This window comes from Carassius gibelio, chromosome A10 (assembly GCF_023724105.1).
Source record: "Carassius gibelio isolate Cgi1373 ecotype wild population from Czech Republic chromosome A10, carGib1.2-hapl.c, whole genome shotgun sequence".
Taxonomy (NCBI): domain Eukaryota; kingdom Metazoa; phylum Chordata; class Actinopteri; order Cypriniformes; family Cyprinidae; genus Carassius; species Carassius gibelio.
In genome coordinates this window covers 11,678,993-11,823,171 of record NC_068380.1, presented here as the reverse complement: position 1 = coordinate 11,823,171, position 144,179 = coordinate 11,678,993, and the positions used below count along the sequence as shown (strand labels likewise).

At 36.9% G+C, this 144,179-nt stretch overlaps 3 protein-coding genes and 1 long non-coding RNA gene across 12 annotated transcripts in view; 1 reads left to right on the top strand and 3 right to left on the bottom strand.

Moving 5' to 3' along the window:
- LOC128021701 (FH2 domain-containing protein 1-like) overlaps positions 1-4,777 on the bottom strand; it is a 6,512-nt gene extending 1,735 nt beyond the window's left edge. The window contains exons 1-10 of the mRNA XM_052609002.1: positions 4,359-4,777; positions 3,257-3,318; positions 2,678-2,777; positions 2,492-2,577; positions 2,212-2,312; positions 1,079-1,149; positions 871-978; positions 696-766; positions 503-620; positions 232-396 (exon numbers count right to left, since the gene is read on the bottom strand). Of these exons, the coding sequence (XP_052464962.1) occupies positions 232-396; positions 503-620; positions 696-766; positions 871-978; positions 1,079-1,149; positions 2,212-2,312; positions 2,492-2,577; positions 2,678-2,777; positions 3,257-3,318; positions 4,359-4,664 (1,188 nt within the window). The 5' untranslated portion in view covers positions 4,665-4,777. The remainder of the gene's footprint in view (positions 1-231; positions 397-502; positions 621-695; positions 767-870; positions 979-1,078; positions 1,150-2,211; positions 2,313-2,491; positions 2,578-2,677; positions 2,778-3,256; positions 3,319-4,358) is intronic.
- A 1,975-nt stretch (positions 4,778-6,752) lies between these two features.
- LOC128021177 (arfaptin-2) lies at positions 6,753-19,064 on the bottom strand. Of its 8 annotated transcripts, none has more exons than XM_052608183.1 (10): positions 18,852-19,064; positions 16,066-16,176; positions 14,419-14,475; positions 13,253-13,361; positions 12,556-12,618; positions 11,508-11,626; positions 11,188-11,409; positions 10,534-10,691; positions 9,850-10,024; positions 6,753-9,740 (listed from the first exon to the last, which is right to left on the bottom strand). In XM_052608183.1, exons 2-10 carry the CDS (start codon positions 16,162-16,164, stop codon positions 9,585-9,587), a joined length of 1,158 nt encoding a protein of 385 aa, XP_052464143.1. In that variant the 5' UTR covers positions 16,165-16,176; positions 18,852-19,064; the 3' UTR covers positions 6,753-9,584. The 8 variants fall into 8 exon arrangements, with proteins under 8 accessions (XP_052464143.1, XP_052464145.1, XP_052464147.1 ...); XM_052608185.1 differs by having other exon boundaries at positions 14,443-14,475; XM_052608187.1 differs by lacking the exon at positions 12,556-12,618.
- Positions 19,065-19,142: 78 nt separating this feature from the next.
- Positions 19,143-25,006, top strand: LOC128021178 (uncharacterized). Of its 2 annotated transcripts, XR_008185494.1 has the most exons (3): positions 19,143-19,447; positions 22,643-23,135; positions 23,377-25,006. It is a non-coding gene; the product is annotated as an uncharacterized LOC128021178 (long non-coding RNA). The 2 variants fall into 2 exon arrangements; XR_008185493.1 differs by having other exon boundaries at positions 19,305-23,135.
- A 13,983-nt stretch (positions 25,007-38,989) lies between these two features.
- On the bottom strand, positions 38,990-127,455 carry LOC128021176 (protocadherin-16). Its single transcript, XM_052608182.1, has 21 exons — positions 126,977-127,455; positions 117,697-119,520; positions 61,833-62,021; positions 59,453-59,684; positions 58,713-58,949; positions 55,416-56,462; positions 54,221-54,408; positions 53,899-53,995; positions 53,548-53,705; positions 50,801-51,650; positions 49,564-49,803; positions 48,453-48,578; positions 47,796-48,005; positions 46,704-47,570; positions 45,500-45,613; positions 45,141-45,352; positions 44,666-44,817; positions 44,148-44,278; positions 43,748-44,034; positions 43,323-43,464; positions 38,990-43,021 (listed from the first exon to the last, which is right to left on the bottom strand). The coding sequence occupies exons 2-21, from the start codon at positions 119,497-119,499 to the stop codon at positions 40,398-40,400; spliced, it is 9,906 nt and encodes a 3,301-aa protein (XP_052464142.1). The 5' UTR covers positions 119,500-119,520; positions 126,977-127,455; the 3' UTR covers positions 38,990-40,397.
- Between the last annotated feature and the right edge of the window lie 16,724 nt (positions 127,456-144,179).

Below are 144,179 nucleotides of genomic sequence, written 5' to 3'. Positions count from 1 at the left end.
ACTGATATGAAATGCAACATTATGTTTGAATAAAATATAGGTAAATGTGTGGTGAAATTGATTTCAATTCATCCTAGGCTAACAAATCCTATCTAAATGTTCATATATAAAACCAAAATACATTTTGTAAGAAAAAAGGAACAGAAATTTGATGCAAGTATTTGAACCGTAACACTATATCTGCTTATAAAGTTTCCTGCATTTTTTACTTTATACGAAAAGAAAATGTACCTGTGTAGCTCTCTCAAACCTCTCACAAAAGGAATGAAAGATAGAGCAACACTCCTCTAGCTTAAACGTGGCTGGGTCTTCACAGAAGTACTCTGCCACAGAGGTACTGATGTTTTCCAGTTCCTGAAGGGAAGCCTCCACGTCTGCAAGCCTAATGTCTGCCATCTGTACAGGAGCAGACATATATTACTCCCAGAATACTGCTAATCCTGGATATTTTTTCAAACCAGCCACCAGACAATACACTGGATTTTCAATGCATTTTCCTTACACGAAGAAATGCTTCCATCTGATGTAGTAAATCAGGCTGTTTACTGGCATCCATCTTTGCTTCCCTAATTTTCTCCAACTCCCTTTGAAAGTCCATCTCCACCTCCTGCTTTTGGATCCTATTTCAGATGAAGCAGAATATTATCTCTCCTAAATGCATCTCCTAAACAATACAAAACCTGTATTATATCTACCTTGCTGCAATCCCAATGTGTTGAAGCTGTTCAGCGACATGCAGCAAAGCTTCGTCAATTTGTTGGGCTTGCTATAATAAACAGAAAATAATAAATGTCAAAAAATTATAGTAATACATTCATGAATCAACATTTAACAAAAAAAACTCCTGGAAAGAGTGATCACTTCATCTACCATGGACACATAGTGCATAAGGTTAATGCCAGGTTTATTTGCTTTAGTGTCCACCAGTTTGAGCAATGATGTCATCCTGAAGCCAATAGCACTCCCTGCGTAGCCACCCTGAACAAGATACAGCCAGAGTCATTTATCTGCTTCAGCTCTAGTTCACATGTTGGAATAGTGTATTAATAACAAACAAAACAGACATTGTGACACTCACAGCATTCATGTAGTTACCAGCCTTCAGCACCAGTCTGATGATTGAATGTAGGTCATCACATGCCAGCAACTCTGTGGGTAGAGAAAGTAAGATTTAAAAATAAATATACAAACAAAACAAATACTTATATTTTGTAAAAAATATATATATGTGTGTGTGTGTGTGTGTGTGTGTGTGTGTGTCCGAATCAGAATCAGAATGATTTTTAATGTTTTAAAGGAGTTTCTTATGCTCATCAAGTTTCTTTGATCAAAAATATTATTACAATGTTAAATAGCATTTTTCTATTTTAACACAACATTTAATTTTCCTGTGATGCAAATAATTACTCCAGTCTTCACTGTCAAATGATACTTCAGAGCTCATTCTAATATACTGATTTATTAACAGTGTTGGAAACTGTTGAACTGCTTATTATTATTATTATTATTATTATTATTATTATTATTGGAAACTGTGAAAAAAATATTTTCTAACAATTTAAGTTTGGGGTCATAATATTTTTTATTCTTTTATTGTTTGAAAGAAATTAAATCTTTTATTCAGCAATGATGTGTTAAATTGATAAGAAGTGACAGCAAAAATTTATATTGTTAGAAACTATTTATATTTTGAATAAATGCTGTTTTTATTCATCGAGAGTCCTGAAAAAAATTATTGCAGTTTCCAAAAAAAAAAATTAATAATATATATGTCTGTATATATATATATATATATATATATATATATATATTTGGCTATTCTAATAATAAATTAGCATATTAGAATGATTTCTAAAAGATCATGCTCCACTTTATACTGGAGTAATGGCTGACGGCAATACAGCTTTGCATCACAGAAATAAATTATATTTTAAAGGATAGTAAAATAGAAAGCATTATTTTATATTGTAATAACACATAATAAAGTAACATTTGAATACATACATTTTTGGTTTAAATATTTTTTATTGTGTGATAACCATTTTATAAAAGCAATAAGGTACTCGAGGCCTGATTGTCTGATACCTTTATTGAATTTTAACATTTCCACAAAATTAGCATATATATATATATATATATATATATATATATATAGTTAATAAGTTTCATAGTTTATACTGTATAACATCCTATGTAAAAAGGAAAAAGTACCATTAGCAGCAGTTGTCATGACAGCAATGGAGTGTTTGATCTCCTCAATAAAGGGAAAAAACTCCTCTCTAAGGAGCAGGCACTTTATCCTCACTTTATACCTGAAAACAAATAAAAGTCAAAGAATTTGTAGCTGCTTCTTAGCCAAATCCCATTCAGTCAGCTGATTAATTAATCAGTCAGCTGATTAACACATTTGAACATGTGGGAAAATACTGTGGAGCACATTTATACAAAACTGCACAGAAAATGGCCCTTCAAACGTGACCAGAAAACACACCCTGGCACTCGAACTAGCATCACCATGAAACGGTCAACCTCGTTTAGTGGAGATAGATCTCCATTGAATGACAGCAGCTTCTTTGTCTGGAACGTGTAAAAACAAGAAAAATATTAAAAACAGTGTTGATCATGGTGCTGATCAATAGAACAGCACAATGAGGTCATATAGAGAAAATCAGTTCACCTCCATGTCATCAGGCAACAGCTTGCTGAGCTCTTTCAGTTTCCCGGAAGAAAGGCACAGATTACCGTGCCTGACAGCCTCCACGATGTCCTTTGGTGGCCTGCAAAGTGCATCAAACACAGATGAGAGAGACGAGATGTTTTTAAATGGCCTACCTGAGAGTTACTTTGTGTGCTCTCAGCAGCTTGTCACACATATTACTTATAATGGACTTAATTGAGTGCTTGAATGTTCTTTGAGACACTCAAATAAATTTAGATTTAGATTTTTATCTGCATGCTTTCATTTCATTTTCTACTGGAAATTACAACCTCAAGTACTGAGAGAGAAAAAACAACTTAATGGTTTTAAATGAAGCACTGCACAAAAACAGGAAATCATGGCTATATATAGATATATAGATTTATTTATGAAAGTGCCGACTGAGAAGACAGACGCAAATGCTTTAGGAACTCAAAGATTCGTTGCCCTGCTATTTGAGGCAATCAAAGAACAAGCTCAGGATCCGTTTAAGAAAAAAAAAAAAGATTTAGAACAATTTAAACAGTCACTTATTTAATTTTATACTGTGTACATTACCTTTTAAATTGTTTTAGCAAAATCCCAATATTCATACTTTTCTTGGAGTTGAGAATTGACACCTAAAAAGACATAAACATACAGTGTCAATTACTCATAAACTGGGAAAGTCTTCTGAAAATATCATGTATTATATATTCAGTAACGGCAACTAAAAACTAAATCTAGGAAGCATGAAGATAAGTACATCATTCTCTGTATAAGAAAAGATGAAAGAAGAATCAAAAAGACATGCCTACATGGTTACGAATAGTTCAACATATGTTCTTAGATAACAACAGTGACAATACCAGAACATAAATCATCTGTCTACTCTTAGGTTTGTGCAATTAACAGTAAAATATAAAAGACGGTGTCTTCCTGAAAATGAATTTTGCAGAGAGCACTGGTAAATATTTATTAGGATTAACAGTGAGATAGAAAATTTAATTAAATGTCACATTTACTTAAAAATTCAGTTTTTTTTTCCTTTTAATGTTTGGAGTCCTAGAGCACAGTATGCTGCGCATTTAAAATAATAATTCTGAAAAATATTGAATGTGCTTATGCAATTTTAAGGGACAATGTGAGTGTGTTCACTAATGTTTAATACCTGGGATTTCCCCACATAATATAAATGTCTTCATTGAGGACATTTGAAGTGTGTCATTTTATTGCCTTTGGGACAAGAAGGTTACACAAGAAGGAAAACAAAACGAGCAAAGCTAGAGATCTTTCAAGACTTGAGAAGTTGTACTTCCACCTCTATGTGTCTCAGAAGAGAGTATGTCCAATACTCAAGCTTTATCAGAGCACCGGTACCGGAGTCACCTCTCCAGATCATTAGCCTGAATGCTTAAAAAGTGAGATTCACAAATGAGCAATAGATTGGGTTGATAGACCACTAGCGAGCACTAGATTAAATGTTTCATTCACCCACTTGCTCCTGTCCAGCACTTTGAATCTTAATAAACAAGAGATGTCATCTGTGCTGTCTTTCAATCCTGTAGTACTGTCTCAAGAAAAGGCCCTCACTGGAAAGTACAGCTGTAGGTATACTTTACATGACCTGTAACAGCTTTGCAAAGTTCAGCTTGAATCAATTTTAAGCAGCACCACTTACATTTTTGGATTCTGTAGTGATTTGCGAAAGTCCCCACACACTTTTTCTGACCATCCCACCCTGACGAGTCAAACTGTGGTGCTCGTTGTGGCTGAAAAGCTCCTCCATTCGCTTAGTGTCCAACTCAAAGTTCTCGAGGTTGCGTTGGGCTGTCCAAACATTGCGTTTTCCCAACACGCTGTGCCTGGGGATGGCGTCCCAGTTGAAATTGCGCATTTTGGAGCGTCGTTGGACAGTCCGGGTGAAAGGGTCCCCCATAGATGAAGGAAGTGGGGGTGGTAGTGGTAGTGGAGGGGGCGGACCCATGGGAGGGGGCTGTGCAATATGAATGAGGGGTGAGGTCTCATTTTGAAAGCACTCAGATGGGTCACGACGAAAAGATGGTAGAGGTGCTGTGGTTAAAACTGGAGCTCCATCCATTGAAGGACACAGAGGGGACAAATCTGGAGGGATCTGACAGACATATTAGGATAAAATATACATATAAAAATACAAAACAATGAGAGGCAAAACGATGTGTTATGCAGACTGAGAATTCTTACACAAACAAGAATGTTTAAATGAACCTTGAGCTTCAATGCATCCAAGATTTGTATCATCAATAACATTCGTTAAGTGTTATGGCTTACTGTTGGATACAACCAAATGTCAAGAATTTTAAATAGCCAACATATGAATTTCCAATGATAACACTTACACTGGAAGAGCAGGTTGCATATTTAAAAAAGGTGGCTGTGTGAGCAAACCACAAAGTCAGATTATACTTTATAAGTCCAATATGCACAGGGACTTCAACAGGCAGTTAAACAAACTATTTAATTAAGATTATCAAGCATACAGGCAACTTTGCATATCACACGTACTTTGGTCTCTCTACTTTTGAACGCTGCTTAATTTATTTCAACATTTAAAAGTAATGCTTTTGACTTGGTTATCATTATGTATAGCTTACAAATTTGATAATTCTGTTAATTTATATAAAAAATACAAATGTCATTAATATAAACATTAATATAATTGCTATCTTTTATATACGAAATGATTCACTAAATAATTATTCTGCATACAGTTACAGTACGAAATGGCTTAGTACATTACAGCTTTATTTACAGCAGTCACATGTAGGCTATGTTTACTAAAGAGGCCGAGCAAACAAATACAAACAAATATAATGATAGAGATCACTACATTATTCGAGTACTGCCTTTTTAAACTAAATAGTTAACTCCGAAAATTATGTTGAAAATATATCGACAAGGCGGTTATTAAACTTTGAAATGTGCAACTCTCAAACGAGGGATTAATTAAAAACCAGTCAAACATCAATGATAATCGGAAAACTATGAGGAAAGCAACAGAAAGTGACAGAAAATTAATTTATTTCTGCATGTACGTACCTGTAAGTAAATAATATAAGGTCAGTGCTGATGAACGCTTGATCAACTGATGTCCATTGCTGGAGATAGTCAACAGACAATCCGCATGCCAAACGCCATCAACTCAAGCACTTGGATAATGGATGAGAGTGGCCACACCCCCTCATGCGCGCTCCGGAGCCGCATCCTCTCTCACCTGGGCTGATAGAATGCATCTTGTTCTTCAGAAAGAATATAATTACATAAATGTACACACATTGGGTCTTTATGTTAAATTAGTTTTAGTATAACGGCACGCCGCTGGGTTAAAACAGGTCATGTGACTACAGTTTGAATCGCAACGGTCGTGACCCATCCAGCAACATAACACTGGCCCGTGTGAAATCCATGCCGGCCAGATGTGGCCCAGATGTGTGGCGATAGACACTGTCTGGGAACTGACAGAAGCCGAGGCTTCATACTGTCAGTCGAAGGTAAGTCATATCTTTTTGCAAATGTATAAAACAGTATGTAGCTATCTTTAAAAATGTAGTTATATTACCCTCTATCGGCTTGTAAGAGATACAAACAGTTAACATACAAAGTCCGAATTTGTTATTTAAATCCAGTCAAATTCTCTGGTTGTCTGTATAATCAGCGTATCTAACTGGAATATAGTCTGAGAGAAAGTTCTTCCTGCTCAGAAACAGATTTAAATGTTTTGGGTAGAAATAGTTTTGCATTTGACTTGAGGGACAAGGTTGGTTATATTTTCCGTTACAATTATATTCAACAAAAATCGTGTGAAGGTTAACAGGTGTGTATTAATAGTTTTATTAATCATCATTAGATTTAATTAGACCACTGCAGCACTGGCCCTCAAATTTTAGAGACATCTGTAGTACAATATTCAACATTTCCCTCTAGTGGTCATCATTCATTCTGCATGGCCTGACTTCATCTGCTGGAAGTATTTGTTCAATTTAAAAGACAAGCAGAGTCAAGCAAAACAACATAAGTACAAATGACACAAAGACAATTTTTGCAAACCTTTCAAATTTTATCTGGTGGGTTCTTGTACGTTTGTTGGTCAAACATTTGGTCAAAGCCAGGAGAAAAGTCTAACATCATGGGTTTCCAGTTTCAAAATCTGTCTTATCTTTACATATATACAATCATTTATACACTACAATACCACAAAGCAGCCTTAAATATTGATTGTACATAAATAAGTTCATTATTATAACCCTTTCATTCTGCTATGCTCTAAAACTAGGCCTATTAATGGAGTAAGCATTTAAACGCCAAACATTTCTGTTGACAGCAATCAAAATAATAATAGCAAGAAAAAAAATCAGAGATAAAACGACAAAAAAAACTTAATAGATGCATTTGATATAAAAGAAAAAAAGAAATCTACTGGGGGGATAAATAAACACACACACACACACACACACACACACACACATATATGTATTTGTGTGTGTTCAGAAGGGTCTAAAGTTAAAATCCCATTGGTCAGGTACAAATGTCAATCACTTCATGAATCAGTTCAGTCTCTGGGGCTCAAGATGTAACCCTTTTCTCCATCTCTCAAGATGAAAGAACACACACCCTACCATCTCAACATGTTGACAAATGTGCCAGGACATAAAACACAATACTTTGTATTAAAAAAAAAGTAAAGAAAATAGACATTGTACAGTCTTCTTTAGTTGACATTCAATCTAAATTTCAAGCATCCTTTAACATTCAGAAGAACCCTTTCTCTTTTGTTTTTTCTAGAAACATTTTCCTGCAGTAGTACCCCGGTAGTGTTTTACTGATACACTGAAAAGGATTGAATCACAATGCATGGAAATGTACAACTAATGTCATCAGACCTGCCATGCAGAAACACACAAGGGACAGACAATACAGGCATGAAAATATACTTTCTAGAAACATCTTCTGGAGTATTGCTTTGTCTCAAGCTTAGAAAGAGTTAGTGCAATGTTCAAAAGTACTGAACATTAGATCATAGTTGTTATTTCAGGCTTACATAATGAAATCAAAAAAATTAAGATAACACTTTACAATAAGGTGCATTTGTTAACATGTAGTTAATGTATAAACGTACATGAACAGAAAATAAACAAAACACTTACTACACAATTTATTAATCCTTGTTAAGGTAATTTTATTGTAATGTAATTTGTTAATGCTACCTAATGAACCTCATTGTAAAGTGTTACCAAAATAAACCAGACTGACATAAACCATAATCTGACAGTCTGCGCTTTAACCCCATTATCACTGCATCAAATGTGTTAAGACAGCAAAAGCATATTTCAAAGTGTGTTTTGAACTCACTGAAGAAAGAAAAAAAAAAAAAGTAATTTATAAAAATAAAGGTTATCAGGGAGCATTATGTAGATATTTTCTGTGAAAAATTATGTAGTGAAAACGAAGTAAAACTCATCTGATTATACCATCTTATCACAAATAAAAATAAATGCAAAACATATCTTGAAATGTTTATGTTTATATAATTCAGTTAGATTTTGTACTATATTTATGTGAAACATTGTGAGAGTTAGACTAATGAAATGATTCGTTAGCACTACTATGGCACAGAAAGAAAAAACTATTACTGTGATATTAATATAAATCTTTCATTGGGGGAATTTTTTTTTTTTTTTTTGCCGAGGCAGATAAAGTAATTAAGCAGAGGGTGCATCAGAACCAATTGCAATTTGAATGAACAATGAAAGAATATATACGTTAACAGAACACAAGTCAGAACATAAATATTAGTGCAAATTTTGGTAGATAAAGAGGCAGATAATGGTGGGACTTAGTAACTGGCCTGTTTTAAAACAATCAAAAACAACTCATACATACACTTCCTTGATTAACTTATTTTTAACTTAAAAATAAACCTATAAACTTTCTGGAGCATTATGCACTGGTACATAATACTACAAACTATAATTGTCAAAATAAAACAAAAAAAAACATGCTTCAGAAATTCAAAACGGTAAAGAAACTGATTTTTAGATTTATCTTGCTGGGCTTTGTTAAACGTGCAGGAAACTATACACCCACATTAGATGAAATTCAGTCCATAGCACGTTTCAGTATTATTAATTTGAGATTAAATAACTTAAAATGAGTACCTCATTTTAAGATATTAAATGCAATATTTCATTAATTCAAAATATTTCAAAGAAAGACACCTGGAAGGATTGACTAAACCATACTTTCATGGAATAGTAAACACAAACGTACATCCTTATTCAATACCAATATCAGATAAAACTATATCTATTTTTTTTTTTTTTCAAAATAAAATTACTTTTTGTTAGAACCACCAACATTCTGTGACAGGAATAATCTGGACCCCCCCATTAGCTACAAGACCAAATCTACAATACAGAAAAAAGATAGTAGTAGCAAAATAAAACGCTTTTCACAGAAAAACAAAAGGAACATTTCCTCAAGATGTGGTCACTCACAGAGAGTGAGAGAGAGAGAGAGAACGTGCGAGTAAGACTGAGAATAATCTGGAAAGAACAGCTGTTTTGCATGACACATCAGAAGGATTTTATAGGGATGAAGCTTAAACTGACATTTGATTGGAACCTTTGGGACCAGTTACATACTACATGTGACTATTCAGACACTTGAAAACAGTCTCAGAGCAAGAACAGGATGAGGAGGAGGAAAAGAAGAAGCAAGGAAGAGAAGTATAGAGCGAGTTAGTGTGAAGGAGGCTCTGTTGTAGCCCCTGTCTCTGCTAGCATCTCAGAACGCTGGTCTCTTGTGGTCCTAACTGTGTTGTTCTGTGTGGATAAAGACATAACAGGAAACCAGGGGTAAACGGGCACTTTCACTGTTCCTCCAGCCAAGAGGGTTTGTCGGCCCCTGGTGGTTTGAGTTTAATGTTGAACTCCTTGAGGGTCTGTTCCAGCTGTTGCTGGTTTCCAGCAAAGTAGGCAGAGATAGCATTATGGAACAGGAGAAGTTGCTTGTGCATCACTTTGACCTGTGAGGGGGAGACACACAAGTCGTGTCAGATGACAAGATATAGACAATAAATTGATTAAGGGCTATTTGAGTGACTTAAAGATGAAGTTATGCGGGTTGTCGGGCACCCTGTTTTCTTCCAAGAACTTGAGCTTGATGCTGACATCACTGCGGAGACGTTCATATTTTTCCTTGTGGATCTGGTACTGCTGCTGAGCAGCCTCGATACGAGCCATAGTAACAGCATCCCGTGGGCCCATGTTCAACTCTTCCAGATCTGCCCTGTGTGCATCGAACTCTAGCCTATAGGAGATCAGAGAAACACCATAAATATGCCACATAAGCGTAATTTTATACAATGTGATGTTGAAAGTTATTTATGATGAAATCTGACATTAATGGAAGCTAGTATTGCATCAGATAAAAGCATAAAGCATCAAAGGTTTCTCAGAGATCTCAGTATGTACCACACAAAATAAATAACTGTGATAGAGGATATGCTACTCCTTTTTCTCTTTTCAATCAAAAGACTGAGTAAGAAGACCAGCCAGTGTCAAAGCCTGTTGGTGCTACGCTCGGGGTTCATTCGATCAATACCATCTCGTCTGCACATAAAGGAATATTCAATTCAGACAACTGTAACGTATAATGAAAACTCTCAAACATACAGTAGCACCACAGGCCAATTAACCTAGAACACAATTAAAGTGCTTGAATTTTGCATATCTGCAGTCAGGAGTGGAACACCTCAAGCACCAAAAAACAAATGAAGGCTATTATACTAAAGACTACAGAGCTGGAGTAGCCTTTACCTGGCATTCTCGTACATCTTGATAGTCATCAATGTGTCTTCCATTGTTTTGTTCACCAGCGTGTTGATGCTGGACACAAAGTAGTTGATGGCACCGAGCAGAGTCTCTCCATTCTTGCACAGCAACTTCTGTGTTTCAGCATTGTATCCGAACTCATCCTGCGCATAAACAATACCACAAACCAAATAAAGTGGAAATCAATTAAAATATAAATATTAGATGAAAAAAAAAAACTTTCGTCTTAGCAGCTAACTGAAATAAAATAAGTTGAAGTACTGAAATGATTAAAACTAAAATAAATTTAAACAGATAAAAATATAACATTAATATGAAAACTGAAAAAAGGTAAAATAAAAGCCAATTCAAAATATTACTAAATACTATAATAGATAACACTCTACTGATAGTGACAGCGCTACATCATAATAATCAGCCTTCATGTTTAAGTAGTTTTAGACCCATCCAGCAATGTTAGACATTCTTGAACAATAACAACCCTAAAACAATTATGGCCTATCAGTGTTCACTGTAAACCCTGACAGTTTGAACTATGAAATTAAATATGTGTATGTTTACAGCAGTTCCACAAGTAATTAATTATGCATGGTAGTCACAACAAATGTCATAAATTTGAAGATGGCCATGCTGCCTCACCCGAAGTTCTGGAGACTTCTGACTGAGGTCGGCAAAAGTGTCTCCAAGGGCGTGCTGGGTCTGCACCATGCTGTAAAAGTGGTTGGTTAGCGCTCGCGCTAAACGCAGCACATTCTCGTACTTCCGTTTGGTTTCCCGCAGAACCTCAATCTGAGCCTCCAGCTCCAAATCCACAGTACGTGAGCCACGGCCAAACCTCTCAGAGATCATCTGTTTGGTGCACTAAGGGAGACACAGATAACATACACAAATGGCTTCAAAATAGAAGTGGTTGACAACCTGACATTTATTCAGAAAAGACAAACCGTTAATTGACAAACCTTGTACGTGCTCAGACCCCATTTCTTCATGATGTCAAACTTCTCCACAGCAATGCCTCTTGTGGCCTCTTCTGCTGTCGTGGACGAATTGCTACTGGAGTGATGATGCATGTTGGACCCTGATACATGCAAAATGCTTAAAGTAAGTCTACAACTGTCTGCACTTCCACATTATTTCCACACCATTTTTTGATATTGTTCGTATAATTGCATCATAGCTCTGAAGGTGTATCAGCTATATGTAAAGCAGATGAGATGAGAGTGAATAAATGAAAGTGTGAAGTTTTAAAATTATTTACGCAATTGTGGAATTTTTTTTAACAATGGAATGGGTTGTACCAAATAAGTAAAGTGTATGTAAGTGTGTAATGCCAGTGCATATGTGTGTGAATGTGAAGGAAGAGCAAGAGGACAGAGGGAGGGAAAAAAAGGGAAGGTGAGAGAGAGAAGGTGATAATGTAATGAGATGAAATGAAAACAGGAAAGCACACAACTGATATTTTGCTAAATCTGCTGCCTCATGACAAACAGATGGAGACATTTTACAGTTCACTTAACATCACACAACTGTTATTATAAACCCCAATATGTCTGCTAATTTATTTTTGTAAAATATTCATTTACACAGAAAAAGACTGACTAGAAGTTAAAAATAATAAAAGGATTTAACAAACATATTACACACCCATCCATTCTGCAGCAGATTTTTCTAAATATTTCCTCTGCAAAGTCAGCAGGATTAAAGCCAGATTACAATTTCAAAACTGATTTCTGAAGCAAAACGACAAAAGGTTTCCCATTAAAAAATTCCTGCTAGTGAAAAAAAGCAACCTTAACCCTGCAAGAAAGAAGAGAAAGTCCAGTCTGCTAAGAGAGAAAACAAAAGCCAGGGAATTAAATTTGTTCCTGTAGTACAGCATCCCATACCCTTGGAAAAGACAACAACAGTTTTGAAAAGGATATAATTCAAGATTATAATTCAAGGCACCAATGTGAAGGTGGAAAACTAGAAAGAAGGGAGATGGGTTACGACTGAGGCATGAATGACCTTGCCCTTCATTTGGAATGCGTCTGTTGCCCAAAAAGTCAATGTTAAGACGGACTGCAGGGCCTGAGAAAGGGTAAGAGAGAGAAAGTCCTCACTGAATCACAAGTGAATAGATTTAAGGGGCCAGGATGGTCACCTTACAATCACATATCCAAATCAAAAGCAGTTCATTTTGGCTGGATAACTTTGCATACTTTTTCATTGTAGAGGAGATTTATTAAAACCAACAAAAAAACAAACAAAGCTGAAGCTCATTTGCATTTTCAGATCTGTGGCCTTTTCACTCTGGTTAATATCAAACTTTAAAGCCATTTAGCATGACTCACAGAATACCTATACAGATAATGACCAATGCCCCCGGAGGCTCTAGATCTCATTTGGATTGCACCATAGGAAAGAAATGAGTGGGAAAACCCATAGTGGAAATTATGCAAAACATACTGTACAATTTTAGTATGCATTTACTTTAGAAAGACAAGAGGTCCTCAAAGTCATTCCAAACATGGTATATATCACTAACAACTAAACAACTTGGGACTGGGTTCAAGTGAATCTAAAACTAGAATAATTATACACAGACTTCTTTGCCCAGTTGATTTAATAATTAAAAAAAAGATGTAGTTTTGCACATTGCAGTAGTACTTGGGTTTTAGATGAACGTGAAAAATTATGAAATGTTATTCTGTGCGAGTAATACCTTTGATGGAGCTTGTCGGAATGATGCCTTCTGTTGTACCTCCATAACCACCTGATACGATGCTGGTCTCATTAAGATTGGGTCCGGACACCATGACCTGCTGTAAGTCCTACAGAAATGCAAAAAAATAAAAAACAAGTGATGAGGAGATCTTAAGAATTTAATATTATAACCTAGGCATTCTTTTTAATAAAATGAGCCAATTCTACAAACACTGGCAAGTGTCATAAAATGTTAGAAAGAACATATTTCAGAGTTAGAATCACACAAGACCCAGAATTATTATGAATCACGTGTCTATGAATAACGTACAAACATTCATATTTAATTTCCTGTGAAAACAAACACTCTGAAAAAGATCCAAGTTTCCTTGATGTAGTAAAAAAAAAAAAAAAAAAAGTATGTTATCTGAAACAAGTCACATTAGTGACTTTAAAAACTCTCAACAACCAACACCAGTGTCATCTGAGACAAAGAAAAAGAGCTTTCTCACAAATAAACAAAAGTGCTAATAAAACAGGGGTCTTCACACATCTGCAAATTTGCAATGGTGTGATCAACTTTCTTAAAAAAAACAAACATTTATTTGTTAAATAAAATATTAAGTCAGCTTTGACTAAAGATAATTAAGAAAGATTAGTTAAATGCATCATTGTACATTAAAATGTGGCAGTAACAAAGTCAAATTAGAAAGTAATGTTCAAGTATATGACTACATCTATCACTAATGATTATTTAAATCGCTTTCCAAAGCAATCATCGTAAACCCTGACTTTTGATGTAAAAAAAATCTGAATCAGTGATAGTGAATACTATTTTAGGCTCATAGGATACATATGCTGATGTACAGTAAGTTCTGTACTGTATGCGATATAGAGTTAATAGATAATACAAGGTCGCTAGCCAATGGTTAATACTACAGAGGGACAAAACAGGATGTTTTTCAAAATAAACAAACACTATCTGTATTAGGATTTGTATCTTACCTCAAAAACTGATTTAACTGAGTTACAAAAGCCTAAAAATAATGCATGTGATTTGAAAAACATCCTGTCCATTGTGACCCGGTTATGGGGAGAACTAAAATCATTATCTGTGGTAAGACATAGACGTGCAGGCATACAGTACACACACACTCTGCCACCCTTCCCAGTGTTCCTCCTCACCCTGAGGCCTGCGGGACTCCCTACCTTCTCTCTTAAGCGCCACTGACTCTTTGCAGCCTGCACAGACATCAGGGAAGAACATGACAACAAAAAGACAAAAACAAAGATAAACGAACGAAAATGAAGCACAATGTAAAACAAAATCAGACTTGAAAACAGTGATGATGAAGAAAACTATCAAACACAATGGAATCCATATTTTAGGGCCAATAAGCACCAATTAATACAATAAAGGCAGGCTTCCAGGCTTGACAATAAAAGAAATACAAAGTTACAAAAAGTGATCCCACTCTTTCTCTGTCTTGGTAAAGGAAGACAAGTACGTTTAGATCCAAATGACATTCAATTAATAAATTATTTAAAGTATTATTTATGCATTGAAGGTCGCAAGCTTGTTTTTCCATCAACTGGTCAATTTACAGCAGGCCATGCAAATTTGCACAGGTTGAATCTAAATGTAAATTCACACTCTGACAGTAGGTGGCGCTGATGGAACAGCAGAATAAGAGCTCCATGGACAAAGCATTGCGATAAGAACCCTTCTTTATTAGGTATTACATGGAGTGTAGATGAAAACCAAATGCCATCAAATCTTTTCTGAAAACAGTTTTAACCTTCAGAGGTTCAATTATACAATTCATTCATTCATATAATTCCCTTAGCACTCATTTAAAACATCCCAGCTTCCTGCCATGTTTTCACACAAAACAAAACTACTATGCATGCTGTGCGCACATGAGACCGTTCATAAACACTTTGCTTTATGCTAGACAGTATTTATTAAATCCTGATTGGTTCAAATTGCAGTTATCGAAAACTGTTTTAATGATAATTAAAATATGAAATACTAACCGTGGGGAATTTTATCATGATTTATCGTCAAATCAGTAAACTCTTCATCCCTAGATCAGCTACTGTTATTTTAGGATGGGCTTTTTTAAATAGGACATAACATGAGAATATTAGTGGGGGAAAATTTTTAACAAATTAAAACAAAGAGCCTTTACCTCCTTACAGGAATGATTCAACATCCTAGCAAATAGCTCACTGCTTGTCTGTTTGCCTAACACTTCTTCTCCCGGATCCAGTGCCACGGATTAGTTGTCTTACAGAGGTGTGTCTTGAGACAACATTACATTTTCTTTACAATGGTTTCAACAATAGGGAGATTTGAACACTTTGTGCTTGGCTGAATTAGCCTTCTACTCCTTAAAAGGCAAAGACAAGCAAGATACAAACTAGACTTACACTTAAGTTTCACCACAAGCCATTTTTACGAAATGAATGCATATTACTGTTACTTATTAACATGCCTGACAACCTTATTTGTAATGATTTCAAGTCCTCAAGAAAAAGATGAACAATTATAAACTGCAATGTTTGCATCACCTGGTGCAACCTTAAGATCTTTTCTCATGACTGATATTGTGAAACCTGCAAAAAAAACTAAACCAACTGGGCAGACAGCTATATTTTAGACTGTGTAAAAACCTTACTCTAGCTATGAAAACCAGACAACAGCCATCCACATTTTGATGCTTTGAAACTTCATTGATTTGATACGGCTTCAGTTTTGCAAACAAACTTAATAGGGTGAGTTCAGGTAAACTGCACCTGACTTTACCTGAATCACCATATATCGCTCACCTGCTCCAGGCTGTCATCTTCTGCTAGATTCCTAGAGTCCCCATTACTGTTAAAAGGAATCTCCATAGTGGCTGCTTTACTCATCATACTGTCCGCCATACTGGAGTGTTACTGAAAGAGCGAGTGTGATAAGAAAAAAGATAAGATAATAAAATAGAGCTCTTCAATACGTTACAAAAGGTTGTTTGTGACATTTCAGAATAATATATTCATAAAAGCACTGCTGATAGTTAACAATATAGACCAGACCTCTATTCAGACAACAAACATTGACTACGTTTACATGCAGCCAATAACCCGTTCAAAACCGGGATATTAGCAATAATAACAGCCATGTAAACACCGGCAAAAACCCGGATATACCCTTTTCTAACCCGAATATTTGGTCTTGTTAATGCGTTTCGGCATATCCCCATCAAAATGTGTGTTCTGCGCATGTTCTATTCGAAAGGAATCTTGGTCTTTTGAGTCTTTGGATACAGGAAGAAGAATCGGAAATGACACATATTGCGTCTTACGTCCAGACGCTAACCGTGCGTCGCCGTTTACATCGGGATATTGGCGACTGATTACACATTCCATGTATACAGGAGTAACTCTCTCTGCTCACGCATGTAAACGTGTTATCCCGAATGTTTCAGAAACCCGAATAGTGACCTTAACCTGACCATAACCCGAATTTTAACAGCTTGTAAACGTAGTCACTGGTATGGTAACCAAGGTCTGCTGTCATTCTACCCAACACATTCTTTTGCATAAAACGGGATGGTGAATAAATGATGACAGTGTATTTTTAGGATAACTATCCCTTTAATTGTAAAATCTACAAGACCTTCTATACTCCACATACACATGCCGGAAGCTGTAGATTGAAAAGCGTTTACTCAGGAATGTTCTTTTCAAACGCACTTATCAGATCATCTGACAGCGCCCAAACCAGTCGTCACCATAAAAGGAACTGCCATGGAGTTCAAGGAGTAGATCTTTCACTTCAAACTACTTAAAAATATCTAGAAACTTGCAGTGGTTTTCATCGATACTTACTTTGGTTACTCCTTCAGAGCCCAATGCCACACCTGCAGAACTTCACCACACTGAGTGTGCAACTTCTCAAGCAGGCTTTCATTATTATTTATCATAAAGCTCAGCCTCCTCAATGGGCAGAGGAAAATATAGGAATGCTGGGAGCTATGTTAGAAACATGTGACTCATGCAAGTTGGTCTAATCCTTAGACAGGAGCTCAGGGAGGGAGGCTCGGTGCTCAGAGGGCTGATCTGAGCGGAGGAATCATAGTCTGTCTTCACAGAAGAGCCATTTAATTCTTCTGAGTGCTAGAGCATGAAATTTGGGCAGGATAAAAGCTAATGGTACAGGTCTTAAATCTAAACCACACGAATGGAAAACTGGTATTAATAATTTGCACTCAGAGAGCCGTGGTTATGGCGGTGAGCAAGTGCAAGGGCTTCTTTATTATAATGATGGAATGGAGGAGATAGATGGTCACAGGATGTGGGATGATGTGACCTTATTGAAGGCATAAATAAGCACCATTTACTTAGCAGAACCAAACTATGGCAAAGTCCTCATGTCAGAAAGCAGCGTTTCAATTTGTGGCTTGCAGTATCACCTTTGATTTACCAGCTACCTTTTGATGTGAATGACATTCCCTCTTACTGGTGAATACTTTGCATGGTGGTCAGTATCAACACCTACAAAAAGATGCAGTGAGGATGACACCCAACATCCAATGTAGAAATGCTGTTATTCAGAAGGACATCTGGGATCAATTTGGATGATATTTCAGCAACCTGTTGTCATATACAGTATGCAAACCCTCCAGTATAGCTCATCTGATACAACAACATGCATCAATGCTTTTTTCCCTGTGATTTTCCATTGGATTTGCGGAGGCAGCATACCATCTAACCAAGGCTGCCTCTATGACAACCACCACCACAGTGAAAGGAACATGACTGGAGCTAGCTGGCTGAGGTGATGTTCCTTTATTAAGCGGATAATAATTGTTTTATTAAAATGTGCATGCTAACAAACCTACTAAAAGAGCATAATCAAGATTTTCTCACAAATCAATTGTATCTCGATCTAACTGTTAACTGTTGGCAATTACTTTTATCACTAAGGCTATTATTGTTGTTTTGGGGGGAAAAAACATTAGGGAAGACAAATGCCGCCTTCTTTTATTGGCTCGTGTCGTTTTGAAAATATAAATGCAGTTATGAGCTCAAAGAAAAACGTTTTAGTACATGGAGGTGATGTAAAACGCGCACTTAAGAAGTCTAAACTAGTGGTGAACGTGTCGTTGATATGCGTGGCGTTAACTACCTGCTGGGCGAACAGGTGGGACAGGTGAACGGAGACTATTTTCATTCCATTTTACTAACAAATTCATTTTAAGCACGAGATTTCTACTCCGTTTAAATATAAACGTTTATTAACTACATCAACCACATTATGGCTCGTTCAGCCGTGAAACAGTTACGCATTTAATTTCCCATAACGCATTTTATAATAAATTTGTTATAATATGTCAGGCTGACAGCATCCGTCCAAGGGGGCCTTCAATAAAAAAAAAAAAAACAAAAAAAAAAAAAAACCGACCACGTTTGTATGCAAGACAAATATCACAACACACTTGAGTAGCAATCACAAGCTAAAGTCACAAATAAATTTTTGTCGTCGTATACACTACATGAACGCTAATTTAACATATGTTTAGTAATAAGGACTACATAAACATAATTCAAGACATAAATGTTTATCTTACCTGTGTATTTCCTATTTTAGGATTAGCTATTTGTCGCGCGCGATGGATATTTTATCCCAGTTCATTCGCGATTATATACTGCCACTTCCCAAAGAGTGAGGAAATAAGCATGCATTCATGGGGGGGGTGAATTTATGTCAATGCATGTGCAGCGGATTCCACTATATGTCCAGCGGCTTGTTGTTTGTATTGTTGGGCGAATCAGCCTCCAGTAGCCCGAAATGCTTTGCGGATCTGACGACAGGCGACGACCTTCCTTTAGTCGACGTGTAACTGAAACACGCTGCTAGCGCGAGGAAGAAGCCATGATGAGAAGGGAAGAGAGGAGACGATGCACCTGTTCCAGCAGAAGGCTACTGTAGTACAGTTAATTAAAATATTTACTTAAAAATTAATGATTTAAGATTTTATTTTTTAAACCGCAACAGTAAGACCGCAGAAATAACACAAGAAACCACTAGATCCAGCAACTTTGATCGGAGGGTGGCAGTACAAGGCAGGGCAGTAAGAGGAAAAGCGCAAGAAAAAAAGTATTTCAATGACTATTGACTCATTTCTTCTGATGACCTGTAGTACAAGGAATGGAGAAAACACAAGTCAGTGAAATAAACCTAATCTTTTTGCAGTAGCAGACAAAAACAACATGACACATTTCATCTTTATATCACTAACAGACCACAAGAAAGTGTTTTGTCCTAAAGCACTGTTCTTCAGACTTTCACTTAGGCCTACTGACTCAGACATCTTTAAAGTACAGTCATCGTCTCAGTTTATACAAATTGCTAAATGTGTTCTATCAAATGAGAATCTGTTTGGTATGTATATGATTTGCAGGCATTAAATCAGAAGCTCATATCATGAACATAATGGATACTGAAAAAAAATGCAGATGTCTGAATCAGTGTAATGGTAATGAAGTCGAGATTTTAAGATTTGCTGAATCAGTATTAATTATGTTTTTGTTATCTTGCCAAAATTTAATTATCCATTTCAATATAAATTTTCTGCAATGAAACGATGTGTTATTGATTTAAAAAAATGCTACATAAATGTGAATTGAATATCAAAGATGTTTAGATTTCTTTTTCGTTCATAGAAAATACACATTCAGAAAATATTTTTACTAGTGAAATATTAAAGGTCTATTATTTAGTTTTTGTGGCTCTCAAAAAATCTATAAGAATTTAAATGCATTTAAACAGGGTGGTTCATGATATTATTTGAACATTTATGCAAAAATATTTCACACACTTAGACCTTTTCATTTAAATAAATAAAATAAACACTATCCCAGTCCTTCTATTATTTCTTTCATTTCACTCAGCAGCTATACACACTCACTCTCAAACTCTTTCTCACAGCTTCCCACTCAGAATGCTCTGAGAACATCTGTAAAAAAGGCCAGAGATCAGAGTTTGTGTCCAAACCTCAGGTTAACAGCATTGTGGTGGGTCCTGGTGTTCAGTATCTCAGCAGGGTGAGGTGATTTAATCAAGCAAACAACCATCCAAAACATAAAGGGATTTTTTTTAGGGTTATTAATGCAATATGCGATTGATGGCCATCTAAATCATATGTAAATGTAATATATTTTTGTAAAACAGCTACCTTATTTTTGCAGGTGAAAGCTGTCTGTCCTATAACAGCCTTCATCTGCAAAAATAAGGTAGCTGTTTTACAAAATATATTACATTTACATATAATTGAGATGACCTGCCATTCTTTAGAGGTTTTCTAGAAGTTCCCTCAGCTGCCAAAGTTTTTACAGTTTTTTTTGTTGGTTTATATATCATTTGTAATGTGGAGCTTGCACGTACAGTATCACTTTTTGTTTAGCAACCGATTCACACATGCAGTGATGTTGCAAATATTCCCCAGTCATTACCCACATTACACAAGCTACGCAAGGAAAGTATTTCAAACCACACTTTGGCAAAAAATAAATTCATAATTATATCAATAAAATCATAAAAATCATAAAAATGCAATTCATATAGACATAAACTTAAACATGTTTTCAACTTCTGAATTAAGATTTTATATATACATAACGCAATAGCTTATTGTATGGCTAATCGGAGCTGTGGTAGCTTGTTTTTTTTTTTCAAGCTAAAATAATTTTGTAAAAGCCACATACAGAATTCATATAGACAAAGACTTAAACATGTTTTCAACTTCTGAATTAAAATGTTATATATATATATATATATATATATTTATTATTTATTTATTATTTTTTTTATTTTTAATGTGTTTTCAAATATATATCTTTTTAGTATTTTAAATATCCTTATTTGTCACTCACTTATGCATGAATCACTTGGTGGTGCTGTAATCTACACAGATGAGTCTGAGTGATTGCATCAATGTAAAGCCCCTTTCACACTGCACTTTGGTCCTGGAAAATTGCTGGGATATTGCCGGATTGCCTTCTGTGGGAACTTAAACACTTCCCGGGATTGATCCCGAGCTGGAGACCTAGTAACATTGCCGGGTTCAGTCCTGGTATGAGCTCTGTGTGAACAAAAGCCAGAACCAATACCGTTGTTATGAGAAATCGAATCTCTCATCGAAATCTGGTCCGCTTAGGACCAAGACAGTAACGTTAGCTGTTTTAAATCCCTGATCAAAAGTTGTCACGATAGCTTGTTGTATGGCTAATCGGAGCTGTGGTACTGTAGCTTGTTTTGTTTTTTTTCAAGCTAAAATAATTTTGTTAAAGTTAACGTGCCTACACTGATATATTATAAATCAGTGCATGCCTGGCATTTTCCACTACAATAAATTAGATGTCACATCCTGGTGTCAAGTGTCATTACGACCTTTACAGGTTGTGTGAGAACAAAGTGGCAAGCTCTCGCTCTCTCTCGTGAAGCCCATACGGAAGTGACTTAAACTGTAATTCATCGACTGGCTGCTAGAGGCTGGCTGCAGTGTCCGTGACATCACCCTTACATTTCCGAAGAGCGTTTTTGAAGACAAAAGTAGACAGAGCACCGTCGCCATCTTAACATTGCGTCACCTCTTGTCACTCCCGGATAATTAAAAATGATAATTATAAATCACCTTAAATAGCTGCATTCACCTTGAAATGTGTGAAATGTTTGTGAATTTGACATTTGGTAGTTTATAATCGGATGCACATCATAAAAGGCGAAATCTGGCCAGTACAGCTGCCACACATCAACACACATCAGCAAAGCATGATTTGTACTTCTCACGCTGCCAAATTTTTCATGTCCCTCATCAAAAAAAAAACATCTCTAATAAGGTCTGTAATGAGATCCTGATAGAGCCATTGCTTCAACATAGAACTGTTCACCCTCTGGCTCTGAATACAGTCTGGTTTTGACTAACTCTCTCATTAGTTAACTCAGAAAAACAGCTGTAAAGTCACCCCGAAGAGATCCTGGTTCTAATTCTGGGTTTTACTGTCTTGTACAAGGTGGACAGAATACATGCCAGTATGAAAAGATTTATCTCTGGTTAAATTTGACCAACTTTTAAGTCAATCATTAAAAAAAAAAAAAAAATTGTCAAATAATTCATGTCATTGTTTATTGGTGAATAAATAGCTTATTATTTGTACATTTTATTACAAGCACAAAGCTCTTATCAGATTGACACAGGCACTGCATTTTATCTAAAACAACTTACAGTGCAGTGAAGATATATATGTTTTTGGGAATTGAACCCTTGACCTTGGCGTTGCTATTGCCATGTGTTACCAGCTGAACTACTGCAATAACAAGACACAGCACACCTTGTGTATGTACTTGATCTCTTCTCAGTGTGGTTCTTGTTACTTGGGTCCAGACCAAAGCACAGATGACTGATTCCTGGATGCGAGGGCTCCAGCAGCCCGTGGGATCAGTTTTGGAATGCTGCCACCACTTGTGAAGGTTCCAGAGTCATGTTTATGAGATTAAGTACCAAACTGCACTCCCAGCTCAACGGATGACCCCAACATCCCACCTTGATATCTTTCATGAGAATTTAGATGCCATTTGGAAAGGCTATGTGTGAATGAACATGTTTGTATGTTCATATGTGTGTATTTATTTGCACAAGGATGCACAACTAGAAGCAGCTGCTGGCGCCCCTTGCTTTCAACCCACTGTGCTTGCCCCAAATCACCCTCCAGAGAGCACCTCAGAGACATGGTTCATCAGAGGCTGCTGACTGATCCAGAACAGCTCCCATGAGACACACAGCACCAGTTTGTCTTCATATGTCCGAGCTGGTTGTTGTTGAAACTCCTTTGGCCCAAGTTAAATAAAAAAGGTCCGGACAAAATATGATAAAAACATTAATGTAATGAAAAAATCCTTATTTTTGTAGAGCAGATAGTTCTATTCAGTGTTGTTATTGTTAACTGGAGCAAATATTAAAATTCTTTTCAATTTTAATAAAACATAAATATATAGATGAAAAGATCTTTTAGAAAATTTTGATTTGTCGACTTGGAAGTTGAAGTACTAACATTTCTAAACCTTCTGCACGCTCTGCATTTTTCTTTTCTCAGTGACAACAGTTGAAGAATGTTCAACTTCACCTCCTGAAAAACACAGCGCTCATCACTGTCACTTTTTCGTCAGTCAGCCATCCAATCACAACCGCTACATCCTCCTTGTACAACAGCAACAACAACAGAACAAAGTCATTTTAAACAAGGGCCAGAGCAAGTACATTATACTCTGTCAACATTTTTATATTCATATAGAAACTCTCTACGAAATCAGATATCAGTTACACTTCTGCAGATATTCTGTTTCATAGCAGTCAAAGCATCTTAACTAAAAAAACAACAACGCTGTGCCTCAGAAGCACTCTCGAGCACTCACAGCTAGGGTCCCATCTGGCTTAAAAACATATATTGCACCAGAGCCTGAGCCCAGTGAAGAGTCCGACCAGGTGCGTGAGCTGACAACAGCACAGATAGCAAAGGCAGTACCTGTTGAGATCGAGGGCTGGGAGGAAAGCCCCGTCCACAGCCCCACCATTGTGGCTGAGATATATATGGCCTCTGGTTCAAAAAACTTAAGGACATATTTGAGGAGTATATAATAGACTTTTTTGAAGAACTTCTTCTCAGTTGTAGTGTTGATCCACCTCGGGCCTCCCTGTCACCAGCTCTGCCTAGGCATGAGGATGCCCTGTCTCTGCCTCCAGTCTCCGAGTCCAGGACTCCACCTCAGCCCTCTGACCCTTCGGCTCCATTAAAGTTTTTTTTTTTTTTTTTTTTTTTTTACAATCATTTACAACATAGCTTAGGTTTTAACATCAGAAAAACAACATCAGTTTGAGCCCAGCCCTGCCTGTGTTCTGGGGTCTTCAGGAGCTGAATCTCTTGGTGAATGGCCAGCACCTCCTCAGTGACTCGGGGGGCAATGCGGTGACAGTGGAACGAGGTATGTGTCAAACACTCTGGAGACCACTCTGTATGACGTACCACCAGCAGACAGAAGATAAACACCAGGGTCTGGATTGTGGCACCTCATCACTATTGCCATTCACTTCTCAGAAGATCCAGCAACAAAAATTGTTTAGCGCTGACAACGTAATTAGTAGAAGAAATATTAAGGTACTTTAGCAAACTACTTTTAGTAACTACTAATACCACATTGGGGAAAAAAACTACTAGTCATATTTAAAAGCTTAGCTAAAGGGATAGTTCACCCAAAAATCCAAACCTGGAACAACTCAAGGGTGAGTAAATGATTACAGAACTTTCGTTTTTGGCTGAATTATCCTTTAAGTTAAAATTATCTTGATTACTCTAATATTGCTCTAATATTTTTTCTCTAATATTTCTATAAATATATAAAATTCCTGCATTTAAAGTTGTAATCCTACAAAGGATGCAGAAAAACAGTGTTACTTACCTGGCCTCGGTTTTGGCTAAGCCTTGAGGTACATCACCGTTTCCTCCATTATAATGTAAAACATAAAAAACAAAACTGAGCCATTCATTTTAGCTTTTTGGCTTCCTTGTCTTGTGACCCAGCTTTCATGAGTTAATTAACTCATTAGTTTCCTTTGTTCGCCTTGTGTACTGTACTTAAATGCTGGGTTTGTCCGTCTACACTTGTGTAAGGTTGTTAAAAGTGGGTGTTTCCTGAGTTTATGTAATTAAAGTTCTTTCTTGAAGTATTCCTCATTGTGCAAGTTTCTATTCTACTGTTACCTGACAACAGTTCTTGAAAGAACCCGTGTTTTCCTTGTGAATAACATTTAAATAATCTGAAGAAACTTTTTTTTTTTTACAATAAAGCACTTTGTGCACAATAGAAAGTATACATAGATTGAAGAAAAGCATCTTCAAAAAAGCATATGCAAATAAAGAACCTTTGTTCTTAAGAGTTTAAGTCATGTGACTCTTTTCAGTTCACTCTTGGTGAATTTGTAGCATTCTAGATGAGAGTGATTCCCTCATTTTATTTAATTTCAGTTAAATTAATCCAATTAATCAAGTATAAACAGCTCGTAGCCATAATAATCTAGATTTGAGTGTTTGTATACTAATATTTAAAATCTTCTAAAACTGATCATTCCAAAACTTAAAGGCACATGCTCCTTGTAATGTTTGTTTACACCGTAACATTGTCTCCAACATTGCTCCATGTAACTGTTTCTATCTACCAGGTGGTCACCTCCTGGGGTTCAGTCCTGTAATGTGCAGAGAGAAAGATGGATGGTCTTCCTTAAAGTCATTAAGAGTGTGAGCAAACATTCCCTTAGCCACTCTTAAAATGACAAACCTCTCTTTCTAAAAGTGAGCAGTCACACGAAAACAAATAACTTTTCCAGAACACTCCTCTCCGATGTCATCTGATCTGGAACTGCTTTCTGAAAGATGTACTGATAAATAAATGCAAGGGGTGACCTTTGACCCGTGAGGGGGTCCTACAGGTACTGGGGACCCCAGTGATTTGGGAATTAAAGGGAGGCACAGCTTGAGGTCAGTCTTATTATGTGTGAACACCTTTAAGTGAGTAACGGCTCGTTTCTTTGATTATTTGCACCCACAGCTATTCAGCTAAACACAGAGTATATAAATCATCTAGATTTAGTGCACACTTTTCTTACATATACTCCCCATCGCCCTAAAACCACCTGCACGTGCTTTATGACAATGACAAAAAGAGCAGGTTTGGTGAAACCAGCCACTATGTTTAACTTTATAGGACACAAGTTTGTGGATAGATCATTTATAATAGGCCATTCTTTTTTGTTTTATATATATATTTATTTATTTATAAAAATTTTACTATAACTGTGGTTTCACATTGAAAGCCAACTGGTCTGTAAATGTTTATTTTTACTATTTTATTAGGCATTTCAAATCAGACTAACACAACTGTATATACATTCAGCGTTCTAAAAAAAAATCAAAATTTTACCTTTTAAAAATCTTTTTTTAGGCCTGTCATAGATAAATAATGATGACAATAAAACCACCAGTAGGTGACAGCAAGCCTTTATTGAATTGTTCAAATCAAACGATTCGTTCAAAATGGCCTTATTCAATTAGAAACAAAACTAGCCTGCGTCCCAATGTGCAAATTACCCAATTCTAAATTGTATGTAGTATTAGTAATTTTCAATACTACTTAGGGCAGATAGGCAGGGTAATATCCACATTGGGACGTGGGGAAATTGTCCATCTGAATGGACGGACGGTTAAATCACTGGCTCACTTGATTCGTTCAAAAACTGATTCATCAACAAACCATGTTGCACTGTTGTATAAAATTAATAACACATTTGTACATGCGCGCGCTTAAACCTACTGTTATTCAGAAAAGTGCATTGCTTGTGTAATGAATATAAAAACATAAAAACTCATACATGGGTATTTTTTTCTGTATTCTAATAGGCTTTGTCATGCAGTGAATGCTTTTGGACTCTCAAAACATTTCATTTTTGCAATCATCTCTCAATTCCTCATAGTTACACATTTTTTAAGGGGAAAGTTTTATTGATTCTAATGACAGAAAAATCGTACCTCGTCTGTTATTTCATTTTTAAGGAAATTCATAATTCATAAAATATTGATAATAATATGCAATTTGAATGAATAAAAATGCTGAATAATAAACATGACCTTATTTATTAGCTGAACAACATTTATAACATTTAGTGAATGAACAAATAAACAGACTAATGCTATTGTTACTGGGGATAATCGTTACATTGGAATGCAGTTTCAGTGCATCATGTTGCCAGATTTGAAACTTTTCACAACAATTCCCTTTTTAAGAGCAATTCAGACACAAAGTTAACATTAATCTATGAGAGAGAGTGCTGTGAGTCTCCACACACACGCCAAACACATGTAGAAATAGCTCTAATGTGCGAGCTGTGACCAATCCCAAACAATAAACCACCAGAAAAGTTCTAGCGTTCAGGTTTCATAAACCGTCAAGAGAAAGTCTCTCATTATGCAGCACTCCACATGAGGAATCCATCTTGAGAAAACCCAGCTCAGCTCATATCTTGATCGAATGTGTCAGCAAAGCTATAATCACAATGGTGATGGCCTTATAAGAGTACTGAGTGTTTGTCTTCCAGACCCTGGATCCATGTTCTTATTGCATTCCATCACTTTCTCTCCTCTCCTGCCAGCTAATAATACCTCCTCAAAGATGGGATATTCACAGAGGAAAGATTGGGAGAAACAGACTACCGAGTATCACAGTCAGTATTAATGCATTTATAAATCAGAACTTTTTTTTCTTTTTAGGTCAGATTAAAATAACTTTAAATCTTTCCCTAATTTCAACCTGAATTATTTACTTATTATTAAGAAAAAAGTTTCATACAATATGGGACGATATGAAGGTGAGTAAATAATAATGCAATAAAATAATATCAATTTAAACTTTAGTTTAATAAAATACATTTTACAAAAAAAAATAAAAAATAAAAATAAAATACTAATCCAAAAAAGTGATGTCTGTTAGAATCTAAAGCAGAGCTGGATAACTTCAGTCCTGGAGGGCCAGAGTTTAGCTCCAACCCTAATCAAACACATCTGCCTGTAGCTTTCTAGTGATCCAGGACCCAATTTCCCCAGCCCTGGTCTAAAGACTAATTATAGCTTTTCTTTTCTTCGTTATTTTTGTTCATGTTTGATTTTGGAGTCTCTGAGCCATCAGTGGTCGTTTACAGGAGTGTGGGATTCCTTGGGGTACTTCCTTCTCATTAACAGTCCAAAATAGTTTTTTTTAAATCCACTTCACTTTTAAAAATCTGTTTAATATCACAATAGCTGGTAATACCAGGACTTAGGCGCCATTGAGCAAGGCACCGAACCCCAAACTGCTCCTTGGGCGCCGCAGGATAAATGGCTGCCCCCACTGCTCCGGGTGTGTGTTCACTGCTCTGTGTGTGCACACTTTGGATGGGTTAAATGCAGAGCACGAATTCTGAGTATGGGTCACCATGTTTGGCAGAATGTCATGTCACTCAAATGTTGTCTGGCTGGTTGCGCAGTCATGCTCATATGCATGTGTCATTTCCCATCTATACCAAATATATGTCAATACATAGTTAGTTCAAGGGAAGTCGTGGCCTAATGGTTAGAGGGTAGGACTCCCAATCGAAGGGTTGTGAGTTCTAGTCTCGGGCCGGACGGAATTGTGGGTGGGGGGAGTGCATGTACAGTTCTCTCTCCACCTTCAATACCATGACTTAGGAGCCCTTGAGCAAGGCATCGAACCCCCAACTGCTCCCCGGGCGCTGCAGCATAAATGGCTGCCCACTGCTCCGGGTGTGTGTTCACAGTGTGTGTGTGTTCACTGCTCTGTGTGTGTGCATTTCGGATGGGTTAAATGCAGAGCACAAATTCTGAGTATGGGTCACCATACTTGGCTGAATGTCACTTCACTTATGAAGAAGTATTATTTATTGCATGCATTCATACAATCAACTATACTACTCAAACAATAAAACAACTAATATTTAAAAAATGTGCTCACATAATCTTTAATCTTGATTCTTATGTTTTGTCACAATGTTTCCAGTGCTCTCCTGAATTTATTTTCCACAGTTTTTATTCATCTGGAGCTCAAAATGGTGATTTTATTGTAGTACATCTCAGCAGTGCTCAGCCAGAAGTCTTTTACCACTATAATGATTGAGGGCATCACTCTACTCTCTACTTTTGTTTTAAACAAAAGTCATTGTTGTGCTATTTTTCGCTATATATTGTAGACTGCCAGACTAGAATCGCATCACTTTTGGGAAGTCAGTAACCCTTTCCTGCGTGCCAGCTGAAAAACAAGGGGCTGTTTGGCACGCAATGGCATGAGAAAATGAAATCAAAGCATGAAACATGTCAGTGATTCACACTACATCTCTGATGTCTTGTGACCAAACAGATGGACTTTATTTCTCTCGAGCTGAATCATGCTTTTTGTGTTGATGACTATTAGCAGATAAAACTGCCAATGTCGTGACTTGTACTTGAATGAAATTACACAGTTCATAATAATAGGTGGTCTTTTATCAAAGATTGCGTGGCTTTAAAAGCCAGCACCACTCTTTGTCTTTACCTTTCCCAGCAACCTTTTTATTTTAACTTTTACATCCAGATGATTTTTTTTTTTCCTGAGCATGATCCAGGACAGCTCAGTACTAAACCCAATCACCCCACCCTATAAACCTCTTGAAAACTTAAGATGGATGGATTTAGGCTATGGGTTGAACTCCCTATTCATCCCAACATAGAGTCATTTCTTCTTCCTTTCAAGGTTTATCATATTTGCGGGATGATCTAGTTGGCAGGGCTCTGGATAAAGGCTCTTGTGACTTCCTGAGTATAATGTATGGGATGATCTCTCCTGCAACCTGATCTGTGATAGGCTGGAGGAGGTTTGTCTGGAACCACTGGACAGGTCAAATCCAGCACTCTTCTGGGGGAAATCATTTTCGCAAAAGGTCCAAACAGACAAATAAATATATTGCTGATTAAATAAATCGCCCACTTCTAAAGAGAAGAGCCACTGGTGCAATGAGGAGGTAAAGCATCACCTTAGAAAAAAATGAGAGGTTTTCAGCTCACCCTTTTATTCATGTTCAGGCCACTTCATCTCTCAACGCCATGTCCCAGGAATGCCATAAATAGGGCTGCTTTAGGAAGCAGAAGTGGAACGTGGCAAGGGCTCTTGTGGTACAATACAATTTTGTCTTGCATGCAATTAAAATATTTGTGATCTAAAGTCACATGCATTTTGTGTCGACTGTATCAATTAGTTTCGATAAATTTAATGCATCTACAGTGATTTAAACTGAAAATACAATCATCTATTATAAAGCTATCCTAAATCATCTTAATTACAGATGGAAAACAAGATAAAATTCAGGATAGTTTAGTAATGTATTTTAACCATATATTACATCTTCCCATCCTTTCTGTGGGTCTCGGGCCAAGGGCGGCAGATACTGTCAAATCGGGACATCTTATGATAATAGAAATAGAGCACAGGAAACAAATAAGAACATACGGGAGCACTAGATGCCAAAGCACAGGCCAACAGCCTAGACAGAGCACATAGCCTTGAGAAATGACAAGACAACATCATGTGAATTAATTACTTTACATATATTCTGCTGAAAGGTTTGTGTGCGCTCCGAGCAATGTTTTAGTTCAATGTTTAGTTCTAAAGTGAAAGCAGATGGTACAATAGTCTAGAATACTTTCCATTTGAACTATGCTGCTCTTGAGCTATCTGGGTTGACTTCAGATCTCCACAAATCAGATTCTGGAATTCAGATCTACAGTAGGCATGTGCATGATAGCTTACGCATAAAATGTTAAATATTTTAGTATATATATGTGTGTGTGTGTGTGTGTGTGTGTGTGTGTGTTTAATAGATGTCTCTTAACCTCACTAAGCCTGAAAAAAAATATGTAAAAACTGTAATATTTAAAAAAAAAAATTATATTACTACAATTTAAAATAAATCCAGCTCTGGTAAGCATTTACCATCTATTTATTGCTAATGTTTGCATTTCTTTAATCATTTTTTTATTACCATCACTAATTAACTTTTCGCTTCTCAATTAATATCTAATCATTAAAAGTGTATGCTTTAAAAACAGTCTAAGATGCAGGACATTTCACCTAGAGACATCCTAAACTCTGCACAAAACATTGCAAAGTTATGATGATTTTATTGGGAAAGCAGTTTAGATTCAACTTCATCCTCTAGTGTCATAAAACACTGAATTAGATCTGGTACAGTTAAACCACATGTTGGAGATGGATGCTGAGGCATAGTTTTACGCTTGAGCATTCTCACAAAAAAAAATGTACTGAGTTGTATTTATCTGCTGTTCGTTTTGAGAGTTTAAAGGGGAGTTTTAAAATGCATTGCTTTGGAATTCACTCAAAGCTTTGTGTCAGTGTGTATGTGAGCATTACGATTGTGTCCAAACAGCTCTGGCTCAATGTCCAAATGTTTAGGCTCTGATCTCTGACACAGAAAAACAGAAAGACAGACCATAATTACATTTTACTAGGGCTTTCAAAGAACTATAATTTAATTAAATTACTTCTGGTGTTTGAAAGCTATAAAGAGATTATTTTATCTTATCGTATCTTATCTAATCTTATCTTATCTTATCTTATCTTATCTTATCTTATTTTATCACAAATATTATTACACTTATAGCTGTGAGTCAAATATTTCAACAAACATGTCAAAAACACTCACCTTTAGTAGATGTTAAGTGTTTGTTTCCACCTCATTTTTCTCTATATTGAATTTAATTCTCCTGAGCAAGGAAAGTAGTTTTTAATATTCCTCTTTTGCCTTGTTCAAGAACTTGGAGTAACACTCCAGTTTTACATGCAATGACTACAGTACATTAAACAATATTCCCCCCTTCATGACATTGACTTAAACATATAGCTGACAATCTCAGCGCCTAGCCAAAAATGAAAGAAATCCGAGAGCCAGAGTTAAACCTTTCTTCTGTTTGAAAAGTTCAAGTCTGGCTTTTCTTTCCTGAAAAGACGCAGCAATAGCACAACAAGGAAGAAAGAAAGAATAAGAAGTAATACATTGGTAATGCAAGAATGTGCTTGGTTTGGTATGAAATTTAAATGGAACAGAAAAATGACTTTACTGAATTGTAAAAAAGAAAAAAAAGTGTATATATATATATATATATATATATATATATATTATTTTTTTCTTTTTCTCAAAGGATAGTTCAAAGGTAATGTGGAAAAACTCTATTTCCATTTTTTTTTTTTTTGTGGCAATGTCATTACAAAACCAAAAAAGAGGGAGAAATGAATAAAAGTCATATTCTTAACAGATTTCTGCACACTAAAGTAAACATGGGAGGCTCTGATAATGGAAGCAGCTCTTTGCAGAGGTTATGGATGAAGCCTGTTTCCTGATGTTGATGTAAACTTTGGCCACACGAAAGAGGAGGTGACGAGAACCGATACAGAGCCTCTTTTAACTGCAATTCATCTCGTTTTCGCAAACCATATTGAGGCTGATATCTGAATTAGCTTTTTTGCTACATTTTGAATCAAGATTGATGTACGATTTTCAGCTGTATTACATTTGGCTTGTACACACATTTAGAAACCTTTCTTTATTTCTTTTTAATGCTGGATCATTTAATAAGGGTGGACAAAATAAACCCAGGTGGGATAGTGTTACTGACACACTGTTTGGCTCATTAGATAATCCATCCTTCTCCTCAACTCTGAATGCTGCAATTTATTCACTTGAATGGAAAAAAAAATATGTCAGGGCTGTGAAGGGAATTGTTTATGAACTGCCACATTACAACACAAAGATGTTGACAGCATTCTGGTTTCAGCATGTCCATTAAGCATCTACATTTGTAACTCAACATCTCTGCATCCAAAACAACAGCTGAGTTATTTAATTCCAAAAAGCAGAAGACTGAATGGTGCTAGTCTTTTTTTTTTTTATTTGAACAAAATTAAATTTATATATATTGCCAAGAGTGACTCCAGAGTTAAACTACAGCATCCTACTTTTTCCCTTGGTTTTCTTGGGGAGTCCTCCATACACCCCAGGAGATGTGCGAGCCCTCGGGAAGAGATGTAATTATGAGTTAAAGCCCCAGGCCTCTGACTTTTACCAGGCCTCTGTACTATTACAGACCTGCGGTGACTCAGCAATTAAAGAGCCACACAGATGGGAAATCAAAAATTACCTGTATTACAGTGTATGATGTAGCTGTCCATCAGTGTAAACAATGTGCAAATAATTAAACCAAAAAGTACACGATTTATAAAGTTATTGGCTTCTAAAGTAGAGTCGACTCTGAATCGCTGAAACAGGTCGTTATAGATTTCAAATCTTTTGCCCATAGTTGCCCACGGAACTATGACCTGCCACCCCCCCCCCCCCCCCCCCCCCCACACACAGACACTCTGGTTGGTGTGATAGCGTCATGTCGAGGAGACGGTGTGTTTTTAATTGTAAAGGCAAGTTTGTTTTATTTTCACTGCCAAAGAATGAAGATCAGAAGAGCTAAAATTCATTTTTACCACAATACCAGAGCAGTACAACAAATCCCTTTTGTTGTGTTCACAACATTTCACTGATGACTGCTTTTCTAATCTCGGAGAGTACAGCGGGATTTCAAAGCGTTTGGCCATAAAAGATGGTTCATTACCAACTTTATTTAGAACAACGAGCATCTCCGAATCACAACGCAAAGTATGATTATGAAGTTATGTGTTTGTTTTCTCCCGGGCGTCTTATCAGTATGTGTGCTGTCTGCAGCCTGTCTGCGCTGATCGTCATGTACAAACACGTCATTAAAATGAAGTGTAACTCCGTGAATACTCAACAAAGAGACATGAGAGAGATATCTATAGAAAGCTTGACATGTCTACTTTAAAACTAAACCAGTGCTGCCGATGACAGATATTCTGTGATAAAGTAATCCATATGAAAACAACGTGATGTCTGTTTTTCATGTCTCCCTTCTAATGTGACCACGCCCCCGCGCTGAACGCGCTATTCAGATTCAAACTGAAGCGCGCAGCTTGAATACACCCACACAGAAGAAAAAGCAGAGACTGTTCAAGTTTTTTATTTTACTGTTTGCTTCGCGGTGAGAGGAATAAGACATAATTCACCCCAAACAGATGCTGACGCATTGTTTACCGTGAAGTTGTGTGCGGAACAACCAATCAAAAATATGTCAGTTGACCAATCAGAACACAGTATGCTACCGAAAGGTGGGGTTTAAGGAAACTGAATCTTTTGAACAGCTTCGCGCGAACCGTTTGGGGATCTCTGAGAATTGAGGTAATTTTAAAATGATATTTTGACAAAATGACAATGTTTTTTAACCTTGGATGGATTTAAACCTAATGTACAGGACTTATAAACAGTGATAGGAAGCTTAGAATTTTCATCTTACTGGCTCTTTAAGTGGAAAAACAGGGTCTTTTTTACTGAACTATGAATGGAATGCATAGTCGATATAAAAAATTGGATGACGAGTAATTTCTTACTGCTAAATTCAGAAAAAACAGAGGTGTTAATCATAGGGCCTAAAAACTCTGCTTGTAATAACCTAGAACACTGTCTAAGACTTGATGGTTGCTCTGTCAATTCTTCGTCATCAGTTAGGAACCTAGGTGTGCTACTTGATCGCAATCTTTCCTTAGAAAGCCACGTTTCTAGCATTTGTAAAACTGCATTTTTCCATCTCAAAAATATATCTAAATTACGGCCTATGCTCTCAATGTCAAATGCAGAAATGTTAATCCATGCATTTATGACTTCAAGGTTAGACTACTGTAATGCTTTATTGGGTGGTTGTTCTGCACGCTTGGTAAACAAACTACAGCTAGTCCAAAATGCAGCAGCAAGAGTTCTTACTAGAACCAGGAAGTATGACCATATTAGCCCGGTCCTGTCCACACTGCACTGGCTCCCTATCAAACATCGTATAGATTTTAAAATATTGCTTATTACTTATAAAGCCCTGAATGGTTTAGCACCTCAGTATTTGAATGAGCTCCTTTTACATTATACTCCTCTACGTCCGCTACGTTCTCAAAACTCAGGCAATTTGATAATACCTAGAATATCAAAATCAACTGCGGGCGGCAGATCCTTTTCCTATTTGGCGCCTAAACTCTGGAATAACCTACCTAACATTGTTCGGGAGGCAGACACACTCTTGCAGTTTAAATCTAGATTAAAGACCCATCTCTTTAACCTGGCATACACATAACATACTAATATGCTTTTAATATCCAAATCCGTTAAAGGATTTTTAGGCTGCATTAATTAGGTAAACCGGAACCGGAAACACTTCACATAACACCGTACTTTCTACATCATTAGAAGAATGGCATCTACGCTAATATTTGTCTGTTTCTCTCTTGTTCCGAGGTCACCGTGGCCACCAGATCCAGTCTGTGTCCAGATCAGAGGGTCACTGCAGTCACCCGGATCCAGTACGTATCCAGACCAGATGGTGGATCAGCACCTAGAAAGGACCTCTACTGCCCTGAAAGACAGCGGAGACCAGGACAACTAGAGCCCCAGATACAGATCCCCTGTAAAGACCTTGTCTCAGAGGAGCACCAGGACAAGACCACAGGAAACAGATGATTCTTCTGCACAATCTGACTTTGCTGCAGCCTGGAATTGAACTACTGGTTTCGTCTGGTCAGAGGAGAACTGGCCCCCCAACTGAGCCTGGTTTCTCCCAAGGTTTTTTTTCTCCATTCTGTCACCGATGGAGTTTCGGTTCCTTGCCGCTGTCGCCTCTGGCTTGCTTAGTTGGGGTCACTTCATCTACAGCGATATCATTGACTTGATTGCAAATAAATGCACAGACACTATTTCAACTGAACAGAGATGACATCAATGAATTCAATGATGAACTGCCTTTAACTATCATTTTGCATTATTGAGACACTGTTTTCCAAATGAATGTTGTTCAGTGCTTTGGCGCAATGTATTTTGTTTAAAGCACTATATAAATAAAGGTGATTGATTGATTGAACACTGTGATTCCAACCTGTTACTGCTTCAACCATTCAGTCTCACTGCTTCTCCCTTGATTTTAACCAGCAGAAATGGAAATGGAAAGTTAATGCAAAAGGTCATGGGTTCAATTCCCAGGAAACACACATACTGATAAAAAAAATGTATAGCCTGAATGCACTGTAAGTTGCTTTGGATAAAAGTGTCAGCTAAATGCATAAATTAAATGTTATTTTTACAGTGGAAAAACAAAACAACAGAACAAAAATGGTCAGTGTGCTCATGTCACTCTAAAAACTTTTAGCAGACATTCACATTTAAAAATTTCAGATTTCACTTTTGGGAAAACAGAGAAAAAATACTAATGACTTATTCTGCACTACAAAGGTTTTTGTCCAATCAAACGCTCTCTTTAATGAGATTGTCCCATACACCGTCTATTTGTCTACAATAATTATGCAACTTTTTCTTCAAGCTGTAGTTAAAATCATATTAGCTTAAACTACTGAGAGGACATGACACTTTTACTTTAATCCAATCTAAAGTCAAACTGTATTTTACTTCTGCAGCTATTTCCTTCTCTGATTCCATCTCTTTCATTCTCTCTCAAGCCTGGACTTTAATAAATCAGGAGCTGTTGATGGGATCTATCAGTCGTGTCTGGTATAGTTTTGTCCACCTCCCCGTTCAGCTCCGGTTCATGCACAGATCCTGAGAGAGTCCACTCGGCACCAACTGTCCTCAGTTAGAGTCATTGATCACAACCGCTGAAAGACAGCAAATATCTCCTCCTAAATAAGAAAACACTCCTTACAGCAGTGTTGGTATAATCTAATTTTACATTTAAACAAATAAAACAGTGAAACTGAGCATGAATTTCTGAAGCTCCCCAAAAAAGTATCATTATAAAGTTGATATAACCTTTCTCAGTCCTCTTCCATGTCTCTTATTCTCCAAATAGGAAAACCCTCACTTTGACACATCTATCAAGTTAGCCTATATGGAATATATATATATATATATATATATATATATATATATATATATATATATATATATATATATATATATATATATATATATATTACTACTTAAGTAATTTTGACTTCGCAGAGCAATTCTAATCATTGAAAGTTACGTTAATTTATTTTTATTTTTTTTCTGTGAGGAATGAAGGGAACATTACATTGGATCTGATGGGAATAGCAGACTTGTTTTAATAGCCAAGTCTAAAAGTGCGGGATCTTTCTTTGAAGTGTATTTTCAACTTAAATGGAGCTTTAGAGACTTCCCTTGTTTTTCTACCAAAGCATTTAAGAAATTATAAATCTTAAAAATGCAAAAACTGCCCACTAATCTTACTGATAAAAAAAAAAACAAGCAGGTAATATCAAAACCAGAGGTTTACTCTTGGACTCACAGACACAATATGTATCTTTCTGAGGATGGTGTCACAGTGGAATGAAGGATGCACTGCCTGTTAACGTTCATTATTATTCTTATCTACACAATCTTCAATGGGAAAAGCTTGAAATATGCCTGATTATTTAGTTGCAGAGAAATACAATGTATTTTATTAATAAATAATAATAATAATAATAATAATAATAATAAAATATTTATATAAATAATAAAACTAAATAAAAATGGCAGAATGTTAAAAATATTCTTCAAAAGTGTTCGGCAGCATTGGCTGTAAATTATGGTAAGAAAAATGGGAAGACATACCAGAAAATTGCCCCAAATCCTTCAGCACCCTTAAATAATGACAGACTAAAACAGTCTAAAAATATTTTTTTTTTACAAACAGAAGAAATTCTAGACTACTAAGGTCTGTGAAATGCAAATATGAGCTGTAATTGTTTCCCATGATTCTTTTTTTTTTTTTTTTTAAACAAGAGATACCTATTATCTCAATGCTGTAGTATGCTGAATACGTCCACTCTATCCTTTTATTTGTCAAGATTTTTGGGTCTTTTGATCCACCAAGTCACCAAAAAGCGCTCATGCCAAAACAGACTCACATCTAATGACTGCTAAATGGAAAACTCAGGTTATGATAGCTATACTAATTCAAACGCAATTTAAAAGACATGTACTGTGTACTAAAGGCTAGATGACCAGTATGTAGATAAACATCTCCACATGCAAACAATGAGAATTTGAAATGTTGCAAAAAGGAATAAACAGCCTAATATAAAACAGCAGAAAGCAGTAAAATGTACAACCTGTGTAGTAACTAGACTTGATAACAGATCTTGATAACAGAGCTACACACTATGTGCCACAGGTCACAATGCTTATATGCAGTGTTTTTAAGTCACTGATTGTGCAAACTAGTGAGACTGTTGTTTCTTTGTGATATCTGGGATGGTGTAAATCAGTTATAGACATGCATAGCACAGAGATGGAGAAGAGATGAATCTCTACCAACAACAACTTCACAGCAGGGGATCAGAAAACTCAATATGGTAGAAACAAAGAAAAATTGAGAGCTTTTTGGTTTCAGCGCTACAGTTTCATGTATACTGTCCGAAAAAACTACAATAGCTTGTTCCCGGGGCAGTATCTTTGTAATTAGGTTCCAATATGCAGCTTTTCGGTGTAAATAAGATATACAAAGGAATATCTTTCGAGGATACTGCCTCAGTGACAGACTACAATTGTTCTACAACTACAAAAGACTACAACTACAACTACAATTGGATAGGTATTTGACATGACAATGAGTATGCATGAGTGATTGCCTTGCACAAACAACATGATTATAGCAAATATAAGTCATAGCTATTTGATTTGGCTAATTCCTATGCTGCATAATTAGCAATATCCATGTTATTTTCTTTTTGTATGGACAAATATAATTTGAGGAAATATGTCTTCATAGCTGCAACTGATTTAAGAATGGCAACACCCTGTCTCTGGTTATACATAGCCTGAGGCCCGGCTTTAGTCTAGGTCTTTGCAACATACTGGATTCTCTCAAATCGATTTTTAATGAAGGACAAATTTGACTCCGACCTCTCATGTTTCTTTTTTTCCCTAAAAGCCAGATTACTTTGTAACTCCCCATTCACATATTTATTTAAACTTGGAGGAAGGAAGACAAAAGACTCCGGTTTGACAAAAGAAATCAGTAGGAATTTAATATTTAATTTAAATACGTACAGATGATTTAAACTGTACTGCTGCCGGAAAGCAGACTAAGAGACAATTAAATGTCAACTTTTAAAGTGAATAGTGTAAGACAGTCTTCAGAAATAGTAGGCCCCTTTTTTCCTTGCAACTTTTCTGGGTGCTGAACAGGGGTCAGTTACACTTGAGGCAGTGGCGGTATCATGCATGCACCAGACACAACAAAACATCTCTGGAAGGTCATTCAAATGCTTAAATTGCTTTCCACAGAGGAGGATGTGAGATAAAAAATCGGCATGGCACTTCTGAAGCTTATTCTCAACACAGAAACCATTCACTGCCTATTACAAAAGAAGGTCCATTTGATTCACTTTATCCCAGGTGAAATTTACCAATGGACTAACCATAATTTACGTAGACATATACAAAACTTTTTTTTTTAATTATTGTCAGAATAAGCAGCATAAACAGTGTAACAGAGCTGCTGTTTTGTAAGAAACTATTTACATAGAGAAGAGAAAGGTCCAGATGAGCCGAAAAAAGTATGGCCCTGTCTTTTATTTTTGTTTTAACAATAAATTAGCTAAGATGCTAAAATTCTAGTTCAAAGGGGAAGGGAGAATACAACTTCAAAAGGCCTATAATACAACACTATGAAACATGGGAAGTTTCAACACTTTCAGGTTTTCTGTTTATAAATAATAAAATACAACAATCTTCCAATCATTCACATTACAAGTGTCACACAATTTCACAAAAGCACAGTATGGTGATCCTAGACACTATACAATGATAATACACTTATTATGGCTGGCATACCTATACATACAAAGAATATCTCTAAAATGTAAGAACTTCATTCAAAGCAATGCCAAGTCCTTCATTTAAAAAAAAAAACAAAACAAAAAAAAAACATGTAAATAGCACTGTAAAAAAAAACAAGAAAGATAGAAAAAAAGAAAACCATCTCCCAGTCATAAACAAACATACATAATGACATCAGTTTGAGTTTATATAGAGTTTTCATTGCGGTCTACAAAGTATGACAATAGCAGCTATTTTGTATGGATTTAACAAAACACTGGAGTTTCAAAGCTGTTTGAGTCATCAGTATAAAAAGAAACAAACAAAAGGAGCAGTCAACGTCTTGCCTCCCTGGCCAGCCAGTGAGACAAAACAAAGCAACACACAACTCATATCAACACTGCGGTGGCTCTGAAGTAGGGTAACGTTGCTGAACAATGTTTTTACCCTTTCAGTTACCAGACACCTGCGTCACTGTCGTGGCTGAGCGACTGTCTCTCCAGGTATACAACATTGCTAAGAGCGACTTATACTGTATGTCTTATCAAAAGACAAAATGTCCTCCACAAAATGGAGTACAATGTTGCTTTAAATCCTCATCTCAGCCTCATCACTGTGCTCCAGAGAGTGCTCTGTGGTGCTGATGATGGAGGCTGAGGGACCTTGAGTGACACCAAATGGGGAGACAGCTGGGGACCGTGCAGCAAGTGGGGACAGTGAAGGGGAGAAACTTGGAGACATGGCTGCAGAGGAGATGGAGCCCTCATGGCTTATAGGTGAACGTCTTAGGGATGTTAAGTGGTGGAACGTCCGTGCTATGGCAGGTTTAGGTGGAACAGATTTGGCTCCTGGATGAGCCACTGAGGTAATGAGGGGTGGAGGGTCAATTCTTGGCTTGGGATCTGTCTTAACTTTGGGTTGGAAGGGTCTGCGTGGATTATTGGGAGGTAAGCTCTCATCTTTTAGCCTGGCAATCTCTGTAAAGACACTGGCTAAGGGTTGGAACTGAGGGCACCAGTTGAGAAGGTAGTCCCAGTTGTAGCTGCCTCGCAGTTCCTCATCACTTGCAACTATGGCTGTGAGGGAGCCATCAACCAAGGGTTTACCATCCTCAGGGAAAGCGTAATCTTTTGGGTGGGAAATATTTAACCCACGACCTACTCCAAGGTAGCCCCCACCTTCATCTCTGTACACTGGGAGCTGACCAGAGAGTAGGGTACCACTGAGGCTCCCACTAATGCTCCCAAGTTTCTTAGTTTTAAACCACTGGCTTGCATCAAGTGGCCCTGGTTCACAAGAAATATCAGAGAGTTGGTCTGAATCCTGCTGAATACCTGAATCAGGGCCCCTGGCAGAGATGTGCTCTTGCATGGAGGAGGTGATGCTTGCAACTCTTGGGTACTCATTGATCATACGGATTTCGTCATCCTCTGCTGCTTCGGCAGATCCCCGTCCGCTGGAGTGAGAAGGATCTAGGGATCCTCCTCGAGTGTAGGAGCCTCCACCAGTTCCTACCTCATCACCTGTGTATCCAGGTAGTGCCTGATGATAGATCCTGTTGCCCCCTGCGGGTTTAGGCTCATCCAACTTCTGCAAAGCTGTGCCTGAAGACACGGTACTATTCCCAGTGTCTTGTCCTTTCTTTTTGCGCTTTGATCTTACTAGATAAAGGACTACAGCAATTATGACTAACAAGACTATTACTCCAAGAGAGGCAGCAATTATGCTCACAAGAAGGACGTTAAGGTCTGTTGCAAGGCCAAAGGAGGTGTTGGTTACGTCAATGGTGACCTGAGCGGAAGCTACTCTTGAGGTGTCAAGAGGGCTGTGGGCAGTCACATCTATAGTCATTAGGCGGGTTTCCCTCTTCGAGCCACTCCCTCCGCTTGAGCTGCCAGAGTTGTCCATCTTTAGGTAGATAACACCGGTGGTCTTATTCACATCAAAATAAGGAGAGGAATTGGGGATGGAGTAAAGTACAATTCCATCCACCCCACCATCCTCATCATTGGCCTGTACTTGCCCAATGCTCTGACCTTTTTGGGCTCCCTCTGGTACCTCAAAGGACAAGTCTGAAGTGGTGAAAACTGGATCATACTCATCCTCTCCTGTTACATAGACCTGCACTGTGACAGTAGCCGAGTTGTTGCCTGCATCCACAGCTAAAGCAATGAAGTTAAATGACTTCACCTTCTCAAAATCAAATATTTGCCTGGTACGAACTTCTCCCGAGTTTGAATCCACCAAGAAGAGGTCTTTACCTAGGCCAGAATGGTCCATCAAATAATACTTAAGCTGTCCATAAACTCCTGTATCATAATCGATTGCGTGTAACACAGTCACAGCAGAGTTAGGCGGCTGGTTCTCTCGGATACTGGCCGTTAATGTAGCAATGGGAAAGTAAGGTCTGTTGTCATTGATGTCCTTTACCTCTACACTAATAGGAGCCAAGGCAAAATGACCATGGCCATCCGAGGCTTGTACTATAACAACATGAGAAGTCCGGCTCTCTCTGTCCAAAGGCCTTTGAAGCCTCAGTGCCCCAGTCCACTGATCCAAAGAGAAGAGTTTCATCTCATCTCCAGAGCTGATGCTGTACTGGACCTCTGCATAGGGAGCTGAATCAGGATCAGTTGCAGTCACACGTAAGATTTCTGTACCAGCAGCTGCCCCCTCACTCAAAGACACAATGTACTCAGCTCTGCCAAAGACAGGAGGGTTGTCATTCACATCAGTGACTGTGATGATGGCTGGTACGCTGGAGCTACGTTGAGGAACACCACGATCCGAGACCGCAATGGTGAGGTTATAGCGTGACGATGCCTCAAAATCCAGTCGCTCCGCCAGGATCAGGGTTCCTACAGTTTGGAAGCCATGGCCCTCTATGAAACGAACGCTGCTCTCAATCTGAAAAGCATTTCCAACATTCCCACTGGCAATTGCAAAATCAAAACCACAGTTTTCCTGAGATAGGTCTCCATCTACTGCCTCTAATGTCAGGATGGTGGCTCCAGGTAACTGGTCTTCAGACACTGTGGCTTTGTACTCCATCTGGTGGAATATGGGGGCATTATCATTGACGTCTATCAGCTGAACTTGGACTGTAGCAGAAGATGACAGAGGTGGAGACCCCCCATCACGAGCTTCAATGACTACACTCACAGAGGGCCGCTCCGGATCAAATTCTGCTTTCTGTTTGATGAAAAGGGTACCTGTAAAGACATTGGAAGTGTTTTTACAACAATGTTAATGCTTTAAATATAAACTATATTCTTAAACTAGAGGGTGTGGCTATTTAAACTAAGTGCAGCTGACCTTGTTGGTAGAGGCAGTTTTCATTAACTCCACACACCACTTTATGCAAATAGCATCTACTACTAATTGCACTTGCTGTTGCTACTTATAATTATTGCATATTTATCTACCACTATTCACACTTATACATTCTTTCAATTGTGTAAATAGCCACTGCCAAAACGATCAACATGCTTAGTATAAACACTGAGCTTATACCATTTTTAGGATCAATGTTAAACCTATCCCTCGTTGAAGACACCACTCGATAGGTGACCTTTCCATTTTCTCCTGAATCTCGATCTGTTGCTGTTACTGTGATAACAGGACTGCCTGATGGGGAATGTTCTGGAAGTGTTACCTGGAAACCAAAGTCAACAAAGCAGCTGTTACTTGGCATGCTTTTTCCTGTATTCACAGTGATGTCATTTTGAATAAAAGCATCTGCTAAATGCATAATGACAACAGCACACTTTATTCTGGTGTATATTTATTCTTTTATACATTTATGTATTTTACCATCCTAATACATTAACTTTTTACAATAATACGATAGAGAACAATGTAGCAAATAAACCTTTATTTATCCCAGAGATACACATTGTTTTAAAATACTTTAAATTGTAGAAAGAAAGAAAAATCACCTGATATAGATCTTGTGTAAAAGTAGGTGCATTATCATTTATGTCCTCCACCAAGACAGTTAAATTGGCTTCACTCTGATGCTTTGAATCTGAAGCTCGAATAGTCAATGTGTACCATGTCCTCTCCTCAAAGTCCAGTGGTGCTGTCAGAGACACACGGCCATTGTAACGATGGATATCAAATTTTCCCTGTGATGAAGCGTCCAGCTGCAAAGAGTAAGACAGCACTGGGCCAGAATCCACATCATTTCCCGTAACCAGGGTGATCTCAGTACCGATAAGAGAGTCTGTAAGTGGGACACAAGGACATAAACATTCAGATACAAGTACAATAACCAAAGTGCTTGATATCATGTCTTTCAAGGTTAAAAAGTAAAAGGTCATCAGTAAGTTCACTTACTTTCTGGCACTCTAATTTCTCGTGGCACTGGGATGGTGGGACTGTTGTCATTGAGGTCAACAATAATCACTGTAATGGTGGCAGTGCCTACTAGTTTAGGGCTGCCACGATCAGTGGCTTTTATCACCAGCCTGATTCAAATGAGATAAAATAAAGGATTAGATGAATTTTTCCTAACATACATCATGTGCTAGATGTGTCTGTTCAGTTTCTTTTGGGGATCAAGAGAGAGAGAGAACAAACAATGTCTTCTGTTTTCAGAAAAAACATTCGTACAACTATCCAAAAGCACTAACAGACCAAAAATGTAGTAAATTAAAAGCACACAGCTTTATAGGAGACGGGGAACATTTCAGAAACAAAGAAAATGAGGTAAAAAAAAAACTACGAGGGCTTGAACACATTACACACACAAAGTAAATAACTCTGGAAGGACAGTTACATTTCATGAAACAGAAGGAAATTAAAGACCGGCACAGCACTGATTCACTGGCTGAGCAAATATGATATACACTCACTTTGCCTGTGTCCAGATTTCTCGGTCCATAATGGCCGTGGTTGTGAGGCTGCCGGTCAGAGGGTCAATCTTGAAAAGGCCACTTTGACTCGAAGACTCAATGGAGTAAGTCACCTGACCATTCTGACCCTGGTCAACATCCTCTGCCACAACCTAATGTATGCGAAAACATACAACATTTTTGGTAACTTTATAAGGAACTCCAACATAATGGTTTAAATCTCACACTTCCGGACATTATGTCAGAAACAGGTGCCGAAAAAACAGGTAAGTTATTTAATGGTTTGTATGGCTAACAAAAATAATATCATTTTCAAGGGTACATTTTCTTAACTCTCCTGTAACTGGCTAGTGTGGCAAAATTTACTATGAAAAATAAATTTATCTGTAGAACATTTTTGTTTGAATACTTTCCCCAGTATGTTTTCAATTACCTTAGACTTCTTAGAAATACCAGAAAATAAGAAACCACTTACCTGAATGATGGGAAAGTCATAGCCCTGTGCTTCATGCATATAAGCCACATAGTTCTGCAGCTGGAATCGGGGTAGATTGTCATTGACATCCTGAAGAATCAGGTTGACAGCCATGAAGGAGCTTGAGGATGTAGTTTCAGCCTTCACCACTAGACGGAGTCTTGGAGTGTCCTCAAAATCCAGGCCATTTGAGCTCTGTACCCAGATTTCACCTATGAAAGCACCAATAATCCAGTGAAGTAGGTTAGCTTGCTAGCATTGTAAATAATCAATATTATTTTTCAACTTTCTGATGAGTTCATGCATGCATTTTGTTCAAAGCTATGCTGTTTTCATATTTCACAGGTTTCCCATCTGACCTGTACTGGAGCTGATGCTGAAGGAATGGTATCTGTTTCCACTGAAGATGCTGTAAGAGATGCCGTCGCGGGTGCCGTCAGGGTGCTGAGCCTGAGCCTGGGCGACTGCAGTGCCTGTGCGTAAAAATACACAAAAAACTCAATCCTCTTCTGCTACATTGACTTAAACTGATGGATTGGCTTTCAGTGCCTAACAAAACTGACTGTGCCAGTGAGTGCTGAAATACAATGCTACAGTTTCATCATGCAGCTCATTGCAAAAGTTTTCAACTGCCTCATGCCAGTGCTTTGTAATGAAGAAACCACAAAGAATAGCTTTTAGTTTAGGATTTATTATAATAATTGAAATGGTCTGTATATTTTTGCAATGCAGTGTGAGAAGATGGGTTTTATACATGTAACTTAATGAAAGTTGATAACTGTTTGTATAAAGAATCAACATGAAGTGGATTTTTCAACCCATTTTGCTTATATAAACTTGTAATGTGTTTTTCTGAAACAGGATATCAATAAATAAAATAAATAAAAAAGGAGGGTGGGGCCTACAGTAATATTATCCAACTTGAATTGATTGGATCATGAAAAAATAGCATCTTGTGTCCCACTGGAATTTCTTTTTTTGATCTGTCATTTGCTATTACTGTCATAATCTGTATTAAATTAATTGGTATTAAATTATATTATTATAAAATTATGCATTATGCAAATTACGTATTCATCTATTTTCAGTATTTTCAGTAAGTGCTATTTATGATAATTATTGTAATTTTATAAATAAATAAATAAATAAATATATATATATATATATATATATATATATATATATATATATATATATATATATATATATATATATATATATATATATATATAGGTTAATTAACATTATTTTCCCATCATAAAGGTTCTTGGCTGTGATGATGTCAGCTAAAACAACTGTCAAAATTATTTCATTTCTATTTCTACAATATGATCAGAAACATGTATTAAGAAAGTAAAACAAGGCTGATGTTGACTTTAATCATCTTCATTATTTATTTGTTATATTGTAATTTATTTTATAAAATGATAATATCATCAAACTTTTTTCCATGAAATGGACTGTAAAGGAAAACAAATATTGCTTTTTATAACAATATAAATCTACCAAGCTAACAGCACGCTTATTTTTTAAAATAATTTTTACTGTAAATTCTCTGCTTACCTTTAGCTGCATTCTCCTGTATGCTAACATCTCTGGTGGTGCGAGAGAATCGAATGCCCTTGTAATCTTGCTCCTTCACATAGACGATCACCACCCCCAGAGAAGACTGGGGAGGACTGCCCTGGTCCATGGCCTCCACTATGAGAGTGCGCTGGGTTTGCGTCAGACTCTGGAGCTTCTCGGTAGTCTGGATCTCCCCTGTTAGTGAGTTAATAGCAAATCCTCTGACTGGCATTGCAAACCGGTAGAACACTGACCCGTTGGCTCCGAAGTCCTTATCTTCTCCTCTCATGGTGGCCACCACCTGATGCATGGACACACTTCCACTGGACACGTTGATAATCAGCGGGTCCTGGATGAAGAATGGTGCATTGTCGTTGACATCCAGGATGGTGACGGTTACCTGGGCTGTGGTGTTGCGGGGTTCGGCAGGTGACAGGTCAACCGCATACACTTGGAAGGTGTAAGAAGCTCTTTTCTCTCGGTCCAGAGGTGCTGCGGTAGTGATCCGCCCCGTGTCTGGATGTACTGTGAATGAACCTTTGGCTTCCTGACTAAGGAAGTATAAGATTTGGCCATTTTCGCCCTCATCCATATCTGTTGCTGTCGCATCCAGCACCAACGAACCTACAGCAGCATCTTCTGAGACATCGACGGTGTAGCTACTGCTTCTAAACTTTGGGCTGTTGTCGTTTACATCAAGGACTGAGATGTCCAGAGTGGCTGTGCTGCTCAGAGAGGGGCTCCCGTGATCTTGAACCACCACTTTCAAAGAATAACTGTTCTTCCGCTCCCTGTCCAGAGGTCTTGAGGTAGACAGAGCTCCAGAAAAACCATCAAGTCTGAAGTCACCATCTGGGTCCCCAGCTAGAATTGCAACATACAGACACAGCATTTGTTAACAATCAAGCAGACTGGATCCTCTTTTTATAAGAAACAAGCCTGAAATGTGAACAAAAATGCCTTGACCACATGTAATTCAAAATGCAGTGTGTTTTAACTTAAAGACTAAATCTGGTTTGTAATACACTGTAGATGCTCTTCTAGATGTACCTCTATACATACATTATCTAAATATCCAAAATGTTTTACCAGTGATCTTATATTCCAGTCGTCCACTCTCTCCGGTGTCCAGGTCTGTGGCTTTGAGGGTGAACAGCTCCACAGGCTCTTGGTTCTCAGGCACTTCCAGACTGTAATGCTGCTGCCCGAAAGCAGGAGCATTATCATTCTCATCCAGAACTGTGATGTGCACCTTAGCCTTGGCAAAGTTAGGGGGCATGCCTCCGTCTTTTGCATAAACTATTGCATACACAAGATATAAAGAGGATTGTTAAATTGAATAATATTAGAAATTATAATTAGAGAAAATAATATTTTAATAATAATAATATAATAATAATATAACCAAGTGTTGTTATTAACTAAAATGAATCGCTTTCGGTAATTTAAATAAAGCTAAAATAATATAAATATTAGATGAAAAACGTAAATAGTAAATAATAAAACAAAAAAATGTATTTCTAAATGTCTAATTTTTATTTAAGCTGAATCACTAAAATTGTATTTAAAACTAAATAAAAAAAATAAAAGCACACAAAAATAAAATATTAACTAAAATTAAAATACATATCATAAAATAAAATAATTGAAAAATTTAATTCAATATTAATAAATACTATAACAGATAATCCTAAAATGACACAGTTTCAGCCATATTATTTGCAGATCCTAACTGTGTTTATGTACCTGTTACAGTGTAGTGGTCCTGAAGTTCCCTGTCTAGAACCTGAGTGACAGATATCACACCCGTCTCTGCATTAATTGTGAATCCATCCTCAGTCACACCACCGTAAATTACCAAGCCATTAGTGCCTGCGACAAAAATAGAAATATATAATCAATAATGATCAGAATCAAATACTAGCAAACTGGCTTCTGAATACTACACAGTAAAGTGAAACCTTTCAAACATTTCTATACTACATTGTCCTTAGTCATATGTTGATATGAGTGGCATTTAGTTATTACAAATAAATTACCAATTAAATATTTTAATTATTTTAATAGTAATAATGGACCTAAATATATTATTGAACTTTTATTTAAATATTTTCAGGATTTTTTTTATGTCTTTTGACAGTCAGATCAAATTACAAGTCAAAAGAGAGATGTTAAAAATCATGGTAGATCAAATCAGGTGCATTGCATTGTGGGACACAGTATTCTGTCAAGTGGCAAATATAAGGTAATTCTGAAAATTAGCACAAATGCACAGTATTTATACTGTATTATACTGTACAAAAGTAATATGAGTAGTCTTCCCTTCCTTTCCGAGTTAGAATGTGTACAGGAAGTAAACAACCTGATGTGAATTAAAACAGAAGTAACATGTCATATAACATCCAGGTTCAAACCTTTTGATCTTGGATTTAATACTGGTTTCATTAGTAGTTCATTTTGCTGATTCAGCCCCCGAGTTGTGGTCCACAAAAGTGTTAAGTGTGGACCAAACCATACGGGTGCCAGATTGCGTGCAAAGCCAGCGAGCTTTGGTACGAGCACCTGCTTACTCAATTAAAGCTTCCTGAAGAATGTCTTAACAATCTCTCCTTCATACTCTCTCACTGAGCCCAGGGGGCTGAGAATGAGTCCCTCATACCCACCACAGGAAGCGCTAAAAAAAACACTGCCCTCACCGCAGCACAACACAACTGCTTTAACCAGATGGCGAAGATTTCAGACACAGATCATGAATTTCCAAAAGGTTGGACTAGCCCAAAATGTAGGTGATTCTTTTTAGAAGTAAAGGCTCATTTAACACATGGATTATTGCAGGAATTAATCAACTATTCCTCACCGTGATCCCGGTCTGAGGCGGAGACCTTCAGAATGCTAGTTCCTGCTGGCTTGTTCTCTTTGATTTGGGCTTCAAATTCACTGCGTTCAAACCATGGTGCTTCATCATTCACGTCAATCACCTGGATGGACAGCACCTGAGTGGTGGAATGCTGAGGTATCCCATGATCCTCAGCGACTATGGTAAGGTTGTAGCTCTCCTGTTCCTCACGATCCAGAGGTTTGAGGATGGAGAGAGAGCCTGAAGAAGACAAAAACATCTGTAAATCTGCTGCAGATGGCCTTGTGATCGTTCGCCCTGTGACTGGAAACGTATGACCGAGGTCAGGTAGCTGCTCTGTTTTATACTATGCATATTTGTAATATTTCATTATATGTTAAAGCTCCACTCTAGCTACTCCACTCTCTACAAGGAATTTGAGAATGAAGCTTTTTGCTGACTTTCTGGTATGAAGACCAATGAAGAAAGCTGTTGATGAGTCCATTCTAAACCTTTCCATCTATACCTCTCTGCAATGTTGTCACCAACAAGACCGCAGGCGAGGGTCACTCAGGATAAACACACCCCTGTGGTCGATATGGCAACTTGACTGCTTGCTGACTGCGAAATATTATTGTGTGTTTGCGAGAAGTCTGTGTGCGGCCTCCTTTTTTTATTTATAGTCCAACAAACACTAGTTTTAAACACATCATTGAGATGTTTGAGCTGGCTTCTGCTTCTGAATACGGTAGCTCTGGTCTTGTGCTTAACTTCCATCTCTAGACCTACTTAAAGTGTCCAAAGAGTTTGAAGACTTTCTCCTAAATGCCTGGCTAATATCAGCTGTGACTTTATTGTGTGCTTCGACCCAACTTTTATATACATAGTATATAGTATACGCTTATTTAGAACATAAATGAAATCCTAACCTACATCATAAACCATCTGACAATAATGGACGAATAATTGACTACAGCTGTTCAGTCGATTAGGTTACTTTGTCTATTTAATCTAATTTTGCGTGAGCTGTAAATGGTTGTATTCTTGGAGAACGAGAGGAATTTCAAACTAAAACATGCATTTTCCATCGGCAAAGAGGTGCGGTTGACGGGCCAAAATCAAAGTGCACTCCCATGAATAACTGTTCAAGTAAAGTATCTGTTCTGCTAAATTACTTCTGTATTTGAGCGTATGGCCCGTAAGCAGCTTGGTGTGAGAAAACAATGTTTTTCAAATAGAATGAAATCATGATTCTTACCACTGTTCAGGCTGAGGCCGAACCGCCCTGCTGTGTTTCCTGACATGATCCTGTAGGACACTCGGCCGTTTTCACCCTGGTCTGCATCCCGGGCGATGACGTAAAGCAGGACGAACCCCACCGGCTGGTCTTCCATCACACTAACAGCAGTCGGGGAGCTGAAGATCGGAGCGTTGTCATTCTCATCGGTGACGAACACTCGTGCCGTCACCGATCCCCAGAGTCTCTGATTGGGGTCCAAGGTTGAATCCGTTGCATGGACCACCAGGATCAGGCTGGAGGTCTCCTCATGGTCCATCTCTCGGCCTAGTTTTAAGACTCCTGTGACGGGATCAAGACTAAAGAGATCTGGGATGTCAGGCCACTGATGTTGGATAGAATAACGTATCTCGCTGTTGGGTCCACTGCCATCTTTATCAGCCGCCTGGAAGGTGTAAATGGAGGAGCCAGCTTGTATGTTCTCAGGAATAACAATAGTTACTGGATCTTCTGGAAACTCTGGTGCGTGGTCATTACTATCCTTCACGTTGATTTCCAGCTGAACCATGTGAGAGGTTGGATAGGCCTTGGAGAAATCGTCCACTTCGATCTGTAGAGTATACCGTGACCCTTTTTCATAATCCAGCTCTCTAGCCAAGTAAACATCTCCAGTGAGACGGTCAACCATAAAGGTTCCTTCGTGATCTGTGCCTCCCACTACAAGGTAGGTCACCTGACCGTTTAAGGTCATTTCACGCTGGTCATGTGCTCTAACTGAGCCAATAACAGAGCCTGGCTTGGCTCCCTCCACTGAGTTGAGAGTCATGGATAAGGTGTTGGGATTTGGAGGAGTCCTTGTAGAGCCAATGACCTACAGATTGGAAACCAAAGATTTCAGAAGAAAGTTAGTTGCTTTTTAAGCTCAACTAGTATATTTTACAATACACCTCTTTGAACTATGAAACTTCCCAAATAATTGACAACAAGTGTCAGTCAAGACATTTGTAATTTTAGAGAAGATTTCTATTCTTTATATAAATGCTGAACTTTCCATTCAAAGAATCTGTTTTTGACATTGATAATAATAAGAAATGTTTATTACAACAACAACAACAAAAAAAAAACAATTCTTTGGAACCATAACAACATTTCACAATGTTACTGTATTTACTGTTTTTATAAATGCAGCCTTGGTTACCATTAAAGACTTCTTTCAATACTGAGAGAATAAAATGGAGTGAACATGCCACATTAAAGGCCCGTGATATTATTTCATACTATTATCCCCATGTAAAAACTAAACACTACACACACACCGGATCACAGGAAGGAAAGCAACATAAGGATTGACACTGATCAATCTCTGGACTCTTTTTTAGGTGCAAAGTACACTGGACTTTCAAACTGAAGCTGACATTACTGATGGTATGTAAAATATTATCTTGAGAAGCTACAGTGCGGGCATATCGGCTTTAGCGCTACCGAGGTTTGCAGCTTTCTGTTTGATCATGGGGAACCACAGCTGGGCCTCATCAGAGCCATCTGGGAACACTTGATTCAAAGGTGCATTCTCCCTCTGTCTCCATCTCACTCTCATCTTCCCCATACAAACAGAAAGAACAGAAATCGCATGCAACCGCACACTCTACAATTAGCCTCCAACTCCTTTTTTGAAATCACATCTGTAAAAGCACTAAAGATGTTTAGCTTAAAAAAAACAGAACTGGCAAGAATCATTCTGCAGAGAACAAACTCTTTAGAATACGGATTCTTTTACGTTGGAATGAAAAACCGTTGAAATTATCCTATTGTCAAAGATATAGTTTGACATTTCTGATTCACGCAGTTCCATGCTGAGTGTTGGGATTAATTCAGGGTTTTGTGTTACAGTCCGTTCCTCTGGAACAGGAAATAATTCTGGGAGTTTTGAGGTGTTTGTGTTTGCATAGGCAGGAGCTGGCCTCTGGGTCACAGCTCATTTCCCTGCTTGAATAATGATGCCACAGCTCAGGGGACTTTAAGTATGATGATAGTTTGGCACAGTGAAAGATGACTTGTCCATATTGGTGCTCATGCAGCAAGATTTTGGCAGATTAACTAAAAAAAATTAATTAAGGGCAGTCTTATGACTTGAAGCAACCAGCCAAAATCTGCTAAAAAAACTACAGGCGCCTTGGCAACCACACACAACACCTATTGGAAAGTTTTGCACGGGCAGAAAAGATAAAATAAAATAAAAATGACAAAAGCACATAAAATTACTTAAAATTACATGAAATTGAAAAAAAAATAAAATAAAAAAATAATTTAATAAAAGCTAATTCTAAAATATTTATAAATAAGACCTTAATAGTATATATACTAAATAATACTGTATATAATACTATTATATATAATAACATTGTTAATTTTTAAGACTTCAGTTACACTCAGTTTCTGGTCAAAAGTTGGAGTATAAACTAAACTAAACTAAACTAAACAAAACTAATGGCTTCTTGATGCTACTGTACACAAATATGGTTAAATGTGAGCTATTGGCTTTGCTTGAATTTTTTTCCATTTTAGATTTTAACTATAGAAACTCTAAAAAGGAGAAATTATAAAGAAGAGGGAGCTAGTGGCATGACGTAAGCCAGATTTAAACCTGCATCTCCTGCATGAGCACCAAAGTCCAACATGTAGCATCACCACTAGATCACGGGTCTTACATGCTTACCTTGATTCCAACATTGAAAGTGATGATTTAAAAAGTGCCTGTATAGTCTCACCTGTATAAGTAAGGCAGCTGAAGAGCTCTGAGATGGAGCACCACGGTCCGTGGCAGTGACGGTGAAGCTGTACTCTGCCTTTTCAGCTCGCCTCAGGGAGGAAGAGGAGCGCAGCTCTCCGGTGTTTGGGTTCAAGGAGAAACGTTCCGCTCTAGAGCCTTAAAAAGCAAGGACAAATGGAAGCATAAATATAGACAAATATGGTAGTATAATTATATGTACAATACATCACATTGGGCACAAAGACAACTGTAAGGACATGTTAAGTTTTACAGGTTTACCATTTTGCAATAACATCCTCGGGCAATAAGAAGACCCAAAACTTATGAAATATTCTAGCTTTTTGTTTACCTGATAATGAGTAGAAAATAGTGCCATTCTCTCCCTCATCTGGGTCTTTAGCATGTAGAGTTCCTAATAAAGAATCGGCAGGAAGACCCTCCTGAACCTGGAAAACATCAAGCAAGTTTTAAACAACACAGTCTGCCTGCTTATACTTGATACAAACAACTTCAAGAGCGGGAACAAATCCAAGGTCACATAAACAATTTTTGCAAGATATTATGTACAGATGTAATGATGTTTTTATGATGTGTGAACTGCGCTTTAATAAACACAAGCACCTATGTTATGACACACTGATTTAAAGCTTTAAATATAGTCTGTTTCTTGCCTGAATGAGATTCTCCCTGCCAGGCTGTGTGTGGCTGAAAGCTGGTGCGTTGTCGTTCTCATCCAGCACTGTGATATGGGCTGTTCCGGTGGCACTACGTGGAGGGGTACCACCGTCCTGAACCACCACAATGAGCTGATAACTGGACTGTTGCTCACGGTCTAGAGCCGCTCTGGTACTGATTTCACCTACAAGTGAAATGTTTGAGTTAGTCAGAATACTCAGTCTAGAATGCTTGCAAATGATTTTCTGTGAAGTTACTGTCAACTAAAACTATAAAATGAAAAAGTGAAATAAATTACCTATAAATATTAGATTTTTTTTTTTAAATTATGAAAATCAGAAATTTGGTCTTGGACAAATAAAGTTTAAGTACTTTAATTATGAAACCCGCAATAAAAATAAATGAAATCTAAATAGAAATACAAAAGTAAAAAAAAAAAAAAAGATAATAATAAAAAAAATGACCAAAAGCACATTACAAAATACTGAAAATATAAAAATAAAATCTAATAAAAAATATTCATAAATACTTTTAAAAGTATACAGTATATAAATAATTCTAAAATAACAGTTAATGAAGAGTCTAGAGAGGGATTTTCAACCATGCCCAGAATGAAAACAAAACAAAACAAAACTGTTTTCCAAACCTGGAATATTTTCTGTTGGAGATTATAATCTCAATTATATGGAGCCCCGTGCATGCCATGCAAGAAAAAATAAATAAATTGTGCGCACAATTTACTAATTCGTTCCCTCAATTTACTAAAATGTGCCCACAATTTATAAATCAAGTGAACGCAATAGTAAATCGAGGGAAAGCAATAGTAATCGTGAGCTCGTTTTAGTACATTGAGGGAATGAATTAGTAAATCGTGCACATGACTTAGCCTTATATTTTTCCCTGTATGTCATGTGTGGGGCTCCGTACAATTATTTTAGTTTATTGATAGGCAAAGTTTAGTTTTTCTTCAGATAAAATACATTTAAAAGTACTTTTATGGTGAGTAGAAAAAAAAATATCTAAAGTTTCCACAATTTTACCTATTTTTCACACTAATGGGTCTTTATACATAAAATATATAGCTGCCTTTTTAAGAACCATATTATGTGTAAAAAAGCTTGAAAATCCCTCATCTAGAAAATGTTCTAAATGTATAAATAAATGTTTTTGCAGGTTTGTGTTCCAGCTCACCAGTCTGGGAATTGATTTGGAAGAAGCGGTCCGTGTGGAGCAATCTGTATGCAAGGCGGCTGTTGAGGCCAGCGTCGTGGTCGGTAGCAGACACCCTCCCGAAACCAGTTCCCGCAGGCAAGTTCTCTCTCACTGCCAAGAACACTCTCTCCTGAGAGAAACGAGGAGAATTATCATTTTCATCTGTGACAGAAACCCTCACTGTCGCGCTGCCGGTCTTCCCCATCTGGCCGCTTCCAGAGGTGGCGAGCACAGTCAACAGGTAAATATCCTTGGCCTCACGGTCTAAAGCACTCTTAACAAACAGCCATCCACTGTCCGGGGCAATCCCAAAACCTGCTGCATCCCCATCAGGCCGGAGCCGGTATGCAATTGTGGAAGATAATGTGGAACCTTTGGACGACCCTCCATTTCCATTGGGATCTCTATTGAGTGCCCGGACCTGTAAGAAGTTTGTGTTGAGTGCCGTGTTCTCCTTCAGTTCCACACGGTAGGTCATTGTGTCAAACACAGGACCCTGGCCGTTCTCCGCCTGGATGTGAACCACCAGGCTGAACGTAGCGCTGAGCTGAGGTGCACCACTGTCTTTTGCGATCACTTGGAGGTCATAGCGAGGTACGCTGTCATACGACAGACTCCCAATTAGCCGGATTTCCCCACTGCTACGCTCCACGCCAAACGTGCGCTGCACTCCGGCAGACATCAGGTCAAAGCTCAGCTGTCCGTTAGGGCCGGAGTCGAGATCCTCCGCCTGTACGCGGTACACCACAGTACCCATTTTTGTGGTTTCCGCTAGGAGCAGAGACTCAGACGATGACGGGAAAAATATGGGGGCGTTATCATTCACATCTGCAATGGTGACTCGAACGCGAGTCTCTCCAAAAGCTGGAGGGGAACCGCTGCGAGCTTGAATTTCTAAGTTGTAAAAGGGTCGTGACTCATGGTCCAGAGGAAGGCTTGTTCTGAGCGCTCCAGTTTCTGGATCAACCATGAAATAACCATCTGGATCCCCAGCAGAGATAGTGTAGGTGACATCCTTAAAGACTCCTGGAGCAAGGAAGAGATGGGATAACTAAGATATATAAGCAGTTATTTAGCAGATGATTCAATCTAAAGTGGCTTTCTAAATTTATTACAAAGACAGTTTTCATACAGAAATTCAAGGAAACAATAGTGGTGATTCATGGATCATCCTTTGAGTGATTTAAACATCCAACATCCAACATCCAAATTTTATTTTTTAACTATGCTCATCAAGGCAGCATTTATTTGATCAAACATCTTGTTGAAATGTTATAACTTAAAATAACTGCTTTCTATTCTAATATATTTTAAAATGTAATTCATTCTTGTGTTGGATTTTCAGCATCGTTACTCCAGTTTTAAGTGTCATGTGATTCTTCAGAAATCATTCTTGAAACATTTCTTATTATTATAAAAGTAGAAAACAGTTGTTCTGCTTAGTATTTTTGAGAAAACTGCTAAACATTTTTCAAGTTTCCTTGATGAATAGTTAAAAAAAACATGCACTTATTTGAAATATAAACTTTTTGTAACAATGGATTGTAAAACTCTTGCAGTATCAAATAGTATATATTTCTTTAAAAAAATATTAAATCAGATTACATTGGATAAATATCAGATAAGGGGTCATATGATGTGATTTCAACTTTTTCTTTCTCTTAAAATTGTTACAAGCTCTTGGTGCATGGATAAGATTTGTAAAGTTGCAAAGACTAAAGTCTCAAATCTAAAGAGATATTCTTTATCAAAGTCAAGACTCTGCCATGCCCCCCTTAAAACGGCTCATTTAAACACGCCCCCACATGTCTACGTCACTATGTAGAAATATTTGCATAATGCGGCCCAAATGTTCACACAAAGAAAGAAGGCATGGTAACGCAGATAGTGTTAAAGCAGCAATGTCAGGAGATGATGTGTGTATCTAGGCGAATGTAAAGGCACTTTATTAGGCCTTACGAAAGTAGATTTATTTAGAAATCTTTAAGATAACTTACACAGGAACAGCAACACATTTTATGGATGACTGTTTCATAGGAGAGGAGGTAATACTGACTTTGCTATGACAATCTGGCGCTTCTGTATCAGTTACTGTAAGTATGTTTTGCTATTTAAGCATTTGCTATTGAATGTTCAAATGCGGAGTTTTGCACATTGCGCATGTGTGTGTGCGAGAGAGAGATGTTCACACAGTGGAGTCAGCTGTTTTAACCGTCTGTGGCTTGTGTACTGCAAACACATACGAGCTTCATCACTGTGTCTGTCACACAGCTCTGCTCCTCATTCAGCTTGAACTGATGGTAAAATTAAGTACATTATTAACTGTCTTCACATTTATTTTGAAAGATGAAGCTCGCAATTATGGAAAGTTCCGATAAGTGCTTGCAGAGTTCGGCCAATCATAATGCACTGGGTCAGTTGGCCAATCAGAGCAGACTGCTCTTCAGAAGGAGGGACTTTGTAGAAAATGACATATTTTAGAGAGGCGGGGCATAGAGGACCTACAATAATGTACAGTATTTGAAAAATAATGTGTTTTTTTAACATTAAAGCATGTCAACATATTCTGTTACACGAAAAACAAAATAATGATCTTTAAAAAAGCATCCTATAACCCCTTTAATTGTACATGCCTATTTCTACTATTTTCAAATTTCCCCAATTATTTCTTACTTGTTTGTACTAAATTCACATTAAAATTCACATTTACATTTTTTTTTTACTTTTCATTTTAGGGTTTTATTTAAAATGTATTCAGATACAATACTACCAAATTTAAATACAGGTAATTAATCAGTTATCAGCCACTCATGAATCATGCTTCACATTATCATCTTATCACTACCAGCCAGAATTGTAATATCAGTGCATCCCTAGTACAGACAGGTACATCCTATAGAATTCCCCATCATTTTTCATTAAACATCCCAACATACGCCGGCACTATCAGAAAATATACATCAACAAATAATAATTCCAGCAACATGAGAAATATGTGGAATATGTGATGGATGTGACTGTTTAATGGGGTTCACGCTGCAGCTGCTGCTCTATTTGCACAACTGGCTCAGCGAGAGTGAAAATATTCCCCATCAGGCTTTTCAGCACCCCTGACTGTCCCACAGACACCAATTTATGCTTCAGAGAGCCAAAGCAGTGAGGTTAGCAGAGCTGTGTCAAAGTATGCAGCTGCACATGGCTACTTATTTTAGATTATTTTTAGACAATATAATGGTAATTCCAAGAAGATGTAAGATGGAAATAGCTGAAACTAACCATTCTTGCCGCTGGCCCTCACTACACCAACCTCGGTCCCCCGGAGCACGTCCTCAGAGACGGTGAAGAAGTACTGCGCCTGCTCGAACACTGGAGGTGCCACTGATCCAGCCACAACGCTGATGTTCACTCTGGCATTGACAGGTGCTGTGAGACCGCCTCCGTCCCGTGCTGTGATCACCATGGCGATGACAGAGTTGGCCTTTCCATGCAGTGAGCGTGACAGCGAGATCACACCTTACAGGGAAAAATGCAATGGGAATGGAATTAAATTAGATATACACAGCCTGAAGACTGTGAGAATTACACATGAGGATACGGATGAGCAAATTTGCTCAGCCTTTTTTCAAGCTGACAACCGTTTATTGGAATTTGAGAAAATATATATTTATTGTTCCTTGAAGAAAGTCATAAGGGCCTTTCAAAGTCACACAAAAATGTACGATTTTGGGTGAATTATTACCTAAATGTAAAATGTATATAGATAGATGGATGGATGGATGGATAAAATAAAAAATCTTACATTAAAAATAATAATAATAAAATATATTAAATATAAAATTATGCTTAAAATAAACTGTTAACTATATAAACATAAAACCAAAAAATTAACTTTTTCAGCTACATGAAAAGTCGGCATTTCTCAATTTCATTAGGTTTAACTTGATGTACTTAACCAACTAAAAAAAAATATCAATCTATATCTAAATTAATAGTTGAAATCGATTTAACTGAAATACCTGTGTCCTTGTTGAGGGTAAAGAAACTGGATCCTCCATCAGGGACAGTGTGATATGTCACTTTACCATTTGCACCAGCATCTGGGTCGTGAGCCGTTACCCTGACAACAGAGGTCCCGGGCATGCTCTGTGTGCTCAAGCTGACGGCGTAGTTCACAGGGTAGAATGTAGGTCTGTTGTCATTAATATCCACCAGTGACACCTTCACAGAGGCGGAGGATGTAAGGCCTCCCTACGGGAAAATATCATATCATATTACTAATGATAACAACAACAGGAGTGTAGATAATGTCACACTACTGTCTAATCTGTCTGGATGATTTTGTGTGTTTAATAATGCAGTAGAAAATGTCACAGTGGGATATAATTGCCTTTCCAGGTCATGAGGGGCCAGTGAGCTGTAGTATATAATGTAGTGGATCTGTTTGCTCATCAGTGCCAGCATTTTATGGCTGCATTAATAAATGAAATGGGAAACAAAGACGGCCACTGCTAGGAGCTTGTAAAGGGAGATAGCATGATTGTGTGTATGTGTGTATTTATATGCACAGCAATGTGCCCCTGGGACACTGCGTTTTAGTGCCTTTTCATTTAGAGAGCTCATGATTGCTGTAACTGGCAACTGAGAGAAGACAGAATTGAGCAGGGCATGTGATTGGGCATCTAGGTGCTAAACGATAGAACTTATGGAGTTTTTTTTTTTAAATCAACCCAATGCTTCTGAAGTGAGTTTTAAGGCTTTCATCTCTCAAAACTGGAGTGTATAATTTTCCAAATTGAACAGGTTTCTCAAATACTTAAAAAGTGCATCAAATGTATTAATGATCAGCAATTTTCCAGGTGTTCTCACACTTTTGGACCCTAACAAACAATCAGGGCTGCCCCGTCGCATAGGCGAAATAGGCAAATGCTAGGGCTGCTGTCCATCCATAGGGGTGACCAAATGAGTTTCTTTTTATAATATTTTAATTAGGGGTGCACTATATTATCAAAATATAATTGATATCACATTATAGCTTTTATTATAAAAAAAACCTGAAAAAAAGTTTTCAGAGTGAAGCGGATAATGTGTTAGAGTGCAGCCCATGATATGCAGCACTTCACTCTGAAACATGCAGTGCATTTACCATCAAACCATCAAAATAAAAGACTGATAAAAATGCTAATCTTAGAGAAAATTTCAGACGGCAATTGCATCTGTTCACAGTCTACGGAGTATGAGTTTATCTCTGACTGTCTTAAGAAAAAGTTTAGATGGAATTTTCCTTTCATCTTGCCTCAGTATAATGCATTGTGTTTTCAGTGGTAATAAAGGAAACAATGCATCACTGCTGTTCCTTAAGCGCCACCTGCTGACAGAGAGTGAATTTGCGTTTTCATTCAGCCCTTCTGCTGTTTGGTATGTTTTTTGTAGCCTAATTTCACAAAGCTAAAGTCAGACCATTATGTTTTAGCTTCAGGTTTTTGAAATGATAGCCTAATATAGATCAAAACATAGGCTAATAAAGCAACTCAACATATTCTTCATGCATATTTTCATTCATATTTATTTTTTTGCTAAAATACATTAAAAATCAGTATTAGATTCTGTCATGAAAAAAATTAAGGTCAGTGTATCCCTAAATTTATAAATGTTTGAAATGAAGAAAGTAAGATTTAAATGTTAGTATTCTAGGCCTTTGGACGATGGAGTTCTCTAAATTAAATAGCTAGCTGAGTTAATGTCAGTTTATTTAATTTTTTTTTTTTTTTTTTTTTGTGCAACAGTCTTATTTATTTCATATGTAATTTGTTTTGTTTCATAAAGCTATGCAGTTTCCATGTGCTTGATTGGTGGTGGAATTTGCGCTTTTATTAGTTTTTATTTTATTTTATATACTGTAGCTTTAATTTAATTCTATTTCAATTTTAGTTTTAGTAATTTTAGTACTGCACCTTTACCTTATTTATTTCAATTGCAATTAGTTGCTAAGTGAACATTTCATGTTTTAAAATACTCATGGTTTCATAAGTGTAGCTAAAAGATGTAAACAATGTGCAAATAATATGAGTGTTGACATGATTTTAATTTTAAAAACGTTTTAAATAAGTTATTAGCATATTTACAATTCCGTTGCCATGACAACATTACACCAAACACCTTTCAATGAACCATGTGAAAAATTTCACAGCTCAAAAAAACACACATTTTAACGAACAAATTAATGTTTAATTAATAACATTATAGGCTTCACATTTCTGGTCTCCAAGAATTGGTCCCATTCACTTCCACTTGCATATTTTGTCACAGTCTACATTATGCCACAAATGTTGATTGAGCTTAATTTGTTCTGAACAGAAAATATTCCTATTAGAGGCAGGTACAAACTCATTCCCTCACCCCATCCGTTGCAGTCACAGTGAAGTCAAAACTATCTGGTCCTTCATCTCGATCCAGAGCCACACTGGTGCAGATCTGTCCAGTTTCCTTATTGATGGTGAACTGGCTGGGTGGAGCACTAGTGGGCCCGGATCCAATAGAGTATGTAATGGCCCCAAATGACCCACCATCTGCATCGCCTGCTTTTACCTGTGGAGCACAAACACAGAGAACGTTGTCAGAATTACGGTCGCCTGACGTCCTAAACCAGAGAATACAAGAAGATCAGATTCAGAGATCTTAATACGTTTTCATTAAAATAATTAATCAATAATGCTGAGACTTCAGTATGGTCCCATTAAATAACCAAGACACTCCAGACAAAAATCCCCATCTCTTTGTATTTTCTTTCTCTCTGTCTTCTAGCTGATTGTACCATGGATTTATTGCCAGCCGGTCTGTTCTTGGCCACACCTGTCTCATCAATCTCTCACAGTGGAGTGGGAAAACAAGAGAAGGCAGAAAGAGAAGGAGAGAGAGAGCAGCAGGGATGAAAAGTGTCTCTACTCTCCCTGCTCTTGAATGCCTGGGTGACTGTCTATGTAAAGAGGGCCACTCTTTCTGAAAGATGGAGACTCTAAGGAGTAATGTGGAGGGGGTAACTGAGCATTAGCTTCTTGTGGTGAAGGACGCAACAACTGATACAAACGGAAAAATCTGGCCTTGTGTTCTAGAAGAGCTATGGCCAATTTATAATGACATTTATGTGAGGACAGAAGCGTAGACTCATCAAATACATACCATATGCAGCCATACAATATTGAAAACATTATTTTTTAACCAGACTTTTAATCAAATAAATGCATCTTGGTGAGCAAAAGGAATTCTTACACATGTTTAATGCACAGTTAAAATATATCTAAAACAACTAAGGGATCATATACACTCACTATTACAATATAAACTCAGACAGGGTGATCAGGGGCCTTGTATCACCCTGAAGGGGTTTATTTTGCAATAATAACTGACTGTGCGTTATCCTCCGCAGCTACTTATCAAATAAGTAAATAACTGGAATGAAACATCAATTTGAGTTGACATTATTTCATTAGATACAAGACTAATGCAAAACTGCATAATGATACAAGAGGCATACTATTTGGTTGCCTGGTGAAACATTCAATTATAATTTAATGGTCATTATACATAAAATATTTGACTTGAATGCAGCAAGTGACCAGTCAGAATCAAGCATTCCAGAGAACCATGAAATGCAGAAATAAGGTTTATGAAAAATGCTATTTTGAAGCTAGTAAATCAGTTGAACTCATAATACAGTTAAAAGAAACCACAACCAAATTTTCACACACACCACCAAAGATAATCTTCTTATTGTCACGCCCATATAACTGCAGCTGTACAGCTGATTCACATTACAGTCCTGACATGGTAAAAACAGAGGAGAGAAGCAGTGCAGTACTCTTATTCAACAGAGCTCCTGCTACCGGAAAGGTTGAGGTTATGACCCCTCAACTCCGCTTTAAGTGGTGACCTCTGTCCCACCATGACGCACTCTGTAAACAACATTTCTTTGGTGGTCTACAACCTTCCTATTCATCAACTCCATCAAGGCCTGTAGACCCTAGTGCCTGTAAACAACAAAGGGCTCCTTGCAAAACATCAAGGGGAAATGAACTTGGACTCTGCCGGGCCTGCAACAATTTAATACGGTCAACTCTGGAAGAAGTTTCATAATGTTGCTTCGTGCCATTTAGGAGGATTGTGAAAAGCTTTTCTTTTTTTTCATGCGATCCAGAGGATGTGACATCTGGTCAAAATGGCAAGGTCAGGGAACTCTTCTTTATGGATCCTGATGTTTTTAGTTTTTTTTCTCCTATATCCATTCCAATAATAATATTTTGTGAAAACAGGAAGTATAAAAGCCGCATGATGATTGTGCTGTCTGGTTGCCAGCTTTTAAAAGCACATTTTATCTAAGACCTCAGTACCTGAAAATTCTGGTTATAATGAAAATGTTTGTGTGTGTGTTTTTATATTATATAAAACATATATTCTTAACTATAATGCACTTTTTTTATATAAATACAGATTATTTAGATTTTTTGTTGTACTCTGTTTAATTTGTTTAAATAGAAAAATAACAACAATTTATTCAATGCACAAAGTATTTATATATGAGAAGATACAGTTGTGTTGTACTACCTTTTAAATAGATTTACATTAATATATATATATACCGTATGCATACATATATACATTAAGCAACTGTGATAATTATTTGTCCCGGGACGCTGTGGTAGCCAGGCCTCGCTGTGGATGATTTGATCAGGTGTGTGGGGTAAGAGGGTTGTCCAGAGGGTTGAACAAAATCTGTGTGTTTGTGAGGTTGGGAGGTCGGTGGTCACAAATCTCAAACTGATATGAGACCAGTTTAAAGAAACCTCTTTTGTTAAATGGTGCAGGTAAAAAGCACGATGAGGATTCAGGCCCTCTGGGTGCTGAGGGGTGGAGGTCTTATGTGCAGGGAACGAATACACAGCAGAGTTAAAAACTGTAAATAAATACAAAAATAATAATATAAAACAAATAAATATAAACAAATAATTCAATAATAATTAATAATTTAATCTGAGTATTAGTCAAACATCTATAAGTAGTTTGTACATTTCACAACACGTAAAAAGAAGGCTTGCAGAATGAAAGTGGGGCGTCCAAATTTTAAAGCCGGACACTATTTCTGCACACGTGCAATAATCTTCCATTCTGGCATCAATCAATCTGACAGTCCTGACGAGAGGCAGAATTCCCCTCTGCATCACACCATCCCTTATTCACCAATAAATTAAATGGCAGACTCTGAGGGTTTCTCAACATCACGTGCAACAAATCACTAACTTTCACAGCTGATCAATACTGTCGAGACACACTCAGCCCAAAAAAGGAACTAGAACGTTCAACCACCACTTAGTCTTTCTAATATTACTGAACTCTACACTTAAACTAGAGACTTGTGTGAAAGCACTGCAATAATTCTGTCTGGATGAAGCCGTGCTCTGCCATTGAGACTCATCCATTCCCTATCCAAAACTACTCTTGGGATAAATGCTCCAGGAAAATAGGACTTAACACCATATGCTGTATTTCATCGCTTTCTTGAATTGCAGATGTCTCAACTCTGATTAAAGGAGCAAATCTGGAATTGAAGGGGTTGCATGTACTGTATGATCATGTGGTAGATGTTTTCCGTTAAAACCTCTTAAAAACTGGTGGCATAAATCATGAGTCATGAAACAGCAGTTTCACATTAGTTCATATTAGTTACATTTATCATGACCTACATAACTGAATTTATCTCCACAACCACAGTGCAATATCTTCTTTCGCCTGGTGCCACACCATTGCACTCCAAATTATAAAGTAAGACCTCGAGAGGAAAAATTACATCCCAGACAAGGAAAAAAAGTTACTGCAAAACATTCAGCAGAATTTGTGTGCTATTTAGATTTCTTTTTAAACTTTTTCAACATGCATTAAACAAGCTCTAATGTAAACCTATAAAATACCATTGGTGTGGGCTTGCATTACACTGTAAATGTCTTTTGGGATCAAACTGCCTGAACTTCTAGTAGTTTTTTTCAGTTATTTCAAGTTGACAAATGTTTATGTATGTGTAATTTCATATAGCAAACAACAACAAAATTGCCTGAGGGTTTTGGTAACTGCAATTTTACAAGACCAATAAATGTTTGTTCTTCTATTCCTTACAGTCCCTAGCATGTGGTCTAAATTATTAATCTTTGAGTTTATCTCTTGCTAGCATCCACTGTCAAGAGATTGATGCTGTAATTTATCTGCGTTTTCACTGAAGGCAAGACATCAGTTTCAAATGCACTATGAACCCACTGACCCAAACACACACAAACAATTTCAGACTATACAACAGATCTATTTCAGGTCACTGCTTGTCCAACAGGAAAATTTTTGTTATTTTTTCATCTCTCAGCAAACTTACAGAGTTTCGCGCTAATGCACACAACCCTTGATATCTGTCATTCAGGATCACCTGGTTAATCTCCGATTTCTCATTTTGTTCCCTATGGAATCTGCTTCTTAATATCACAGGGGTTAGAATAAGTAAAAGAAACCGAGAGAATCCATTACTACAAGGTCTCAGGCCTCTATCAAGATAAGCAGGCATGCTTTGGTCATGATTAATTGAGAGCTAAGCTCTGGATGTCCTTTCCTTCACCATGACCTTTTTGCCGATCCTTTTTAAAGAGGTGAGAGGCTGTGAGTGGCAGTACATTTGATTCAAGATGAAATCATGCCTATTTCCAAGCACTCTCATGTATATTTTGAAGTTTAAATCTAATCCCTTTATATCCAGATCTATGCTTTTGTGAGGCACAGCAAGCAACTTAGTTATTTAAAGTGATAAAAATCATAATTTGTAATAATAATATTATAACATTGGACCCCACTTTCACTGAAGGGTCAAAAGACTTGAAACATTCTTAAAAAATATTGTTTTAAGAGAAAATAATACTAAATAAGGCCATATGTACAGCAAGATTCTATGTATCTATATCTCAAAAAGTTGCTTCCGTTAACCAAAGTTATTTTAAAATGGACTACTTTGCTAAATGTTTTTTCAATAACATTTTTTAAGATGTTATTGATATTTAGATCAATATATATAAACATATTTACAACATTTTAAGGATTCAATATACTGTAGATCTAAAGTGTTTTCCCCCAAGAGCCTGGACTCTGTTGATATAGATTGGTTAGGGAATTTAAATATTTTAAAATAACCCGCTCCCTTGGAAACATGAATAATGGATGACAGATCATCAAAGATCAATACAGCTCATAAATCTAAACTCTAATTCATCCTATTCAATATATCATTTACCACCAAAGAGATGATGTTTCAAATAATTTGTCAATTGACATTCATTTCATGGACATGATTTCAAAATAATAATAATAATAATAAAATACTACATCTATCAACTCATAAATTAACTTTCCTTTTCAATATATCATGAACCACCACACCCCAGACTAACCATGAACAGTCTTATTATTTAATTTCAAGCCTTTACTGAGATACAGTATGATGTTATAAAGGCCAGACAGAAGCAATGCCTCCCACACTATGGCAAATGGCAGTTCAAAGAGGAAGTTAGTCTCGCACTCATATGCCAGTTCTAAAATATGAGAAATAAATCCATAAAAAATACATCAAAACCATGCAATAGCGCAAGCCCAGACCCAAACTAAATGAGAAAGAGAAATGCTTCCAGAATGTTTTATGAATGAAAATGTATTACTTCCAGAACACACTATTCTGCCATTAAACGTTCTGGACCGGGACAGTCCAGAACATTCACTAAACTGGCAACGGATGAGAGCAGACAGATTCCAACCACTTCTCTTCCTCAATGGGTCTATGTCTCAACAACTGCTAACCGCAATGGCTAACTCCACTCAGCGATGTTTGTGTAACATGCTGCACCTTTAAGAAGATTTATGGGCAAGAGCATCTCACTCCGAGGTCCTGAGCTATGCATCACTACAGAGAATATAAAAGGCTGGTTTTTAGTGGTCTTACAATGAAGGAAGGGTACAGTGTGGATGTCTTTCCTCCCAACAGCTATTGTAAGATGCTACAAGAGTCTTACTTCCCTTTTACAAGTTTGTGGGATCTGGCCTTAGTCTTCGTTCCAGACTTGTGTATGCTTTTGAAGTTAACGCAATGCTTGTTGGTGGCTTCCAATTTGTATTTAATGGCAGACGTATATAAAGCACAAATATGTTATACTTAATTCTTTCTTTTGGCAACTGAGGTTTGGAAACATTCACATGCGGGGATAATGTGCTCAATGGACATCAGAGGGTATTTTGGAAGACATCTTTCTGCCTATTTCCAAATCTCTGGCAAAGTCGGAATGCATTTGAAGAAACTGTTTGATTTTTCTCTTATATGGTAACTCTTCTTCTGTATGAATTGTTTATGTGTATCCTAAAATGCAGCCGAAACACATCCACCTTACTCTTCCAGGCATTGTAAAGTGGATTCATGTGATTGCTCTGATGGAGCCTGGGGACCAATCCCGTTAAATGCACTCTGATTATTATCCCTGCTAGGCCTCTAATGAATGTGAGAGAGCATTGAGTGCTTAAGTTCTCTCAGATCTGGCCAAGGACAGTAACTCATCTACACATGCACACTCATTATATCCATTTTTTTTTTTAAATCCAGAATGTCATTACCATTTATGAGAGATGAGCATGTCAAGGAAAATATTTAATCTACTGTATAAGGATACATAAGGAAAATTATTTTATGACAGGGTCAGTGACAAATAGGAATGTCCAAGAAAAACAAAATACTTTCTTAGAACATTTCACTCTACCGTTCAAATGTAGTGGGCCAGTCTTTTTTTTTTCAGCATGGACATATTAAATTGATCAAAAGTGACTGTGAGGAAAAAAAGACATTTATAATGTTACAAAATATTCCTAATTCAAATAAATGCTGTTATTTTAAGCTTTCTATTCAAATATTTTTTTTGTAAAAAAAAAAAAAAAACATTAAGCAACACAACTGTTTTTAGAAAGAAATGTTTCTTAACCCTCTCAGGCTCAAATTAAGTTTTAGTAACTTAGTAAATTTAGTAACCTATAGTAAAGTTTTTAGTACTCCAGATTCATAAAATATGTATCTGGAGTAATAAGGTTTTTAGTTACTTTACTGTTGCAAATTTGCAACGCCTGCCTTGAGAGGGTTAAGCACGGGATCAACATATTATAATGATTTCTGAAAGATCATGTGACACTGAAGACTGGAGTAATTAATTACATTTCAAATGCATTAAATTAGAAAATAGTTATTTTAAACTGTAATTATGTTTCAAAACATTACTGTTTTTACTCTATTTTTAATCAAATAAATGCAGTTTGGGTAAGCATAACAGGCTCAAAACTTTTGATGGTGTTGTACGCTGGTTACATACAGTATGACTTTGAAAATATATAAAAAGCAACAAAAAAAATAGTACTGTTTATTTCTTTCCTAATAAATAACACAAATTATGCGATATTACTTAATAAAAAAAAAATATTAAAAAATATTATTATTCTTTGAATGACATCAAGACATCATAAAGTCAGTTTCACCCTGAAATGTTTTGGTTTGTGCTTAAAAAAATAACAAAATGAATTTTAATACAGAAATGTAAAACCTGTTTTATGTGTATTCAAGTCATTGTATGAACATATTAAAAGATGCAGATAAAACCCATCATGTCAGTGACCAAAAAACCAAATGGTAGCTTTACCAGCCTGACAAGCGAGGTAAACTAGCGAGGTAAACGAGGTAAACTAGCATAATTTACCCAAACAAGATATGTTCATGCAACAACATTCTTATCAACCAATCAGTGCCCTGTGATTTTAGGGTTATAGCACACACTGTTTAATATAAAAGTCTTAATGACACTGTAAACAATGCTCTACTGTAAAAACATGTTCTACCAAGGTAGAACCAGGAGGGCAGTTCTACCATTGCTTATACTTGAAGCACATTGTTTATGTCATTTCCTACCCATAATTTAATTACCCACTGATTTATTGATATTACCTCTGGAAATGCTGCCTTCTCCTTCCATGCATCCCCAACCCCTGACCTCGAATGGCTTGAGCTTCACATCTCACGGTAAACGATCCCAGCCCAAAGGAATAGGGAACGAGGATGAGGGTGGGGGGTGGGGAGGAAAGAATGGAAGAAACATGGCTTCATGGCAACTTCCCCTCTCGCTGTCTCCTCTAAGATAGTGTGGTCTTGATTACGCAGCCGCCCACAAACCCAAACAACATTAGTGCAGCATAAACTGACCCTAATATATAATCTACAATGCTTTTGAATGCAGTCGCCACAGTGACAGCAGCAGCTCAGTCATACGCCGCCTCATGACAGCTATTTCAGATGAGGGAGGATGGGTTGAGTTAGAGAGGAATGGTAGGGACAGCCTCTCCGGTCTGGGGGAGTTCAGTGGATAAGCATGATCTGTCAAAGCCCCATAAACATGGGCAGACAAATGGTGGTCTCCCCCAGAACATGAACGTGTGCTCCATACGGTATCACTTTGACTTGAATGCACAGCACACCGGGAGTCTTTTAGCTTATTGAGTTATTAAGGTATGCAGGCCACAGGTAAATCATTCAGAACCCCAAGAGAAGAAATGAAAAAGTTTATGTGGATGTCAGTTGCAGTATCTGTAAGACTTATTTTTGGACTGTAGAGAGCTAATGCGTTACCCTCTGTGCCATGACATGATTCCTCTTAAAGGGACAGTTCAATTCTGTCATCATTTGATCACCCTCATATCGTTTCAAATCTGAATGACTTTCTTTTCTTCAGTAGAACACAAAAGATGATATTTTGAACTGTTTTTGTCCATACAATGAAAGTCAATGAACAAATAAGACTGGACCCCGCTGACTTTTATTGCATAGACAAAATTATTTGTTTTTGTGTTCTACAGAAAAAATATAAAGCCATACAGGTTTGGAACAATATGAGAGTGAGTAAATGAGGATTTTTAGATCAACTCTCCATTTAAAAAGAGGTAATAAATAAAATCCGAAAATTGACTTTTAATCTTCTTAAAGGTGCAGCATGTTACACAAACAGCGCTGAGTGGAGTTAGCCATTGCGGTTAGCAGTTGTTGAGACATAGACCCATTGAGGAAGAGAAGTGGTTGGAATCTGTCTGCTCTCATCTGTTGCCAGTTTAGTGAATGTTCTGGACTGTCCCGATCCAGAACGTTTAATGGCAGAATAGTGTGTTCTGGAAGTCGGTGACCTCGAGTTTCCAGACTCTCAAACTATAACAGCAAGATTTGTAAATGTTATAAATAATTTCTTCCACAGAGTAAATCGCCAGCATCATGATGGGAGACATATTCATCTGTAAGTTTACAAATTAGATACAAGTATCTGTAAAGCATACAGCCACTTTGTGAGAGGAAGTATGCTGACGGTCACATTTGGAATTGATTATGGCAGCGTCCTCCTTTTCCTCTCATAATTTTCAACCATTGCTGACTAACAGTTGATAAGACATGGTTTAGATTTCAACATACATCCTCAAACATGAAAAATAGGGGTTGAACATCACAAAACTGAATTTTATAATCACATTATTCTGTCTTTGTAAATGTCCATGTGAATTGCCATTTGTGACCTGATTTACTGTACTTTAGCTATGTAATTCTAAACGATGAGAGAATATTCAACAAGAAAAAAAAAAAAAAAAAAAAAAACATAAGTAGAAATTCATTTTATACTTTGAGAGCTAAACATTTTCATAAATACCAGAATGGAGTCAGACTGAATATGAGTGTGCAAAAATAATGGCTGATTAACCTACCAATCAAATTTTTAGGTAAGTAGTTTTTTTTTTTTTTACTTGTTTCTTTGGTTGTTTGTTTTTTACTCTGCAATAATACATTAAATTGATCAAAAGTGACAGTAAAGACATACTATGTTACAAAACATTTCTATTTCAAATAAATTATATTCTTTTGACATTTCTATTCATCAAATAATCTACAAAAAATTATTTTCACACAAATATTAACCATAACAACTATTTTCAACATTGATAATAATGTTTCTTGAGAACCAAATCAGCATATCAGAAGGATTTCTAAAGGATCATGTGACACCCAAGACTGGAGTAATGATGCTGAAAATTGTCATCAAAGAAAAATTTTTTTTTTTTAAAGATATTCAAATAAATATTAATTTATTTTAAATTCTAATAATATTTCATAATGTTACTGAAGCCCTGGTGAGCATAAAATACCTCTTTAAAAAATATTTTTACAAAGCTTACCAACCCCAAACTTTCAATGAGGTAAGATTTTTATTTTAAGAAAAGTTTATGAAGACAAACTTTTTTTATTTGAATAACATGCACTAATAAATCATTCATGTAAAGTGTACATTTTGATTTCACATTGATTGAATTTAATGTAGTTTTTTAAAAGGGACTATTAAATTAGCTGACATATCCTGCCGTGTCTAAATGCACCTCCTGCAGAGGTACACACAGCCTCTGGTCATTCTTGGGTCACGACCCATGCAGCTTTTAATGGTCAAGGTCATAGGTTATGAAGATGTCGCCCAGTTCTTTGTCAGCCAGCACCTCGACCCCTGACCCCTGACTGCTAAGCTGCAAACCCAATCCTTTCACTCCATCTGAAATGAGCTGTTCATTTGGACTGCGGCACATGCCACATAGCCAGACAATGAGAGACCACCTGTTATCTTTAAATACAACTCATACACAAACTTCTGTGGCCTCCACTCATCTCTTTTCATAGGAGCAAATAAATTCAATTAGGAAGGGGGATATCCTGAGGCATGATGTCACTTGCTTTAGTCAGAGGGTCAGGGGCTCAGCGTGACCTCATTAAACTGTCGAAAGCTGTTACACGTTGGCTTCATCTCCATATACAAACACATGCTTGCTTTGTAAGTTTGGGGTGAAACATCAAACTAATTTCAGTGTCATGTGAGTTCAGTGGTTGTGTTGATCAGACAGGACACATACGGATCATGGAGGTCATGAGATTGCGCTCAATTCAAGCGTTGCAAATTAAAACTGTGTGAAAAGTTAAAAGTAGAGAGACCAGGCAAGTCACATTCATAAGAGAGGATTATGGGAACACAATGACGGTGACAAAGGCTAAGGCATCTGATCAGAGCATGGATCTTGACCTCGTGCTTTTCTGAGAGAAATCCCAGTGAACATAATACATTGTTTAAAAAATGTATATTGGATCTATAATGAATCTTTTTGGAATTAATCATTTTAATTCCATCTGTCTGAACAAGAAGGAACATATTTGGTCAGTGCATGAATCAGTTATGTACAAAACAAGGACTGAAAGCATGCAAACAAATTACGAACAGGTAAAAATGTAATATATTAATTATATCATTTATGCTATTACTGAGGACGTTTTTCTATAACTTGCTAAACGTCATGCCTAAAGATTGGAGGGGAAAATGGAGGGAAAATTATAGTTTTATTTTGTATAATTTGTGGAGAAAATGCTTAAAATGCACTTTCCGAGGACAAAAAAAAACTCCGGGAAATCTGTTTATTTTTTGCATCAGCTGAGTGAATGATTCAACAGAAAAAAACCATACCGGCGATGAAACCTGCAGAAAGGGTTATTGAAAGATTCAGATCTTTTTAGTGATCGCAAAGAGTCAAATCACTTGGATGAAACAAAATGCTCCGTAGCATGAAACATGACCTGTTAAGCACAAACTGGAACAGTTAGAGCCATATGTTTCAATCGTACTTGAGAAAGTTAAAGAAAATGCTAACAAGAACTATTCCCCACATGTGACTGAATCTAGGGAAACAATTCTTAAGAAACAGTCAAATCTAAGCTCCATAAGAAGAAAAAAACAAACATCTGAGGACTGAAATCAATTACCCGAACCCAGAGAGAGCAGGCCGATTCTACATCATTTTCCTATCTCATGTAGCTAATGACTCAGGTCTTATCACCACCCCAGCTCCATAAAAGATGGAAATCATTTAAAACCACATCCCTTGACTTTGTTCCCATAGTTTCACCACAGAAAAGAATAATGTCTACCGACCAACTTTTTGAGATTCAGACCCACTACATTCCTTGCATTCCTCTCGGTTTTCTACTACATCAACACAACTTCATGTTTCCAGAAGTCATGGGACCACCTACTGTAACCTATGAGGTCAGTTCAAGGGCCGGTCTTTGAGTTGCAAATGTGTGTAAGAGGTTTCCAAGCATTGTGGGTTGTTTCTCTGCTCCTTGACTGTGACAGAAATTACTTTAATACGTGTAAATATAAAGTTCAGCACAATTTCACAACTAGAACCCTGCTTTTGCGAAATGCCCTTTGATGTGGGCTTACAACAGACGTACTGCACAGACCATCTTAACGATAAAGAATCATTGAAAAGTGAAGTGAAAATGACGTGACGTGTAGCCAAGTATGACATCCCATACTCAGAATTTGTGCAAACACAAAGTAAGCAGTGAACAGTGGGTTACAAGTCTGACTCTCTAACTATTAGGGCGAATTAATTTATGAATAAACTAATTCATAAATAATATAAAAATCAAGTTTTATACAGTATAAAATATAAATCAGACTATATATAGTAATAGAATAGAATAGAACAAAAAATATAGCAAAAAGTTATATATTTATATCAAAAATATATATTTAATTACAAATATTATGTATATAAATTTATATGTACCAATATAATAAAACACATAAATCTTTAGGGTTGATTCAATGTAAGGAAACATTTTATCTCAAAATTTTTCAGGCCTTTGATGATATTCAGAAAAATCTAATAAATATTTATATAATTAATTGATATATTACTGTATATATTAATTTAAATATTAAAACAAAACAAAAAACTGTCAAAAACTTAGAAATATTTTGTAAATAAATATTGTTAATTTATAGATACCAATTTAACAATACACAGAAATAAACGCAAATATTGAAATATTACTAAAACATAGCAATACATAGAAAATGCCACAAAGGGACTTTGATGAACATTTTCAATTGATTATGCAAATTAACATTGGAAGTGATTCGCTGAAATGGACGTAATGAATTGATTCATGGAAATGAATTGAACTTATCAACTCTAATGTTTTTTTCTGATATTAACAATTCTTATATTCACAATGTTTATTATTTTTTATATGACTAATGTTTGATATATATATAGCCCAACCATAAAGCTGATTTAATTTTTACTGGTGTTCTTGTTGGTTGTACAGTGAAGGAAGTTAAATAACAAAGAGGGTGAATGAATCCATACTTTAACAAGGTTGAGAGAAAGGTCACAGGCAAAAATGCTGTTCAAAATTCACTTATACAATGCAAATCTAGAGAGAGAGCAGGAAAGAAATAGAGAAAAAAGGAATGAAGGGGGAAAATAGGAGAAAAAAGGTGATTAGCAGGCTGAAACGGGGGGAAGGGAGAGAGAGAAAGCAACCCTCCTGAGAGTCTGCTTAGTGTTAAAGCCTTGAAAAACATTTGAGCAGAACCTCACCAATCTGTCTAATGGGAGCCATATTGAATTAGGCCAGTGTGAACACACACAGCAGATTGTAGAAGGTGACTCATGCACACTTTTATGAGCACAGAAATCACAATAAATGCTGGCCAATTGATAGCTGACAACATGTGTAAGCCGGCAACATCCAAGGTTAAAGTGACATATTGCTCTCAGTCGAACAATAACTGGATTTTGCTTTTGTAAGGGCGCAGTATATTTAACTTAACCTGATTTACATTGCATTGACCGATCAAGACCTTTGTGAGTGTGGAACTAGAAGTGATGTTTGTTTATTCTGGATTTATTCAAGGGAAACCAAGCTTATCGATCATCACATGAAATAGCACATCATTGCAACCCAAGATTTCAAGGGTTAAAATCCCAGTAAGGGTCCCAACAGAGATGTGTGAACCTGAATCAATGATCAGGACCCTGGGGAACATTAACTGGAGGACATAGATTAATGGAGGAAATAGAAAATGAGAGAGAGAGACAGATGAAGAGATGAAAGAGCTCTTGAAACAACGCAAACAATAAGACATTCCTTTTTACACTACTAAAGCTCAGTGTTAATGTATACACTGATGGTGGAACAGGGCATAATTTATTTGAACTATCTTGTACCAGAAAGGAGTTACAGAGAGAGTTATGGAATCAGAGATGGTACAGAGAGAGAAATCTAGCCACAGTTGATTCAGACCACATTCCAAGCAGGTTACGGTTCCTGAGGATAACAAAACAAATAGAACTCTTTAATATCTCAGCTGTTTCTCAGCAATAGCAAAGACTTTAAATTAAATCCCAAGAATTTTCTTCTGAGCAAAGACCTCATTAATCTCAGAAATCACCTCTAGAGGTTGGACAATCTCCACTGGATGGACATGAATAATAAAATGTTATAAAATGTCATGTTATTTTATTTTTTAACTTGATATTTTGTTCCGTTTTAATTTGATACTTTATTTTATTTATATTTTACATTCAAATGGAATTTTGTTTTATATTATTTTAATTTTACATTATTTTATTTTACATTCATTTAAATGTATTTCATATTTTAAACAAGTTTATTTTATGATTTACTTTGATTTTTATTTTTTATTATTTAAATTATATTAATATTTTTACGTTTTATGACATGATTTTGTTTTTGTCTTGTTTCAACAACAGGCAGGCCAAATAGAAGTAATAAAGTGCCCTGATCCTTTTTTACAATTTTATCAAGTTCTATATTCTTACTGTATGTGAGCTATTGATTCATTTATGTCTATTTTTAGGAGAAACATCTGATACTGAAAACTGAATGAAATCCCCTGGGCTTTCAACGCACAACCTTTGAGCAGTTAAATCACTCTCTCCATCTACACTCAGTCGATTTTAAAGAGTAACTGAAGTCATTATCTCTCTGGCTATAAATTACAATTAGATCTGAACATTTAGCCCCCAAAGCCCCCGCCATTGTCCAATCAATCCCCAACTCCTCACACATGCTCCTCTTATATGCTCCAAATGGGGGATGTGGGGGGAAATTCTAACTTCTAAAGCACCTGTTACCTCAGGGGTGCCCTGTTGATGTTGTGAAAGGACTTCCGAGGAGCTCAGCAGGGGCACACAAACTGAAATAAAGCTGTCGGCGAATCCCTGCGGTCCGGATGTAATTGTTACAGCCTCGATGTCTAAGACTAAGCACCAGCCTAGTCACAACCTCTGGACACGGACGAATGGGATCAAAGCAAACCACGATGGTTTACACCACACACTCAGCAGATAATTAAGTCTCTCCCTTGTGGAACACGGGTCATAAATTATCAGAGTGGTACAGCACTTCCTGCGCACCCATATGCATCCATAATAAAACTTACAAGAAGCTTGAGCATATAAATTGCTTGCAGGCACAGACACGCTCCCTCCCTCCCACACACACAAACATCCTCCAGACAGCGCACACCATCATGGTCCCGCTTGCACTCTATTTTCATCACTTTTGGCTACCTAACGCTCTGGGAATGGCCAAGAAAAACAAGCCGGCTGAGTGCAAGATAGCGCATGGGTCAAAGGTCATGAGGCTCCAGCTGGGACGTAGAGAGTCGGGCTGAGAGCGGAGCGAGAGAAAGATGAGTAGAATGCGTGCACAACCGCACGTGTTTGTATGTGTGCGTGGGTGCGAGAAACAGCCGAGGGCACGTCCTCGCATAATAACTCAACCTTAAAGTGCACTGATCCAAGCTGAGCCTGCATTTCAGAAGGAGAAATTAAAGCAAAATGAAAGGTGTAATTCTCATCTCTTTGCACAAATGGTTATTAGAAAACATTACCAGAAGAAGCTTTTATCTGACCAGTGTTTGACATCAGTCTAATTGGAATCGTCCCCTGAGGACCAAACCACAAAACGTTGCCTCCACTGCCAACTCTAATTACCACACAAATGGGTTCACAACAAACGCTAAAACAACAACAAAGAAATTTCTGCACATTACAGATGTTTCCTTTTTCATCACATATGGTTAAGAAATACTTCTTCCCACATGATTATTACGTTAATGTTGTTTGTAAACATAAAATATTTCATTAAAAAATAAAATATATCAATAAAATATTTATTATTTTATAAATAATTATTTTCACAAACACACACTTACTGTACATATGCATAAATGTAAACATACATAAACATATATTACATATGTGAGTGTTTATATACATTTCTGTAAAATAAGAATAAAAATAAGTCCGCCATAGTTAATATTGGATATACAAGCATGTAAATATTCAATATATATAAAAAAATGCATAAATTAATCATGTATTAAAAAATATAAATATTTTTTATCACTAAAGTTAGATTTCTTGTAACTTAATTGCATTAGCTGGCCTTGAACTTCACTTGTTTAATGAAAAATATAATTATTTTTCCTGTAAATAATGCTGATTTTTAGTGTCTTGTGATGTTCATGAAAGTTTTCATTTGATTCACTGATAAATGTGCACAAATTGGAATATTCAATGTGTCATCATTATTCAAAAAATAAAAACACTATTCAAATTTTACTACGTCCATCACTGCTTTCACGACTGCAGGTAAGTGCAGCTGTACCCAGAGCTTATCTGACTGTGAAATAATCTTGAGACATATGCTTCCTTTAAGTTTCCTTGAGGGAGAGTGGTTTAAGAACAGAAAACAAAGCACTGTAAGAAACTCTGCTTAGCACACCGCTATCTTTGTGTCTCTGGAATGTCTGTGTCAACGCACATTCTTACTGTTATCAGACTGAGGAGCCAACTTTCACCCGAGCATGTGGATATAACAACGTTTTTCTCAACATTAACATGATGTGAGACAATATAAACATGATAAACATTGACCAACTCAGGTGTATATAAAGTGTAAAAAATAAATATCTTTCTCGTTAATTGTCATTTTAATGAACACATATCAAAATATCCATTTTTTTATGAGCCAAAATATTTGAATAAAATATTTTTAAAAAAGCTCATCCTTAAGATTCACTAAAGGAGGAAAATGGAAGTTGGAGAGGAGAGGAGAGAAAAGAAGAGCTCCTAAATTCTCCAGCTGTAGACTGTCTATAAAGTCAATGTCTCATAAAAGAGAAGAGGAGCATGACATCATCCTGACCTCAATTTCAAAAGATGCCATTTGAGGCTCTCACGCTGTCTGTTTCCTTACATTTATGATTAACTCAAAAGTTCCCATCTCAGTACTTCACACCCACAATTCTGAACATATAAATCCCTTGTAGATTTTAAATGGCCTCTTGCCATTTAACTGTTAAATTTGGGATGGGTTTGAATAACTGGCACTATAAGTCCTATTGTTTCAATTATTAAAGAGCCACACAGATGGGAAATCAAAAATTACCTGTATTACAGTGTATGATGTAGCTGTCCATCAGTGTAAACAATGTGCAAAGTAATTAAACCAAAAAGTACACGATTTATAAAGTTATTGGCTTCTAAAGTAAGGAGTCGACTCTGAATCGCTGAAACGAGTCGTTATAGATTTCAAATCTTTTGCCCATCTCTATGTACGTCACTAGGAGCACTTTGCATAATAATCTGATTATGAAGTTATGTGTCTGTTTTCTCCCGAGCGTCTTATCAGTATGTGTGCTGTCTGCAGCCTGTCTGCGCTGATCGTCATGTACAAACACGTCATTAAAATGAAGTGTAACTCCGTGAATACTCAACGAAGAGACATGAGAGAGATATCTATAGAAAGTTTGACATGTCTACTTTAAAACTAAACAAGTGCTGCCGAAAACAGATATTCTGTGATAAAGTAATCCATGTGAAAACAACGCAATGTCTGTTTTTCATGTCTCCCTTCGTGACCACGCCCCCGCGCTGAACGTGCTATTCAGATTCAAACTGAAGCGCGCGGTTTGAATACACCCACACAGAAGAAAAAGCAGCGAGACTGTTCAAGTTTTTTATTTTACTGTTTGCTTCGCGATGAGAGGAATAAGACATAATTCACCCCAAACAGATGCTAACGCATTGTTTACCGTGGAGGTGTGTGCCGAACAACCAATCAAACCTGACTATGTTAGTTGACCAATCAGAACACAGTATGCTACCGAAAGGTGGGGTTTAAGGAAACTGAATCTTTTGAACAGCTTCGTGCGAACCGTTTGGGGATCTCTGAGAATTGAGGTAATTTTAAAATGATATTTTGACAAAATGACAATGTTTTTTAACCTTGGATGGATTTAAACCTAATGTACAGGACTTATAAACAGTGATAGGAAGCTTAGAATTTTCATCTTACTGGCTCTTTAAGTATATCTAGCTGTCCTTACAGCCCCTGCCAGTGTTAGTGCTGCCCGTGTCCTTTCCAATGGAAATGAAAACCTCTTCATGCTCATGCCTCTTTTCACACAAATATACATAATCGCAGAATTAATCCATTCACAAAACTGTTGCTTTATGAGTCCCATTGTAACAAAACACATCTGTTACAACACTGCAAACAGAGCCAGTCATCACACTAAACTATGTAGACATAACAGAGACCCCCTTTGCAGTCACCTCTTGGGACGGGACCCACACTGGGTGGCTGTTCATTTCTCGCACCTGTTGAGTTCCCACAGCACCAACACAGTTACAGTATAATCACTGACACACAGATGAGATGACGCATGATCGAGGTAGGAGATATCCACAGATCATCGCTCTCTCATACACATTCCCACATGTGGGACACAAACAAGGAGTTAGGGAGCATGTTTTGGAAAAATGAGAGAGAGTAGAGCAGATTGTATGTGCCCAGCCGAGGAGGATGAGATTATCTTTGAATCACTGTGCCTCTGAGCTACAAACAAAATAAAAGACTTCCAGTCAGGGTGCAAAGCTCTCCTTAACACATGACATGAGCGGTCAAACAGAGCTAACAGGAAGGTGATCAGCTGATCAAAGTCCTCTAAAGTGGATTTGGGTTTCAAGGTGGGCTCTGAACAGATCAGATGAAACTTTAAGTATTATACTTCAGTATTTAGGAGAGCTGTTTCAAGGCATTTACCACTGTGGGCAAATAAATTAAAGAATTACTTTAAAAGTGCCATAGAATGCATTGATCCAATATTTTAAATTGTTCTCTGATGTCCCCAGAGTGTGTGTATGTGAGGTTTTATCTCAAAAAACCCCACAGATAATTTTTAATAGCTTCTTAAAAAAAAAATTTAGGGTATGAGCCAAAAAGTGTGTATGTGTATGTCCTTTTTAAATGAAAATGAACTGGAGCTCCCGCCTCCCTCCCTTCTCAGAAGAGTGCAGTGCTGCAAGAGCTCATGCTCACGGGCATACCACCGGGGTTATGGTTTAACTGGTGGTTACCATGTTACTGATCCTCACATTGCAAATGCAACTCTGGTAGCATGTGAAGGCAGCAGTACTGAAAACAGGCAGAGAGACAATGGAAGCTTTAGCAACATTAGCCTTACAGAGAGCCAAGAAGCTCTTTTGGAAAACAAAATATGATGCATGATGCTTACTTTGTCTGGAGTCTGGATGTTTGTGAATGAAGCCTTATGTTAGAAAGCATCTCATTCTTGTTTCTGTGACGGTGCGTCAGTCTCGTCAAGAGGCGCGTGGTCCGGAGCGCTGTATGACTGATGCATCAGTTCAATTCAACTTTACTCCAAATAGATGAACTTAAACTAAATATAAAGTTAAATACTTTATATTTAACATGTTCGTTTATGTCCAATATGAGTTTCAAACTGTTGAACTTTAAATGAAATCTACTATTGATTTTCACCGTTGACATTTAGACTGATAACTTCTGTGCGCAGATGTGGCAAATTTGTCACAGGATGCGCGATTTGACAGTTGTGTCCGAATATATATGAAATAGCTGTTTTAAATACAGTATTTTTATATTTAATGTTAGTTTATCAGTATGTTTGAAAGTATATTTTTTAGATTATTTGTGATTCCAAAGGCTCTCTCACGCTCACCTGCGCAGTTTAAAACACCAAGTAGTTATGCTATGACAAGAACAAAGAGTCTCTCGCTTGCTCCACCCATGCACGATGTTATCATGTATTGTCGATCTCACGGGCTGACGATATGAAGTATATATATATATATATATATATATATATATATATATGTATGTATGTATATAAATACATACATACACACACATACACACACACTAATAGTATTATGTTTAACATTATTATTACTATTACTAATGATAAGAAACCTGCAAATAGTTGTTTCTCGTTTCATTCTTTTTTTCTCTGAGGAATATTTATTTTGTTTAATTAGATGTATAAACATTTTAACCATTGTTTTAAACCTTATTTTACAAGCAAAAATAAGATAATTGATAACCCAGTATTAGATTTTTTCATACTTGCTGCAAAACAAAATAAATTGTTGCAAAACAGCATAACTTGTTTTTGTCTCAGAATCTGCACTCACAGGCCAAATACACAGTGAATACACTGTAAATACACAGTAAATACACAGGCCAAAACAGGCAAAGTACCAAAAAAAAAAAAAAGTAGCGATAAGATTTGGCTCTAGTGGTATTGTTCAAAAACAGCTTGTTATGGCTCTTAGGCTCTGAGTTCTGTCTGCAAAAACAAAGCTACTGTGAATGGGAACAGCTCTCCATCTCCTTAATATTTTGCTTAAACGCACAAGACAAAGCAACATGTTTCAAATGAACACTTCCTTCCAAAAGTCTCTGCTCCTTACGTCCTGTGAACCTCTTTTCCTGTCCCAGGAAAACTCCCGGAAGAGAAAGTTCCGTCTGCCCCTTCACTGACTCCCAAGCTGCACGTACTTCCAGCCTACGATGACCCTGTGGGAGTATCCGTGTGTGTTGGTCCGCATGGTTCATACCTCACAGCCGTGAATTCCAATTATGATTTCATTCATAATCAAGCTAACATATATAACAAGTTCTTTCTCTTCTGACTCAGGATGAAACTCTCTAGTTGTCCTCTCCAGATTGTTCCCAAACATATCCCTCTCCTATCTGTAATGCAGAAACCAATCTTATGTCACCTCTCTGAAATGTTCCTGACAAGGACATTACTGCAAGACACTTCTTTACATTCTCTGTCTCCTGCCATCTCTCTTTTTCCTACAGAGTCTACAGATAAGAGAAAGAAATCCTCTAATCAAGCTTAGCTGGCAGTCTGTTGTGGGGTCATGTTCAGCTCAACACTGGGTGTGAGATAAAAGGCAGAGAAAAAGCTTGTGAGCAAGAGAACTCGTGACAAGACACCCTAGTGTTCTTTCTTCAGCTGCTTTAGTACTGATGCGATATAATCACAGCCTCATACAGCTCTGACTACTGAAGAGCTGAACTCACTTTGTTTGCTTTACATGATAGTCATATGAAACCAGGGTGTTGTACTGTAGGTGTCTAATCAACCTATTTTGATTGGATAATTTGAATAAATTCTTTGATAGCACTTTACAAGGTTCAATTCTCTGACATAAGTCAGTGCACTATCCCAGTGGTTCTCAATTCCAGTCCTCGCGACCCCCAGCTCTGCATATTTTGTGTGTCTCTCTCATCGCTTCAGATGTTTGTTCAATTCGAACACACTGTAAGTACCCTGCGAAGTGGATATCACAGGATCAGTCAAAACATATCCATCCCTTTGAAGAAAACAAATGTGAGCAAATTCCACTTGTCAATTCATTGTTTCAATATCAATCGCCCAAAACAACATATATCTCAACAGTATTATAACTCTGAATGACACATCCAGCTGGTTCTCACGTCACTACAGTCAAATAAAACAATGTTGAGGAAATAGCTGCCAACTTCTGTGAACTTCACAGCTTTTACATTTACTGCAGTGGAAGTGGGATTGAAGAGACTGACGTTTATGGAGACTGGGGGGAGTGGAGGGGTGGCTTCAACATCTCTGTCCAGACAGTCGGACTAGCACAGGATGAAGAAACAACATAGCCTAGTTAATTTCTACCTTAAACATTTGGTTCCCTGCAGGCCTATTCTAAACCGGGCCGTCAGATTGGGTTAGCCACCAAATCAAGAGCACACAATGGCCTCTGTGTGCATGAGGTTAGTTAATACCCCAGCCATCTTCTCTCTCTAAATACATGCATGCAGACACACATACTAGAATTATTTTATTTTTTTCTCATTACAGTCTTTTGCACATATCGACACGGCTCTGCCTTTAAACAGTTTCTGCGATCAAGTACAACTATCAAAATAAAATCAGGATTCATGACCCAGACTGGCCAGGAACAATATTATAGTGGTTTCTTCTGTAAATGTCAAGTTAGTTGGGTTGCTAAAGCTAACTATGTAGGGAATTACTTGTTGAACACACAATATGTAAACTTTTAGTGAATAAAGTAATTATTGACTGAAAATATTGATGGAATCTCGTTAGCTTTTCCGTATATTAAATTCTAATCAGCCTTATGACACATTAAAACCAATACCATTGTGCAGTTTTGATGTCAAACCTCACTTGATGCAGCATATTTGAATAAATATTTGAATATGGCAAGAAGGGTAATTTTTCCATTAAATAATGACTTAAATATTCTTCACAAAATTTAATTGACATTTTTGGTAATTTTTGACAAAGCACTATGGGAATAATTCTCTCATAAAGAGGCACTATATTCTTGCTAGGCCCGTTATCAACTGAACAACCTTTGTGTTGTAGATGAACAGTCAAGGTATAAACAGATCAACACAGCAAGTTTATTTAAGCTCATGTGTAGCCTTGGCCAAGCAACTCTCTGACCTCTCCTTATCGGAGAAAGAATCACAGTCTTAAGTTATTAATCATTCTCTCATGGAACAATAAACAAATCCATGGTCCAAGTTTAGCAAAAGTCCCAAAAATTCGACCCTATGTTTGACACACTTTGTTATGTTCCTAACAATTAGAAAATAATATTTGTAAGTTAAAGGGATAGTTCACCCAAAAATGAAAATTATGTCATTAATGACCCTCATGTCGTCCCAAACCGTGAGACCTCCGTTCATCTTTGGAACACAGTTTAAGATATTTTAGATTTAGTCAGAGAGCTTTCTGTCCCTCCATTGAAAGTGTGTGTACGGTATACTGTCCATGTCCAGAAAGGTAATAAAAAAAATCATCAAGGTAGACCATGTGACATCAGAGGGTCAGTTAGAATTTATTGAAGCATTGAAAATACATTTTGGTCCAAAAATAACAAAAACTACAACTTTATTCAGCATTGTCTTCTCTTCCGAGTCTGTTGTGAGCGCATTCACAGCACTGCAGTGTAGTGATATCCAGTTCGCGAACGAATCATTCGATTTAACTGGTTCTTTTTAGTGAACTGGTTGAACCAGTTCACCAAATCGAACTGAATCATTTGAAACGGTTTGCGTCTTTTTAACGTGGCTGACACTCCCTCTGAGTTCAAACAAACCAATATCCCGGAGTAATTCATTTACTCAATGAATGTGAACTATCCCTTTAAATCCAAATGAAAGTTTTGGGGGGCACTGGGTTTATTTGGTGGCAATAAGTAACATTAATCAAGCTTATATTTGCTAGATCTTGACATTTTTGCATTCGTTAGTTAGTCAAGGGCTAAGGTCTTTGCACAAAAAAAATTTCCGAAATTTTCACGTTGAAAAATAAATTCAACCTCATGTTGTGTCAATCATGTTAACACATTGCCTCCGAAACTTACGTCTGTCATAAAATGTTTTGGATCAGGTTCGATTTTCTGCGTTTTCGCATGCATTATAAATTATATGATATATATTATATTATTATATTTATATATAATATATTAATTGCATTAAATTATACTTGTGACGACTGGGGCGGGGCCGAGGGCCGTGGGAACGAGGAGCGAGGCCGGTGGAGTGATTGGAGATGAGCGACACCTGCTCGACCCACCGGTCTCGAGTCCCACGGCCCTCGGCCCCGTCCCACTCATCAAAATACTCATACGAAAATTTCAGACTCTATGTGCAAAGACCTTTAGTCTTATTCATCAAGCGGAGCTAAATAGCACCAAAAAAAGAAAAAAAGTAGTCCTCTTCATCTTGACTACACAGACATGTTTACCCATAATTCATACAACAAAATGTTAAATGACTTACACTCACATAGGTTATAGCAGGTGACTTTGGACACTACAGAACAGTTAAGCGATTTATCACGTTGGTGCAAGCAATAAGCATGAAGTTTGAGGGCAGCACAGGCTGTAGAGCAGAACAGTGCCAGTTTGTCCACCCAGTTGTTAAGTGTGAGTCACTGCCCATGTGTGTCAGAGTTTCACTTATCACTCTTGAGTGTTTTACCAGGACCTGTGGAGCGCGACTGTGAGAGTCCTGGAGGAATGTGGGGCTGCCAGGCTACATTCTCCCATTTCCGTCCCAGCGTATATATCTATACCTCTGTCTTCCTGTCTGTCTGACAATATGCATACACACACACACACCTCAATCCAGGTCTACAGCAGAATCAGACACTGCCCTGAAAACAGCTTGAGATGTTTGTTCAGTCAGTAGATTTTTTTTTTCTTGCCGTGTCAGTATTAACGGACCATGTTTATCTCTATTGGAAAAAAATAGCTCCTATCTTTTATCCAGAAAAACACACATAATAATGTTAAAATGAAATGTTAAACACTAAATTATCTTAAATTGTCTTTATGTGGTTTAATATTTACAGACACAAATCCATATTTGATGTGTACACATAAGTGTACTAGCCTCCTTTTGATTTATTAATTCAAAATTTGGCAAATTCTGTGACATTCTGCCTCATACAGTAAATTTTATTTGTATGACTGGATTCCGTGATTCTGTCCACTTTTTCATCATTACTGAAATCATGCGGCCCTAAAAGGTTTATTTACCACCTTGTGTGAATTCACCCATGAGCCTTAGCTTTTTGAAAATGTTATGTGGTAATGGACTTTAAAAAAATTCTACAGCAACACAAGAAACCAGTACTTCAGAAACATATGCTACCTTCACAAACGTTGAAGAAGGGAAAGAATGAAGTCTGCGACCTTGGAGGAAATTCTGTAACAAACCAGGAAAGGGCGTCTATTGTTGGTGGAGAGAGAACGGAAGCTTTGCTAATGCGGTGCTGGCTTTATTCGTAGCACTAAGACTGTTTTCTTTTAAGGTTCTTCAGGGATCCGACCATGGTGAGAAGACATTAACTTTGTACTGCTATCTCCTCAAACATCTATTTTTAATAACCGGTAGATTAAACTATCTCAATAATGGGTTGCACTTTATTTTACAGTACGTGTACTAACATGTACTTATAGTGTACTTACAGTGTATTTATCTAAGAAAGTTCTGGTAACACAAGGTAACTACATGGGGTAGGGTTAGGTTTAGGGGTAGGTTCAGGGTTAGTACCTAGTTATTACATAGTTATTGTAATTACTATAATAAGTACATAGTATGTACAGGAGGAACAGGACTGTAAAATAAAGTGCTACCCAATAATGCAACAAGCTTCCATTTTTTTATACTGTCCCCTGGCAGCTGCTGTTCTGCTCTTCTAACAGTGCAGATGGCAAAATCATTGTTGTAATTCTGTAGTTAAAATAGCTAACATTACGTTTGGCTACTCACAAAAATTGATTCAGCACAAAACTGAAACAGAGTGCGGAAACACTGAGCTCATGTGTTGCAAACACAATAAACTTCAGAGGAAAATGCGCATTACCTGAGTGGAAAACTCTCAACGTTGGTTGCCATACAAAAGACACGTGTCATAAAACAATGAAACAATGTGTCCAGACGTCAGTTTTCCTCATAGCTCAGTATTACAAGAACACAATAAATATAAATGTTTCGTAGTTCATTACTATAAAAGTAATCACAATACATGCAAACCATAGCTCAATATATTTAAGATTTACATCAAAGCTTTATTCACCTAAAAATCTCAAACAGATGCTAATGGATGCTTTTCATGCTTTTTTTTAATGCTTTTGATAATGCTTTTGATACTAAACTTGCTTTAACCCACAATTAACTTTTCATTTCTAATTTCACATGTAATTAGATTCACGGAGTAGTGAACCTTCACTAAAAATGTGATAATATTTTACAATTTGCTGCATCAGAATTCAGCATGAAAGCAATGTGTAATTGGTGTAACTAGTGTTTTGTGTGGGTGAAAGGACGTTTTATACAGCACGGCTGTTCTCTTCTGGGTTTGGCATATTCTGCTTTCTTTCAATGCGAGCTTGCCAAGTGCTCAGGCATTAACTACTATGAATGGGTGTCATTTAAATTTCAAAAGCCAATAGAATAGATGTGAATGAGTCAGAGATTATTACTAAAATGAGAAAATCAAAAAAAACGTAAGAAATATGTAATGAGGAACTAAAAATATGTCATTTTGATTTCTTGATAGAGTGTAAATATGATATTGAGGACCGCGCTTATGTGTCAGTTTTGGCCTTCACCAGTTTTTCTGAGATGATTGATGGTAATGATTTCAGAAACTTGTTTTGACTACATCCATGTGAGGAGGCTGGCAATGAAACCACATTGCTTTGAATGACAGGAACCGTCTCTGAACGTCAAATAACAGACACAAGACCAAAAATAAACAAAGAATGCAGTCTGTTTTCTTTGTCTGCATGTTTGATTGTAACAAAGAAGTAACTACCTGATACCTAAATCTATCAAAATGTAATTTGCCCCTCAGTATTTCTAAATGTAATGTGAAGTAACATCCTGCCATGTGTCATAAAATGTTAAATATTTCTGTAATTAATGCAACATGTTGCAGTGTAGTTCACTGAACAAGTTATAACAACATTTGGGAGTGTTAGCTTTAAAAGAGTTTTTGCATCTGTGGATACCAAAAACATCAGAGCTTCACAAAGAACTTAAGTGGAAATAACTGGGAAGAGTACTTTTGTAGGTTGCCTATTAAAGAGGCATTAAAATAATCTGTAAATCACAAACAAATTTTAACATGAATATATACATATATATTTTTTTTTATGATGATGATGATGATGATGATGATTAACACACTACCATTCAAAAGTTTAAAGTTCACACTTTTTAAACTTAAGAAATTAATACTTTTATTCAGCAATGACATTAATAAAGAGATTCAAGACATTCATAATGTTACAAAATATATATATTCTTTTTGAATAAATGCTGTTCTTCTGTACTTTCAAAGAATCAGTTTCCACAAAAATACTGAACAGCACAAAATTTTCACTGTTGATGTTAATAAGAAATGTTTATTTACCAGAAAATCAGCACATTATATTGATCTCTGAAACATAACGTGACACTGAAGACTGATGATGCTGAAAATCATCTTTGCCATTACAGGAATAAATGATATGTTAATTTTTGAACAGCAGTGTGTGTACATACAGTAGGTGTGTTTATGTTTGGCTTCAGCCTTGTCTTGTTGTCTCCTATATATAAGCCTACATATATTTAAAAATACGGTACATCACCTTACCTAAGTAAAATGTGTTTCAACATGGATTTCAAGTTGTATTTGACTTAGAATTTTGAATTACGCTAAACAGAATTTTTGGGCTTTCAAAAACAGGAAAAGCATCATTGTTTCTTCCTGCCTAATTTCCTAAACCATCCTCATAGTTCCTTTCGACTTGAGTTTGTGCACTTGATTCAAATCACTGAACCAAGCACTAAGTAGAGATGATCCAAAAGCGATAATTTCAGTGTTGCATCTGTGCTGGCTGAGGAGAGCTGTTAGTACTGAAAAGCAGACTGAAAACTAAAAAAGAGAGAGAGAGTGTGAGAGAGAGAGAGAGAGAGAGAGAGAGAGCTTTTGATACTGAGGTAATTTTAGGTAATGGCTTCCAGAACGAGAGTTTAAGGTCACTGCAATGTTACAAAGAGATCTTCCAGTACTAGCATAGCCTTTCAATGTGACCTTAGGGTTCCTTTTACAGTACCTCAACAACTAATTTCTCTCTTTATATTCAAGCGGTTGAAATCTGCTGGGTCATCAACCCACGTAAGAGCAATTCGAAAAATAATCTCAATTTATCAGTGGTGGCGATGTGAAATTGTAGTAAAAAGTAAAACTGATATGTAATCAGCATTCCTATACCTGTGGTGTCAAGAAGCCTACGGAGCATGTTGATGTTTAAATGCATCTATCAGTGTGAAGGACTGAACTCTAGAATGCCATTACAAAGGAAGATCGTTTCACACAGCACGACACATTACAATCAATCAGGTCTGCAGCGCTATTGGATTTATCAGTTGTCGGCGAGCAGAACGAATGCAGCAGTTAAGCCATGTCTCCTGCAACACACTTGACCCTTTCACCCTCGGTCGAGTGCAAACTCGTACCTAATCACCGGCACATGGGTTTGTACACCTCAAGAAGATTTCAGGCACGTAGGTATGAGAGGTTAATGCAACCAGCTTGATGAGGAACATACTTGTTTTCTCAAGATTTTTGTCACACAAAAAACATGTCTAGATCATATTTTGCATTGTGACATAATTTTCATGACAATTAAGCACATTTATTCTCCAAATTCTCATTGCAATATACCTTTCATTATAAATAAATATATTACATATCAAGTGAAAAAAGTCAAATCGATTAATTGCAATTAATCAATTTGACAACACTAATATATATATATATATATATATATATATATATATATATATATATATATATATATATATATATATATATATAAATATATTGATATACTGAACTTATATATATATATAAAGTTCAGTATATCAGTATGAATACATTATATCTTTAAGTAAATTATGACCTGGACAATATGGACATTCACCCACACATTGGAGAGATCTGCAGAAAATATGATGTTATTTTCCTTGCTGCTGACATAACACAAATGTCCTCTAAATTCCCGTGACCTGCCTTTACTCCAGTCCAAATCATCTACATTTTCAAGTTGAATCACATTTCAGTAACAATCATTTTGGATGTTCTCAACCCTTCACAGATAGACAACAGAATCAGATCTGCATTAGATCATCATGGTCTTCCGATGAAATTACCCGTCCAAGAAGTTCACAGCAGACTGTTGTGAAGGCAAAGCTCATTATAGCAATTTCTTAAAGCGCCTTTGCATTCTCAAGACACAAAATCTATGGCCTCTTGAGTGTTTCAGCATTGGCTCAAGAAAAGCAATGAATTATTGAAGCGTTTGACTGAAACTATACCCGGGGAGACTGTTACCCCCTGACAGGTTACCAAGGAGAGATACCGTCAGCAGCATTATGTGCTGCCTCAGTGATGCTGAAGCCTGACTGCACTGATAGTGAACAGATAAACCAAAAAAATGGCATGAAATTTCCTAAGAGGGAAGAGAATCCACAAGGTTAAACCAGCAGAGTACTTTTCCAAACAATTTATAGATGTGCTTATCCAAGCATGATGTCAGCAAGATAGGTGCAGCGATAAAGAGATTCATTTGTGTATTACACATCACAAGAGTTTCTGCACATAAACCTTTACGTATGATGATTAATAGGTGCTTATAAATGAAGACGTACACAGACTCAAGCACACGGATGGATGTGTGAGCAGACACAGACCCTGCTGGGATGGTGTGTTGAAGAGTATAGTCTTTTAGTTTAGCTCTTCGGGCTTCCAGAGAGTCTCCAGTGTCGGGTATGTTTACCCTTCTGCTGATCTTATGTCCAGACCTCCCCTTCGTGTAATGGTGTTGACATGGAGGGAGGGGAAATAACCTTATTTATAAAACCCATACCAGTGTTTCTCGGAGGAGCGGAGATCAGGGTCAGTGGGTTTAGGCTGCAACCATGAACTGAGAATTGGATGAGCAATAAAGTCAGCACTTTGTGCTACAGGTAACGCCAAGAGTCACATCGCTGCTGGCACTGAAAACACATCTGGCTTCCTTCAAATTGGATCTGGCGGCATCTGAAAGCAGATCTTTGAAAACGAGAGATTGAATGTATGACATCAGCCTTTAATGTGGTCAATATAGCCATAGATGGAAACTATAGACCGGTCAAACCCATAATTTCCATAGTGTAACATTCAGTTCTCTACATTTGACAATTTGTGGTTACTTTGTTTTCATGATGTTAAATGTGCCCTTAAATGACTTTCCAAGCAAACACCTCAGTCAAAAACCCACCACCGCAACACCAATGCAAACAACCCCCCGAAAAACAACAAACGCTGGAGCGGCTGAGCAAGGATGTGTTTTAGAAGTGCACCGGCAGCAGCCGAAGTGCTAAATCAATGACATCAGCTCAGCACAGCTCTTCAGGTTTCTGCTGATGAGGTGCTTCCACAGAAGCAGTAAAACTAGATAAAAGGAGCTATTAGAAGTGAGGGGAAGGCTCAAGCTTGAACACGAGTCAGTGGACTGTGGATTTGTCTGAGAGGGGCTCTTTCCAGGACCAAAGTAGGACCAAATCAATCAAATGCATTTAAATTTTCCTCCCAGGCCCTGTCAGACTCTCAAGAGATGTCCGAGCTGTCAGCAGTCAAGACCCGTCTCAAAGTGAAAAGCCAAACACACAATTATAAATTAAAACATTATATTTTGTTTTTTAGAATTATTAATTATAAAAAAAAATAATAATAAAAATCTATTAAATATTTTTGCAAATAAAGCAGCATTTCGATCCCATGTGTTCATAAGAAAAAAAATCATGACTTCTGGGAAAACTGGAGCAAAATAGAAATGCAAATAGCTTTCACTACTGAAGAGCATTTTTATTAAATGTAATAAATGGCAAAATACTTTAAGCTACGTTTTTCCTATCGATTTGGCAGATGTTGAAATTGTTATTATTAAACTGAAATCATTTTTTATTGAAAAAAGTGACCACTGAATGCCATGATAGAAATTAAACTACTGTAGAATAGCTTTGTAGGAAATCTGTGAAATGGCCTTTTATAGCAGTTTAGTGGTCGTAAAAACTATTTGACCCATAGAATGTTGTGATTGAACAAACATGTATTTGTATTCAAGTATTCAAGCCAGCAATAACTCAGCAATAGCCTCAGCACAGAGTACCATGGCTCTTAAAACATGAAGCAAAAACAGGACAATTGCTCTTGCTAACATCCCCAAAGCGCATAATGTTAAAACCAGCAGGAAGACATTCTTTATATGCTAAAATGCATTCAGAGTAGCACCACAGACACCAAGGAACCCTTTTATTTCTGTCCACATTAATTAAATTAAATCATTTCATGTGGGCCATAAACGTCTTGATTCATTTTCAGGGACTGCCCAATGATGGCGGCGTTCACATGCTCTCTGTCTCTCTCTACATCTGTTTGTTTAATTTTTACTTTGTTCTGTTTTTTTGTTTTTTCTCCGCTCTGCTTGCTTACGGCTCAGCTGCGGCATTCCAGTTTACATTACTCACAAAGTTATGACAGCTGAGCCCGACACTGTATCTGTTTAAGATGTGTCCAAGAATCATTGGTCCCTGCTCAAAGAGCAAAACCTTCACTATGGGACCATAATGATGCCATACAGAGGATGAATAAAATAAAACGAGATGAGCGCTGCACATAAAAGAAAACAGACAGCAATGTCAATCCACAACTCATATCTTAAGTATCAAAACAGAGATCATTTCCAGATGTCATCTGCATATGAACGCAGCCCATAAACAAGCGACAAAACCAGATTCATTTCTGCAGTTCTCAGATTTATGGAACAAGAGAAAGTATGAGCCTGGCCAAAAGAGTATGGCCTTCCCTTCACGTTGCACTTTTGGTAATTGGACGGTGCTGTGCTGAAGGAATGGTACTTACTTGGTTCTGTCCTGTTAAAAGTCATGTAAAAAGCAGTGATTCATTAATGAGTGGCATCTTCTGACACTAGAATGCGGTGTAACTGTCATGCTAATTGAATAACTGAAAGGTTTTAAGCAGAAGAAGGCCTTTGGTGCTGATTTGTGACTAGGTATCATGACTGGTTCAAGTTAAACAGATTCTTTTGGCAGTTTTGCATTCCTGAACTCACTTCCTGACCTCTAACCTCTGACCTTGAAATTGTCATTGTAATTCAATCAGCAGGCAAGAGCCTTGTTGCTATCTCTCGCCATTTGCCAACCTAAGAGGTGAAACAGTTAACCCTAAAAAACAAACCTAAATCAGAAAAAAGGAATATGCAAAAATAAAATAGATTTAAAAAATTTTTTTAAAAATAAATAAATTAAATTAAATATATTTTTATTAAAAAACAGTGACAAATCAGTACATCACTAGCAGCTTCCATACGAAAAAATAATATGAAAAAAAAAAATGTAATTACATAAAAAATAAATATATAAAAATAAATTAATCAGTGAAAAAATAAGTAGATTAGCTATGTTTCCATCCAAGTTGCAAAAAATTTTATATGGAAAAATAAATAAAAGTGTTGTTGCTAGGTAAGTTAAACAGACTGTTCCGGCATAGCGTTGCATTCCTGTGCTTACTTTCTGACCTCTAACCTTTGACCTTGAAACTGTGATTATAATCGATCAGCAGACAAGGGCTTAGTTGCTATCTCTCACCATTCGCTGACCCGAGAGGTGAAACACTTAACCCTAAATCAAACCCTGACCCAAACCCCAGGTGATCGATTCTTGGAGTTAAACTATAATTTTTCTTCAAACGAGTCTTGATTTATTTTCACTTCTTTGCACTGTTTAAGCTGCAGGTCTCTGCATATATAGTAGTGCCTGACATTTGGGAGTGATAGTGTTTAGTGCCGGTGCTCTTGTTTGCAAAATCCAATTGCTGAAATCCAGGCTTGACAGATGGCCTTGGGTCTCCAATCAGCACCTCGCATGAGGAGTGCCTCAGATTGATAAAACAGACATGTACAGATATTTACACATGACTGCCAAGACAGACCATCCCTGGAGAAACATGAGAGGGGCCTCCAATTCCCCCCTAACCCCATCCCCTGCTCCTTTTCTGTTTAACATGCCCGGTTTAGCTGAGAAACAACAGTTAAAGTTAGAGATGTTTAAGTTTAAGGGTAGCAATTAAAGCTATTTTCTCAAATATCCCGGAAAAAAAAGAATTTACCAATAGACCATGTGCATAAATAGCATGCTGGAGTGAGATCATTGTTAGTAAAGCACATTTTCCCATTACGTGATTTTGCCATGATGGAAAACTAATGGAAAATGTCCTTACTTTAACTGAACACAACGGGTTGCCGAATCGATCTAGATTTCAACAATTACGTAATTATGATCTCCACGACTCTATGAAAAGAAGGCTCTCAAATTCATCTCATCTACACTTTCATTTTAATCTATTGTCATTAGTTTTGGCTCAGCGGGCCAGGCAGACAGCAGTTGCACTAACACTAAACATCCCCCCAAGTGTTCAGAGCGCTGGAGGCAGGAATCACTCCACCTGCTGTGTGGACGATGGTTTTAAGCGGGTGACAGAATCCGGGTGGGGTTGGGTGACAGCTGCCCTGTTATTGGGAAGTAAAGAGAAGGCTGGGGTTTCTTTCTCAAGATTATAACCTATAATTCCCCATTATGTTCACAGTTGTTGGTCCCCATTGATTTCCATATTATGGGAACAATAAGTTTGGTTACACACATTCTTATATTTTTTTATTTTATGTTTAACAGATTAAAAAACCTCATATAGGTTTGGAAGAACATGAGTGTGGGTAAATTAATTTTCATTTCGGGGGAAACTGCTAATATGGCATGAATGATAATAATATACTAAGTGAATATATGCCAACCTTCTGTATGTATCTATCACCAGCTGGGTTCAAGCAGCAGAAATCTGCTTAATGTAAGAAATGATTACGTTTAAAGCTGCAAGGTAAAACAAAACTAGCATATGTGTTCCCTTACAGAAACTGCACATATGTCTAGCAATAGTTTAAGCATAACACTGTTCAGTGTTCTTCATCCAGTTTTCAAAGTAATCAGTAGATCAGGTAGTCATTATGAAAACATGGTTTGAAGCTAAAAGCTGTTGTAGCCTGTTTACTGATATGGCAGAAGATCTGACATGCCCCAGATCTTTTAAAGGGGGGGTGAAATGCTATTTCATGCATACTGAGTTTTTTACACTGTTAAAGAGTTGGATTCCCATGCTAAACATGGACAAAGTTTCAAAAATTAAGTTGTACGTTTGAAGGAGTATTTCTGTTCCAAAAATACTCCTTCCGGTTTGTCACAAGTTTGGGAAAGATTTTTTCGAGTATGGCTCTGTGTGACATTAGATGGAGCGGAATTTCCTTACATGGGTCCTAAGGGCACTTCTCCCGGAAGAGCGCGCGCTCCTGTATAGCACAGCACTGAGAGCACAACAGACATTCACTGATCAGAGCGAGCGTCGCGAAATGTCACAAAAGGAGTGTTTTTTTGGTTGCCAGGGCAAGACAACCCTGCACAGATTACCAAAGAAAAAACAGCATTAAGTGGATGGAGTTTATTTTTACAGAGCATCAACGGAGTTGTGCAAGTGTTTTTGTTTGTTCCCTGCATTTCGAAGATGCTTGTTTTACAAACAAGGCCCAGTTTGACGACGGATTTGCGCATCATTTATTTCTTAAGGATGATGCAATCCCAACGAAAAAGGGTCACGATCGTGTGTTGGAACCGCAGGCGGTGAGTAAAACTGCTTCAAATATCTCTGCCTCCTTGTTAGTGCATCCCCTCACATGCCGGAGACCCGGGTTCGAGCCCCGCTCGGAGCGAGTCGTTGCTGCTGCTGCTCTCGTTCAGTTTCAGCCTCGGGATCTGATTCTGGATCATAAATAAACGGCTGAATCTGACTGTTAGCCATGGTTTGTTTTGGATGATGGTTTTTTCCTCACGGTAATGTCACAGCTTCCACATGCTCTCAACGCAAAAGCTTACTGGTGCTTGTGATTCTTTAGCTCCGCCCACACGTCACGCCTCCAGTCGGTCGTGTTTTTCCAGGAAAAATCGGTACAGACTATCTTTCTCTTATGAATATAATAAAACTAAAGACTTTTTTGAGTTATGAAGGATGCAGTACTACTCTATAGGTACTCAAGATTAACAGGATATTGAGTGAAAACGAGCATTTCACCTCCCCTTTAACGAACACAAATTAAGCAGGTACACTTTCAGAGTAGTAAAAGATTGGCAGGTCAGAAATTAAAATCAATTCAAAACAAAACAATTTGAAAAGGACTGGTACAAATTCAATTTGGTACGAATAACATTTTTTGTACTCTGTTGGGTTGCCACTTCTAGCAAAGTGTAAAATCTACATCTTGAAACAAAATCAAAACAAGTTAAGAACCACTGCTTTAATGTCTGTCTTCATAGTTGATGTGACAGGCATTGTAAAAAACCATACCAAAACACTCTTTGAAATCAAATCAGATTTACTCCGAAGAAGCAATGATACAGGCAGGGTTTCTTTGCTTGTAATGTACTCTACTTTAGCTCTAAGGTTACACATAAAAAAAATAATAAAAAACAGCAATCCATGGTCACGCTCTGTCCGTCTATTCAACTGTCATGGTATCCTTATGTGTGAAGAAGAAATAACTGGAGAAGAAATAGAGAGAACAAGATAGACACTCCCTGTGGCTAAAGAAACTGACCACTCTCCGAGCACAGGGTTCAGTTTAAAGATGATAGTCCCTCTGGGAAGTAACTAGGCACAACATTTAGTCATTTCTCACCTTCATGCAGATCTCAAAGACTTATTTCCACCACTGAAACAGCTGCCTGACTCATTCTCACTCATAACAGATGAGGAGGCCGGACAGAGGAGGAGTGGAAGAACTGATTAAAAGGATCACCAACAACGGTGTGCCAAAAAAAAACATCACACCTGACAGACAAACAGAGACAAATGAAGACTGTATGTGGAGAAAAAGAGAGATGTGAAGGGGAAAAAGTGAAAGAGGCCCATAGGATAAAGCTGTCAGGTAGAGTTATAACTTAAGGCCGGCTGCTAAATGTCTCGAATAACACTACCCAGGTCTTGGGCACCTGGCTTTTGCCCAGCCTGAAGGCTGGTTTTTCTTTTTTGCAGATTGCCAGCGAAACACTGGAACGATCAGAATAATTTCCCAAAAGAAGAAATACGAAAATGTTTTGCCATCTTTTCATTCCCTTACATGCTTGAGGCAACAGTTGGCATAGTATGTTTCAGTTAATAACAGAGATTCAAAGCAATTGTGGATCTGATATAAAACAAAGTGTGTGTGTGTGTGTGTGTGTGTGTGTGTGTGTGTGTGTGTGTGTGTGTGTGTGTGTGTGTGTGTGTGTGTGTGTGTGTGTGTGTGTGTGTGTGCGTGTGTGTGTGTGTGTGAGAATGACAGAATAAAGGAAGTGATCGCTCACTCTCATTCTCATTATATTGACTGACATATAAGAGTAACAAAAGTAACTCAGTACTCTTTTCCCAATTTCGGGCCACCATAGTCATTACAAGTTGCATGGTTAGAGAAACTTAAGCAATGAGCCTAAAGCCTAAAGATACAAAGTCTTCACTACATCTAGGGAAATGTTCCATAAATACTCAAGTTACTGCTTGGAAACATTTCTCTTATCCTAACTTGAATGCTGTGGTGTGTCCAGGCTGACTGAACCAAACACAACTAATTAAAAAAATTTTGGGTCGGTATAGATCCCTTCAAAACAACGCCAGTAAAACATCCACACCATGGATAACAAAGGCTATGTTCTTGTTTCAGCAAGTCTGAACATCTACACCATGGAAACATGTTTCCTTTTAAAAGTCTCCAAAGTAGATTCTAGGTTTTTTGATTTAGGAATACCCTGACATTATAATGACACCAATAAACATATAAACATAATCCGCTAAAAACTATCAATTTTGTCTAAATAAGTGAAAAAATAACACCAAAAAATAAAATCTACAGTTTTAAGTGCTAGAGTAATAAATTTACAATGTGAAAAATGGATATTCATGTTGAGATTTGTTGAGATTACATTTAAAAGTGTTAAATTTGTGTAATATAGAGACTATTTCCGTTGGTCCACAACCAGGTAAGTTAAAACTCCAGACCCAACAGTTTCCTCCTAAATCAACAGTGACCTGATAATGCCTAGCTGCCAGGCTTCTCTACATCACCACTGTTTGACCTTAAAATATTCCCAGACTCAAATCCCAGGACTCTGTTTTGGCAGCACATACATACAGTGCCGCACTGCAAACCTTAAATATCACTGTAGCATACGTTTCAAATATATAGTCCAACAACAGCAAATATATTTTGCCTTTCAGCCTTCAACCCAGGAATTAGGCCAAATTAGTTCACCAGAGACTAATGCGCGGAAACATACGTTAACACCTAACCGTCAGCTGGAGACAAGAACCCTCTAGACTTCTATTTCACAAAGAGTAGATAAAGGATGCTTTAAAGTGTCTTTCTGGACTCCTGGGCACCTATAGTGCTCCTGTGTCTGGTCTGCTGGGGTTTAGATGGGCTAAATCTCCCAATGCTGTTCTCTATGATTCATTTAAACTGTATTTAGACACTCCTCATTTCCTCCTGGTGAGGGGAAACATTTAGCATCCCACAGTGCCCTGGGGCATGCTGGTCTGCTCAAAATGGATAGCATCTTCATGGTTTAAATGAAACGGTTTCAATGTACGCAAACAGAAAACTGTATGTTCGGAAGGAGAATAAGAGAGAAAAAAAAAAAGATGGACAGACAAATAAAGACAGAAAGACAAGACAGATTGGATAGAAGGATGGGCAGAAAGATGGATGGATGGATGGAAAGAAAGAAGACACCATGCAGGCAAACCTAAAGAAAGAAAGATGCATGGTAGGACAGTTAAGGCATATAAAGAAAAAACAGGCAGCAAGAAACATGGATGGATGGATGGATGGATAAAAAGATTGAACAAAGGGAAAAATACAAACAGACAGAGAGACAGAAAGAAACAGAAGGAGAAATAAAAAGACAAACTGAAAGAAATATGACTTGAAGGATGGAAGGAATTAAGGAAGGAAGGAATGAAGACTGAAAGTAAGATGGCAAGAAGGACGGACAGAAAAAGACAAGCAAAAACATGCAAAATAAAATAAATATTGAAGGAAAGAAAAGAAAAGAAAGAAAAGACAGACAAGACAGGCAGAAAGAAACAAGCAGGAAAGGATATAAGAAAGCAAAAAAGAAAGTTTAGCTAGAATACCCATATATTTACACCTAATCTTTAAACCCAGATCCTGGAAAGGAAAGCGAGGGATGGAAATCTTTAAAGCTCACATTGTTACCACCAGACAGGGCATATAAATTAAGCTCTGCCACACATTGAAGGCTCACTCCATACATCAACTCCAAAAAAAAAAAAACAATTGCTATTACACTTCAAATGTTTCTGTTTTCGGTTCAACATAAAACCTAATTTTGCTTAAGGACATAAAGAAACTATTCCACTTAATAGCCATTTTCACCAGCTAAAATAAAAGGCCACTATTGTGGAGTGACTCCCAGGGATCTGAGTGGCGTTCTGAGCTTGGGTCTGACACTCAATCTAAACCGTCAGAGCCCATAACCATAAGACAAATGGGGAGTTTGATGTATAAAATGTAAAAGTCATGGACCTGGTTGTCTATTATACAAATAAACAGAGAAGACTAATTACCTTGAAAATGAGGTTCTGTGTTATTTTTCCAATTTAGGGGAATGTTTTTCTCAGGGCAGCTGTCGACCCTCTTAATGAAATCTGAACATGACTTTGGTGGCATACGAACAGCTTGCGAAAAGATTGTTACCATATGAAGAGGGTCCTTTAACCACCAGCAGACTTTTAGACAAAGGTTGCGATGTTTACGAAAAGTGGTCTCACTAACACAGCAGGCGTTCCTTGTGTGCTGCACGGTTAAGAACTGAGAGAAACCTCAAGATGTGTGATGGCAGAGACATTTCTCTCCAGAATTCCCTCCAGAGACATTATGTGCTTAAGGGATGTTGAGATTCAGAGCAGTTTTATACAGAGCCCTGCCTTAAATAAATCGTAAGTGCCCAGTGACATCAAAGAGCTCAAAAAACCAAATGGCTCAGTAGACCTGACTTGTTTAGGCTGGAGACAGAAGAGGTTTGTGAGAAGAATATGATGAAAAGCTGGATTTCTTTCTAGATATAAAAGGCGATTTAAAGAGAAGAGACTTAAAGAAAAGCAAAACTTTGACATCAACACTGACATGAGATGATGTGCTGTTGACTAATGTTATGTGGGAAGGCAAAATTTTGCTTGATCATGGCTACCTCGCCAACTCTGTAAAGACCTGCAGAAATCTCCTTGAAGAAACTAAGCACAACAACAAATACTCTAGGGAGCCAGGCTGCTTGACTTGTGACTGTACAACATTTCCCAGGTTCTTCAGCAGCCTGATCCATCATTTCACTGATGCTAGCTATACTATGTCAACGGTCATATTACTATTACTTAGAAAGCCCCAAACACTCAAGGGCTCTGGTATGTAGAAGCCGCCCCCACTGCTCTCTTGCCCTCTACATTCAGTTAGAAGATCCCTACACTCAACCAGCAGAAGACTAGTTTAGTTTCAGGGGTCAAAGGTCCAAAGGATCTCAGGGTTAAACCCATTTGAAGAACTCTTGATACTGCTGTCATCATCTTTGTGAGACCTACAAGAAAATTTGGGATAATTGGTTCTAGGTGCCAGAATTAGAGTGTTGCACTCAAGACCTCATGGGAACACACCAAGGTGACCTTGGACTGGGTCTGGTTCTCAAAACTAGGGCAAAACAACATTTTCAAAATAACAACTAGAATTCTGGTAGTCCTGGATGGTCAAGCTACAGTAGTTTTGGATTCACCTGACCATACTAGATATGGACCCAGTTTTATAAATCCGAATGAATTAAATCTGATTGCAATATGAAAAAACTATTTATATGTACCCTAATTATTGCAATCTGATTCAAATAATCATAGTCATTCAAACAGTCATATGTGCATTACGTACATTCCAAATAAGAGTGTAGTGTCTGTAGTTTCGTAAAATGTAAGATGTAAAAATACGCACCACTGCACTGTGCATGTGCACAGAGTAATTCTGACGCATTCAAATGATTAAATGGCAATTTTTTTCCCATTTATCTGAAATTTTCAGCTCTACACCACCTCTTTAGATCCTGTCTTGTTCTGGGTGAAGTGAAAAATAACAACAAATACTTTCTAACGATGCATTGTCAAATTGTGGCTTTGTTCAACTCAATTATCTGCAGAGCCACGAGGTTAGCATACCAAAGATAAATGAACTATTATTATATGCCCCCCCTCAATTGAATCCCTCAATTTTCTTACTTCTCCTCGCCTCTCTTCCCGTCCCATCTCCTTTTTTCTCTCCCCTGCAGCGCAACAGTGACAATGCATTTGCGAGAGAGATAAAAAATGGCAGCCTGTTAAAAATAAATAAATAAAAATAGATTTATTTTACGGGGAGGCCGGGAATAAATTAATTCATTCAAAATCTAAAATGTCAAACAGCTACAAAAATATTTTTCCACCAAACACACTCCAGATGTAGGTGAGCTCCCAGCTTCACCACTAAAATTACCGTATTGTATTGTTTGTGGTACAGCAATGCATGTTCCTATAGGAATTTTTTCAATTGCTGATAAGCATCAAAACAGCACTGTGGTCCAGACAGCATATCTCTGATCAGTGTGAGGTGTTAGCTTCCTGTTCTGAGATCTCCACAGGAAGGAAGCGATTCTTTAACAGATGAGGTAATCCAGTTTGAAAATTACAGCAACATCTGACTTCACTGGCATCCACCGCTCCATTTAGAATCAGCCTTTCTGCGATAGCGCCATTGTACAGATTAGAGAAAACTAAAAGTCTGAAACCATTACACAGATGTCGATAAAATCATCAAAGTCCTATTTATGTTTTCCTGTGGGTATTTAATACTTAACATGTTAGCGATCAACAGATTTACATTCCCTTCTTTTTGAATTACTTCTAAGCTTGCCAGACTAAAACTAAGAAGAAATTATTTATTTTTGAATTAATTTTATACATAAGCATTTTAATTTAATCTATATTTATTTAAATGAGATGTGAATTTAAATAATTAAATGTAGTTAAAAATATTTTAATAATAATTTTTAATTTAATAATAATTACATAATACATATTTTAACATAATGTACATTAAAATATTATTATTTATTAAAATTGTACACACATTTAGTGGTTTTACAAATTAGCTTTGAATATACAATGACCATGTACAATAAAATATCCAATATATTGGTGCACACGTATAAATAATAAAACTAAATCTGCATTATCAACCTATATAGCGCCAATATATTCTGCATCCCTATAATCAATACATTCAACACTTATGAAAATCAGATGATTACAAGTGCCTGCAAACCAACTGAAGCTTTAGCAGCTGCTGTTTAAAGGAACTGGCCATCAGGGGACTGGATTTTCCCAACAGCCACCTCACAGATCATACAGCATGCCTGTTTTAATTAGGTCAGGGGCAAAAATATATATGAGAAACCAATCCTGCAAGAAATCCCCTCTGCCTGTTTGATCATTATCCACCCAGACAAAGGGCTTTGTATTAGATCACTCCACAGCTCTGAGACAGGGTGGGGTTGAAGGGATGTGGCGCTTTGCTCTCAGATTGATGGTTAATATACTTTTTCTTTGATTGCAGAAAGCGCAAGTACTTTGTATTGCTCATAGAGTGTTTACATGCCTTTATTGTTCTAATTATTGTTGTGGTGGAGTGATTTGTTCTCTCTTTAGCTGTGCATAATGGTTTGCATCTGTGTGGCAAGAGGTACAGTGAGCCCTCTGTAGATTTCATAAGGTGGAAAATAAGGCTGCCGAAGATTAAGACCAATTTCCCTTGTGGTAAATAAAATGGGTTTATGGGTTCCTTTAGTTTGTCAAACCATTTTTTACGGGTTTTGATTACGCCACAAGTAGGATCACAGAGCAGTGCTGATGTAGGAGATGTTGCCTGAACAACCAGTTTTAAATCATTGCGAACATCAAAAACGATCCAGAATGGGAATGGTTCCATGTACAATGACGTTTCATAAACAATGAAATGGCATCCACTTGCACCCATAAACATATTGGCATGCAAAACAGTTGAAAGTGCAGATGAAAGTGCACAAATGAATTGTGGATTTTTCTAGATCTGCTCTTGAAGAAGGACTATTAAAGATTTACAAACAACAGCAATTTACATCAGTGAAAAGTCCATTGCCTTTCATTCTATTTGTCCTAATCTTGCATCAGTTTTCTTTCCATACATGTGCCATCCCATGGGTGTCGATTGCCATAGTAACAAGGTTGCTAAACCTAGCTAACACTCCTTTTTCCTCTCCTTTTTCTTTCCCTCAACCACTCAGTCAAAACTGACCCCAGACTTATACGCTCCACTACCCTTTCAGATCAAAACTCACACTCACAAAGGAACAGATGAAGAGTTCAGATGTAAAAGCCTCTAAATGCGATCTGAAATTTTCATCTAAAATTAGGATTTTTATCAAGCTCCTATGCTTAGGTTGAGTCATTTTACTTTAATGGCAATGTGCAGGTCCTTTTCCAGGCTATTTAAGTGAAATAACAGAACATAAATTTAGGATCCTGAAAAAAAACTAATTTTAGATGAACATTTCAGATGGCACTTAGAGGCTTTCGCATCTGAACTCTTCAGATTTTTTTTTGACAGAGTTTTGTGTGTCCCGCCACCTAGAATAATCAACATGGAACCCATTTGTATTATGTGATGAAATGACAGCCAGCTTCAGTAAACTTACAAAACAATCATAGATCTGACAACCCCTCTACATTTTGAGTAAATCACTCGCATATGTGACTAAATCTTCACTCTGGGCGAATAAATAATGTCTAATATTAGCCAATGGCTAATAAATTCTCTGATTTCACTCACCAATGTGTGAGTTGGAGGCTAAGTATAAGCACAGATATGTTTTCACTCACTTGAGAGTTTCACTCTCCATCAACCGATCTGTGCTTTTTTTCAGTTAATCTCAATGTGCAGCGTTGTATTTGACAAACCGTAAACTCTAGTGTGAAGGCACACAACTCACCGTTGCTTTGTCTCACATACAGGCAGAGAGAGAGAGAGAGAGAGATAGACAGAGAGAATTGACAAGCTACATGTAAACAATATTTTTTATTGTATTTTTCTGTCAAAATAACAGTTCCTTTGGAATTCTTCAGCTTTTAAGATCTGCTGGTTTCTCCTGTAGTGGGCGGAACTAATGTGCAAATCTCATTGGCTGGCACTCACCTACTATCATCCCGTTTTGGTTTCAGCAAATCAGTTTGAGCAAAAGCACACAACCTGATTAATATTCATGAATCCAGCAGCTCATTAATCCTTAGTGCGTTGAAGTTCTATCATTAAATAATATTGATTATCATATTATAATGCTTGACTGACTGATGTTAAGAGTGTACTTTCAGATACTTAAGAATGGCATTTTACAAACATTTATAAAAAAAAAAAAAATATATATATATATATATATAGGCCTATGTTAATAAGACCTTGACACAGTGAAAATGCATGCAGGAGACAAGTGTTAATGACTCTTGAGGGTTAGATATTGGGCTATGAATGATGACCTGGGAGAATTGCATAAAGACATTACATAAACATAGATATTCAGACGTGATTTTAGAAGTACTGTATAATAGTGGTTGACCACTTTGGGTTATAAATGATAAATGCCATTACTAATATGTGGACAGCATGGTGGCAACTGGCAGAAAATAGTGATTTATAATGTATGTATATGTGTGTGTTGTTTCATTAACTCAAAGCAAAGACCAAAAGCCAAGAAAAAAGCCAGAATGTTGACTGAAAAATTAATCAACATATACTTATATCAGCTTATCAATTTTATGTATTTATTAATCTAGATTTCAAAGAAAACTTCCTTGATCAGACCTTGGTACTGAGTGATTCCACTGAGATTTCAAGCTGTCTTTTAGATAATTATGAGTATGGCCCCTCTATAGTTACTGAATCTTAATTTAACAAGATGATGATAATTACACATGATGATAATTTTCTATGGCATAGTAACAATTAAACCAGTTTCACACTTATAATCCCACCCACATGCATATTTGCATATTAACACACAGCCTGATACTTAAACAACCACAAAAAAACACACAACCAGTGTAAGTTTGAGGGGAAATGGGTTCAGTGAAATAACAAAATAAATAATCATAAGAAAACCTCATCTTGTGTTTGCAAACATGTAGCTCTACCAAGGAACAATAACACGTGCTGATCACAGTTATGACTTATATATATTGCAATACAACATTCAAAGAAAATCCACCTGAAAACCTTCCAGAAATGACTCCGGGATTTAAATTTCAACACTGTAATATTATTATTTAATGCATAATTTCAGGTTTAAATGCTTCATTTGAGCCCAAGATCTATTTAAAATCTATTTTCTTGTAAAAATGACCAGTCAAAACAGGAGAAACAGATGATGGCTAGTGGAAAGGAGCTCTGGAGGAAGGGACGGCTCTTTGTTCTGGCAGAGAGGAGATCTCTGGGGAGAGCTGATGTTATTCTTTACCAGTGTGATACCAGCATGGCTCACTGCCCACAGACTGTCTGTTTCCATTTTACTCTCTTTTGTCATGTAATTCTCTGGCTCAGGCAGTCCGATAAGAGTGTATAGTTTACTAGATAGCAGAGTATCCAAGAAGGTATGTTAGATGGAAGGGAGTGGGTTTTGTTTCCCAATGAAGGGCTATTTATCGCAACTTTTTTGTGTGTGTGTGTGTGTGTGTGTGTGTGTGTGTGCGCGCGCAAGTTTTACTTACAAAGGATCACACACTTATAATTAATTAGTCTACTTCTCATGTCCTTGAGGGTAGAACGGTCAGACATGACACAGAATAAAATATAGAAATGTCTAAAAAAAAGGATAAAAGGGACCATTGCCAACCAGGCCAACAGCTAAAAGCAAATTACTACACAAAACAATTATACTGACAGACACACGCACACACAAACACAAGACACACACCACCTCCCTCTTCATTGCCGTCAGATTGTCATAGTAACCATGACTACTGGCACAATTCCTTGTTAATAACTCACACCACATGCTGACATCTCTCTCACTGTAACACATACACACAACGCACACTATATATAAAAGATAAAAGCTGTCTGAAAGCTTTAGGATACGAGCAGAAGGGTCAATGATATGGTGCTCATTTTGGATCCAGATCTATTCATTTATTCAAAAATGCATGAAAAGAGAAAATTCATGTACGAATTTTAAGGTTTTATCTGTAATTTTTATCAAAATTAAGTTATTTGCATATTCTTATTCTGTCACAATTTATTTACAGTGTGTGTGTGTGTGTGTTTGTGTGTGTGTGTGTGTGTGTGCGTGTGTGTGTGTGTGTGTGTGTGTGTGTGTGTGCGTGTGTGTGTGTGTGTGTGTGTGTGTGTTTTAACCTGTTAACTGTCACTCACGTTTTTGAAGATTGACTTGAATGTGCATGATACAAACCTAAAAAATTTTTAATTCATGACTGAAAACATTTTGTAACATGATTTTGATGTGTCATTTACATGGTAATTCAATGTCTGATTTTAAAATGGGTTTTAAAGGATGAATTTTGAAATTTTATGTTTTCAAGTGATATATAACTTCTGATGATTTCTAAAATGTGATAGAGAAAAAGGCAACGAGGAAGTCTTATTTTTAAACAAAGGTCAAAATATATATATAAATATATAATAATAAATAAATCCTTGAAATAATTATATATAAAAAATTGTAAATAATAATTAAGATGTGTTATATACGATATATTAAGATATATCGTATTTGGTGTGCAAGGATAATGATAATTTCTTATAAACAGCCGCCTTTAACAGCATCCACTGCTCTCTAGTATCCACTCATAAGAACTCTCATAAGATGAATACATTCAACAGTTCAGGCACAACCATCTGGTGGTCGGCACAGATTCAGGGTTATCCAGGGATATTTTGCTGCTATTTGTCAGCACCTGGATCTGAATGATGCGTGTTTAAATTCCTGTATATGAATTGATTAGCTGGAAACCATCCAATAATGGCACTTCCTCCCCACAAGACAGCTGAGAGCGTTTATTGAACATTCAAGAGTCCAAAGATCTTATCTGACATTTCTGTTTGATCAGCACTGGCCCATCTACCCAATCTTTAGAAGAAATGGAGCGAAGGAAACATCTCAACCTCATTATGAGGGACACAGGGCTCTTTATTAGAAGTCAATGATCTCTGCTTGCAGGTGGAGCAGGTTGAGCCAGATGATCCGGTCAAGTTGTACTGCAATCACAGAGCGACCGCATATCCGCTTTCTCCTTCTAAGCACTGAGAGCACTGCGTTCCAGGGGTAAAGTCATCCCAAGGCAAAACACTTGAGCTCAGAGCAGTGCATGCTACTGGAACAATGATGAATGGTTCAGCACACCATAGACGGCCATTGAACCAGGGTTAAAATCATCACCTGGAGTGTAGAAGACAATCGTTATCTCCACAGGACCACAGCTGGCGGAACGAGTTTCCACAGAATGCCACCATGTTAGAAGATTATTCTAGGTTCAGTACAAGTTAAGCTCAAATAAAAGCAATTGTGGGATAATGCGTTTTTTTGTTTACTTTTTTTGTAACAATCTTAAGCCTTGTTCAGACTGTCAGCCCAAATCCGATTTTTGTAAATCCATTTTAAGCAACATTCATACTGTATGTGCACCTCTTTGAGTTCTGAAACCAGTGGAGACGGCAACATGAAGTAAAGTTGCGTTTCTGCCGCTGCCTCATAAGACGAAATATAATCCAGCATAGCGGCTACATGTTGTCATGTTGTCAGACAACATCTGTATTGCAAATTGTATTTCTGTTATTCTTGTTTTTAGCGTAGGCATAACAACGCAACGTCATTGCCAAATATATCAATGCAAATAATTAGCAAAACAGAGCGCTATGGGACACACAAATTGGATTTGAATAGTCGCGACACACAGTGTGGACAGTCAGTCATTTAGATCAGATACCAATTGGATATGCACAAAATAGGATTTGGGCTGACAGTATGAACAAGACTCAAGTATTTACCAAAAATCCATTTTAGCTAGAATAAAAATATTCCAAAACAACTAATCAGCTGAAAAAAAAAAATGCTGGATAAATTTCCACAAATTTCTGTATGCTTTCTGAAGAGGAGCGCTAAAATAACCAATGCAGGTCAACATAAATAAACAATAAAGCAGACACAATGCGTGAATTTTGAGTGGAAGCACCTCCGTATCTTTCTCCTTGGTAGTCGGGGTCTTTTCCACAGAGTTAAATCTCGCAAAGCCACGCTTGGATGCCAACTCAAACAAGTTTACCCAAACCCTGCCAAGGGTAGATTAATCAACTCAGCATGAGGTTTGGAAAAATGCAGTAAGCTCCCTTTCCCATCAAACAAAAACCTCAGGTTAATGTACGGCCTCTTAAACGTAATGCAAACAAACCTTAAAAATACTGACAGGGTATTATGTAATGGCAGCACATGCAGGGAAATAACGGTCCTGCGAGTTAGGTTGAAGGCCAGAGGGTTCAGTGAGTGGTAGAAAAGTGGCGAGATTTCACAAAGACGAGCTGGCAGAGGATCAACCGAGAGGGATGGAGGTCAGTGAAGAGACCACCAGGGTAACAGAAAGATTACTGGGTGTGCTGGAAGGATAATCTAGGTGCCTGACAGTCTGCAAAAGCAAGGATGGGTTAGAATGACCATGATTAATGACACCATGTGTGTATATGTGCCCTGTTTATTTGGCACGTTGGCTTATAAAGGTACATGTTTAAGACCGTAAAGATGGCGTGAGCGAAAGAAGAAGAGATTAATGTAGCCATGCTGTGGTTCACACTCTAATCCAACTTTAGCATAGATACATGGTCTAAAGGCAGATAGTGAGTAATTACCAATCTGTATTCGCCTAATTTCCTTTTCACTAAACTCTAATCGCTTTTATTCGAGCCTCATTAGCCTCTTAGATGCATTTTTGCCCCCTGTGCAACACTGAGATCTAAACTAGCTAAGCAAATTTGAACTACAGCAGCTAGCAGGAGGGGAAGACACTGAGGGGTGTTTGTTGAAGACATGCTTGAAGGGATAGTTCACCCAAAAGTGCAAATTCTGACGTAATGTATTAAAAATATCATCTTAGGTATTCCACAAAAGAATGCAAGTTGATTTTTAAATCGCAGTTGCATTGTAAGCCCTATTAAATTTTTCAATGTCCTTGTTTTCAAGAGTTTGTCTCATTTATTCTTATATCTTGGCCTCGATCCTTAAAACTTTTGCAGATGTCAAAAGGTACAAGACTGTGTACTTAACATCTTTTATTAGGCAATTAATTACATACGTGCCTGTGAAGCACTGCAAATGATGCAATAAGCCAATATTTGAAAATATGAAAAGTAAAATATTTTTGAATTGGAAGTTTAGTGCAAAATAATAATGTCGTTTGAGCACTGCTTCATAAGAGTGAGAGCTCAATGCTAAGAAAAAAAAACTGTCATGCAAAGTTTAAAGCAAATTTATTGGATGTTTGTCTTCACTTTGCCTATAAGCAATGAATGGATAATAATCACGGCAAGTGAAATTGTTTTATTCCATGCTAAACCATGTCCACAGAAGCAGAATTACAGCCTACTTACCTGAGAAACATTATTAGGAGTAAAGTTTGCTTCTGTTAAAGTTTTAAATTGTATTTAATTATTCTTACTTGGCGAATTATCATCATTCGCCTCATCTGATATAGCCTTGGAGCCCCTGACAATTTTGAGAGTTGCTGCTTTGAAATCTCATTTTGACCAGAAAGAATTATACATGAGAGACATAACAAAACCAAAACACAACAGTGGAAAACTGCGGTTATCTACTTTTCAGATTTAGTCAAGAACTATTGTAATACTGAGGAAACAAATATTTTTTGTTTGCAGATTAACATTGTTTATTTATTGTTTATTTATTTGGGTCCCCATTAGCTTCCACAATGTGGTTGCTAGTCTTCCTGGGGCCCATAATGTGCTGAAACGTATGTACAATTAAAAATACACAAATATAATATACATATAACTTACATATAACATAACCACATGTATACATTTATCCACATATACACATTCACACACATACAACATTTGAAAATGTCAGTACCTATATAAGTCACAAATTAACTGGTGTAATGCTATTAATAATAATCTGTTTTGGAGTCTTCTTAAAATTACATATATTGGATATATACCTTGTTCTTAAGTCCAATTTATTCCAAGCAGATGACGATCTAACTAAAACTGTTCTTGTCATACAATTGGACCTTGCGGATGGAACCACTAACACACCTGAGCTCACCTGACGCGTAACATGTGCGTGACAATTCCCACTAAAAACCAATTTATCTACAAAAGATTTTGGATTGCTTTTAAATAGAGCATTGTGCATATAACAGAGAAGACTTATATTAAGTTTGTCCTCCACCTTTAGCCAGCCCAAACAGGTATGCATTTTATCCACACTGGAGCGAAAAGAGCAACCAAGGGCTACTCTTGCGGCTCTGTTCTGAACAATTTGTAATTTTTTCAGATGTCCCTGTGCAGCACTGGACCAAATTACTGGGCAGTACCCCAGATGTGACAGAACTAAAGATTGGACAACTGTTTTCATAACTAATGGTGGACAATATACTGAACATCTCCGGGAAAAAGCAATGCCTTTGGCCATTTTAGACACAATGTGGTCAATCTGATCAGCCCAAGAGAGCTGACTATCCAGCTTCACACCCAAGAGTTTAGTCTGACTCACCTGCTCTACCACAGATGTATCAATAATTAGATTTAAGTTGCAAGGCTTGCCAAGCATACGTTTAGTACCAAAGACTATACATTTAGTTTTAGATATATTGAGAGCTAGTTTATTAAGTTTCACCCAATTTGTAATGGCATTAAGTTCATTCTGCAAGGTACAACTTATATCAGTAATTGTAGGTGATGCATAAAACATTGTAGCATCATCTGCATACAGTACAACATCTGCTCTTGAAACAGCATGTGGCAAATCATTGACAAACACAGAAAACAACAATGGACCCAAACAGCTGCCCTGAGGAATACCACATGACAACTGTTTACAATCAGAAAAGCTCCCGTTGAAAAATACCCGCTGACTTCTACCAGAGAGATAACTGCCTATCAAGGACACAGACTGATGTGAAAACCCATAGCACTTAAGCTTAGACAGTAAAATGTCATGGTCAATAACATCAAAAGCTGCTGTGAAATCCAGCAGCACAGCACCCACAAGCTTTTTGTCATCCATAAAAGTTAGCCACTGGTCTACCATTTGTACCAATGCAGTGTTAGTGGAGTGTCCTGGCTTATAAGCATGCTGTGAATTGGAGAGCAAACTATTTGATACAAAGTACTGCATCATTTGATTAAAAAGTAACTTTTCAAATATTTTGCTCAATATAGGTAAAATGTTAATTGGTCTACAATTTGATTCAGTGAGACCTAATCTATCATCTTTCACTAAAGGTATAATTTTAGACTGCTTCCAAATTTCCGGAAACACCCCACTTATCACAGATCTATTAAAAATGTGACTGATAGGCTTGCATAAGATATTAGCAACAGTTTTAAATATTTTGCCATCCAAGTGATCTATACCTGCAGTTTTTTCCTCCGGGAGAGAAAGCAACATCTTTTCAACAATTTCCTCAACAATTAACAATTAACATTGTTGAAATGCTAAACAAAATTGTGTATCCTGTTACTGCTCTGTTTTTTTGTTCTCTCAGACGACAGCTTTATGTCTTGACTGAAGCTGGACTTCTCCACTATAAGGTAATACCTCATGAGAATATTCCAGATTGTATCTAACAATCTTCTGAAAATGACCAGATGGCCTCTACTTACCTACAGTCACAATGGGCCATCTCTGCTTTTCATCTTTAACACTTATTATATCAAATATGACACCCTGGGAAAATGATCCAAAACGCTGACCTCACAGCCCAAAGGAATCATCACTTCTAAAGCCATCAACCACCTGCTGTCTCGTGAAGCAACTCTCCAACAGCAACATTCTGGACCCTAAGGATTCATACATGGTAATAGACATCTCAACACATCATGAAATTCAATTAGCTGATCTTAAACAGCACGACTGCACCCTGAAACCTTTGAGCTTGCCAGCCTCAACACTATGTCACCAGATATAGCCACAGCTGCTCCGCTTTACCCCAAGACAACAGCAGTAGAGATCATGCTCACAAATGAGCGTGGGGCGAACAGCCACAAGAGCAGTAGGAAATGCAAACAATGTGTGAAAAATATGGAGAGAAATGAAAGAATGAGGAGGAAATCAAACAGAATTGAAGATAAATGAATGTTTGAGGCATAAGAAGATTGGAAATCAAGAGTGCATGGCTCTCTGGAATACCCGATTCCAATTCTTTCTTTTTTATAATTTTTTATAATGACCTCAAAACTCTAAAACTTAAACATATTATTGACATAAACATTTTATTGAAATAAATGAAAAACAAAGCACAAAAAATCTCTAGCTTGCTTCCTAATCTAGTCGTGTAATAAACCTGGCAGTGTATATTATACATATTTTTTGTTCTTAGATGAATTGCTTTTGTTCCACATTTGGATAAAAGCACCTGGTAAATGTAATAAATAAATGCGTACATGTAAATGCATATATAGTATGGATATTCATTTTGGAAATTTGTTAAAGATTACATTTAATTAATAAATTATCAGATGTTTTAATTCTGCAATGACAGCAAATAAGGTAATTTGCATGTAAAATTGGGATGCACAATTGAATATGTAATTTTGACCGATAAAAAAAGAGGATTGTATAAGTATTTTGATGATAATGTAAGCATTTCACTACAAAGAGGGCGAAGGGAACCAAACTGAGTAATACAATGCAATTTTAGAAAAACTAAGTAGAGGAAATGAAGAAAAGGCTGATGCCTCACGCCATATCGGGTAAGAATTCAAACAAATGAGGCATACTGGCACCCTACAGTACATCCGCAGGACCGAGGTTTCAACCAGTGTTTGAGATTAAGAACATTTATAAAACTGGTAATGTGTTTGTTTAGTGACATTACCAATTGTTTTGCTTTAATAGAAAGGGGTTTATTGGGCATAAAGAGTAAATTTTAAGGAGGATCTTCATTTACCGACTACAGAAAAGCTTTGTGTGCTCTACTGCTGGATGGCACATATATGTGTAGTCACAGTCTGGATCCTATTTCTGGTGTGGGGCACTTTTTTAATGTGACCCCACCAGGGGGCTGGTCTTGTGTTACAGGATGCTGTTCCCCTGCTAGCTTCCTCTATAAGCATCAGTCCATGCCCTGCTTTATTAAGTGTGATTAGTCTATAGAACAAAATCCCATTCAACCACCACAGTGCATGCAATTGGTCCGACAGGGGAAGAAAATTGTTTTCTGCAGTTTAACGTGGAGAATGTAACACTATCTGCACCTGTGAACATAAACTCTCTACCTTGCCAAAAAGAAATGCATAGCATACAATAAATCCATATGATAAAAATGAATTGCTTTAGGTACTGAAGATCTGTCCAGCTGAACCTGACCGTAAGCTGCCAAGGCACGATTCAGGAAAAGATCTTTCTTTCAACAAGAAGAGCATATAAACTCGATGCTTTTTCTCCAATGTGAAAGTAATCTAGGTACAAGAATGCTATGCTCTTGATGACACTTGGAGATTTGTTTGTCTTTATTATTTCCTGGGTATAAGTCCATTTCTCTCTCTTTTTTTTCAGAATTAAATGTATATGTTCCAGACCACCTTATAAGAGACAATTACAATACATCAGATTGAAAATTGAGAGACTTATTATTAGACATGAAAAGGAGGGGACTGACCTTCGGTTTTAATAATGGGTGGACAGTGTACACTGACTTGGAATCAGTTTCTTACACTTTAGAAATCCTTCAATGGAAACAAAATCTGTTCTGAGATCAGCATAAAAGTGCAAGTGTAACGGTTCAAATGAAAAAGCCCAAAGATTGATACATGAGCACATTGGGTGGAGAGACCTCTGTCCAATACATAAAGAAGGGTCATTCTTATCCCAACACGCTATAACAGGGACTGTCCCAAACAGGGTTTGGTTTGTGCACCCTACTCACGAAATCTGTTGAATGGCTAGAACAATGAAGAGGAAACTAGAGCAGACTGCTTCCACTAGAAATTACTTTTGGGAGAAGAAAAGAAACAGAAAAATAAATAAAAGGTTCTCTTTCAGCAGTGTGTAAATAATACACCATCCTATCTATAAGCTAAGTTAAACAGGCATGTTTTCGGAGGAAATGGCTGGTTTAGCAGTGAGTGTTTTTGTTGGGGGGATAGTGTTTGAAATTGAAACTAATAAAAATATACATGTATCGATTCAATCTCTCATTCAAAATTACTAATTAACATCTTAAACTTCCTATAGACAAATGCATGTTTATTCTGAGGTGTGCTAAAATTTATATTATGTAGCATCAGTTTATTGAACACTAATTAAACAAATCCTTCTCTATCAATTTAAAGATCAAATTTATGAAGAAATAATGGATTTATTGCTATACACTGTCTGTTTTGGTGTGTGTTTCACTATGATTTTTCAGGAAAGATCATGTAAATCTTGATCAATACAAAATGTATACATGTCTGTGGCCCCTTTCACACTGAGATTTCAGATTACACAGGGGTAATGTGTCCCGGCAATCATTCCCAGATCATTAGATTTTGGTTCATTCACACTGCCAGTGATTTACCGGAATAAGTGTGTGCGTTCAAACACAACCCATAAAAGTCCCGTAATAACACGTGACATCGGGGTGTGACATGTAATGTATGAGTCGAAAAACACTAGACACGTTAACTTTCACTTAAACTGGCGAACGATCTCAGCTTTAGCGTAATTAGTGAGGAACTGATCCCTGCTTCATTACAGTTTGCACATATTCTTTTCATTACGAATGTTGGTCTTGGCCTTCAAAACACCCTGTAAATGAGTCACACAATAACGTGCGTCATCACTACGACACACCATTTACGACATTGGTTCTGGATTTTGTTCACACAGAGCTCGTTCCGGGACTGAACCCAGCAATATTACTAGGTCCCCTACCCGGGATCGATCACGGAATCAATCCCGGGACGTGTTTGCGTACACACAGAAGGCAATCCAGCAATGTTCTGGAAATTTTCTGGGTACAACGTGCAGTGTGAAAGGGGCTTATGAAATGAGATTTGGTTTAGCACCTGTAATAGTGTGACTATAACTGTGCCAGTGAGCAAGTAAAGAAGGCACAATCTATTATGATCCTAATATAAATAAAAAGGAGACATGTTTGTTCTAAGGGAATGATAGCATAATTTTAGCCCTTTAGGGTCTGGTTAAACTAGATGGCAGGTGGTGCACGAATAAGATAAAGAAATATGTTCCAAAATGGTACCACTGTTTACTGAAATCCCCCCACAGTCAAAATGACTGCCCACTCAAAAGTTTCCAGTTTCATTAAAACTTTAATGGGACAAATAGTGATTCAGAAACTGACAAAGTCTACAATCGCTAAAATGTCAGAAAAAAATTAGGCAGGCCAAGTCCTGTCACTAAGTGGATCAGAACCAGTGACCACAGGTGGTTTTGTGGTACACATGCCAATGTGTACAGACTGGTGCCATAGGGACTGCTGCTACTGAGTTTTGAATACCAAAAAATCCAAGCCTGCACCGGTGAGACCAAAAGGAAATATGCAATGAAAGTTACTTCAAGGGTACTGAAAAACCAACTGTGCTGCGTTGTGCCCAAAATTCTGAAAATATACTTTCAATAGAAAAGACAATTGTATTTTTTTCTTGTCATTTGTTTTGAGTGACTAAAATACAAAAAAATTATATTTATTTGAGAAATTTAAACAGCTCTCTGTTAAACTGGTTTCATAGAATTCTTTCTAATATCCCCTTGTTTCCAAGATTCACCAAATGGTCTCTATTGTTCACTTCCAGCTTCCTTTTTATTCCTGACTTTATGCACCCCTCTATGTGTGTGGCAAAGCTTCTTTCTTCCTCATTGTCTCTATCTGTCTTTTCCTCTCCCTCTCTTACTTCTTCTCCATACTGTGAAAACGCATACTAAATTCCACCAAAAGCTGACCAGTGACCCATTCCAAATATATGTTAAATGAGCGAGCAACAATGTGGAATTGCAGTATTTATCTAAAATGTTTGTTCTGGAGGGTATTTTGCAACAGATGCTTCTGTTGGAAACGGACATTACAGAGGCCCTTTGAAGTCTGGAATTGCTTATTATTAGGGAATACATGGCCTAATTTTAATTTCTTTTCCACGGGGGTAAAAACAGCTTGAGAACACAGTTGGCCCAGTTGCCACTTGGTGGCAACAATTATCATGGCAACAGACTTAAACCAACATTTCAAAAAAACAAAAAGCTAAATTTTACCATCTGCCAAGCAACTCTTTCTGCAAGTCTCTGTCAGAGGATAACATCTGCTAATCGTATGTCATAGTTACAAATTGTCTAGGTGAGTAAAATTACAAATTTACAACCTATCTTTCAAGCAAGATAAAAGACCCAAAACAAATACATGCAATACTTCTAAATTATGTTTCAAGACATTTAGGATGTTATGTAAACTAGTTCCTTCTGCTATAGTCAAAGGTAAGGCTGGGTACAAATCTTGATTTTACATTTTTTTCACTAATAACTAAATCAAAAACACACAGCATGAACAGTACTGCCCAATTCTCACAACAAAAGCCTCTTATGGATCATTTATAATGACGTTTTCAAATCGGTCAGAAAAAAAATCCTGTATATTTTGCAGCATTAGTCATATATCAGCAAAAATTGACCTTAAAATATAGCCAAATGAATCACATTCAAATCGAATAAGAATCAAACTGACAGCTTGTGAATCAGAATTTACAATAATCTAAAGAAGGAAATCAGCATTTAGCATTGTAATACCTGGAAAATATAATCATGGCCATGAACTATCAGAGAAATACAATCACAGAAACACACACAAAAGGAAAACATAGCCATTCCTACCTCAAGGAAGCAGGTTCCTGCTGACGTGTTCTCCTTGATAGAAACATTGTAGAAGCTGCTTCTAAACACTGGCTCATTATCATTACTATCCTGGAGGTTTATTTCTACCAGAGCAGTGGAAGATAATGGTGGTCGTCCTCCATCAGTGGCCACTACTTTGATGCTTGGCTTTGGGTCCGTCTCGTAATCCAGCTTGGTTGCGGTGGTTATGATACCTGTGACGGGGTCAATGATGAACCAACTGGCATGAGTCTTCTTGTCTGGTAGGATGCTGTAGCGGATATCACCATTGGGACCTTGGTCTTTGTCCCTGGCTGTTACTTGCAGCACAAAGCTACCTGGGTAGACAACTTCTGGTATGGTCTGCTTGTAAGCCTGTTGGTCAAAGAGAGGTGGGTTGTCATTTACATCTGTGACATGAATCGTAAACGAGGACTCTGCACGAAGCGGTGGGGTTCCAGAATCAGTAGCCATGACACGAAGCTCATAAGAATCCCTCTCTTCCCGATCCAGAGTCTGGTCTACATAGATGAGGTAGATGATACTGTCTTTGGTGGTCAGGGCAAATTTACCGTCACCTCCTTCAAGAGATACATTGACATTGGAGTATTCGCCATAATCAGGGTCTGAGACAGAGATTCTAGCAACATATTGGCCTGGTTGAGCACCTTCAGAGATTTGGGGTAAGCCATCTTCACTGAGAAAGATAATGGTCATGGTTGGCTGGTTATCATTGTAGTCTCGCACGTGGATCGTAACGAAGGCATTAGTGATCTCTGGATGGCTTGCATTATCTCTAGCTTGGACCACCAACTCATGAACCTTCCTCATCTCATAGTCTAGAGCCTTATTGAGTGTAATGATTCCAGACCGAGGATCAATGACGAAGTAGCGGTCCGGGTCACTCTGTCGTCGGTTTATCTCGTACAACACAAGGCCGTTGTCTCCTTCATCAGAATCTGTTGCAAAAACTTGCAGGATGTTGCTGCCCTGAGGAATGCTCTCAGAGATGATGGCATTGTAACGACTTTGGTTGAAAATCGGAGCATGGTCATTGATATCCTGCACCAAGACATCAAGATTCATCTGACCAGTTTTTCTTGGAGATCCGCCATCAAAGGCCTCCAACACCAAGGAGTAGGAGGATCTCTTTTCTCTGTCCAAGACTCCATTGACCACCAAGTCAAGGTAAAGGACTTTGTTTGCTGCTCTTTTGGTCTGGAGACGGAATACTTGTCCTACATTACCTTCTTTGATCTGATATCCTTGTACGGTAAGCTGATCCTTATCCGCATCAGTGGCTGGCTCAAGAGAAAACTTAGTTCCCACCGCTGTTAGCTCTGGGATCTTCAAAGTGGCTTTCTTCTTGGGGAATGCTGGGGCATGGTCGTTAATATCATTTACAGTGATGGAGACCTTGATTGTGAAACCTGTCATAGTGACTGCTATAAAACTGTAATGGTCCCTTTCCTCTCGGTCCAGTCGCCTTGCAGTCTTGATGATACCTGTGGTTTCATCGATGTGGAGATCACTGCCAATGCCTGTGCTTTCATGATCAGAGATAAAGTAGAGAGAAGCTGTAACTCCAGGTAGTAAACCAGCGCTAATGTCGCCCACTATTGTCCCCTCAGGTTGCTCCTCATCTAATTGGAGTTCCAAAATACCCGGTGTGCCCTCACTGCCAACCATTACTGTTAATAGTTCCACTACTACGCAAAACACCAACAGCATTCTTAGCCTCCAGAATACCCACATCTGGAACTGTCCACATGTGTTTTTCCCCAAGCCATTCAACAGAGTCATCTTGCCAAAGTTTCTTTACACCTGCAAAACAGGAGAAGAGCAGATTGTCACAATGACATTAACACAGTATAGTGCATTAACACTTAGTGCGCACAATATTATCACATAGATAACAATGCAGATCTATGATTCCCTCACTGCCTCTCACAGACAGCTGGAATGCATGAGAAAGGGGTGCGTTTGCTTCAGAAAGGAGAGGCTTCCCCCAGTCAGGGCAGTAAAAAAAAGTAAGCGAATTTCACATGTTGTGCATGCTCTTATTCATGTACTACGCCTTTTCAAAACACACTCCACATGCTTTCCCATTATTCTAACATGCCTTCTCTGTAATACTTTCTGATAGTCCTAATGGCTTTAATAATGTAGTGTATAAAACATCAAATAATTAACCTATGATAATATAGACACCTCTTGCAAAAAGTTTTTACAAAAAAAGAAAAATTAATCCTCATTTGTTCTCTAATGAAAAATATATTTTCTTTCCAGTCATATTCAGATTGAGTGGGTCCCATCAGAGGTTATCACAGTTATAGCAGAGATGAGCAACTCGCACATATAGAAAGGGGGGGGGGGGGTAGTCTTATTTAAAACCACATTACAAAGTAAAACCTAGCCACTAATTCTGAGCAGAGAGAATGAAATTACTCAGACAAAAAAGCCAGACAGGATTTCAGAGCATGTGTTGAAAACCATCTCTCCTTTTGTCATATGGATGACAAAAGGAGATACTTTATACGCCACAGAAGAAGTACACTAGAAAAATTAGGAAATTAGACTACTTTGGCTGGAATTGCAACAAACCTCAGGAGTCCGTGCACTTGCACTGACTAGAGTAGCTGTAAAGTCTGTATTATCCAAACCTCAATGCATAATGATGGCAGATCATCACTGCAGGCTGTTGTGGTCTCTATACATAAGTGGATTACAAAAGCAATTTGTCCTTGTCAGTTCTGTTTAAGAGTTCTCCAGTGAGACACACATAACTCAGTGAAGGAAGAAAATAAATATTGCATCTGGACTTCAGTGTCATTTTTTAACAAGGAAGAACCCCTCCAGATAAAACCACATGCATGTTTTCATTCATTGCTAAGCTGTTCAACCAGGCTCCCTCTAGTGGCTACAATGAGTCAGTAGGTTTGTGAAAGAGGTAGAACCCCCCCCCCCAAAAAAAAAAACTATTTACCTTTTGTTTATCACAAATATTAACACAACACAGCAACATTTCTACACTCTGAACCAATTTTCCTGTGTATATGGACACTTCCAAATGGTTTGGTGCCTCAAATGTTTGCCATTTACAAATAATTTACCTCACAAACACAGTTGACCAGCAGGGCTCCATGCTGTCTGTCCTAATCAGCTGAGACCTTCATTACCATGTTATACAGTGTTAGCCTGTCAAAGTGTTACACTAACGCACAAATCACATGTCCAAAAACATGTCCAAAAGCGGCTGTCCTATTCACCACACATCGTTTCTGCATAGGCACAGAGGCTCAGTGTTGTGTTGGACCACAGAGGATTTGTAAATCTTCCTCACAACATTCAAACTGCTGACAGCCTTATTATTATTATTTTAAAATATTGAAACATTAAAACTGTAAGAGATTACATTCATGATGAACTATGAAAATGAGACAGAAACCATCTCAGGGTAGGATATAACAGTTTAAGAAACTTGGCTCTATTTGAGGGACGAAGGAGGAAATCTTTCACCAAAACCCATGCTTATGATGGGTCTGAGATGACTGAATGTGGATGAGCAGTTGCCACAGTTTCCGCAGACTAAATGGGTATGGAATTCACTCCCGCTCAGTTTTCAGTATTTGGCCAACCACAGTGCCAGACCTCCTTGGGCTTTCTGCTTTTAGCCATCCAGCTGTCGCCAAGAGACTGGAGCTGGTTGGTTTAACGGTGGAGGTGGCTGGCAGGTCTTAGTAAAAGATCCTGACTGATATGAGACTGGCTTAGTTGGTTTTTATGACAGTTGAGCTATGCCAAATCTGAGGAAGCAGGTGACAGAGGAGTAAAGAAGGACCAATTCAGTATGGATCATTTATCACTGAGCATCCGTTAAAGAAAAAATGCAAGGATCGGCATTGTACAGATGCTTATGCTTTTTAATATTGCCAAAAAGGCTATGTAATTTATTTTCAATTCAAATGTATTTTAGGAACTTCTTATTTAACTAATTGGGAGTAGAAAACAATGCTTAATGCAAATAATAACAATAATAATATATAATAATACATCCAATGAAAAATTCTGATGCAAATTGAACCCCAATGACTGAGACTGCCCTTCCAAAGTATTAAACTAGACTTGTAATGTTAAATTCTCTACAAAGATAGCCATTCATATAGTACATTTGTAAAACCCTGAAGATATGAGGCCCAATAAAAACCCTTATCAGCATGCTTTACCTTTGACTCACTCCTTGAGCTCATGGTAACCAACACACGCTTTTTAGCTGTCATCTATACCGTGTTTGAATAAAGATCCAGATTACACTTCTGAGGGCAATTACTACTAATTTCTTCAATGTGTAAAGACCCTTAGTGCACTTAAACAAAACAGCTTAAGACATCAAGAGTGAGTTCAAGGTTGAAACCAATGCCAACTCTAAATATCTTATAGAGAATTTGCCACTGGTTCATGGGAGGTTTACCAGCCCCAGTGCATTAAACAGGAAAAAGATAAAACCCCCAGCTAACAAGTTAAACAATCTCCATCGTTAGGTGAGTGAATGAAAAGTTTGTCCCTCAGTTTGGACAACACTGATGTAACCCTAAGGAATTGGTGTAATATAGCCTTCCGGACATTTCTCTCCACACAGGCACACGCTACTTTGGTTTTTATGGTCTCTTGGTGGCACAGGTTTAATAGGATATGAGGTTTCCTGAGAAAGTAACTGGAAATATGGAGTTTTGTCTCTGTGGCAAAAAGGCAAGGAAGGAATGTTTCCAGATTTCCTTCTCCAATCAGTGGGAAGTCCAGAAATAACAAGGTTTTTTTTGGATAAAGCAGTGACCCCACAAGCTCAGGTGAGACATTTCCCATGCTAGACACCCCAGACACACAGGTTTCCTCCAAATCTGGGCAAAGTTAACAGATTTATGCATATGCTGTTGTGCTGTTTCAATGATTTTTAAAATATATGCTGAATAAATTATAATCTGATATACTTATTTTATGTTGTATTATTTATCAACTACTTATATATAATTATAAAATAAAAAATAAAGATAAAAATATTATTTTGCCATTACCTTTCAAGCACACTGTGTGCTCTAAGAAAGAGAAAGCTGCAGTGAATAAACGAAACAACCTGCGGTCTCCCTGTTATGATCGGGGTCGGGTGTACAGCAAGCTCTTTCTCAAGGAATGGGATGTAACAGGAAAAGAGAGTCAGTGAGAGAGACGAGATCTCTGAATTATTAATAAGTAGTGATGCACTGTTTTACCAATGTTGAACACTGAGATGCCACATCTCAGATTCCCAAGTCTCCCAGGTTACAGCAATGTCCCACTATACACACTAAACATGGCGTTAAGACCACTTAATCATCTAATTGCTGCAGATTCTAAGATTCTAATAAATATTCTGTATTTGGGTGGAATAGATTTAATGACAGAATAAAAACGTGTCAATTTTAAGAGAAATTTTGTGACTAATACAAACTACCAAAACGTTTTTACTTCTAAGACGTTAATGGGTTAGTTAAATGCTAAAATGTATAAAACAGATGCTTGTCTAAATTAGAATTACAGACAGGCCTACACCCAAAGCAACTCACCACCTGCTGTTGTACCTTTCCATTAAGGAAAAGGAACTGTGCCTCAGTGGAATTTTACACTAACTTGTCCAAACTCTGACCTTATCTACAAGCATGCATGTTTCCAGCCCATTTAACAGTGCTGATGCTTGAGAACAACTACCATTACTGGACACGAGAGGTAAAACACACGGCACTGAAGTATGCTACTACAGATATAAATATTCCGTACAGAGCCTTTAGACACAGAGCCAGTACTGAACACTCCATTGGAGCATTCTCAATGTAGCACTCAATGCTTCAATGATATTATAACTGAGTGAATGAGCAGCTCAGGTGAAAGAGTGAAGCACTCAGAGTCTTTTGAGTGATTTGTATACATCTCATTAGTCTGGTTTGTTTTATTAAGCTAACCCCATGGGGGGGAGGGGTACGTTAAAACAAAACAAAGGTGTAGTATTTCAGTAAATACTTACAGTACATTGAAAGGGTATATGGTAACCTCACTCAGAAGGAGTACATCACCACCTGGTCAAATGAAAAGCAAGAATAGATGGAAAAAAGAAACCTTTCCCAGGAGAAAAGCTGCAATCTGGAGCACTTGGATATAATGACTTGGCTTAACTAAAATGCCAGGGAGTAGATTCCAAAATCTAACAATAGAGACGGTTAGGTAAGCTAATTAATAGCAGAACATTGTGCAGACACAAAGTGTATTTAGAGTTTATGTTGTCTATCTTGGAGTGTAAGAGAAGTTAGAATTGCATGAAAGGTCTTGTTTTTAGAATTATCTGCAACCCAGGCTCATTATGGCAACATTTCTGCAAAATGTTATCTCTTTGCTTACATTGCACATTTCACATGACTTCAAGAGCTATTTTCCGAGAGTGGCATTAAAAGCATGTTCAGTTATATCCAAACCAGATGAGCATAAATCTGGCAACTTATGTTTTTAAGTTGGTTGTTGAACATATCGTGGCGATTTGAAAATGGCATGTCCAGTAAGTGGTGAAAAAAGGTTAATGCTTGTCTGAAAATAATGTAGTACCTATACTGAACCTAACAGATAACAAAAAGCAAATGCAATTTAGTCTTTGAACTTTGCTTTAGTAGGTGGGCTGCCAAGTAGATTTACTAGATTATAAAAGCTAAAAAAAACAAATACTTAATACAAATACAATATAAAATCATTTTTCAGTGTAAAAGTGTTTTGAATATTAACTGTGTAAAATAAATCTTCATTTGTGGCACATACAAGCATAACTTCAGAAAATAAATTTTGTTTTTTGTTGTTGTTTTTTTTAGATATGGCAAGTGCACGAAATCACAAACAATCTGTTTCCGCCAAAGAACAATTCTGAGATGAATATAAGGCTTCAATTAAGAGCATAAGGGAAGAGAAATGGAAATACACCCTTGAGATCTCACATCTACAGACAAGGAAATCACTCAGCAAACGGGCTATTTCTCTCCTTCCCAACTGCGGTGTTTGCAGGAAACAGATTAATCGTGATTTCCTCGGACCAACAAAGAGTTCAGTCCTTACTTCTAATCTTAGAATTTCAATGTCTGCAAAAAAAAAAAACGGGGGGTGGCAAATAAGCATTCATCTTAAAAAGCAATCATTCAATGAAATGCAATACATAAGCTGCAGTAATGATACTCAAGCATTGTGTGGGAGAGTGGTTTCAAATCCCCCTCCTACTGAAACACACATCCTATTCTCTTGGCTTATTCTAATTCAATCAAACAGCTCCTCTTCCCCCATGTGTTGCCTCTGATCAGTTTCCAAGTGTTGATGGGCAAAAGTATGAACAGACTCCCCCTCACTGGGTAAGTCTTTCTTTTACTGCCTTATAATGTGCATCTCATGCTGAGGCCGCACATGTGCCCTGCGCTTCTGACATCAGCTATGATCGAATACAGGAAAAGAGGTTCCAGAGCAGCCAAGATCATTTTTGTACTTGGTACTGATAAATTATTATATAAAGATATTACAGCAACAGAGTGGATCAATTCTTTAATACATGTGATTCTTTAATAATTGCTTTTTTCAGGCAATGTCAGCCTATAACCTTCAAGAGAGGAGAATCAGATATCACATCAACCAAAATATTTACTAAAATATGTGTCTGTTTGCAAAGTTGCCCTTAAAAATTGCTACTAAACAAATATGAAACTGATTAACAAATATCATAAGTGTATTTTTATAATATTTACAAATAGCGTTGTGCAAGAAATAGGCTTATAAATGTCAAATGAAATACATTACGAGTTCACTGACCATTGATTTTAATTAAAAGCGCTGTTAGTCATCTGAATCAAATTGTTGCAAAGCTCCACCCATTCGAAAGATTGTCCAATTATTAAGCACAAAACAAATACAATTATTGACAGGCCAAATGTTCAATGAACAGATGTTTCTTCCAATGCAAACAGCACTCCTGAAAGCACGGCGTCTGAATGGAACCAACAATGACTTTTTAGAACATAATGTTTGATGAACATCCATCATTGCTCTTGTCTCTGCCATTATAAAATGCCATGAAGAATATTTCGACAGATCCCGTGCGTTTGTTAAATCCTACGGACAGATTGCCCAATAACAGCTTTGTTCCACCAAAGCTGGATTTAGTGTTGCGCTCCTCAAAACAACTGATCTCACGCCAATTCATACATATTTTACGAGGTAGCTAATTCGTATGAATTTGTACGAATGACCTGCACCAAACCCCACCCCTAAACCTATCCATCCATGTAGACAAAACGTAAAAAACTGTGAATTAAAACATATGAATTAGCCACCTCATAAAATACATATTATTATTTTAACAAATCAGTTCAGTGAATGATTCACTCACTCATAAAATCTGCTTGCTGCCACCTACGGGCCAACGATAAAACCTCCCGATAGGGTCACTGAAAAATCCCAACTAATGCAGATAGCCTAAATTAAAAACGGTTCTTGAATGCACAAACACAGATAATGATGCAGACAATGAAAATAAGTAGGCTAGTTTTCTATTCTGTACATCATTCTTGGAATTTTTGAACACAGAAAAAATACATTGCCGCATTTTAATAAGATTTTAAGAGAAGTGGATTTAAAACAGTGCAGTCTTGAATCAATCACCACAGAACAGTGGAGATCCACAATACATAGTTAAGTTCTTGATAATAAGGGAACTACAAACTAGCTACAAACTACAAACTAATAACTAAAAGCCAGGGTTGTTGTCTATGCATTCATATTCAGAGGTGTAATGCCTTTCACACATGAAGAGAATGAATTCACAACTCATTAACTAAACATTAAGTAGGTCTAGATGATTTAACTAATTTGGTTTAGTTTATTAATTTTTTTCTGGATCTATTTGTAGTTGCTTTTTCATTTCTTGCATAATTGTAACGCATCCACACAGATATGCTTTTACCAGCTGACGCGAACATGGGCTATTCACCTCATCGGGGTAGAAAACCTAAGAGAATGAATGAAACTGCCCGTCTACTAATGCATACACAAAGAAGCGCTTGGTTTTGCCTACACAGAAATGTGAATGGGAGTAAACTGATCAATATCCCACATGTCGCTAAAATCATGCAGCACCCCAGCGTTTTCTCTTGAGAACGCTAAAGGTGTCAGTATTTGTGTTAAGCAGACTGTCTTGAGTCATAGTGAGCGATAGGATAACGACTCTTACATTCATCTGACCGAGCACCGCCGCTGTCTGTGAGCATCCGTTGTTTCACTCAAACCTAATTTGTATGCAGATGTATCCAGCCTGTTCGCAGCCGCAAACGGATTGTTTTTGTGTAAGATTAACACATCAACATTAAATCCATAGGAAAGAGATTGAAATCCCACGCAGATACTCCGTGAATATAGTAGCCTATCCCTCAGGTGTGAGCGGGTCCGCATTCACTATTCCATTCACCGAACGGGATCAGAATATCTTCGATCTCCTCGGAGTCTCAGTAGTAACGCGCTCCTCCAGATAACGGTCACCTCAGCATCCAGAGCTGCATGGACTGGACGCTCTGTGGATACACCGCACCTCCGCGAGTGAAATCAGACACCCACATCAGGCCCAGCCTATCCTAATTTGGGTAGCTAATATATTCGACACGTGGGGAGCGGTACAAAAGGGGAGCAAAGGGGGGAAAAAAAGATGAAGACTGGGGAAAAGACTAGACTTGTTCATGTAGACTGTAGTGCCACCATGCTCTACCTTTGAGAAGTGGTCTGAAGACAAAGAACCAGATTCAAGACCCTCTTCCGATGTGTAGTTTGATGGGGTATGTAATTTATGTTATGTGTATATACATTTAAATTACATTACATGAAGTTTATCAGCCGCTTTTATCCAAATGAAGACAACAGAAGTAATCAATTGTAGTATTAAAACAGCTACAAATAGATCATAAACTAAAAGCTAAAACTGTATAAATACTACCTATACATATTTTAAAGATAAAGAAATAAAAAAAATTCCAAAACTTAACATTTAAATGAAAAACAGAAAATAAAGCTAAAAACTATTCAAAATATTAAATAACAAAAGGTAAAAGAGTATAATAATGATTTTAACATAACACTAAGCCAAACGCCCCCCCCCCAAAAAAAAAACTACATGTGTATGTACAGTACAACCACACACATACATACACATTTATAAATTAAATATATATATATATATATGTATGTATATATAAATATATATATATATATATATATATATATATATATATATATATATATATATATATATATATATATATATATATATATATATATATACATATATATATATATATTATGTCATTTCCATTTAATTTGTTGAAGTATTAAAATAACTCAAATTAAATAAAACTAAAACGTAATAACCTATACAGACATAATACATTCAGACATAATTGAACTAAAATTTAAATAAATAACAAATACAAATGAAATGGTAATTTACAGTAACCCTAAAAATAACACTGCCAAACACACATGCTAAAAAAACAACTTATGCATGTATATACATTTAGATAAATATGATAAATGTTTTAAAACATAAATAATATGTATCATTTAATAATTATTTAATAATTAAGCTATATATGATTATGTGCCTGTCACTGTTACATTATTTTCGTGATAAGCACAATTCCTGTCCAAATTCAAATTTTAATATTAATAAATACATTATAATTTTATTTAAAAAAATGTTTTCTATATAAATTAATTATATTATAAATTAATTCAACTAATTCAACTAATATTAGCCTATATATATATTTATATACAATATATACAATTATTGAAATTATTTTTCAAAATCAAATATGTTTATATTTAATGCACTGTATCGATTAAATTGTGCATGCAAAAAATGAAAACAATGAAATGTAATTAATTAAAACTTAAAAATTATATATATATATAGGTTTGGGGCTGTGGTTGGTACAAAAAGGTTGAGTAGACTGGATTCTTTTTATCAGATAAATGGGAATGCCTACAATTCTTTGATAATGTTTTTTTGAATAAATTAGTATTGCTCATTATTTAATGTCACATATTTAATGAACATGTGTTTAATGTGGACATCTTCCTGGACGTAATTAGTAGTCTAGGGAGTCTGGGCGTACACCCTGCAGACCGATGGAGTCTAAGTACACAGCAGCACCAGTGACAGCAAGGCCATTTATCAACCTGAGTTTCAGGTCAACCCCCTCCAAATGCATCCAAGAGTTAAGTAGGGAGAAAGGTTGCTGCCAGAAATACAAACCTGCAAAAGGAGAGCACAATCTTTCCATGTAAAACAATTCAATATAAAAGCTACAATTTGTATTCTTATGCACAAGTCTTTCTTGTAAATATCACATTCATTGTTCTCCATTTTCTCCACAGTTAGAATCTGAATATTACGCATAAATATTTACGTCCTTCATAAACCTCAGTCATCCTCCCCATGCATATGTAAATTTATTTGCAATGCAATTCTGTTATAAAAAAGACTTTACCACAAAACTCATGATACATGCCTCTAAGTGTTAGCAGATGGTGACGTTGCATTTCTCGTGTGCGAGCGTTTGGGGAGAGGCTCCCCACAAGGTTTAGGATTTATTCCCAGAGAAGCCTTAGAGGTGGAGGACACACTTGGCTTCTGTTCATAACCTTCAGATATCAGCCTGACGATATCTCTGATTTTATGTCAAGATGCAATTATATTTAGCCAGTGGAGGCTCATGCATATTCCCAGTCATACTAAAACACACAAACTCAATTTAAAAATAATCTCACAGAGTTCAACCTACACATGTTGAGCTATATGTTGCTTTTGAAGTTTTTCCATTGCTGATTTCCCACCATTGCTGTTGTTATCTATAGGAGAAATGGGACACAGGTACCTATGAAAGGCCTCTGCTCAAGACATCTCAATCTTTGAGCTGAATGGACATCAATATTGAGTCCAATCTCTGAGGTCATTTGGTTACGACTCATTTAGAGTTAATAAGGGTTTCTGTCTAAGGTGCCAGCGTCATGCACACAGGGTGAGTTTGGCTGTCCTAACCAACTTTTCACTGGCTTGGACAGTGCCATTTTTTACATCTGTACATTTATAAATTCTACAAAGGAAAGTGTTTTGCTAACAGTATGTTTTAAGGAAATATTTACTCAAACTCTAAAGAAATTCCTTATTCTGTTATCTATCTATCAGCATTACCTTTCAGCCAAAAAGTCGGGTCCAGCTCGAGTTCACACTTTCTTTCCTAAAACTCAGGATGAGGTCATTTATCATAATGAAAGGAGAGGAAATTGTCTTTTTTTAAGAAATTATGTCATAGCAGCCTGTATATTATTTTGTACAACTGACAGAGTTTGGACTACAAAGTCAATCAGTCAGATTATAAGTTTATTTTTGTTTGGCAAAATATAGCAAAGTGGAGGCTTCTGCTGTATCTTCACCCCACATGAAATCATTTACTTCCCATAATCTATTAATGGATTTAATATGCACATTTAGAGCATTTCGGAAACCTTGGAATTTCATCAGAATCACAGATTTTGACAAGTTCAGTAAACTCAGTCCGTGACAGTTGTTTTTCGTCAAATCCTGATAGATTTATTTCAACACAACGTCATGAAACTTTCATGCCTATATGTCAGGAAGGAAATCGCAAAAACATTTGCGTCTTCTCTGTCAACTCGAGTAGGCTTGGCTAATAAAATCATCTCTCAGTGAAAAACAGATGAATTGCGAGGATGGCTTTCCAGCTTGTGATTCTGTGTGGAATATAATACAGAGAATATGCACAATCACATTCAAAGCAATGAGCTCTCCTTTGGTACTGTTTTCTCACTTATTGCTTAAAATTGGGGAGAGATTATGCAATTAGGGCTGGACTGTGTTTTTAAGTATGAGACGTTTAAGGTCTTAAGTGAAGGGAATTAGAGAAGGATAAGGATACAATAAAGACTACAGAAAGCAAAAACAGTTTTCTAGGCATGAAAAGTATCATTTTCTGAATCCAGTAACAACAGCAGTTAAATGTGATTTATTAGGATTGTCCTTATATAGACACAGACAATGTAAACATATTTGTTCCATTGTGCAGATTTTATTTAGCATCAGCTGTCATATCACAGATCTCCCCTGGATAAACTCATGGGAGATTCTGTCAGTCCAAGATACACTGCACTGCGGATATTTGTGCGTTGACTTTGGATTTCATTTGTATCCATTTCTCACTCCTGTGCAGAAATATTGATGGATAAGTAGTTTACGGCTGTACGGCTGTGATTATCCCCACAAATTTTATGGTACTTTTGGTTTGAAGTTTGAATGATGTGACATTTTTCGCATGTAGCTAAAGTTTAACTTCAGCGATATTGGTTTTAATGTTAAGTATATATAACGTTCAAAAGTTTGGAGTCAGCAAGATTATTTTATGTTTTTTTGGATTGTTTATACCGACTGTGATTCTCTGCTGCCTGCCTCGATCTCTGCTTGTTTCTGTTTTCGATTTTTGGATATCCCTTGACATACATGACACATGTTGCACTTAGCAAATATTAAATTAGAACAGTTTCTAATTGAATATATTTTAAAATTTCATTTTCAACAGCAATTACTCCATTTTTTAATGTCAAATCCTTCAGAAATTATTCTATTATGCTGATTTGCTGCTCAAAAAACATTTCTAATTATTATCAATGTTAAATGTTCTGCTGCTAAATAATTTTGTGGAATACTTTTTTGTTAGAGTTCTTAAAAAAAAACAGCATTTATTATTAATTTGTGAAATAATGTAAATGTCTTTAATTTCACTCTTTATTAATTTAATGTGACTTCTTTCAGAATACTTTTGAACAGTTCTGTATACGTTCAATAGAATTGTAATATTGCAAGACAAAAATTAGTCCAAAATGAGCTTTTTGAAAACAGGAAGTGCAAAATCCTGAGAACTTCCTATGAGTCATTTTGTGTCCAGCACTGTGCTTGGGGAGATCAACATGGCCGCCTCTGCCAAGGCGACAAACCTCCCCATCAGCTTCCTTCCCTGTGGTTCCTTGACTTTGAAAAGCACCGTGGGAAAGAAACAAACTCTGGACAACACTTGGCCTTTCTTCCGCATTGTGCCTAGTCACTCAACATTACGCTATAACAAGCACTAGAGTTAGTGACAAGTGTGTTATTCTGTATGAGTGCATGTGCATGTACTGAAATATGTGTGAGAATATGTGTAATGATGGCGTTCCATGATTATGGCTTTGTGAGTGATTGTGGGTGTGCAAGGAGGTGGATGTGTGTATCGTGAACACATAATGCAGTGAACTGTATGCAGTTTTGGCATCATATGCTGAAAGTTCACCCTTATTGTGTTGCTGTTTTCTTATCTATGTTAATCACTTCTTATCAGTCCAAGACAGAACTCAGTAAAAAACAGTTTCAGACTCGACAAGGTCCTGCAAGGTCACACGCAGGGGTCATATCCATGGGCCCTTATTTCCCCCCTTTTATGGGCCTATTCTTGCCATTACGACATATAAATGAGATTTAAAGGGTCTACTGAAAAAGCAGGCAGCATTGCTAAAGTCATCCTCCACCTCAGTCATTCTCTCAGCTTTGCCAAGTTAAATGACAAATGACCAAAAAAGGGAAAGATTGGAAGGTCAAGTTCCAGAGAATACGCAAATGGATATGTCACCTGCATCCTGTTTATTGTTATAGAGATTGTTGCGCCTCGGTGATAAAGATGTTTGTGCTTAGATCCCAAGAAAGGTGGAAATGGATCTGCTACAACTTCCGTCAATGCAGGAGGCCAATTCATTCAGCTCATCCATTTCCGACAGTAGTGCCTGGCCTCTGAACTTCAGGAAGGATGTGTGAGACGTGCAGAGGTCTCAGTGAGAATATCTGTTCGGCAGGAAAACTTGAAAGACGGTGATGTGGTGAACAGCCTTGGAAATTTTCTCTATCCTGCACATGGACACATTTAAGATTGAAATCCTTACTTGGCTTGCCTATGGTGATGCTAAGCCTGCTTTTATAATCTAAGTAGCCTACATTTGACAGTGACTGTTTTTATTAACAAATTGCATGATCTGAATCAGTTTTTGAGTTGCTGTTTTGAGTCACTGTTTTGAAGCTGAATGAACCTCTAAGAGGCACTAAATGGGACTATTGTTGAAAGAATGTGTAAAAACTATATTATGAAACTCATAAAATATTTAGGCTACTAGTGTTGCCTTTTTCATATACTTTAATAAAAGTCAAGTTTAATTCATCAAGATCCATCAGTCGTTAACCATTGTTATTTAACGGTCATAAAAAAGACACACCTTGCCATACTGGTGGAATAATGTTACATCAGTTACTGATTATGAATGAATCTTTTTGCTGATTCAAAAGAATCGAGTCACTGAGATGAATCACAATTCCCACCACTCATCTAAACTGCTTACATCTATTTGCGAAAGTGGCTTGCACTCACTTAAAGGATGGATAATTATGTAAACATGTAATGACAACTACCAATTATGAAAACCCAAAGTATTGAGTATTTTGGGATAGGTACATTAGTATTGTGGGAACAATCAAAAGTGCATTGGAGAAAACCACATGCCTCTGAAAAACAACAGGAAACTTCAAATGCTGCTGGATGTGGGTCAAAAGCAATTCTGAAAACGTGAAAACTCCCCCGTCTGCTGGACTGCATGGCGACTTGGCTCCCAAAACAGGTCAACTAAAAGGACACGTCACCATCTATCAAGAGATTTAGATCGCTCATCTGTTTTTAAGAATTAGGATGAAAAAAAAAAGCAATTGAGACAGATCAAAATTGTTCTTGTAGATCAATACCAAAGTCATACGTCTGATTAACAGGAAATACACAACTGATAAAATGTCCCCGAAATTAACTGGAATAGCTTTTTATTAAATTGTTATAAATAATAAATAATTGAACTCAAAGTATTTCTTTGAACAGAAATATATTTCAAAGCATGTTTACAGCTGTAAGCGTGGTTCACAGAAAAGAAAAATGTCTAATGACTTAAAATTTAAGATCAAAACACCATGTTAAGCATGGTGCATTTACAGTGAAACAGGTGCAAGCGGCCAAAAGGAGCAAAAACAACATGTCTCTTCACAGTCTAATGTAGAATCTAGTTAAAGTGCTCAGACTACAGATGTTTACATTTGTTTCATCATTCAAGTGCGCCTCTGACAGAGTAGATTTGTTAAACAGTAGATCAGGGTGGACGTTAAAGAATGTAAATAGGCCATTCATTATAGATGACTTATCTAGTAAATGGATTTTTTTGCCTCATCCAGAACAATCAGACTAAATATTTGGACAAATGCATTTGCCTGCAAACATATGTTCTAGAAGGCACACTTGTTAAACCCAAGTACATTTCAAAATGAAAAATACTGGCAAGATATCCTTTTAAAACCACAAATATGATGATTTATAGTCACAACGCTCAGTTTTTCTATGCTTTAAAACTCCAGCTATGTTCCATTTAGCTAGCTATGTGGCTGAGAATTAACATTGGATCAATAATCTTTGAAAAACACACAAAAAATATATGAAACGACAGTATGTACAACCTTTAACCTCAAAACATAAATAAGCAAGTGTCATATATAAGGCTTTATATAGATACATCTTTTGTTTGCCATTTAATTGAATGAAACCAAAATACAGAGCATCTTTTTAGCAAACTCTGGGAAAACCTGCAATATGGAAGCAAAGTGCAACAAAGCTATTAACATTATCCTGGAAATTCTCACAACAGATTTGAAATTAATTTTCCTGTCGCAGTTCATCCTCAACAGAGCATAAAGTTGCAGCCAACATCTGTGGATGCACACAGGCATTAAACTCAGTTCAAACACAACCGCTGGCTGGCCGTGCTTCTCTGGTTATGATTGTTAGAGGTTACAGTACGTTTTGGTTCCCATTCTTGGCATATGGGCCAGATACATATACTCATTATATTTTTGTAAGTCTAATAATTCTCTCTCCCCACATCAGTGAAGATAAAGAGTGTTCGGTGAGCTAAACTGTGGAAGAGTGTGTGTCTACTTCTTGGTTTCTCCTGAGAGTCAGGAGTCACAGTGATACACCGCTGAGTTTCCCATCACTACACACAGATAGCCCAGGATGGAAAAGCAAGGTAGTGGTTTGATATTTGGGAGATCTGCTGTACCACTTAGAGGTTGGCTAGCGGTCCACATCACAGGGACCTCTGATTTGCGGCCTGTAATTATCATGCAGCAGACTGCTTCAGTGATATTTCACTATGTATTAGACCAGAAACCACGTAAGATCGGGTTTCCATGGCAAGGCTGGAAGTCCCTGGCAAAAAATAACAAACAAAGAGAGCTCGATCAAGATTAAACGTGACTGTTGGAGACCCATGGCAGCGCTGAGGCTCGTAAGGGTTTGGTCAGTTCCAGCAGTGCACTCTGGGAAAGACTGGGATCTAGATACTGACTGCCAGCATATTCTGCAACAGAAACACACCCTGGTTTTATATTCCGTTTCTGGATGTTCATTGTCAAACTGTAAATGATATGAGAATTATAAATTAGTTGAACTTAAAGAGGTGCTTTTTAAATATGGCTGAGAAGAAATGAAATTTCATAGAATAATTCAATTCATATGAATAAATTAATAACATTTTTTAATACTACAATTAATAATAACAAATCAACAGTAATAATTAAACAAGTAGAAATTACTATTAATAATTTAAAAAGTATTTGTTATTTAATATTTATTATTAATTAATTAATTAATTAATTAATAAAACGAAAAGGCACTTGTTGCATCAAATGGTGAATCAGAACATCTAATTATTATCTAAATTTCAAATTTTGGAAGCAAAAATGTTTTCAAAGTTGTAAATAAAACCAATTATTGGAATACGTTTTACAAGAAAATACTATTTCAGTTTAACAGCTTTTACATTTTTTTTAATTTAATGTATTAATTGCTGTTTCTTTGTAATTATTTGTGAAATTTAATAGAAAATAATGAAAACTACCATTTAGAAACATGTTTCAACAATTTTTTTAGTGTAGTTTATTTTTATACAACAAAATGGACACACACGGTATATGACTTGTTAGATAATAAAAATACATAATTTGTTAAAAGTAGACGCCTGGATGCAAATTTGATTGGACAAATCTGAACCACTACACTTACTCTTTAGTTAGTTGTTTCAAATTGGTAAGATGGTGTTTGGTCATGTCTAAAAATAGGTGCATTACATCCCTGGTCAAACCTTCAATGTCGTCAGAGGTTTAAATCAGATTTCCAAACTCAGTGCCACAGAACATGACTAAAGGAATACTAACACTGACATATGATTCTTTTGAATGTTTCTCATTGGGAGAAAAGAGGGGAAAGCTGTATTATTTAATGCGGTCAACATGCAAGATCAATCCTGCTCCATTGCTAAACACCAGATGCCACTTTGCATTGAAAGAAGAACCAATACATATGCATCAAAATGTCCTTTTTATTAACAGGCACAATATGATCAAGTCCATAGATGGAAGTTTCTAACATCTGGTGTCCGTCTGTCACTTAGTGTAAAACAAGAGGTCCATTGAAAGTGATTGAACAGCCTCATTATAAAGCTGTTGAGTTTGTAGTCCTTAACCCCGGAAGAAAATTAGCATTCCCATCTTGTAGGCTTAATATTGTTTTAATAAATTAAGGTATTTCATTCAACAGAATGTGGTCTGCTTTAAAATAAAAGTAGCAAGTTTGAAGCTTTACAAAAGAATATAATATTAAATTCTGCATCTCCTCAAACTAAAAATGTTTCTATACACACATCAGCCATATAAAAAAATTTCAGCTCAGTTTTTTGTTCATCAGAGAGGCGGTGAACGACTTTGTCCAGTTACCTTGAACTGACCTGACGTTCTGCTCTCATTCTCATGGTGAGTGGATGGAGGAAGATACTCACCAGCAGCTCTAAAGCTCTTAATTTCCTCTCCCTCTGTGAAAGAAAAAGGTGGAACATTAAACACAAGACAGGAAATTGTTGGAAACAAAGTATTAATGAAGAATGAGAAAGTTGTGCTCTATAGTCACACTCTGTGTAATTAAATATGGTCAGCATATCAATTCACATGTGCAGACTTTCCTCATCCAGCCGGACTGATAGGAAATTGTTTCTGTAATGTTTTAATGATAATATTAAGGACAATAAAACATGACAAGGCCTAAGAAACCTGTGTAGATTTCATTAATGGGTTGGAACACATCTCCTGCCCTCTGCCTGATCATTTATTGAATATTTTAGCTACCAATGAGAATGTATTCTATTTTGGCAACATGTTTTACAGTCTGTTTAATAGAATTCTGCAAAATCAGCACAGAAAAGGAAAATCGTCTACTGATTTAGTTTGGACCAGTGTTATTTTACATTTTTTTTATATACTATTATAGTATTTATCAGTATGCGGAATTTGCCTTTATTAGTCTTTTAAGATTCAGTAATTTTTAAATGAGCCTTAATTTTTCTATTTACAGCTTTAATATGGGGTTTTATTAATTTTGATTATGATCTTATTATTTGATAATCAAATTTGTTTATTTAATATTTACATTTCACTTTATTTCAGCTGAAATCTATTTTTAGTAATTATAGTTTTAGCAACAACACTGGTCTGAGCCCACGCAGGAACTGATAGCTGAAAATAATTTTGATGTATCAAATCTGAATGTAATTTTTCACAGCTTTTAGATAAAAGGGCTGAGGTAGAACTTGGATCTTGAAACATGAGTTAAACCCACAAACCAATATGAAATGAAACACAAATAAGTATTTTCTCTGAACCTAGTCTGATTTGTATTTATTTCCAAATATATTTTACACCAGTCCTAAATATTGCACAAAACAATTTTTGAAAGAAAATACTCAGATATCCCACATTGGAGTCTCTTGTGCTTTTGGGTGATCACCACAGATCCGATTAAATCCATAAAGGTGGCCTTTTTATGAGTCCCTCGGCCCAACCCACAAATTGCAGTGAATTGTTCCCAGTTTTGGTTTTCGCACTCCTATGATGTGGGTTTCTGTGTTTCTGGGGTAATTCAAGTTTTGTGTGTGTGTGTGTGGGTGTGAGTGGGGAATGAGAGTGGGTGTTGAGGCCTGTCAATTTACTGAGCATGATGGGACATTAAACAGGGGTAGAGCTGGTAGAAACACTCCTAAAAACCATCTAATGAGCACAAACTCCAAGTAAGTGTGTTGTGGTCAAAAGGTCTCACACACAGTCTTATGATGTGGCAACAACACATCAAATACAGAACACACACATTGGCTCACCTGCTCCATTGTGTGTGAGACAACACAGGAAAAACCAGCACAGTTTCACACAGACCACATTTTACATTTTATAAACCTCAGAGTAAGCAGTTCTGAAAGGCATTTCAAATCTACAGAGCGTTAAATTGATTCGTTCATTGTGTCTGTCACATGACAAATGAACTGAAGACTAGGGAAGTGAACTAATCAATTGTGTTTCCCATAACTGTCTTTGGCCACATGATGATTTCCTAATTTGGAATATGAATGCGGAACTTCGTATACCCATAATGCTTTGCAAAATGTACAGCTCAATCAGAAATATTTACACAATTATACTGGGATGATACAGTATCAAGAACATCGAAGTTCATCTGCCTAGAATAAACATCACAGCTAAAATAACATGAAGAATTGATTATCTGTGTGCTTTACAACTACTGTATGCTCCACACTCTCTAAAATATCTTGATCTATAAACTTTGATTGTAAGCAAGTGTATCAGGGTTTTTGTGTTATTTTGATTATACTGTATGTATGGAGGGATGAGTCAAAATTATTATCTGTGATAAATAAAATAACAGCATGTCACAGGTGCTGTCAGTACTGAGTTTAACTTATTTTAATCATTTCTTAAATCTGTTAAGCATTCAATAATAGATTTTGTAAACTTATACGTGTCTTTAGACATAAAAAAGTGAAGTTTTTTAGCAGGGAGGGGCAGGAAAAGGAGCTGAGAAAGAAAGCCAAAAAGCATTCAAGTATAAAGCCAAAATCTGGAGGATTTGGCTCTGCTAAAAAGTGTCTGTGGTTGAAACTCTTAATTTTGAGTTCATTTTGGGTTGAAAAATAAAAACACCCCAAGGACTGCAAGTTCAGAGGATAGTTTAAGTAATCAATCCCATGTTTCATCCCAGTGTGCAGTGAGAAAAATTACCACAGCGACCCGCAGGTGGTTCCTATTTTAGTGTCCAGATCATCTTTTTAGCAGACTCTCCACAATCTCTTCCCCTCTTTTGATTTAATGGCACCCTAATGGCATCATGTTTTCTGAGAGACTAAGAGCACTGATGTGGATTGATGTCAGTGTTTTCTCTGGGTTGTTTAGGTATTTTCCTATATACAGTATATACATCCTTCCTACTTCAAAATTTCACATTTATTTCAATGTGTTACTTGACAATTTTATATTAATAATTCGGAGTGAAAACTGTTTAACAAATGCCATCCGCAAACAAAAATGTTTCTCAAAATAATCTTATTAACTTTCTAGATGATTTATGTTTATAAAAGCCCATTTTAACCTTGTTAAAAATTGATTAGTAAATTAGTAAATTATGAGAATCAATTAATTATTATGGGATATAATATAAAAGGTTGAAATTATGACACAAAAAGGTGAAAATGATTTGATAATGCCTTTTTAATATTGCATAAATCTTTCTATCTATCTATCTATCTATCTATCTATCTATCTATCTATCTATATATATATATATATATATATATATATATATATATATATATTGTTATTTTGTTATTTTGTTTTATGTTTTATTGTATTTTGTTTATTTGTATGTTGATTGTTTGGTTTACATGTGCAGTTGTAAAGTGCCTTATAAATATATTAAAATTAAATGAAATAAAATTGAAGTTATGACACAAAAACTCAAAATAATGAGAAAAACATTATGACATTATACATACATATATATATATATATATATATATATATATATATATATATATATATATATATATATATATATATATATATATATATATATGGCTCTTTATAACTATAACTTCTCATATTCATGGTTTTTTATGTCATAATTATGACAAAAAGTATGTTTTTACTTGAGTTTTTTTCTTATTTGGCAGAAATAGATTTTCAGATATGGTTGAAATGCAAACAAAGATTTACAGACTTTGTATGTAAGTACATACATAAACATTCACAAATACATAATATAGTTAATAATTATTTAAAAAGAAAACGTTAATTTGGAGGTCAGAAAAGCAACGAGTGAACCATCTTAAAATATCTTACAGTACAGTATCTGTCATCACTGTAAAATTATTCACAGTACTTCTGCAGATTTACTGCTTGAAAAATGACCACACAACATGTGGTGAATTGCAATTACTCAACAGAAAGCATACATTTTTAAAGGCTCTCAGAGTGTTGCATGAAGTGTTTGTGAGTTGGCTCTGACAAGAGCACTGACCTGGCCCTATAGCCAGCAGAGAGAGAGAGAGGCAGACTGAGAGAGGAGGTTGTGAAGGACACCAGCATGGGAAGTGGGGAGAATCTTGGCATGAGTGTTTTGCATGATATGTTTAAGAGATGCCAGAAAAGCCTGCGAGGAAAGCCAGCTCTCAATCACCTCTGTTCTATACTCTGTCCCACATCTCTCATTCCTCCCTTCGCTTTCTCTTTCAGTCTCTGTCTCATGGCAGGAGCCCCGAGGCGAGGTTTGATTGATGCCTGTCTGCAGCTCGAGTGAGAGGACTAAGGTACCAGCATACAGTAGGGAGTGCAGCCTCCTTGCCAAATCGAGTCCTTTGATTCTGAAAAACGAGTGAACTTCAGTCTGGCAGAACTGAAGGTGTTCCTTTAACAGCAGCAAATGAGATCGCACACACTCAAAAACCATAATGTCATGCCATAGCCTCTTTTAGCCCAACAAAAGCAGCCTCTTTTAGCCCCATAAAAGTACATTAATAGAGGAGGTTGACCTTTCCACTGTCATTAGCACCTACTTTATCCCAGCCGTCATTTTATGATGTTTTTTGCAGCCTTATTACAGTACTATCACGCTTTCTTACTTTCACATATGCACTGGATCTTAACTGAGCTACAATTGTATATAGCGTTCCTGAAAATTAAATGAACTCTTAATACAACTAAGAGAAAGGTTATGGTTTTCCCTTTGCAATGCTTTATGTAAATGATTTCACCAGAATACATAACAACTTCTGCTTTCGAAGATAATTTAATCTCCGGTTCTTGTTAAGCCAACGGTTTTGTGTGTGTATAATTTGTCCATTATGAAAATATATAAACAATATACACTACCGATCAAAAGTTTATAATAATTAAGATTTTATTTTTTTATTTTTTTAAGAAAACTTTCATGATCGTCATAAATTCAACTTTGCTTAATATAAAATATGTGAAAAATATATTTAAACAGAAAACGGTCATTTTAAATTGTAATAATATTTTTTTTTTTTTTTCGATTTTGTTTATAAATGCAACCTTGGTGAGTATAAGAGACTCCAGAAATTTACTAGAACAAAATGTGATCTTTCACCAAAAAATGAACATTTTGTCATCATTTACTCACCCTAATGTTGTTCCAAACCTTTATGTGAAACACAAAAGATCACAATGTGCAATATAATGAAAACGAATGAGGGAACTGGGGCAGTCATGCTCCAAAATGATAAACAAAACAAAAAAAAAAAGAACCATCAATATTTTTATGGTGCTTTTTGTCATTTTGTAGCTTGACTACCATAAAAGTTGTCAACTTGTGAAGTGATTTCCAAGTCAGTTCACTGAAAATTTGAGTTTGAGAGAGGAAGCAATGTCTGTAACAACAGTTCTACCAGAAAGACTCGGAGAAGATATTGTAACAATTCATCCATTTATTTATGACCCAGCAAGCTATATGGTTGTTTTATACTTCTATTATTAGAACGTGATTGGACAATTGAGAAGGTAATAGGTGACGCTAACAATTGAGTCTTCCTGGCAGAACTTATGCTAAAGCTTCCATATTATTTTGAGTGAGTCAGATCTTTTCAGTGAATTGGTTGATTGAGTTCATGAACCCAGTCTTAATGACTCATTCATCTGATTCTGTTGATTCAAAGTTGATTCACTTTCTCAGTGATTCAGATCCAAAATTTTTGGCCAACTACCTTTTTTTTTTCTTGCGAGATGGTCATGTTTGTTTAAATTTGTTTTCAAAAGCTAAATGAACCTAAATGTAATCTCTAAACATCTTTGTCCACTCTGAATGATTCTTAAGTTTTGTGTAAGAGGATCCTTATTCATGTACAGGGAATCAAACTATTGCACAAATGTCCAATCATACTGCAGTTATGATTCATATTTCCCTAAGGTAACTGCTAATTGACATAAAATACATACCAGTTTCTGCAGCCAAGCATTAAAATTGATTAACACTTCAGAGTGGGTGGCTGTGCACCATTGCCTTTTGGAAAATGTACAGAATTTAATTTCACAGCAACTCTCATGGTCTGGCATCACCCCGAATCCTTAATATAACTGTATCCACATCCCACAAAAGAAACCATATTATATTTTATTCATTTCTGAGGCATGATGGGCTTTGCTTCTGTATGCAGTCATGAAACTTCATTTGTGTGCATGCATGACTTTGTACAGTATGTGCACTGTGTGTTTGTATAGAGATTTGCCACATCGGTCTGTTTTCATTTAACTGCACTGAAGAAAGAGGGTTTAAAAAGCCGGGGAACAGCACAGGCTCTAATTTGCAGTGGGGATAGTGTGCGATGATCTGGTAAAACACTGCATGGTGTTTTCACTCTAAATACGGCAGCAGGCCTTGCACACATCAGAAGCTGACCACTCCTGGGTTACGCACTCACGCTGACATACTAAAAATATCAGCTGAAAATATTTTGGGATACTGCACACACCAAAAATATGGCTGCGTAAAGTCAGTAAACTGTAAAGGCTTGACTCCTATTTGACAGATTTTACTGTGAGACTCATGTGAGATCATACGTTTCAGTGCAAGGAAAGAATGGAACATCTAGCCAGACAAAAAAAATTGCCAACCAATTTTCAACAATGCTATTTAAGAAAAGAATCAAGAAACACTTCATCCTTTGGACTTGTCTTTCATGTGTTAATAAGCAAAGTCCAGCGCTTTCCTCTTCACCATATAAAAATATTCAGCTATTGTTGTCCAGCATCGAGTTTATTTTCTTTCTTCATTCAAAGTCCACCCTTCCTCCTCTCTTTAATTTGCCGTCTGGCAGAAACACACTGCTGATCACATACTGGTCCCTTGTCAGTTTGAGACTTGTTAAAAAGATTTGACACTTTTTGCATTTAGTGCTGCCAAGAAATCGGTACAAGTAGGAACATTACATATTGTTTCTTTCTAATATCTGAACGGGACTTTGATAGGACACTTTTTCCATATTCATATTGTACTCCCGGTGAGCTTGTGGTAGCTTCTGTTTTGTTCTGGAACAAATCAGATTGCAGTTCAAACACAGTTGCATTCTGGGAAATGGAAAACACTGGGAAGTGTTCTTCCACCCTGATCTACAAAAGTTAATCTTGTAAATATAATTAAATATATCAAATCTATCATACAAACAATCAACGTTCAAAGCTTTTTTTATTTTCTTTTTTTTTTAAACATTCAAACAAGGTCTTGATTAGCTTTCCTTTTCAAATATTTTGGATGAATTTCTTTGGGTTTCAATTTAAAAATTGCTATTCTGAATACTGTTTTCTACTTAATTCAAATTTGATTTGAAATTTAATGCACAAAACATTCTCAGTTTAATTCTAAATAGCACACATCCCTGTAAGACATCGATGGAATGTGTTCTGATGTAATGACAATCTATTAGGATCTAAAATAATAAACATAATAATTCTGGAAAAATGATGGCTTGATCATTTCAGAATAAATTTCTTTTAGAATCATTGCCAATAATACTGAAGCCTATATAACATTGGAGACATTGCATCCAGCAGTGAAAGATTATGCCAAAATAAAGAAAATCCCTAGTAATGAATCTTTCCTATAGTATTAACATTACATCAGTTAAGGAACCCGTGGAATTCACAGCAAGTGTCAATATTTATTCACTTCTCTATTAGAATGAACTGCCAAAACCCAGAGAGGGATCTGGCAAGAGGTTAAGGGTGTGCTCACTCACAGATGTCTGATAAACATCAAACAGAGGGTGATGGTGAGATGAAACCTCATCGGCCCTTGAGTGATTGAGTGCTCGAATCTTGCTGACATGATACTGTAGATTCACACGAACCC

Excerpts from the sequence above, each read along its gene's own strand:
- LOC128021177 (XM_052608183.1), bottom strand. The coding sequence starts at position 16,164 with ATGGCGGACAGTATGATGAGTAAAGCAGCCACTATGGAGATTCCTTTT. Across the intron at positions 11,627-12,555 it reads CATTCCAAATGAAGGGCAAG|GGTCCAACATGCATCATCAC; the intron begins GTCATTCATGCC and ends TGCATGTATCAG. Across the intron at positions 10,025-10,533 it reads AAGATGTACGAGAATGCCAG|GCTAGAGTTCGATGCACACA; the intron begins GTAAAGGCTACT and ends GATCTCCTATAG.
- LOC128021176 (XM_052608182.1), bottom strand. The coding sequence starts at position 119,499 with ATGACTCTGTTGAATGGCTTGGGGAAAAACACATGTGGACAGTTCCAG. Across the intron at positions 62,022-117,696 it reads CAGGAACCTGCTTCCTTGAG|GTAAAAGCAGGCGATGCAGA; the intron begins GTAGGAATGGCT and ends TGTGCTCCACAG. Across the intron at positions 53,706-53,898 it reads TATTTTCTACTCATTATCAG|GCTCTAGAGCGGAACGTTTC; the intron begins GTAAACAAAAAG and ends TTGCTTTTTAAG.